The sequence below is a fragment of the Rattus norvegicus genome, chromosome X (genome assembly GCF_036323735.1).
Source record: "Rattus norvegicus strain BN/NHsdMcwi chromosome X, GRCr8, whole genome shotgun sequence".
Lineage (NCBI taxonomy): Eukaryota > Metazoa > Chordata > Mammalia > Rodentia > Muridae > Rattus > Rattus norvegicus.
Window position 1 is genome coordinate 17,262,408 of NC_086039.1, and position 138,801 is coordinate 17,401,208.

General features: G+C 46.3%; 7 protein-coding genes and 2 pseudogenes across 55 annotated transcripts; 3 read left to right on the plus strand and 6 right to left on the minus strand.

The window, feature by feature from the left end:
- The first annotated feature begins 2,667 nt into the window (after nucleotides 1-2,667).
- On the plus strand, nucleotides 2,668-3,170 carry Rps19-ps7 (ribosomal protein S19, pseudogene 7; annotated as a pseudogene).
- A 2,679-nt stretch (nucleotides 3,171-5,849) lies between these two features.
- On the minus strand, nucleotides 5,850-13,017 carry Timm17b (translocase of inner mitochondrial membrane 17b). Of its 2 annotated transcripts, NM_001108249.1 has the most exons (6): nucleotides 12,859-12,933; nucleotides 11,367-11,466; nucleotides 8,786-8,849; nucleotides 6,509-6,637; nucleotides 6,317-6,427; nucleotides 5,850-6,220 (listed from the first exon to the last, which is right to left on the minus strand). In NM_001108249.1, exons 1-6 carry the CDS (start codon nucleotides 12,882-12,884, stop codon nucleotides 6,132-6,134), a joined length of 519 nt encoding a protein of 172 aa, NP_001101719.1. In that variant the 5' UTR covers nucleotides 12,885-12,933; the 3' UTR covers nucleotides 5,850-6,131. The 2 variants fall into 2 exon arrangements, with proteins under 2 accessions (NP_001101719.1, XP_063136121.1); XM_063280051.1 differs by having other exon boundaries at nucleotides 5,850-6,427; nucleotides 12,859-13,017.
- A 20-nt stretch (nucleotides 13,018-13,037) lies between these two features.
- Nucleotides 13,038-17,611, plus strand: Pqbp1 (polyglutamine binding protein 1). Of its 10 annotated transcripts, none has more exons than XM_006256708.5 (7): nucleotides 13,038-13,176; nucleotides 13,650-13,735; nucleotides 16,075-16,186; nucleotides 16,361-16,473; nucleotides 16,580-16,858; nucleotides 17,043-17,106; nucleotides 17,262-17,609. In XM_006256708.5, exons 2-7 carry the CDS (start codon nucleotides 13,669-13,671, stop codon nucleotides 17,416-17,418), a joined length of 792 nt encoding a protein of 263 aa, XP_006256770.1. In that variant the 5' UTR covers nucleotides 13,038-13,176; nucleotides 13,650-13,668; the 3' UTR covers nucleotides 17,419-17,609. The 10 variants fall into 10 exon arrangements, with proteins under 10 accessions (XP_006256770.1, XP_006256769.1, XP_063135991.1 ...); XM_006256707.4 differs by having other exon boundaries at nucleotides 13,039-13,176; nucleotides 13,643-13,735; XM_063279921.1 differs by having other exon boundaries at nucleotides 13,077-13,176; nucleotides 13,629-13,735.
- A 53-nt stretch (nucleotides 17,612-17,664) lies between these two features.
- Slc35a2 (solute carrier family 35 member A2) lies at nucleotides 17,665-26,521 on the minus strand. 2 transcript variants are annotated; one of them, XM_039099384.2, is made up of 5 exons: nucleotides 26,089-26,521; nucleotides 24,604-24,786; nucleotides 22,038-22,189; nucleotides 19,251-20,068; nucleotides 17,665-17,946 (listed from the first exon to the last, which is right to left on the minus strand). In XM_039099384.2, exons 1-5 carry the CDS (start codon nucleotides 26,177-26,179, stop codon nucleotides 17,919-17,921), a joined length of 1,272 nt encoding a protein of 423 aa, XP_038955312.1. In that variant the 5' UTR covers nucleotides 26,180-26,521; the 3' UTR covers nucleotides 17,665-17,918. The 2 variants fall into 2 exon arrangements, with proteins under 2 accessions (XP_038955312.1, NP_001121114.2); NM_001127642.2 differs by having other exon boundaries at nucleotides 17,669-17,946; nucleotides 19,251-19,984; nucleotides 26,089-26,206.
- Nucleotides 26,522-27,101: 580 nt separating this feature from the next.
- On the minus strand, nucleotides 27,102-32,371 carry Pim2 (Pim-2 proto-oncogene, serine/threonine kinase). The gene is made up of 6 exons (NM_001172103.1): nucleotides 32,132-32,371; nucleotides 31,895-32,004; nucleotides 31,030-31,080; nucleotides 29,010-29,382; nucleotides 28,274-28,450; nucleotides 27,102-28,176 (listed from the first exon to the last, which is right to left on the minus strand). The coding sequence occupies exons 1-6, from the start codon at nucleotides 32,190-32,192 to the stop codon at nucleotides 28,013-28,015; spliced, it is 936 nt and encodes a 311-aa protein (NP_001165574.1). The 5' UTR covers nucleotides 32,193-32,371; the 3' UTR covers nucleotides 27,102-28,012.
- Nucleotides 32,372-34,342: 1,971 nt separating this feature from the next.
- Otud5 (OTU deubiquitinase 5) lies at nucleotides 34,343-68,850 on the minus strand. 11 transcript variants are annotated; one of them, XM_063280120.1, is made up of 11 exons: nucleotides 68,335-68,838; nucleotides 67,724-68,183; nucleotides 67,482-67,594; nucleotides 53,765-53,855; nucleotides 43,414-43,478; nucleotides 43,169-43,325; nucleotides 42,923-43,071; nucleotides 38,694-38,897; nucleotides 37,222-37,423; nucleotides 37,024-37,137; nucleotides 34,343-36,747 (listed from the first exon to the last, which is right to left on the minus strand). In XM_063280120.1, the coding sequence occupies exons 1-11, from the start codon at nucleotides 68,446-68,448 to the stop codon at nucleotides 36,623-36,625; spliced, it is 1,794 nt and encodes a 597-aa protein (XP_063136190.1). In that variant the 5' UTR covers nucleotides 68,449-68,838; the 3' UTR covers nucleotides 34,343-36,622. The 11 variants fall into 11 exon arrangements, with proteins under 11 accessions (XP_063136190.1, XP_006256803.1, XP_006256802.1 ...); XM_006256741.5 differs by having other exon boundaries at nucleotides 34,343-36,744; nucleotides 53,765-53,858; nucleotides 68,338-68,837; XM_006256740.5 differs by having other exon boundaries at nucleotides 53,765-53,858; nucleotides 68,338-68,837.
- Nucleotides 57,749-58,720, plus strand: Slc25a39-ps6 (solute carrier family 25 member 39, pseudogene 6; annotated as a pseudogene).
- A 2,354-nt stretch (nucleotides 68,851-71,204) lies between the features above and the next one.
- Nucleotides 71,205-86,848, minus strand: Kcnd1 (potassium voltage-gated channel subfamily D member 1). 4 transcript variants are annotated; one of them, XM_039099410.2, is made up of 7 exons: nucleotides 86,633-86,848; nucleotides 84,073-84,436; nucleotides 77,992-78,154; nucleotides 77,810-77,893; nucleotides 77,620-77,718; nucleotides 76,781-77,031; nucleotides 71,803-73,198 (listed from the first exon to the last, which is right to left on the minus strand). In XM_039099410.2, the coding sequence occupies exons 2-7, from the start codon at nucleotides 84,402-84,404 to the stop codon at nucleotides 72,964-72,966; spliced, it is 1,164 nt and encodes a 387-aa protein (XP_038955338.1). In that variant the 5' UTR covers nucleotides 84,405-84,436; nucleotides 86,633-86,848; the 3' UTR covers nucleotides 71,803-72,963. The 4 variants fall into 4 exon arrangements, with proteins under 4 accessions (NP_001099218.1, XP_038955338.1, XP_038955337.1 ...); XM_039099409.2 differs by having other exon boundaries at nucleotides 84,073-85,270; XM_063279755.1 differs by having other exon boundaries at nucleotides 84,073-86,423.
- Nucleotides 86,849-88,409: 1,561 nt separating this feature from the next.
- Nucleotides 88,410-118,219, minus strand: Gripap1 (GRIP1 associated protein 1). Of its 25 annotated transcripts, NM_053807.2 has the most exons (26): nucleotides 118,121-118,181; nucleotides 116,060-116,126; nucleotides 115,879-115,940; nucleotides 114,000-114,026; nucleotides 113,196-113,303; nucleotides 108,692-108,830; nucleotides 107,556-107,740; nucleotides 107,313-107,360; nucleotides 106,668-106,699; nucleotides 106,526-106,573; nucleotides 106,287-106,386; nucleotides 104,212-104,289; nucleotides 103,907-103,999; nucleotides 103,085-103,219; nucleotides 99,023-99,118; nucleotides 98,550-98,762; nucleotides 98,298-98,411; nucleotides 97,233-97,310; nucleotides 97,035-97,130; nucleotides 96,848-96,904; nucleotides 96,661-96,760; nucleotides 94,872-95,002; nucleotides 91,266-91,388; nucleotides 91,014-91,107; nucleotides 89,631-89,785; nucleotides 88,410-88,972 (listed from the first exon to the last, which is right to left on the minus strand). In NM_053807.2, exons 1-26 carry the CDS (start codon nucleotides 118,160-118,162, stop codon nucleotides 88,880-88,882), a joined length of 2,514 nt encoding a protein of 837 aa, NP_446259.1. In that variant the 5' UTR covers nucleotides 118,163-118,181; the 3' UTR covers nucleotides 88,410-88,879. The 25 variants fall into 25 exon arrangements, with proteins under 25 accessions (NP_446259.1, XP_063135807.1, XP_038955329.1 ...); XM_063279737.1 differs by having other exon boundaries at nucleotides 88,410-89,785; nucleotides 118,121-118,217; XM_039099401.2 differs by lacking the exon at nucleotides 103,907-103,999 and having other exon boundaries at nucleotides 118,121-118,213.
- Nucleotides 118,220-138,801: the final 20,582 nt, after the last annotated feature.

A 138,801-nucleotide genomic window follows, 5' to 3' on the forward strand; every position in this document is an offset into this window, starting at 1 on the left:
GCAACTTCTAAAATCCTTGGGATATTCAAAATTTTTACATGCTAATGAGTAAGCTGTTGACTGACTACCTTCAGGGTGGGGGATGGGTGACCAGATACCAGATAGAACTGGAGAGCCGGAACTTGAGGCTTACCCCCAACTTCTCTAAAGGTAATGTTTATAATCCGTGGTTATAATGAATTGTGTTCATAAACTGAGGCCAAAAAAGGACTAGATTCAAAGGGGTTATGCTTAGCTGGACACAGTAATTCCTTGAGTCTGGCATCCCTGGAGAGGGCATGAGATCTTTGTCCCTGCCCCTATCCTACCCATCTCTTCCTTTAGTTTCAATCAGTACCTTTTGTAGCATCTATTATAACACATAGGTAAGTGTAGGTAAAGTGTTGCCCTACCACACTAATCAAACTGAGGAGGGCTTGGGGAGCTTGCTTATAGCATGTCAAGCAAACATCAAGGTAAGGACTTCTGAGAACTCACAGTAGAGTGCTGTCTGACACTATTCCCAGCACTATTCCGCCCATCTTTCCCCAGGGAACCCCTTGCCACTGTGTATGGGGTGGGCAATGAAAAACAAGGAAAACCCCCAGGTCTTTGTGTGTGTGTGTGTGTGTGTGTGTGTGTGTGTGTGTGTGTGTGTGTGTGTTGGGGTGGGGTCCATTGGCACTGAGGTCACAGGGGCAAGGTAATGAATGCTAGGTCGCAGTATGCTGTACTTGGATAGAATGGATTAGAAGACACCTACCCGGGAACTGGCAGAAGGCATCTGGTTCTAATTGTTCTGCTCTGATAGTTAAGGGGGTGTATATGAATCTGACTAGGACTTTCTCTCTTACAGTCTCAGGAGGACTAACGTTAAATTTTAGTCTATTTTTACTTAGGATAAATTTTAAATGAACACTCTGAACACCTGCTCAGAGCTGGCATGCCACTCAGTTGGTAGGCCATTTGGGACCTGCCTCAGTCTCAGTATCTGTGACTATAGGTGCTCATACCCTCATCTGGTCTCTCGGTTACAATCACTCTCCATGTTCCTCTCCTCCCTCGATACCCTCCTGCTTTTGGTTGTTTTCCCTGTGTCCAGCCCTTCAGTGCCTTTTCCCTGAGCACGTGGACAGTGATTCTCACTCCAGAGACAAGGGGTAGACCCTACTGCTTAGCTCTCTTTAATGACCATAATGATCTTTTTCTAAATATTTGTGTGTCTGCGTGTGCATACACAACACACATGTAGACATGAGAAGACAGCTTGTGGGAGGTGGTCCTTTTGTTCACTATGTGGGTCCTGAGAAATCGAACTTAAGTCTTCAGACATGGAAGCTTCAGAAAGGAATAAACTGAAAGTCGCAGAAATCCTAGATGGAAACTAACGAGCATAAAGGAGACCCAGGAATTAGAGGTGAGGGGCTAGAGTATTGCACAGTGGGCAAACACTTGTCTACTGTAAGGTTTCCTTAACTCTTGAGAGTCTATAGCTCTGACTGGTGGGAAACTGGGTATGTAGATCAAACTGGCTTCACACGCACAGACATCTGCCTGCCACCGCCTTCTTTTTTTTTTTTTTTTTTTTGGTTCTTTTTTTTCGGAGCTGGGGACCGAACCCAGGGCCTTGTGCTTCCTAGGTAAGCGCTCTACCACTGAGCTAAGTCCCCAACCCCTTGCCACCGCCTTCTGAATGCTGGGATAAAAGGCATCTGTCACTATCCTGGTCAGCACGTGAGAGAGGAGGCCTGATGCCACATGAGTCCAGCCCCTGAACCCACAGGGCAGGGGCCACCGACTGGGGTCTCCCCTCCGTTTGCTCTTTTCCTTTAGTTGTATACGTGTAGGTTTTTTCCACAGCTGTCACCAGCATTACACAGAAAAAAATCTGAGAGCCAGGGACACAGCTCAGCTGGCAGTGTTTGCCTCACCGACAGGAAGGCCTGGGTTTCACTCTTGGGCCACATAAATCAGCAGAGCAGTCACACAAACCTTGTAATTCCAGCATTCAGGAAGCAGAAGACAGGACTGAAAGCTCAAGGTCATTGTCCGCTGTGTAATTAGAGGCCAGCCTAGGCTAGGGACTTTTTAAAAATCAAAAGAAAACTTGAAGGAACCAGAAAGACGCAGGTGAGACCTATCTGCTGAGGTTCCTAGCTGCAAAATAAACGGACAGCTGCTGCCTGAGGAGGCCTAAGGCATTCTGAGTGCAGCCCCTGGACACAAGGGGCCAGCAGGCACTTGTGCGCCATCTGCAGTCTCTTCTTCACATGGCTTTCTATTTTCCCAGTGGATATTAACTGTACAAAACGAAACCTCACAGGAATTCCTGCCAACTTTTCAAACATGCACGTAGCATGCTTTGATCATGTACCCGTTTATCACTCTTCCTGGCTTACCCCCCTCTCCTCTCCGTCATCTCTATGTTCTTTCCTAATTACATGTCGTCTTTTTGTTCTGCAGTCTACACAAGAGATAAAAGACTGAGGGGCTGGAGAGATGGCTCAGTGGTTAAAAGCACTGACTGATCTTCCACAGGTCCTGAGTTCAAATCCCAGCAACCACATGATGGCTCACAACCATCTGTAATGAGATCTGATGCCCTCTTCTGGTGTGTCTGAAGACAGCTACAGTGTACTCACATAATAAATTTTAAAAAAAGATTGAAGCCATTTCCCCTGGCTGGCAGAGCGGAGGCCACACGATGCCTGGAGTTACTGTAAAAGACGTTAACCAGCAGGAGTTTGTCAGAGCTCTGGCAGCCTTCCTCAAAAAGTCTGGGAAGCTGAAAGTCCCCGAATGGGTGGACACAGTCAAGCTGGTCAAACATAAAGAGCTTGCCCCATATGATGAGAACTGGTTCTACACATGAGCTGCTTCCACAGCACGGCACCTGTACCTCCGTGGTGGTGCAGGGGTTGGTTCCATGACCAAGCTCTATGGAGGACGGCAGAGAAACGGTGTCAGGCCCAGCCACTTCAGCAGAGGCTGGCTCTAAGAGTGTGGCCCGCCGGGTCCTCCAAGCCCTGGAGGGGCTGAAAATGGTGGAAAAGGACCAAGATGGGGGCCGCAAGCTAACACCTCAGGGACAGAGATCTGGACAGGATCGCTGGACAGGTGGCAGCTGCCAACAAGAAGCATTAGAACAAAAGATGCTGGGTTAATAAATTGCCTCATTCATAAAAAAAAAAGACAATTGAATACTTATCCTGGCGTATTTTGTGTAACAAAATGAGTCTTCAGTTCCTCCAATTTCCTACAAACTGTGTAATTTCATTTGCAGATGACTACTACTGTAGTCGTATTCCTGAATGCGTGCATGTATGTTTTATCTCCTCTTCTGTGCAGATTCATCAGTGCTGACTGACGCTGCAGTAAACATGGATGTGCAGCTATCTCTCTGGTATGTTGCTCCTTTAGGCTTATGCCCAGTAGTAGATCGGGGTCATATGGTACTTACGTACATTTGTTGTGAGTAAAACCAATACTGTATAAGGAGCCCTCGTCTTTTGGCAGCATTTACACTTCAGAAAGATGGACTCCCAGTCTAATTTTGATTTGCTTTTCACTGAGAGCAGAAGACAGTGAACTTTCCCTGCATTTTGCTTTCTTCAGACAGGGTCTCATTATGTAGGCCTTGCAAAATGATCTACTGTCCATGAGCTCATTTGCACTGCAGCTGTCACAGTGAGAAAAACAACCCCAGTTCGCTGGAAATGTCTATGCCTCTATATGGGATTTGAACCCCAGTACAGACAATGTTTATCCCATCTATGTAGGGGTTTGCACAAAATGTCAGAACTTGGGGGCTGTCCATTCAGGATAATCTTTCCTATACTTTCCCTCTCCCAAATGAAAATGCATTTCTGCATACACTGTGGTCACCCTTACAAAACAAACTGCATTGCCAGAGGCTCTGCTGGTCAAGGGACTTGCCACAGAACCTTACTATCTGAACTTGATCCTGGAAACCATCAGAGTGCAAGGAGGGCAGACCCTGCACATTGACATATGACACGTGGACCCCATTCCAATAAAAGTCTTTTTAAAAAGGCTTGGTGGGACAGTGGTGGTGCATGCCTTTAATCCCAGCACTCTGGAGGCAGAGAGAGGTGGCCACGTGGATCTCTGACTTTGAGCTCAGTCTATAGAACAAGTTCCAGGATGGTCAGAGCTACGCAGAGAAACCATGGCTCGAAAAACAAAACAAAACAAAACAAATCTGTAATTCTGGCACTTGGCAGACAGAAGGATGAGGATTGTTGTCAAGACAATAATAGTGAGACCTTGTTTAAAAAAACTGGTGCCCCACAGGACTTAGGAAACTAAGGCAGGAAGATCAGTTCACAGGACAGGCCACTGTTAATACAGCAAGTTGTGGAGGCCAGCCTGGGCTACTTGAGACCCTGTTTTGAAAGACAAACAGGAAGCAAGGTGTGAAAACACACTGCTTTAACCCCAGCACTTATGCATAGCCCATTTGCACTGTAGCAGTCACAGTGGGAACTTCTATGCCTCTATATGGCAACTGGACCCCAGTAGAGACGACGTTTATCCCATCCACTTAAGGGTTTACATTGCACGTCAGATCCTGGGAGCTGTCCATCAGGATAACAGAGAAGGCAGGCTGATCTCTGAGTTCTAGGCCAGTCCAGTCCACGTGAGTTCCAGGACAGCCAGGGCTACATAGTGAGACCTTGTCTTGAAAACAAACAAACAGAAGAACATAAAATTAAGTGGACAGGGGGCTGGGGATTTAGCTCAGTGGTAGAGTGCTTACCTAGGAAGCGCAAGGCCCTGGGTTCGGTCCCCAGCTCCGAAAAAAAGAACCAAAAAAAAAAAATTAAGTGGACAGGGACATGGCAAAGATCTGAGTGGAGGTAGAGAAGGGAAAGATACTATCAAAATCTATATAGAAAAACTAAATAAAATAATTTAAAATCTAACTAGTAACAGTAACAAAAAAACGGCAAACATAAAACGATCTAGACACCAACAAATGAGGAAATGACAAGGACAGTCCTTTTTTGAGAAAGCAGTCTCCCTGATCCCTGGACCTCCACCCTAGAGCTGTTAGAAGGCCATATGGATTGGTTTTTGATCTTTTGTTTGATTTGATTTTGCAAGTGGAACTTTTAAAAACCAAAATACTGCTATTTTCTTTTTTTTTTCCTTTTCTTTTTTTCGGAGATGGGGACTGAACCCAGGGCCTTGTGCTTGCTAGGCAAGCGCTCTACCACTGAGCAAATCCCCAACCCCTGGTATTTCCAAAAGGCTTGTTTTTGCTTTTGTTTTTTTCAAGACAGGGTTCTCTGAGTAACAGCCCTGGCTGTCCTGGAACAACCTTTGTAGACTAGGCTGTCTTTAAACTCACAGAGATCTGTCCACGTTTGCCTCTATGCTGCTCTGTGCTAGGATTAAAGGTGTGCACTACTATACCTGGGGCAAAGGCTTTTCTTACAAGGCCGGTTTCCCATTTTCTCCAAGGGGAGCTTGTACAAGGAAGGTCCGGAGTATGTCTGCACAGCGTACATATGCACCCAGCAATCTTTGGGCTTCTTCCCTATTTGCTAGATGTGTGTCTAGGCCCCTAAGCACATTTCTGCACATGCCAAGTTCATCTTTGTGACTCTTACCTCCCTGGCTGTAAACCTTTACTAGAGGTTGGGTGTGGTAGCATCAGATAAGTTCAAGTCCAGCTTAGACAACACAGTTGAGACCTGCTTCTTTCTCCCACTCCCCCGTACCAAAAAAAAAAAAAATCCTTAGAACCCATTCATTGGGGAGCAGTCATTAGAAAGACCTAGACTTTCTAAACCCCTTTTCCTAAGGAGAGGGGTCATCTGGGAGACTAAAGGCATACATACACAGACATTTCCAAACTGGCTTTAAACATTCATCAGGGTGCCACACGAGGGATCTGGGGTGAGAGAATTGTTACATGTGTGGAGCTGTGAAGCCCTGAGACACAAGACGGGAACCCATGTGACAAGGCTGCTGGGGTGCCCCCACCCCTACCACAAGAGAGTAGAATAGAGGCCCTCTGTGAAGGTCTCAGGGCTATGTAGGAGCCAGTCCTCCCTTGGAGGTAGATCATCCGGGAGGGAACTGAGGAGCAGCTCCCACGGTGGCAGGGGCAGACAGCGGCTTCCTCAGTGGTACTGCTGGTAGTTGGGGTAACCTGGGGCCGGAGCTCCCTCTTTAGGGGTTAGCTGGTTGGGGTCCTCCAAGAATGGGGGTGCTGGAGAGGGGAGAATGAGGTAATGCGGTGAGGAAGCGTGGAGAAGGCTGACAGTGCTTCCTGACTCTCCCTGACCATTGCCCACCAGGTCCTCACCATTGCGGAACTGCTGGGCAGTATAGCGGGTGAGAAGTATGCCAACACCCTCAATGAGGGCCAACAGGATGCCCCCCATCATCGCAGAGCCCACCATGGCCAGCGGACCACCTGGGAGGCAGAAAGAGACACAGCTGAGGAAGGGCAGGCAAAACAGGGCAAGGACTGGGGTTAGGGGCTGGAAGCACTCACTGCGGGCAGCCAACACGGCTCCGGTCAATGCTCCACTGGTGATGGAGTTCCAGGGGTCTTCTTTGCCCCGCAGCCGGACCAGGCCACAGTCGATGGTGGAAAACAGGCCACCCCATACTGCAAAGCTACCTGTAGGGGGACAGAGTCCGAATCAGACATTCTGAGACTCCACGTATCTCAACATCTGGAAACTTCCAAGGTCTGAAGGTTGGCCAAGAAAGAGTGCTGGGACTGGAGATATGGCTCAGTGGTAGAGTGCTTGCCTAGGGTGATTCCCCTTGCCCCGCACTAAACAAATAAACACGACCAGGATATGGTATAATCCCAGCACCTGGAAAGCTCAGGGAGGAGGACTGCAAAGTTAGACACCTATACAGTAGAGGCCTGTCTCCAAAGCAGGAAGTGGGTTGGGAGAGTAACTTAGGATAGAAGCCATGGCTTACGACCTCAGCACCAAATACAAGAAGGAAGGAAGTCCGGATGTAGAGACAGGCGTCAGACTGCGGTGGACAGTCCATCTTTCCGACTTGAAAAGCTCCACGTTTGATGGGAGCAGTAGTTATTATCATCAAAATCCTTCCACTTTTCTTTGGAAAATGGACACAAGCAGATTAACCTTTCATACAGCTTTCAATGCAGCAACCTCTACCGTGTAAATAACACGTGGACTTGGAATTCTGGTTTTGATCCAGGGAGAAGGAAAACAGGGCGGGAAAGCCAGAACACAATAGATATTATTAAACGCTCACAATCTAGAAATCCAAAAGGCTTCAAAATCCAAAACTTTTTGAACATGGTCATGATACCAGAAACAGAGAATTCCATAGATGACCTCAGGTGACATTAACTGTGTTTTAATTCAAGAGAACCAACCGAGTTGCTCTAAAATTAGCTGGTGTGGTGGTCTGCAGTGGCAGTCCCAGCTACATGGGAGGCTGAGGAGCTACAGAAGGCAGCGCACTGGGGCCTAAGTTTGACACCATCCTGGACAACATAGAAAGATCCCTCTAACTGCTGTTTTTGTTTTGCTTTTTTGATGGTAGGGAAGGCCCTCAGGGCTTCACATGTTAGTTAAGCGCTTTACCCCTGGGCCACATCCTGACACCCCCTCTTTTTTGAGCCAGTATCTCACTCAAGTCAAGGCTGCCCTCAAACTTGTTATGTAGTCAAGGATAACCTTGAAGTTCTGACTCATCGGCCTCCATCGCTCAAATGCCAAGATTACAAGTGAGCAGTTTTTATGCAGTGCTGGTGACTGAAACCAGGGCTTTGTGCTGCGAGGTGAAGTACTCTACACAGTAAGTTACATTCCCAGTCTCCAGACGCCATTAGGAATCTGTTTGTGTGACAGAGCACTCGTCTACCCTGCTCAATCCACCCCTATTATATAACAATACATGTATTTATACTGTTTAAAATAACACTTTGGCTAGATACAAGACTGACAACAGGTCCAATCCCTGGTATCTCAAAATAAGTTAATTTTTAAAGAGCTGGGCATGGCTCACATCTGTCATCTTAATACTTGAAAGACTGAGGCAGAAGGATTGTGTTCGTGGCCAGCCTGGGCTATAGAGTGAGACCTGTTTCAAAAAGAGAAAGATATATGCAAGTACTGTAAGATCCAAACCATGGAAAACACTTCTAGTCTCAAGCATTTTCGATAGGAATTCTCAACCTGTGGTTAAAATGTTTACTGGGGGTTTACAGTGTTCTAATATGTATTTGAGGTAGTCTGTGTTAGCTGACTTCTGCAACTTTAAATTAGTATGAGCAAAGGCCTTAGCATAGGAACTGGCAGTTAGTAAGCACCATGGGAATTCATTTTAAAACTACCAACTGGGTGGCCAATGCTGGCATTATCAGATGAGGTTTGGAGGAAGACTGCTACTAGCATAGGTAGCAGTCACCTAACAGGAAAGAACCAGGATGATCTGCATTTAAACTGCAGAAGACCCCGGGCTTGGTAATGCACCCCTTTAGTCCCAGTACTTGGAAGGAAGAGGTAGAGGCAGGGGTAGGAGAATCTCTGTGAGGACAGCCTGATCTACAGAGTGAGTTCCAGGATAGCCAGGGCTACACAGAGAAACCCTGTCTCACAAACAAATCAACTGCAGAATACACAATTGTGTCCTTAAACTGTTGGGAATTGTCATCACAGTGGGAAGTCGCGGTCAGACTTTGAGTTAGAATCTGGATCTGTAACTTACATTCTTGCCTCAAAGGATCAACTATCCCCAAAGTTCCTAACATGCCTTTATGGTTCCCCAATCTCACCTCCAATCTGGGGTGCTCGGATCCTCACAGCATTGATACTACCTCTGAACCGGTGTCGAATTCCCTGGAGAAAGCAAGGAGAGGTGTTAGGATAGAGGTAAGAGCACTTGCGGGCAGGCAGGCTTCCTAAGGAAGGGGTGCTGGGGTCCTCAGTGGTAGAGCACATGCCTATAACAAGCAAGGCTCGGGGTTCTTCTACACCCAGCACTGCAACAAAGAAGGCATGAGAAAGCTATTAGACACATAGTAGCAGCCAAAGAACCAGGAGGACAGAGAGTAAATCCAACAAAGATATTCTCGGGGTTGGGGATTTAGCTCAGTGGTAGAGCGCTTGCCTAGGAAGCGCAAGGCCCTGGGTTTGGTCCCCAGCTCCGAAAAAAAAGAACCAAAAAAAAAAAAAGATATTCTCAGAGTGAGGTGGCTGAGTTGTATCTCTTCGCTCACTTGTTCAGTAGCCAATGAGGAGGTCCTATATGCCAGGCTTCATCCTACACACAGGGGTACAACAAGGAACAAGATCCCTGCCCTCTCAGACTGAGTGCACACAGTAGTGGCAAAGACAAATCCTAGGCAAGTAAGACAGCTTCAGGCAGCAAAATGCAATCCAGAACAGTGGTCTCCACTCATGGCTTCTGACCCCCTTTTCGTGGAATGACCCTTCCACAGGGGTCGCCTAAGACCATCAGAAAACAGATATTTACAGTACGGTTCATAACCGTAGCAAAATTACATGAAATTTATGTAGTAGCAATGAAATAATTTTATGGGTAGGGGTCATCACCACATGAGGAACTAAGTATATTAAAGGGGCACAAAACTCAGACCCTTTAATTGGGTTGAGAACTGTGGTGGTACGCACCTTCAATCCCAGCACTCGGAAGGCAGAGGCAGGTGGATCTCTGTGAGTTCGAGCCAGCCTGGTCTACAGAGGTAGTTCCAGGACAGCCAGGGTTACACAAAGAAATCATGCATCAAAAAATGAGTCCCAGGGTTGGGGATTTAGCTCAGTGGTAGTGCGCTTGCCTAGCAAGCGCAAGGCCCTGGGTTCGGTCCCCAGCTCCGAAAAAAAGAAAAAAGAAAAAAAAAAATGAGTCCCAAACAACTGGAGCAGGAGCTATCCCAAAAGCTGTTGCCTGTATGTGGGCTATGTACTTCTAGCTGGGCTGCCTTGCCTGGGCTTAGCAGGAGAGGAAGCGCCTAGCCTTGCAGGGACTTGATGTGCCAGGGCGTATGTGTGTGTGTGTATGTGTAGGGAGATACAAGGATTATGGGAGGGGGTGATGGGGAGGGCAGTCAATGGGATGTAAAGTGAATAAAAAAACACAAATAAATAGGTAAATAAATAAATGAAAGAAAGAAAAAGAAAGGTTAAGATCCACCGCCTTAGGGGAAAGAATAAAGAAGAGTGACAGTGAGTGAGGAGCAAAGCAAAGCCTTATTAGAGATGGAGCAAATGAAGGAAGCTGAGGCAACAGCTTGGCAATCGGGTACATTCTTAGCACACAAGATGGGAGCTTCCATTCCTGACAGCAGCAGAAAAAAAAAAGGGAGGGCACAATATGTGTGAAGAATGAAAACTATGGGCAAAGGATACAGGAAAAGAGAGGTCCTGGAGCTGAGGAAGACTCAGAGCGAGACAGAATGGTTACAAACAGACCCAAGCATGGTGCCAGATGCCTGTAATCTCAGCACTTGGAAAGACAGGAGGGTTTGAGGTTCTGTGCCAACCTGTGCTCCATAAAATGGTTGCTGTGTGTCCTGTGTGGTATACATATGTGACTGTGTGGGTGTGTGACCATGTGGAGGTCAGAGGAGCTCACTGAACCAACTTCCAGGTGGGCTGACTGGCCAGCAAGCTCTTGGGATATATACGCCTGTCTTGTGTCCCACCACCTCTACCACTGGGACTATAGGACACAAGCAAGCATGCCTGGCTTTTTACATAGGTATTGGGGACTCAAACTCGGGTCCTCATGCTTGCGAAGCCAATCCACTGAGTCTTCTATCTTCGAGAGGTGGGGCTCAAAGGAAAGGTAAAATCATATTACTCTCCCCTTTGATTTAAAGGTTGTTCTGTCAAACACCTGTCATCATCTTAGATAGAGGATTTTTTATTTATTTATTTTTTTGGAGACAGGATTTCTCTGTGTAGCCCTGGTTGTCTCAGAATTCACTCTGTAGATTAGACTAGCCTCAACTCACAGATCTGACTGCCTCTGCCTCTTGAGGGCTGGGATTTAAGACTGACCTGAGGTAAAGTCTATGCTGCACACACATTTAAAATTTGATGCTAACCTTTTTCTTTTTATTCTGATGCTAAGGCTAGACCCTAAGAGCCCTCCCTTCATCTCTGTTGCTTAAATCAACTGCTCTAGCCCCTAAGACTGTTTCTGACAGCACAGTATTTCTACACGGTTCTAGCTGGATAGTTGAAGAACAGAGTCTCTCAGATCCTAGACCCGGGAGCCAGGCCCAGCATCCGGTAGGTGAACAATCTACAGAATGTCTAGTATACTCAGAGCAGTACCCTACATCAGCAAGACTGCAGATTCCCACACCACTGGGTGAAGACCCAACTCACAACAGGGGCATTGCGGAAGCCCTTGACAGCCTGGAAGACTCCACCACCAATGACACCCATGGTGAAGGCTCCGCCACAATCATCCACAATTCGCCACGGGCTGCAAGCAGGAAGGAAAAGACTGCATTAATGTGAGACCCTGCTCTGCCCAGAGAACCAAACCGGGAAGCTCATGATGGATCCGGAACACCTCAGATAACTACAGATGAGTGCTGACAGTTTTTATACTCCCTATAAAGCCCGAAAGGAAAGCCACTTGTGGTTCTGCATCCCTGTAATCAACACTTGGAAGGCTGAGACAAGAGGATCCTGAGGTGGGATTTCCAACCTGGGCTCTAAATGGAGACCCTGTCCCACAAAGAAAGTTTGTGCACTGGGTGCGGTGGCACATGCCTTTCATACCAGCAGTCTGGAGGCAGAGGAGGGTTGATCTGTGTGTTTGAGGTCAGCCTAGTCTACTCAGATCCAGGCCAGCCAGGGATCTATAGTGAGACCCTGGCTCAAAACAAACAAACAAAACCTAAAAAAGTATTGTAAATCTATCTATGGGACAAGATTAAGGGAAAAAAATTGAGACAGGGGATGTTTTTCTCCACATAGCTTCCAAACCTGGGCTTATTGCTGGCAGAATAGTTCTCTTGGTTACAAGCAAGCATCAATCAAAATTCTTTTTTGTTATTATCAAAAATCAAACGGCTTTGGAACCTAGGACTCCCCCCACCCTTGCTTAAGTCAACTGCTCTACCACTGAGCTATACACCTCTAGCCCCCATGACTGTTTCTGACTGTACAGTATTTTCACAGAGTTCTAGCTGGATAGTTGAAGAACAGAGTCCCTCATATCTCAGACCCAGGAGTCAAAAACAGAATGCTTTTTGTTACTATCAAAAATCAGTACAAAGATTTGTCTTGTCAGGTTTCAACAGTGTTAACTAGCTAACGTTATTTAAGTAAACTATAAACAGGGTGGCTGGCACTCGGTTCTCCGACACAAAAAGCACGTCCAAGGGAGTCCTGGGCCTTGTGTCGTTTTAAAACCTAAAACGGAAAAATCAAAAGGCCGTGCGGAAGACCCGGGTCCCATCTCTTAGCCCACAGTGGGTTCACACATGCCCTATCCGATGTCAGAAACTAGCCTGGGAAAAGCCACGCGAGGAAACCCAGTGGATATTGGCTCCACGTCTCTCCTCCCTCGCTGCCAGAATAGATCTGCCCAGAGTTTCTCTTTTGGCTCACAAAAAGGATCTAGGAGAAGAGCCAGGGCAACAGTGCTGTAATTTGTCCCACACCGCACCTACTGGGACACTCCACTGTGGCGGTTTTCAGACGAAGTCCGAGTGGGAGGGGCCATGCCGGATGCGCTGAGGCAGTGAAGTTTCCAAGCCTCCAGTGTCAGGGACTTGACATTGCAGCCCCTGCCTTCCCCGCCCGCCTCCCGCGGTCCGCCTGAGTGTCGCGCGGACTGTCCTGAAGCCTGTGCCCATCGTCGTACCAAGGTTCGCGAGCGTACTCCTCCATGGCGCCAGCGTCCGGCCTGGAGCAGTCGGTCGCGCGGGAGAGCCACTCCCCCCGCTCCGAAACGCCCCAAGCGCTAAGGCGCCCTGCGTAGACCAGGGAAACAATTGGCTTTTCCCTGCTTACGTAAGGCCAGTGGCGCGCTCTTATTGGATAGCCAGGTGGGTCACATCCGTTCCTGTAAGCCCCCGAGTCGACCAGTTAATTGTAGCTGGGGAGAGTTGAGGAGCATATTGTGCTTTAAAACAAGAGCCCCTCGGTGCTGGTAAGCGTTGTGACAACGAAGGAGAGGAGGGTAAGGTGACAGACTTTGATTAATCGCACAGTTGTACTGATAAGGCCGGGGTGTAAGCTTTCTTTTAAAGCTGGAGATGGCGTTGGCGTTTTGCCTCCCCCATCCTAGCGCATTGGTTTCGCCCACCGTGTGGATTTTGAGAAACGTTGGGTGATCCCATTTCTGGGTTGCGGGTGTGTAGCATTTGGTGTCTTGGGCTGTGGGTGGAGCCTTGATCTAGAGAGGAACTGGGTCTTGGGTCCATCCGGTCTCCGGTGCCTGGGTCCGTAGAGTTCTGGTGAGACTAGATCTGGCCATACTGCTACGTTATCTCTTTCATCTCTTAGCACGCATTTTTGTTCTGCTTTTTCAGCTGCTGGTGCAGTTGGTAGGTAAGGGCTCAAATGAGCACACGCAGTAGGGTGGTGCATGGTTACTGGATATCCAGATTGAACATCAGATTTGCCTTTCAGTACTGTCTTGTCAGTTTCTAGATCCAGTCAGCAACCCACTATGCCTCTCCCTGTTGCGCTGCAGACCCGCTTGGCAAAGAGGGGCATCCTCAAACATCTGGAGCCAGGTGAGAAAACTAAAAGCAAATGCATCTACCATGTGCTATTGTTAAGAGACGTTCTGTTATTCTAGTCTTTATTCCCTCCTCTTCTCCGATCCCTCCCGCCCCCGTGAACCCAGGTGCATGGTAAATAAGTGCTTTACCATCTTCTGCAGTGCAAGCATGCACACCTTCCCCCTCCCCCTAGTACTGCTGGAGTCAAACCAAAGTTCTTGAATGTGCTCTACTATTGAAGTCTGGCTCCTTGACAGGCACCTTGTGTTTGATACTTGATATATTGCCTGGCCTGACAGGCATCTCGTCTATAATTTTTCTGATATACACTACTCCTTCGTGGTTGGTAGGTATTGTGTGAAGTGTAAGGCTGGAAGGATAGATTTAATTTAATTCGTGAATCAAGTGGACACAGTAACCATAGTCTCAGCTACTAAGGAGGCTGAGCTACATAGATGGCTTGAGCCCAGGTGGTCAAGGCCAGATAAGGCAATTTGGCAAGACCCAGTCTTCAAAAATAATAAATAAAGAGTATAAAAAATAATAATTAGGGGCCGGAGAGATGGCTCAGCGGTTAAGAGCACTGACTGCTCTTCCAGAGGTCCTGAGTTCAAATCCCAGCAACCACATGGTGGCTCACAACCATCTGTAATGGGATCTTGATGCCCTCTTCTGGTGTGTCTGAAGACAGTGACAGTGTACTCATTTGTAATAAATAAATAAAGCTAAGTATGGTGGCATTGATCTGTAATCCCAGCGTGGCCGGAAGGAAAAGGGAGTCACAGGAGACAGCCTGGTTTACATAGTGAATTCCAGGCAAGATTTATTAAAAAAAAAAATTAGAAAATAACTCAAATAAATCGATGACTACGTGGCATTTAATTAATTAATTAATTAATGTTTTGGACATGGTCTCACGCTGTAGTTCTGGCAGGCATCAGACTGGCTTCAAATTCACAGAGATCTGCCTGTCTCTGCTTCCCTCATGCTAGGATTAAAGGTGTGCAGTACCACACCAGGCCCGTATTCATGTAATAAAAATGACATCTGATATATCCTGCAGCCTCCTAGGTACCAAATCCAGTGACAAGGTGTTGATAGTCTCTGGTTTAACTCAGCAGAGGTACTGTGGTGATGGGCACCTTAACCTATTAACACTTTTGGGGGCTAAGTGCCTGGCACATATGATATGGTAACAGTCAATAATGATGATGTCAGTTCAATTCACTCTATTACTAGCTGCTAATTCCACATTCTTGCCAATAGTAAATAAAATGGGGCAGGAATTTTGATCTGTATGGTTCCAGGTACTAGAAAGTACATCCTCTTATTGTATGGATAACTGACATCTATTACAAGACTACTTTGCGCCAGATGTAGACTTTGTGCCTAATGGGGCTAATAAATGAGCACTGATATTGTTTGCTTGTTGGTAGTAGGGTATAAATCCAGGGTTTCAGGCAAACCCGGTATCATTAGTGTTTCTTTTAAATCTTTTGAGTACTGAGCCCACTGTTGATAGTGTTTATCTCATTAGCAATGTGGACAGTCATAGCTGACATCTCTTGGTGTCACTATGATGCTGTAGGCACATACATTTTATTGTTAATTATACCTAGAGCTGAAATCTGTTCTGGGTTTACTGATGGTCAGGCATTGGGCTGATAATAAACACCATCTTTATTCTACACATCTGCTGCAGGCTTGTTGTCTGTCAGCCCCTAGGGATAGATTCAGAGCAATTTTTTTTTTTTTTTTGGAGCTGAGGACCAAACCCAGGGCCTTGCGCTTGGTAAGCGCTCTACCACTGAGCTAAATCCCTAACCCCTAGATTAATTTCTTGCTGTCCAATATACATGACCCAGAAACTCATTGCAGTTCAGAAAATGGATAGATTAGCCATTATTTCAGGCAAACCCCCTGCTGTTCAAACCCATCTCGTTGAAATAGGTTGGGATAATACAATGCCACATGGTCTCTGAACTCAGGAATTGATGGGATATCAAATTTTTGAGGGGCTGGACAGATGGCTCAGCGGTTAAGAGCACTGACTGCTCTTCCAGAGGTCCTGAGTTCAAATCCCAGCAACCACATGGTGGCTCACAACCATCTGTAATGAGATCCGGTGCCCTCTTCTGGTGCATCTCAAAACAGCTACACTGTACTCATATAAATAAAAATTAATAATTTTTTTTTAATTTTGAAGATTATCAACCCTGAGCACATGCTCCTGTGTCTCCCCTGCACGGTGGTGTAGATGTGAGTGTATCCAAATCCTGAGTCTAGGAGGAGAAACCCCCCCCAGCACTAGTGGGTAATTAAACTGCTTTTCTCCTTCCCCATTCTTCCAGAGCCAGAGGAAGAGATTATTGCTGAGGATTACGATGATGATCCTGTTGACTATGAGGCCACCAGGATAGAAGGTCTGCCACCAAGCTGGTACAAGGTGTTTGACCCTTCTTGGTGAGCCTACCGTCATGAGGTGGGAGGGACAGCTGGCTTTGCTCTTATGGTGTTCTCTCTTATTGTGGGTTGAGAGAGAAGAGATCTGCATGAAGCAGATCTGGGCACAGGTTGAGGAGACAGTTGGTATAAGGGACACCTCAGCTGACACTCCCTTCCCTTCACTGCTCACAGTGGACTCCCTTACTATTGGAATGTGGAGACAGACCTCGTGTCCTGGCTCTCACCACATGATCCCAACTTTGTGGTTAGCAAATCTGCCAAGAAACTCAGGAACAGTAATGCAGGTGAGTTGGCAAATACAGGCATGTCTCAGTGATTCGTGCAGTTTGGAGAGAGGCTGATGAGACCATAGGTGTAAGAGAAGGGTTTTCAGGACTTCTGTTACCATAGATGCTGAGGACAAGTCGGAGCGGAATCTTGAAAAGGTTGACAGAAATCATGAGAAGTCAGATCGTAGTCACGAGAAGCCAGACAGAAGCCATGAGAAGGCAGACCGAAACCACGAGAAGTCTGACCGAGAACGAGAGCGGAACTATGACAAGGTAGACAGAGAGAGAGATCGGGATAGGGAACGAGAACGGGCATTTGACAAGGCAGACCGGGAAGATGGCAAAGACCGGCGCCACCATCGCAGAGAGGACCTGGCTCCTTACCCCAAGAACAAGAAAGGTAAGCAGATGAGGTTGGGACTTGGATGAGTCAAGTGAGGTACCAGGGCACAGATTGTCTAGTTGATGCCTAGACCTTCTGAAGGATGCTGTGGGCCATCGCAGCCACTGGTAATACTTCTTCCTGTGAGGAGAGGCTCCTTGGGTCTCAAGTGAAAGTCTCGTCCTGCTTCTTATTTTTATAGCGACGAGCCGGAAAGATGAAGAATTAGACCCCATGGACCCCAGCTCATACTCAGATGCACCCCGGTAAGTGAAACCCTTGTTTCAGGATTGCCACTGTGCCACCATGCCTGTAAATAGTACCTTTCTCTTTTGTCTTTTTCTTCCCATGCTTAACTGCTTGGGCAGTTAAGGGACGTCCACTGCACCCTCTTGTTGTACTCTAATTCTGTTGTCCCCAGGGGCACATGGTCAACAGGACTACCCAAGAGGAATGAGGCCAAGACTGGGGCTGACACGACAGCGGCTGGGCCTCTCTTCCAGCAGCGCCCATACCCTTCCCCTGGGGCTGTGCTCCGCGCCAATGCAGAAGCCTCCCGCAGCAAACAGCAGGACTGAATTTGTGTTCCCTGTAGCTTTGGCAGTCATTTCTGTGTTGCTTTCTTGCGGCTCTGGAGTAGGACCCATGGCTTCAGACGTGCTGAATAATTAGTCCACCAGTGAGCTACACTCCCAGCCCCCTTGGTGTTGTTTTATGAACAACAAGCCCTTGTTGGTGTTGTTTAATAAAAGCTTTTTGGGGAACCATCTCCGTGAGACTTGAGTGCTTCCTTTCTTCATTCTTTGCAGGCTTTGCAACCCAACTTCACAAGATGCAAAACACATTTTATTTGCAGAAACTCACCTAAGAAATACTGTAAAGATAGCAGGAGTTGAGGTGGGCCCATTAACAGAGGTTAGTCAGTCATGTCAGCCCTACGTGGGGCAGGGTTGGTGGGGACAGGGAGTTAGTTCCATGTCTACCTCACCCTACCCCTAATACTGATAAGAGTTTAGTCCCAGCTGGGCCAGGGCAAGAAGGGAGAACGAAGGCAGGCCAGCGTCTTCAATTCCAGCAGCTACGAGCCCTTCACCTTGGTGAGCAACCTGTGGTGAAAATGGGAAGGAAAGAGAAACACAGAAAGCTGGGGTGGGCTGTGGGTGAGTCTCCTGAGCAAGCGAGGGTGGCTGGTAGTATGCTAGTAACCCTGGAGTTAGTAATGGAAAGAGCGGGCCCCTGGGTCAGAAAGCTACACGTGGACTAAATAAATACATCATCTTTATTCGGCATTGGGTATCCTGACATTTGTTCATTACAGTTCCTTAAAAAACAAACCAAAAAAAATCAGAGCAAATTAATCAAAAATAAAGATCCAATGGCCCTATTTACATATAGCAAAGACAGCCCAGGCACCTTCCATGTGCGCACTTATGCGTGCATGCACACATTTACACACATCCACACGCACACACATCCACACACATCTGGGGTACAGTTAGGGAGTTAATAAGCTTTGGGGAGTGCAGGGGCGCAGGTTCCATGTTTCACCAATTCTGACACCCACCATGAAATTAGGGTGTTTTAAACGGCCAATGGAGCTGCGAGAGCAGGATTGGCAGCTTTATTTTTCCCCTCTGGATGTTTCTGAAGATAATCCTTCGCCTCTGTCTCTTCAATTACATGAGATACAGCCACTTCAAGGACCTCCCTTCCCCATTTCCCCAACACTCTGGATCATTGATCTGATTTTATCACAAATCCCCAAACTACTGGAAAGCAAATGGCACTTGTCGCACCCTCCCCAAGATGAGCTGATGCGAAATTCTCAGCTTGTGCCTCTCCTCATTCCGGGCACTTACAACAGGCTGATTGATCTTCAAGGGTCTCTGTACCAGGGAAACTGGCCCAAAGCCACATCAGAGACCAAGCTGTTGTCATGATCCAGGGTGATGGTGCAGGAGAGAAGGCCTCATACAATAGGAAATGGAACCCCACGAGTAGTCATTAGTCGTTACTGAAGAGCTGCGGGGCTTTTGTCCAGTCAGCAGGATGGCTGGGATGAACTGTCCCAGGCATGTGAGACAGGACATCTCCAGCAGAGGGTCGTGAGGGAGAGGCCTGAAATAGCAGTACCCCAACCCCTGTTCCCAAAGAGGTTAGCCCGAGGCAGAGGAAGCAGCTCTAAAAAGCTCCTCCAGGAGAGGGGAGTCCATCTATCAGGAAGCGTTCATGTGACATTCAGCCCTAGCTCCATATCCCTTTAGAAGTACGGGAGAAAAAAAACCTCCAACCCCACAAGAGTCAGGCCCTGGCGACAACCTGCAGGACCTGCAGAAGCCCAACCCCCTCCAACCCAACCCCCTGCCCTGTTTCCCCAACCACCACCAGCTCTCACTTCACCAGCACTGACTTTGGCAGAAAGGGCTCCGTGATGAGGTCTCCTCGGGAAGACAGCTGCGGTGGTGGTGGCTGCCCAGGAGGCTGCTGGTGAATGCACGGCCCAGAGGCAGAGGCAGAGGCAGAGGCTATGGCTTTGACTGCACCTCGGGGAAGGCTGTAGAGGTAGACGGCACCAATGACGAGCCCTGCACCCAGGGCAAATAATGGGTCCAGGTGGAAGCCAAAGAGGCGAATGGAGGCAACAGTGGACAGCACAATGGACAGGGAGGTGGCAAAGCCCTTGAGGATGTTGTCAGCATACTTGACAACAACAGCCACCAGGAGCCCACCGAAGGCTTGGTTTAGTACGACACCCCAGACAGCAGGTGTGTACCCAAAGAAGAAGCCTTGACTGGCCACGGCAGTGCCCTCAGCCCACCAGAGCCCCACCAGGCCCAGCGCTGTGCCAAAGAGGCCGAGCTGGAGGTTGCGCAGCCACACAGAACCTGAGCTGCCTTTGAGGATCTTCTCAAAGTAGACACCAGCAAAGCCTGAGGAGAGACAGGAGGCCACAACAGCTGCTAAGCCCACCCCCGGGTTCTGATCCAGTGGCCGTGGGCCACTCCCACCAGCTTGCTGTGCCTGGACAATGGCGACACCAGTGAAGAGCAGTAGCAGAGAGGCCCACTGCAGGCGTGAGAGGCTGCGATTCAACATAAGCACCGAGAACAGTGCTGTAGTCAGGATCTTCAGCTGATACGTCACCTGCAAGTTGCATGTGGAAGGCACTGAGGGCTGGTCCCAACTCCCAGAAAGTGCAAGGGGTTTGGGACAGCACCCACTGTGGGCCTTTGGGAACAATGAGAAGGATAAGGTGGGGTACATGAAATTAAAACAAACTAGCCACCGACTAACCTGTGGCTAACTAGTTCCTAAAGACCCTTCTACATGACTGAGGGATGCAGTTCAATTGGTGAAGAGTTTCCAGCACACATAGACTGCTGGCTTCCATCCCCAGCACCATAGAACCCAGGCGCGGTGGCATACACCTGTAATCCCAGCCCTTGGAAAATGGAGGCAGGAGGATCAGAAATTCAAAGTCATCCTTGGTTATATCTGGGCTAGAAATCATCTCAAGAAAAGAACCATCCAGGTTCTACAAAAAGGTAGCTGTGCCAAGAAGCCCCGAGCCACCGGCAAATCTACAACCCAATCTACAAGCCGATCCCATTTTCCTAGCTGTGGGAAGGACAAATCACTTGTCCCTCCTGAGACCTGGCATCATCTCTGCAAAATAAGGCTGGTGTATATAAAACACCTCCAAGGAGGTGATGAAGAAATAAAAACTTTGTGATAAGGGAAGCCTTCATACAAATGGCTCAACCATAATAAAGCCAGAAAATATTCACAGAAGACTATGTATGTGTCCAGCACGCATCTGGGCACTATATCGGGATTTGTTCATTTAACTTTCACAACTACCATGGAACTGGACACCATTCTAATCTACAGTTCCCAGATGAGAAAGCTAGGCATGGTGGTATGACTGAAATCATAGCACGTAAGAGTTAAACCCTAAGTTCAAGGCCAGACTGACCCACATAGCAAGAGGCTGTCTCAAAAAACAAACAAACAAACAAACAAACAAACAAACAAAGAGAAAGGCTGAAGATACAGCTTAGCAGGCACCAAGTGCCTAGCACCTCATAAATAAGGCACAGTGCTACACACACACACAGAAAACCCCAACCCTTGAGTAGTTGAGGCAGAGGACCACAGATGAGCTCGTCATCGGTTACATAACAAGTTCATGGCCAGCCTGGGTTACAGAAGACCCTGTCTCAAAGAAAACAAAGTGAAATAAAATAAAAGGATAAGCAAATTAAGGCACAGAAAGGTAAGTGCCTGACCCCTAAATCACAGAGCTGGAGAGCTGTAGCACTGGGATTTGAACCCAGGCAACCTTGTTATAGCACACAGGCATTTATTTATTTGCTTGTTTGTTTAACACAGGGTTTCTATGTGTAGCCCCAAGTGTCCTGGAACTCTATAGACCAAGGCTGAACACAATCTCAAACACAGAGATCTGCTTGCCTCTGCCTCCCCAGAGTGCTGGGATTAAAGTTGCACACCACCACTCCTGGCTTAGCATCTAGGCTCCTCGCTCATCCTTGAATGAATACAAGACTATCCACAAATGCCTCAAACTTATCAATAAGCATTCAAGGACCCTTTCCAGGGATTTCTTTCCTTTCTTTGAGATAGGGTTTCTTTAATATATATATATACACATATATACATATATATATTATGTGTGTGTATATATATATACATATATATATATATTTAAAATACACATATAATGCATATGCCACCCACCCAGTTTGTGTATTGGTATTCTGCTCGCATGTCTGTCTGTGCATCACATGTGCACCTGGTGCCTTTAGAGGAAAGAGCCTCTGTAAATGGAGCTACAGATGGTTGTGGGCCGTCATGTGTTGGGAATCAAACCTGGTTCCCGTAGAAGAGCAGCCAGTGTTCTTAATTTCTGAACCCCAAGAAATAGTTTCTTTATGTAGTCCAGTCTGACCTTGAACTCTAAGTCCTTCTCTTTCAGCCTCCTGAGTACTGGATTTGCAGGTTTATGCCAACATCGCTGGCCCCAGGTATATTCTCAGTTATCTAAGTATCTCTCTTTTCAGTTTCGACACATAAACAAATCAAATTTAAGGGAGTTCCAAGACTGCAGGGCCTCCCTCCCTCCATCTATACCCTGCCTCTACTAGATCCCCGGGGCTAGGCCTGGCTGGAGGCTCACCTGGAAAGTGGCAGCTGGCAGGTTGGAGATGGCAACATACTGGAGGTTATTCTGCAAGGTATAGATGAGAGAGGGCACCGCGAGCTTCAGTGTGTCGACATATTGCACCAGGACAGCCTCGTGAAGGAAGAGGACCAGGTGCTTCACATTCCCTAGGTGGGAGGAGGTTCTGCTGAAGGTAGGAGTAGGCATGGCTCCTTTGTCCACCTCCCAGTCTCAACCGACACCCCCACTGAACTGTGTCCCCCTCCTCCTGCCAGCTCTCGTGGTGCAGTTTCTCCTGCACTACAACAAAGCCAAAGCTCCTTCTGAGCCAGGCATGGGGATACAAGCCTTTTATTTTGGCCCTCAGGAGGCAGAGGCAGGTGGACCTTCGTGAGTTTGAAGCCAGCCTGGTTTACATATTGAATTCCAGGATAGCCAGCACTATAGAGTAAGACCTTGTCTTTTTTTTTTTTTTTTTAAGCCTTTGTGATACTCAAGTTAATGGCTGCAAAAAGGAAACGGGGCTATAGTTCAGTTTGGTTTTGGTGGTACCTCGGGGTCTGACACACCACTAAGCTACCTTTCCAGTATAAGTCTTTTAGACATCCAGAGTCCTTAATGGTCCATTGCCCACTCAAACATCTTCTCAGTCTTACATACATTAAGAAGCTGCCCCTGCCCTATGGATAAATGATGTCTTTCTTCTCAAAAGGGTCTCTTTGTGGAGCCTAGGCTGGTATCCATGGAAGACGGAGGCTGATGTTGGATGTCTTTGCTATCACTCTCAACCTTAAGGTTTATTTTTATGTAAATGTTTGTGCATGTATGTGTACATGTGTATACATGTATGATTATGTAGCACATATATGCATTGCCCTAAGAGGATGGAGGAGGATGTCAGGTCTCCTGGACCTGGGGCTACAAATGTGAGCCACCCTGTGGTTGCTGGAAATAGACTGAGTCCTCTGGAAGAGCAGCCACTGGTTTTAACAGTTGAACCATCTCTCAAGTCTTACCTTATTTTACAGGTTTTTAAAAATATGTGCATATATGTGTCTGAATACATGTGTGAGCAGTGCCTGTGCAGGCCAGATGTGCTGGATCCCCTGGAACTGGAGTTATAGGAGGTTGTGCTACGTGGTATAGGTACTAAGAACTAGTCTGGAAGAGCAGACCACACTCTTACCAACTGAGCCACCTCTCCAGCTTTCCCCGCCTTGTCTCCACCCCCCCAACCCCGTCCCCGAGACAGGTTTCTCTGGCTGTCCTAGAACTAGCTCTGTACTCCACCTGCCCCTGCCTCTTCTTCCCAAGTGCTAGCATCAAAGGCATGTGCCATCCCTGCCTGGCTCTACCTTTTGTTTGCAACATGGCTGGAACTTTCAGCTAGAGTGGCTGGTTAGTGAGCCCACAGGACTGCCAGTCCCCAGTCACCTGCCTGTCCTCTGCCTCACTGTCCCTGAACTCACAGGATGAGCTGGGATTAGAGGCGCGCCTCCATGCCTGGTTTTGATGGGAGTTCTGGGCTTAAACCAGATCTTCACTCACGCATAGCAAGCATCTTACCCATGAAGCCATCGTCCCAGCCACTACTGGTTTCGTGTGTGTGTGTGTGTGTGTGTGTGTGTGTGTGTGTGTGTGTACAAGATGGGATTGAACCTACAGCCCTCAACAAGCTAGGCAAGGGCTCTATAGCCCAGCTACACTGCCAGTACTTTGTGCTGTGGATGATGCATGTGTGTGAATGTGGGCATGCACATTCCATGGTGCAAGCATGGAAGTCAAAGGACAACTAGAGGCTGAAGTAATTTCTCTCCTTCCATCACTGGCTCTGATAGAGCTCACGTTCTCAGGCATGGCAAGAGCTTCTATCTGCTGAGCTGTCTTGCACATCCTATGTTTTCTTTTGAGACTGGGTCTTGCACTCACTCTGGTCTACAGAGTGAGTTCCAGGAGAGCCAGGGCTACACAGAGAAACCCTGCCTTGAAAAACAAATACAAAAAGTGTACGCTACTACACCCAGCTGGTACTATAAACGGGCAGATATGTAAAAGATACATAGATTAGCAGTGAGCAGTTATCCACTGATGCTGCTTTAGGACAGTGTGACCAAGAGTTGATAATTGTGAACCTGGGTGATGTATAGAAGCATATTGTTTTTTACTATTTTATTATTCTTTCTGAGTGTGTGTGTGATGGAATTCTCCATATTACAAAGTTTTTTTTTCCTCTCTCCCTCTCTCTCTCTTTTTTTTTTTTTTTGAGATAATCGCATGTAGCTGAGGCTAACCCTGAACTTCTTATGTTATCTTGAGCTCCTGACTTTCATGTCTCCACCTTCTAAGCACTGGTATTAAATCTCTGAATCCTTGTGAGCAGACTATCTCATTACTGTAGTTCCCAGGTATAAGGGCTATACAAGTGGAGATGCAACTTCACATAGCTGCAGTGGCCAGAAAGCTTCGATGCTCTTACATACTCCCCAAGCATTTTCAGACACACCAGCATATTCTCTCAGCAAACCTTCCAGGTGTGCTTAAAACCTTAACTTAGGGAGTCCCCCCAACCAACCCCTCATACCCCTCTTTTGTGCGAAGAGCAGCAGGAGACAGGTGAGACCTTTGAGCACTTCAGCCATGACCACAGCAGTGGTGGCAAAGAAGCGGTCCCCAGGCAGTGTGCGAGCATAGCGGATGCTGAGGATGAGGGAGGCATTCTGGACCACCAGCACAGCTAAGGATATATACTTGAGGCGCCGGTGAGCTGCAGGGAGTAGAAGGAACATAGGAGAAGGACGGGAGTCAGAGGCTGCTGGGGTATGGCCACCCACCTCATTCCTCTTTTCTCAATCAAAAAACCTTCTGGCCCTTGGGATTTCCTCTGTCTACCCATCAGGACTCAATGAGAGTCTGATCCATATCTGTTTCTACACTGTGAACTACTGGCAAAGGGGGGCAAGATGGAAAGGTGGGCCCCAGTCTGGTTAGGTCTTAATCTGAAATCCTTAGTGTGAGGAAATGACCAGGGCAGGCTCCTGACACACATCATTGCTTATCCCTCCCTGGGGGGAAGCCACTCTTTCCAGATAGCATTCCCAATACTTATGAATATTCACAGCCCGCCTATCACTGCACTAAGGGATTTGCCTGGGTTCTCATCACTTGATCTCTGAAGGTACTAGGAAAAAGTCCATTTTGTGGATGAGCAAATTGAGGATTTCTATGTAGTGATGCTTCTACTTGCAGGACTGTCCCATAAGTGAAATAATGATGCAATAGAATGAATGGGCCAATTGTTTAAGATGTCCACCTCATAAGGTTTTTTCTATTTCCCACCTCTACGATTACCCAGATAGTCACATATGGAAATACTCCCCTACTGCATATGAACCGTCCACCGACTTCTGTATGCCCTCCTTCCAGCCAATGAATTAGTCTTTGTTCTACACATACTCACACTCTGCCATATAGAAGCACTTGGCACCCTCAGAATGTTCGTTCTGACCTACAAGGAAGGAACCCTCCCACCTCAACACAAATAGAACTATTTCCATTCGGAAGGAACATCCCCAGAACATTCTCTCCACGTAATGAAGGACAGCTTCACGCTCAAAATGGATCCACTAGTCATACAAGGATGTGCCCCACCCTGACAATTTATAAGGTCCCTTTATGAGGAAGGAGCCACCACCTTAAGACTCGTATCTCATTCTATAAGGAAAAACTCTCAGCCACAAAATTGTCTCTCCCTTTCACAATTATGGATTTCCACCCCACTCTGAACATTCAATTCTCAATGTTCTTAGCCTCCTCAAAAGGAAATACCCCACACATTCATAATGGTCTTTATTTGCAAATCCAGGACCAGTCACCCAGAGAACGACTAATTCCTCCCCGCAACATACAATGGTCCATCCTCTCCTTCCTCTTTCCCACCACGCACGCACACATTAACACGTAGGTCCGTTCACAGGAGATGAGCTGTCACTTCAGCTAGAGTGGCTGATCCCACCCTCAAGGATTCCGACCTCCGCCCAGCCAACTCTTCTATTTCAGGCCACCTCACCCGCTGTAGCAGATCCAGGTTCCAACGCGCCCGCGGACACAGCCCCTGCCCCGGCCGCAGCGGTAGATCCGCCAACCCCAACCGCTGCCATGTTGGCATCTGCCCGTTCCGTCCCCTCGGCAACAGCAGGCTACTTCCGTATCCATCACGTCCGCTTCCGGACCTCCGGTGTGGTGGGCGGGGCATTAGGTGGGACGTAGGGGGCTGAGCTGGTGGGGGAGCTGTTTTTGGTCAGCTCCCAGCTTGATTCTAAAATGGTGGTTTCGGGTACCCAGATTCCATCAGAACTGGAGACCCAGGGCGCCGCAGAGCGTCTCCTGCAGCCTTCACACAGGTCTTACTTTTGCACTCTCGTGACTCGACACCCGGCCCGCCCCATCTCTCGTCCCCCACACCCCCGCAGCCTCACTGACCCGGACTGTCCATAACCACCTGTCCAAACAGTCCTAGGGTTTCATTGGTTCCCTTGCTCAGTCATCTCGGCTTCTGATTGGAAGCCGCAGATAGCACCACCCTTCTCGCGTCAGAATCAGTTCTATTCCCTTTGGAGCCAGGTCCCGCCCTCTAAGGGTAAGAGGCCATCTGGGAGGAACGGGACTTTCGAGAAGGCGGGACCTTCTTAAAACCAGAGCAGAGACTGCCCATAATAGAAGAGGACGAGGGACAGTCTTTAGGACAATTGTCAGGACTAGAGAAACTAAAGGAGGTGAGTTGAGGAAAATCGTGAAAGGTAGAGAAAATTAAATGGTTAAAAGCTAGACAGAAAGCGCTGGAAAGATTCTAGTTAGAGCCTGGGCTTTAAGCTCGGAATTTCTGTGCAAGCAAGTCCCTGTACTCTAAGTGTCTGAGTTTGGGGTTTAGAATGGGCCTCAAAAGACTCTACCTAAAACAAAACAGTCAGACAGGCGCCACTGTGGGTTTTTTTTTTCCCCAGAGTTTTTCTCCAGCTACCTCCTAAACTCAGCATCTAGTAGATGCTCCACTAACGCCTACCTCTATAAATGGCCATCCACTTGTGACTTCATTATTTATTAAATAGGTTTCCACACATGGCTTTTTAAATAATCCAGGCAGGGGGAGAAGGGACAGGAGGGCACACGCGCCACTCTCCACATCCAGTACACAATTATTTACACTTCAATCACTGGACAATCCTGGCTCAGGAGGAGGCAGCAAAAGTTGGAGAGGGGGGACCCCAGGAGAACAACAGTAAGACTTATTTCCTCCATCTCATCCCCCCAAAACCATCCATCCCATCCTAATCTCTGGTGGTGTCCGGTGATGTCCATCTCCCATTCCTTCCCAAATTATGGAAGTAAGGTTCTTCTCACCAGAATAAGAGCACTTGGGATAACAGTAGGGTCCCCTCACCAAACAAAGGGAAAAAAAGGGGGGGAGCACTGGGATTCTAATTAATGGGGCGTTACCTCCCCAGAATAATCACTTCTGGGCTAAGGCAGGCAAAGCAGCAACTGAATGAGATCCCAGGGTAAGGCCCTTTTGCTAAAGAGCTGCTGGGGGTGGGGGTAATCTTAAGGAAAGCACCCTTGCCCAAGTGAGAGCATTTGAACTAAGTGTCTAAGTTTGTGGTAGTAGTATAGGGGGTGCCAGTGTAGGGACTACAATGTCAGAATAAGAATCTTAGGGACCAGAAGGGAAGGAATCCAACCAAATAAACATCCTTAACAGAACAAGAAACAAGTAACTTCCCCCTCCCAAATTAGGGACCACAGGTTCTGGGAGGAGAGCTCCTTCCCGGGATTGGGATAGGAACTGGGCAGACTTGGCTATCTTCTGACCCTCAATCCCTATTCCCTGACCTTAGTAATACTGGATTTTTAACAACCTGTACAACCAGGTCAACAGATGTCCATCTATCCCTGTATCATGACCATGGGATTCCAACCAGAGAGCCTGGCTGGGCCTAGGGACCCAGAGACCAGGGCAAGGGGGTGGGGCTTCCTTTGGAGGGGTTGATGGGTTTTTCTTCAGCTGGTGTTTGCATCCAGGGGTCCAGCAGTATCTCCTCCAGTGAGGGTCGGGAACAGGGTTTAGGGGCCAGGCACCGTCGGATTAGGGCACAGCAATCTGTGGGGTCAAGAAGCACAGGGGAGATTAGCAGCAAGGGATAACCAGACTGGGAAGAATGAAGCCAGTTGGGCTGGGGTGAGTTAACAGGCCTCACCTGGGGACACGTGAGCAGGGAAGTGAAGCTCAGCCTCCAGAATCTCCTGATCTCTCTCGAAGGGAATGTCCCCACACACCATGTCATAGAGTAGGACACCCAGTGACCAGACAGTAGCTGGAAGGGCATGGTACTGGTGTCTCGAGATCCACTCGGGAGGGCTGTACACCCTTGTCCCTGTACAACAAGCCAAGGGTTAGATTCTCATCTGGTGATGCCCTTCCTCCACCCCTGTGTCCCTAGAAGCACGAACTGTAAATTAAAAGGAGGGTATCCACTGGCAAGAGCAGTAGCACTTCAAGGTTAACAGCAGACTCCTGTCAGCAGCGAGATAGCTTTTAAAGGAGTACTTCACAATTAACGGATTATTTCACCCTCCCAAAAAACAACAACAACAAACAAAACAAACCAACAACAAAACCCAATCCTATCCCCACACTAAAAAATAAGAGCCCAGAAGGTTAAGAACCTCTTTTATTGGGAATCTGGGCTTGAGAATGTAGTGTTAGAAATCAAGAAGTTGGGGTTAGGGGATTTAGCTCAGTGGTAGAGCGCTTGCCTAGCAAGCACAAGGCCCTGGGTTCGGTCCCCAGCTCCGGAAAAAAAAAAAAAAAGAAATCAAGAAGCTTAACGTGGTCAAATGTTAAAAGGATAAACCAATTCTAAAGCTCAAAAGCCAGGAGAATTAATGATTACAAACAGCATCCCACCAGAAACTGTAGGGAAAAAGTCTTACCATCAAAGTCCGTGTATGGTTCATCATGAAGCAGCGCACCAGAACCGAAATCAATGAGTTTAACAGAACCCCGGCACAGGTCTATCAGGATGTTCTCATCCTTGATGTCACGATGGACAACGCCACGGGCGTGGCAGTGCTGGACAGCTGCCACTACTTGGGTGAAGAAGCTGCGGCTACAGCTTTCACCCAGCGGACCCTTCTCTGTGATGTAGTCGAAGAGATCCTGGGCAGGCATAGGCCGCTCAAGGACCAGCATGAAGCCTTCTGGTGTCTCAAACCAGTCAAGCAGGCGGATCACACCCGGATGGCCATTACCTTCACCCACCTTCCACAGCAGTGCCACCTCAAGTGGGCAGGTGACTGAGTCTGACTGGGGGTGGGAAGTAAAAAGACAGAAGAAGGCAAGTGTTAAGTCTGTAGCTCTGTGGTGGACAAAGTAAAGTTTATTTTCATTTTCTTTTTTTTTTTCTTTTTTCCGGAGCTGGGGACCAAACCCAGGACCTTGCGCTTGCTAGGCAAGCGCTCTACCACTGAGCTAAATCCCCAACCCACGTAAAGTTTATTTTCAAAGCACTGATTTTGATTGGGCTCCCCTTCCTAGAGCCTAGTATCCTCTTAAAGGCTCAAGTCCGTCGGAGAATAAAATGAACAGAGACCATACACATCTGGCATGTAGGAGGTCAGTAAATATTTGGATAAATTGAAGTGTTCTGATGGGAGAGGGAGTTTGAGACAGGTTCTCTGTGTAGACGAGGCTGGACTGGAACTCAAACCTCCCTCTACTTCAGAGGATTAAATTGTGCATCACCATGCCTGGCCTTCAAAGTGTTATCTTCAGATGCACCAGAAGAGGGCATCAGATCCCATTACAGATGGTCGTGAGCCACCATTGGTTGCTGGGACTTGAACTCAGGACCTCTGGAAGAGCAGTCAGTGCTCTTAACCACTGAGCCATCTCTCCAGGCCTCCCGCTACATAACTTTACAGCAAAGAGGGGCTAGCATGGAACTAAATAACATTAAGTTAATACTATCAAGATTAAATACTGTTTTTCGTATGTCTTGTCAGTCTTTTCACTAGCACATCTCAAGGATCAATAGTCAGCAACAGGAGAACTCAGAAGGGATCTAGCATATCATGGATTCTAAGAAATGATGTCGTATTTTGCAAAGAGCCTGTAAATTAAACCACTGCAGAGGTGTGTGTCCTCCGGGTTTTAAATTTTTGTCTCACGTTTGAGACAGTGTAGCCCAAGTTGGCTTCAAATTCACTGAAATCCTAGTGAGCCAGCCTCCTGAATGTTGGGATTACAAGTGTGCACCATCAATCCTGGCTTTCATTTGTCCAAAACAGCTTACACTGAGTAATTGCAAAGGACCCGGCACAGAGTAAACATTTAACGAATGCTGTCTTGTCAGTCTCATTAATCAACCAGCACAAGTCAATAACGGCCCCTGCCCCGGACCGGAACGGGCAGCGATTGCCACGAGTCTCGCTGCCTCAGGTGGGGTCCTTTACAGGCCCACTAATTTGCACAGCCGCAGACAGGTTTTCTCACGGAGACGCAAACCCGCTACTGCGCAGGCTCACCCTCCCTCTCAGTCCACGGGCCGGCACAGACTACCTGAAGGGCCCGCCAGGGGGAGCTCTCTTACCTACAATTTGCCCAGACCCGCCCTGATGTCCGTTAGCGTTCTCGGGGTGGCAGGAGAGAAGCAGCCAGCATCACCATGACAACCAGTGACCTAGGCCCCTCCTTCCCCACCCGCATGTCCTGTGAACAGCCCCAAAAGCAGTGAGGATGAAAAAAGGATGAGAAAGGGGAGTTCGAGCGGAGAATCCAGGGCTCTGGGGGAACTGCGGTGAAATCAGAACTATCACACGAAGGCAGGAATCACAGGCTGTTGGGGTTCTCACGGTTTCAGGGCCTAGGGAGTCATATGCCCCCTAGAAAAAAAGCAGTGGGTGCATTCGGTGATGGAGTCTATGGGTCATGACGTACACCAAAGACACTCACCACAGTGGACCAGCCTAGCACACGGTTCCGGGAGATTACTTTGATGGCCACCTAGAAAAAAGGCTGAGATAAGGGGGTGGCAGGTAATCCCAGACTCTTCCCAATCTAGACCCTCTTCCCAATTCCAGTCTCTCCACTGGGGTATTCCTAGTACCCATACATCTCACACCCATTGGAGGTCGGATGCCATCCAGCATTTAAGTCCCCAGAAGCAAGTTCATCTAACATTTTTACGCCTTTCCTCTTGCTAGGAAAGCGTCAAGACCCCCTGAAATCCAGAATGGAATTGTAGATTTTTTTTCCTTTTGCTTTTTCTTTCTCCCACTGTCACCCTACATGCCCTCCAACCCCCAATGTTGGCTATTGAACTCGGTGTTTGTGAACGGTGGACAAATAATCTACCACTGACCCATATCCCCAGATTCGAATTCCAAGTTTTTTTGACGTCGCAAGCTCTCCTCCATCATCCTATCCATCTCCAGAGCACAACAACTCTGTGTCTGGATTGTTCTCACGACTCCACACTTAACACCTACTTTTAAAACATCCCCACCTTCACAGACACACGCGCACGCACGCCAATTCCTTGGATCTTGGGGTCCAGTCCTAAAGATCTGCCCCCTCCCTAGTAGAAACCGCCAGTCCTCCAGAATTCTTGCCCTGAATCCTGCCCACCCCCATACCCACCTGGACTGCAGACAGACGCGCGCACTCACACTCATAGCAGCAACCCTGCTCCTTGATTCTACTACACATTTTCAGGCACAGGCTCCCCACCGGAGCCACTGGCATCCCGGTGCCCGGAACCCCACCACCACCCTTCGCCAAAACACCTGACCCTCCCAGAACCCCTTGTAGGGGATACCTGACGTCTATCCGTGACGCGGTGTCCCGCGAAGACGGTGCCAAAGCCTCCCTTACCCAGGAGAGGGCCAAGTCGGTATTCGGCCTCGAAAGCTGCCCGATCCTTGCCTCCTACGCAAGCGGAGGCGAGGAAGTCAGGGTGGCGGTGTACTCTGATCCCAGCCGTGACTCGCCCCCACACCAGCACCCATCATTCCAGTCCACCCAACCTGCTTGTGACAGAGGAGGCTGCGCTCACCTGGAGGCTGCGTGGGGGTCACAGGGGGCGAAGGAAGCCCCTGCAGAGGCTTGGTCAACATGGAGGAGGTGCTGCGCAGATTGAGCCCGCTGAATCCGCTGAGCCCGCAGGGCGTGGATGCCCGGGGCAGAGCGGCCGGAGAGCCAGGGCTGGGGGGCGCCAGGGTGGAAGGCAGGGAATCTGGTGGCCCGGAAGCGCCTGCAGACGGCGCAGCGTTAAGATTCGTCGCGCGCGCCAGCCCCAACGCTACTGAGCCGGGGCACGCGCCTCCCGGGAGAGTCGCCCTGCGCGACAGACCCGCCCACCTGGCTTTGATCAATCCGGACGCGGCACCTGCTGTACCCTAGCCAATCCGAGCCAGTCCTTATTTGCATGCCACCCTCAACGTTTCAAGTGCCCCTTATGCAAAATACATGCCAGGTTCTTCCGCGGAGGCAGGGCCTGTATGCAAATGTAGCAGGGTGCGCGCGCGTGCACGCACACACAGACAGACAGACAGACACGACACAGACACAGACAGACAGACACACACACACAGACACGCACGCTCGAACAGGTTCTGGAATCCCTTTGCGACAACTGCGTTTGTTTTGGTTGTTGGTGTGGTGGGGTGTGTACACACTTGGAAAAAAAAAAGCGCAGCCTCCTTTCCTAGGACGCAGGTTTGCTGCCGCCATCGCCTTTGCTGCCTCGGGATCAATAAGGAGGCAACGACAAGCCACCTTTTAAGAGTCAGCCTGGAACTAGACAGGATCCTATCATGGGGGTTTCTCATCCCAAATCAGGCAACCTTTGCTTCAAAACTGTAATCTTACAGAAGAGCTGGTCCACTTTTTAGGGAAGGATAACATTCTTTATCACCGTCATCAAAAAGAAGGGGTGAGGCAATGGCAGTTTGGGACCTGTAGGCTGCTTTTTTTTTTTTTTTTTTTTGCTGCCATTATCCTACAGAAACCTGGTTAGACTTAGCCCCGTTACCGGGTCTAGCTCTAGAATCCATAATGGCAGGAGTTGGTTCTGGTGGGAGCTACAACTTTCTTGTCAAAGAGCTGGGTACTGAAAGGCTGAAGCAATGGTACAATTACCCCAGCCACATTTGTGTAAGTATCTAGGGGGCCCTGAGTCCAGGAAGACAGCCACACTACTCCAAAGACACACAGAAAGCTCGGCATTGTCAAGTACATGTGAAATCCAACTACTTGTATGCTGGGCAAGGACCAAAGAATCTGAGGTCAGACTGGGCAACATAGTGAGAATATGTCTTAAAAGCAAAAGGTCGGGGTTGGGGATTTAGCCCCTGGGTTTGGTCCCCAGCTCTGAAAAAAAGAAAAAGAAAAAAAAAAAAGCAAAACGTCTTCAGGTTAGTCTGCTGACTTCAGGACCCACACGGCAAAAGGGGAGAAATGACTTCCATAAGATGTTTGCTGACCTCCAAACATGTCTGTGTGGAACTCACATACCCACACATAAACCAAGAGGTGGGCATTTGCATTAAAGATATAGTCAGATACATTCAAGTAGACTTGTCCTAACCTCGTGCATGAAGATAAGTTCAGAATATCCCAGAAACATTCAGTGATATGACTTTACTTGTACTGTCCTATGGGGACACTTAACGCCATGATATGTCCCCACCAGAAACTTGACACACTTGTCACAAGGACAGCAGCACCTCCAGGTATGTACCTTCACAGGAATATTTGTGCTGTTCCAGAAATGAGAGACCCAGAGTCTGTCACAAGAATATAGTTGTTCCAGATACATACATGCGCTGCTCCAAAGCAGGAACATAGGCATCCATGTGCTCCAAACACCACATATGTAATGCAACCAAAAGCAGACCCAATCACATACACACACTATCAGACACGCGGCTTATCACTGAAAGTATCCAGACAAACTACAGATGTACTGTCACTGACAGACCCACGCAAACATGCACTTCTCTCAGATACCAGACACAAACTGTCATAGGCAGAGTCCCACACTCAGTCACCATCTGATACACCTGGAAACAAACACATACACACTCTACCACAAACAGCGGAGTTCAGAGAAACTGGTGGACTCAAGACACTGTAGTCATAGGCACAAAGCAGAGACGCTCCTTGGAGTCTCTCTTACCCCCCCCCCAACATTCCTAGTGTCTTCCTACGAGCCTGACAGGCTTTAGTGGAGGGGGAGATCTTAAGACACGCACGACAAGATAAGTAAGCATCACAGCCCCAGCCCACAAGTTTATTTATAGTACAGTTATTGGGATAGTCGTAGACAGAAGGGAGAGTGCGAAGGGGATCACACAGGGTTTTCTCAGGTGATCCCTCTGTCTTAAAAGACAGATAAGGATGGGAGCTGAAGATAAGGTTAGGGCAAATTGCAAGTAAATGCCAAGAGTAGCAAGAGGCAGGCTGAGGCCAAATGGTACAAACTTACAAAATACGGTAATAACCCCAACATTTGTGCTCTTAAGAATGTACCAGGTATTGTTCCCAGTAGTACATTATTGACCATACACATTCTCTGTCAATACTCACAAATCAGAGAGCATGAGGTAGCAGACATTAATGACCCCTGGAGTTGCAGATGGGGCACTTTAAACTCAAAGAGCGCCCAAAGCCACACGGCTAGACAATGCAGGTAGATTTTAAACACCCTCTTGGCGTGCTCATGCTTGAGCATGTATTTCAGATATCCTGCAGCCACCCACTGGGCAAGCCATGCCCTCACCCGTAGGGCCACCATACACAGTCTTCTGAAAGGACCCTACTTAGGCATAGGGGGAGGGGAATAATACTGTTCTGAGAAAACCCGAGGGCCAGCCAGCCTTCTCAGCCTGGGCTTTGCAAACCCTAGGAGGGATATGAACAGAGGTGTTAACAGACCCGTTTCATCCCCCCAACTTCTAAAATTCAGTTGGGCAAGGGCCACCTCTGGTCACTGTCCCTGATCTAGTCTAATTATCGATTGTTTATTTCTTTATCAGATTATCACAAGGATGAATTATCACAAGCATTCAGGTTGAGAGTGCAAGTTCAGACACAAGTCAGTCGTGGCCTCTGGCTCATTCATAGTCCTTAATTGGCCCTAGGCTCCCGAATGGAAACATGGTAGGTGGGAGTAGGGGCTTCAGTTTCGGTCGATTTGGTTCTGAAGTTTAGGACTTTTAATAAAAATGTCTCACTGTGTAGCCCAGCTGGCTTGTAACTACACTCTGTAGACAAGGTTGGTCTGAAACTCAAAAGATCCACCTGCCTCTGCCCTCCTCAAAGCTGGGATCAAAAACATGACCCAGTTGTAGAGTTATTTGTTGCTGCTTTTGTTCTTTTATGAAACAATCTTGCTTATGCGGCTCACGATAGTCTCAACCCGCCTGGGCTCTAGGGATTCGCTGCCATCAGTCTCAAGAGTGCACCCAACAAGAAGTTAATTTAATAAACAGAAGATCAAAGATGAACCCCAGCTTACAGACAGCACCTACTGGAGAACAAGCAGACCTCTGGTCAAGCCAAATCCTGTGCTTCCCGGAGGCCCGTCCACCCGTCCCACACAGAATAGAGTAGCTCAGGGAAACTGACATTTGGTTTTATTGTGCCAAGGACATTACAGATGGTGGATCTTGTCAACACCTGCAGTGCACGGGTGCCCCATCTGCTGAGGCTGCTCCCACTCCCTAAATTCAAATCTTGAGTAGTGGCCATGATTTCTGAAGACACCCCACTTCAAGCTTCCAAACAGATTAGCGGTGGTGGAAGGCAAAGCGATGCAGCAAGGTCAGACTGTCACTGTCCAAAGCCAGTCTGCCACCCGCATCTCCTGCCACTTCCCTCTGGCTCATATCCTTAGCCCTTCCAAGGAATTGGGGGCCGAAAGACAGCAGAAATCCATCTCCTTCTTGCCCTCTATGCCCCATGGCCAACCTGCCCAGTTCCAAAGCAGAATGTCATCTTCACAGGGCCAGCGTTGCTGTGTACATTGGTTTTCATTTGTTGATTTTGTGAGATAAAGCACATTTTAATCAAGAAAATTTTAACATTGAAGGCTCAGATTCTTCAGGGACTTAGGAAGGAAAATTTCCCACTCCCACTTTTCTTGTCATCATTGTTGGGTGACAAGTTTATCTGATCTTTAAGGAAGGACGAGCAGAAGACTTCCTTTGTCTGAATGTCTCTCTTCTGGGGCTGCCTGGCTGCCAGATGGTCTGTCTCTGTGGGTCTCTTGCCTACCTTCCGCACCCTGTCCAGAGTCCCCTGTGGAATGCTGAGATGGTGCTGTGCAGGGGGGCAATAGGGCACATCAGCTGGCAGAGACCAATGGTGGTGGCAGGGATGAGATGGATGGAGCGCATGGGTGGGCCAGCCAGAGGGAAGTGGAAAAGAAGGAAAAGAGGAAACAAAGGAAGGAAGCCAAGAGGGAAGAAAGCCAAAGAAGTTTGGGTGGCATTAAAGGGCAGGAGTGGGGGATCGGGGATGGTGTCCAGTCCCTGGGTCTCCATCAACTCTTGTCTGGGGGTGGGTCTCTGTGCACTTTGTTTTTCTTCATACTGTCTAGGTATTCCTGTTGGGACACTGCCAGCACCGATGCTAGGATCTCATCATCATCCCAATCATTCAGACCTGCTGGGCAGGAGAGAGAAGAGGACAATGATGATGGGGGGCACCTCGGGCCACTTTCCCTTATTTCTGTTTGATCCCTGGCTCTGGAAAAATCCATCCAGGTCTCCATCATTCATTGACTCCCTCAACTCTGTGAAGCCCCACTAGACCCACTGTGGAGAAAACCTTTGGGGCCTGAAATTTTCCCTCATGCCTCTGACTTGGAGAGATGGCCAGGGACTTCAAAAATCCTCCAGGCTCTCCCAACTTCCAGCTGGCCCATCCCCTAAGAGGGCTTACCAAAGGCAGAGGGGGACATCTGCTGGATGAGGGCCCGGCACTCCAGAGCAGGGTAGAGGGACACAAGAGGAGAGGTGGCCCGATCAGCCCCTGCTGAGAACTGACTGCTTGTACCTGAGGCAGATGAACAATCAAAGGTAGGGCCCACCAAGCAGAGCCTCTTAGCCCAAGCAGGCACCCTGAAAGCAAGTCACTGACCTGGTGCACAGGGTGAAGGAGGTTTGGCAAGAGCTAACACAGTGCCTGGGGAAGGGGGCTTAATGCCTAGCTCGGCATGCAGTTCAGGGTGCTCAGGTGACGAGGCTGAACTTCGTTGCCGTGGGGACCGACTAGTCCATTCCTCCAGGCCACTGGAGGCTGCTGCTGTGGCTGAACTGCATGTGGCACTGGCTTTCCGTGGCTGCAGTAGGGAAGGAAAAAGTGATAAGGACCTACACTGGCTATGACCCTCCTGTGCTGGAGTGCTTATACCCTTTTCCAGAATCCTGGCTACAGCATAGCTTTAATGTATCACAATGACTTAATCACTCCCATATCCTTAAAGGCATCTGACAAAGTCCTATTCTTTCAAGAGACCCTGATCTCATCTCCTGATTCAAACCCTGCTTTCCCCTTAGATTTGCTCTATAACCAGTCAGGGTGATCCTATCTCAAATCCCTTTTCTGTTCACAGCCCTCCCATGGTTTCTGCCTCATTCAGAGCAAAAGCAAAGTCCTCTCCAGAATTCACAAGCCACTATCCAACCTAGCCCCACTACCCTGACCGTACCCACATTCTGTTCAGCTTCAGGTATACCTAGGTTATACCAACTCTGCTGCCCTCACCCAGGCCTAGTTCTGTCCATGTACTCGGGTACCAAATTCCCTTTCTATGGGCTTTCTGCTGAGCTCTACCCTGATGACTGTTTAATACTGTGAACTCAAATCATCCTCACTCAGTCTCATGTATCCCCTGCACCAACTGTCCATTTTTCACCCATCATCCCTCCAACTCATTCATGAGGATTTTAGTTCACTTGGCTACTTGTGAGTAGCCTGAGGATAGGTACTTTGGCCTGCTAGGTTCACAATGTACCCCACTACACTAGGAATCTTCTGCTTCCTGCCACAGGCCTACAATATAAATACTTGCTGAACAGATTATTCAGCTCTTGTAACCAACAGTCATTCCATACCCCTCTTCGATTCCTCAGATGCATGCCTCCCTGCTTCCTACCCTAAAAATACAACCGACTAGGTCCCCCACCCCCACCTCTCCTGGTCTTGCACAACCAGAGTCACAGGCCTGACCAATGCCGTATCTGCCTCAACAGACAGGATCACAGAAGATAGTGAAGGAAAGGCTTTATATCCTCAGTACAGAACGTAGCATGCAAAGGGATTCCAAAAAAGCTGGTCTCTTTGTAGCTATCCATTGTTCCTTTGTGCTACCAGCAGTGGTGGCTGCTCTCTTCGTTTCTTAAAAGCTGCTCTCCTTCACTTCTTAAAATCAAGTGTTGAGAGTTCCAAGGTACGATGTCAAGACTAAAGATGAGATGAGTTATAGATGGGACTGGGAGTTTGCCTCTCTCCCAGATGTCAAAATTTCTTATTTTATCTCTGTTAAGTAGGGGTCAAAAGATAAGAAGTAATAGGTCTTGGTCAGGCCAATGACAGAGTCCATGACCCACCTGGCTGGGTCCCCGGACCTGGCGGGCCTGTTTCTCTTGATCCCTCAGCCACTGCAGGTAAGATTCTCGAGCCACCTGCTCCTCTATGGCCTCATTTGTGGCCTCCCAGTCTGTAGCTCGTTTCTTGTCTTCCAGCATTTGCTGTTCAATCCATGACTCTTCTGATGTCTTTATGGCATTCTTCATCAGGGACTGCTCTGCAAACTGCCAGGGGAGAGGAACAGGGATGTGCAGTGATGCTCTGAACCCAGGTAAGAGCCTGAATGGCTCAAGAAGGCAGGGCCTACAGGCCTTAGCAGAGACAACACAGAAGTTATTCTTACATAGTACTCCTCAGCAGACTGTGTACACATTCATCCATAACTGGAGAAAGCAGGCTTAGATATAAGACCTGGCATTCTGAATTCCTATGGTCAGAAATACTGGCCCAAACCCAAGATACCTCAAGTGAAGCACTAAGTCTGGAGATAAGAGGGGCTCTTCGGTCTAGGCCTTCGTTTAAAGAAGCCTCATCTAGCAATGACTCAATTTCACAGTGTTGAAGCCTTTCTCATATATTCCCAGATAAGGCAAAAGAAAAAGATGAACAGAGAAGTACAGACATGGAGTGGAGGCAGGAATCAAGCGAATACGAGGCTGAGTATGGCTATGTGAGGGAAGGAAGTATTGGTATCATGTGGGTGCTAGGACACTGTATGAGAAAACTTCACATCAAGTTGTAAGACACTAGGGCATTACTGGTTTGTTTTCAGACAGAGGGTCATGGCCTGGTCTGATCTTGAACTCACTATGAAAGTCAAGCTAGCCTGGAATTCATAGCAACCTTCCTGCTTCAGCCTCACAAGTGCTGTGATTACAGGCATGAGCTAGCTAGCACATCCGGAGATGATGCTAACGGAATAATAGAGAACGTCAATGTATATTTCAAGGATTGAATGCAAATACTGCTTCATAAAGTTTTGGTTAATGTTCCGTTTTTCAAAAACAATGGCTTGGTATGCAGCCAACCCAGGTTAGGTTTGAACTCATAATTCTCTTCCTCTGCCTCAAAAATACTAGAATTATAGGCATGTACCACCATGTCCCTAGTAACATCACTTTCATATACACATATATAACATACATAAAAGCATATATGCTAAACAACATAATTTTCTATCATGGTGCACACCAGGGGAAATATATGTAAAAAAGGCTAGATCAAGTCAATTTAAAAACAGGGCCAGCTGAGTGATAACAAGTGCATACACAAAAACCTGGGTTCCATTCCTCCAAAATGAGGAAAATGAAAACTAGGTAAGCCATCTGACCATTGCACAAGTAAAGCATAGGGATGGCAAATGGGCAGATGTAAGAGACCCTCAGCTGGTGATGAAGCTCAAGGGTGTAGCATTAAAACAATGCTCAACACATTTAACAATCAAGTAAACTTAAAAAACACTGAGAATGGTTAAAATTAAAAAGGTAGGAAGATGAAGTGCTGGAGAGAAGCGGAACAGAACTTTCATTCACTGTGATGGTGCCTGGAACAAATCAGGCCACTTCATACAAATAGTCTAGCAGCTGCTTACAAATCACACCATGGTTTTCAAATTCTGTAATTTTGCTTCCAGATATTAATAAAACTAATCATAAAATTTAAGTTCCTACAAAAACCTGAACCCAGCAGTTTACAGAAGCTTTGTTCATAATCATCAAAACCTGGAAGCAACCAAGGATATCTCTCAAATAGGTGAATGATTAAACCAACAGTGTGCCTCCACAAATGGAACAGTGATAACATGGCTAACAAGCCATGAAAAACCATGGAAGAACCTTAATGCATATTGCTACTTGAAAGCAGCATTTTAAAAAGCCTACATACTTATGAGTGCAATTACGTGACTTTCTGAAATAGGCAAAAACAGTCAATAAAGATCAGTGGCTGCAGGAGACAGAGTGGGGAACCTTCAGGGGCTGAAACTAGCTGAATGAATAGGTGCCTGAAAGATAGATGCACATTATTGTTATGCATCTGTCAAAACCCAAGGAACTTTACAAAACAAAGACTATTCCTTAATGTATGCTAATCGCTTTTTAAAGATTAGTTAAGAAGTAACGCTCTGGGGGCAAAACCTCCTAAAGAATTACAAATGTATGCAAAGACGAGCAGGCGGTGGCCTCAGGCATTAGAAAATGAATAGAATCAGTAACACCAAACACAAAGAGAGCATTGGGTATCACCGGACTCCAGGGGTCCAGTTAATGAGACCGCCCCAGCTTATACGGATATGTAAATAGCAGTCAGTAAGTGACTGCAGGGTGGTGCGGAAAGTTTTCTAAACTTTAAAGTGAAAATTTACTCAAAAAGGCTAAAATGAGGCAAATGGTCACAGGATTTTAACTAAAGACATCAGCAATAACCCTAAGTTAAATTAACATATACTTAGGTCGACAGACAGAATTCCCATCAGTGTGACTTCCTTCCTAACACTACAGCAGCCAAAAGGTGGGAAAATTCGTACGACGTCTGCCAGACAATCAACATCAACAGTCATGATCATATTCCCAATACATACTCTTGATGTATTTCTCTGTGCTCTTCTGCCCAAACCCAAAATCCAGGTTAAAATCATGAGAAGGACACCGAGAAAAAGAATTTCCCCGCAATACTTTTGAATAGTTCTCCTTAAAATTTTTGTGGTCATCAAAACAAGAGGAAGGAATGAGGCAGTAACTTCACATTAATATGAATGTCTGAATACCGGTTCACACCGGGTAACAAATGTACCAGTCTGTGCCTTGGGAAGAGATGGAACTGTATACTGAGAAAACTATTCTGAAGGTTGGCAAGACAGCTCAGGGAGTCAAGGGCGCCTGATGAACACAGAGAGCTGAGTTGTTTACAGACCTCCACACACCATTCCCCAAAATAAATAAATGTAAAATAATTTTGAACAATTAAGTCTATTAATTAGAGAAACTTTTTTTTTGTTTTTTTCGGAGCTGGGGACCGAACCCAGGGCCTTGCGCTTCCTAGGTAAGCGCTCTACCACTGAGCTAAATCCCCAGCACCCCCCCCCCTTTTTGTGTTCAATTAGAGAAACTTTAAAACATTCAGATTTTTAGAGAAAAAGAAAATAGTCAAGCCAGTAAAAGTTACAGATGAATCTTAAATGATGCTGCTATTAAGTTGAAAAAATTCATTCTGGAATAGCTACATACATGCAGCGTATTTCATATTATATGAGATTCTAGAAAAGACAAAACTGTGAAGTGGGTCACCAGATCAAAACAAAACCAGACAAATTCTTAAGAATTTGTTAAAATAAGAAGTCAAAGGGGACAAGTAAATGTGAGACAGAATCTTGGAAAAGGCTTACCAATAGGACACTGAGGAAATGTATTCTTAATGGACCCATACTGATTTGTTAAGGACAACAAATGTACTATGTTCATGTTAATCATAGCAGGGCATATGGAAATGCTAATATTCTCACAATCACTCTGCAAATATAAAACTTTTCTAAAATTTAGTAAAAAAGAAAAACAAGGCGCCCCTCCCCCAGGTTGGGGGTGTGTGTTGAAGTTGTTTCTTAAGATGAGGCAGGACCACCTTCTGTTTGTAGGAAGTGAAACCTGAATAGAAGTCTTCAAAATCCCCAGGAGGGGGTAAAGGGAAGACAGAGAAGAGGGAGGAGAGGGGGTGGGGAGGAGAGGAAGTGGGATAAGGAGTAGGGAAAAGAGTCAAGGAGGAAGGAAAGAGGGAGGATCAGAGGTGTCGACACTGAAAAGAGGGAGGATGGAGCAGGGAAGATGAGAGGATAGAGACTGTGAGACTATGAGAATGAATGATTATCTGCCAGTAGATGCTGGGCAAATGAACTGTAATCTTCTGACACCTAGGCGGCCTTGGGCCTGTGGGAAGGACTTTCAGTGTAGGCCCAACCTATACAATCTGCTCAGAGGGTACGCTCCAGCAAGCTGCTCTGAAGTTGGAGAAGATCCGTGTGGAAGCTTGGCTTACTGTTTCAAGTTGAGCTCTATATCCTAAAAGGCCACTCTCAACAAGCGTAACATGAGTGAGCCATCTCATGGACAGGCACATCAAAACCACAGAATGAGTTCTGATCAACAGTAACTCACTAATTTTATATAGAGATGAAACTTGGGTGCAGACATTTTATGGGCTAACGGCAGAGCCAATGATCCATATCTAGCAAATACCTGGGGCACAGGGACCCACTTACCCCTGGTTTAAATGATGGCAGGCCCAGCCCCACACCAATAGTGGCCTTGTTAGGATTCACCACTGAATTATAGTGGATATTCCGGTGGTAGCTGACACGGATGGGTTCATCTTCATTTTGATGGATCCCATGGAATGTGTTGATAGGTTCTGCAGAGAAAGAGAAGGAGGGAGCATCCACAGGGGCCCAGTATGGTTGGCTCTGATGAGGAACCATTAGGCCCTCACCTACCCACTACAGAAGTACCTGTGCTATACTGATACACCTCCACAGGACGGTTGTACATCTCTGCCATAGCCTGCATCTCAATGTGGTTCCCATGGCAGTTGTTTTTCCGCTTCCGATTGATATAGGTGGTGAAGTCTTCTGTGACATAGTTGGAAAAGTAATCGGCATTCTTCATCTGTGGAACAGATTGGAAAATTAAGGTTTGTGTGCAACAGGAATCCCCCTACCCTCCTGCTGCCCCAAGGCCTCCCCCAGGATCTCACCAGATAGTCCATGCAATGCTTTCGCACAACCTCATGCATGTCCTGGTCTCCATACACCTGGTCAGCTGGGGGTGTGGGGACAAAACAAAGGAGAGGATGGGGTCAGACCTGTCACCACCAGAGCTCTGAGTCAGAGTCATAGAACATCATTAGGGAGCAGATGGGCTAAAGGATTAGGGAAACTCCCTTTTCTATACCAAGGCCCAGAAGCTTTGAGTTGTGATAGAGTGGTGGTAAATAACAAGCAAGGGCTGAAAACATGCTCAACATGCACACATCAGCCAGGTGTAGTGGTACATGTCTATATCCCAGCCCTCAGGATGTGGACGTGGGATGACCAGATTATCTTCATCTATCTCCAGTTCTACTATAAGTTCAAGGCCAGGATAGGCTACATGGGACACTGTCTAAAAAAATAGGAGCAAAGTTGAACAATCTTGAAGAGTGAAAGAGTACAGGGGTATACAGGTTAAGAGTAGTATGGTCAAGGGCCAGCAAGATGATTAGTGGCTAAAGGGACTAGTTCAACCCCCAAGATTCTACAGTTGAAGGAGAGAACCAAATTGTTCCTTTAACTTGTCCTCTGCCCTCTACATGGTATTCATCCCAACCACCATACCCACTGATAAAAACGAAATAACAAGTTTTTCAGTTGGGGACAGTGGTGCATGTGTTTAATCCCAACACTCTGGAGACCAGCCTGGTCTACAAAGTGAGTTCTAGGACATCCAGAGCTACACAGAGAAACCCTGTCTCAGCGGGGAAAAAAAGAGGGCAGTATATACCTATAATCAAGGTTGAGTAGTCAAGAGAATTGTCAAGTTCAAAACCTAGATCACATGAGATCTAGTGAGAGTCTATTTCAAACCAAACTAAAGCAAACCCTACATTAAATACCTACCACCACAAAAAATAAATTAGAATCTCTTTTTTTTTTTGAGACATGGTCTCAGGATGTAGCTCTGACTGGTCTGATACTTGACATGTAGACCAGGATGGCCTCAATCTTAGAGTTCTGCCAGCCACTGCCTTCTGAGTGATGAGATTTAAAGGCATAAACTACCATCTGGAACTCATTCTGTAGACCAGGCAGACACTGAACTCAGAGATCTCTCAGTCTCTGCCTCCTAGTGCTGGGATTAAAGAGGTGCGCCACCACAGGTGGCTATGATTAGAATCTTAAAAACTGAAGGAAAGGAAGGAAAACACTTTAAGTTCAGCCAAATAGTAACTAGTGAGGTAAACAGCCGGAGACAAATGAGTCTCTGGGTTTCCTATGCCTCCTCTGTGAAGTGGAAAACAAACAGGTATGAGCTGACAGGTTTCTTGTGGACAATGGACAGTATGTGTAAAGTGGTAGAAGCCCTCTATCATCCAATTCAATGGTGTACACAGACTGATTCCATAAAGCCTCCAGTGATGGTAGTAAGGGGCAGTTCACACCTGAGCCCACTGGCAGCTCAAGACCTGATGTAGTAAAAGAAATCGAATACAGTTTGCTGAGCAGTCATACAGGCTGAGGCACAGGAAGCAGGAGTCTCTTAATTAATGTGGGCTTGAAGTTTAAGTAGACCTGACTTTCACTGGCTGCCTTGAAAAGGGAATTTCCCTGTGTTTCCCCAGAGATACACAGCTCTAATGGGATCCCCCTGAGGCAAAGGGGCAGAGGATGCTAGGAATGGGAACATGCCCACCAAGCAAGCCTGCCAGTCTACTTCTCTGAAGACTTGCCAGAAGGTCTTCACTGCCCAGTGATTCCCTCCACAAGGGTTCGTGTGATATAGGAATCAAAGGCTGCACTGAGTGAGATAGCAAGTGGGCAGCTCCAGCCTCAAGTCATCCCAGAGGTGACGATACCTGAGGGGTGGAGGAGAAGGGGCTGTGAAGGCAGGAAGGGGTAGCCCCTTCACCAATGTAAACAAGGATGTGGCTTCTGTGGCCACACTCCCCCCTAAGTACTTCCAGTAAGTCACATGTCCTGCATACAAGCTGGGGGTGGGGTGGGGGGGCTGCTGCTGCTGCCTTTCTTAGAAGCCAGGACCACAGAGGCTGCTGTGGCTGCCTAGGCTGCTGGAGGAGCTATTTTTGTAGGCTCAGCTTGGAGGCAGTGCAGTCGGCAGCTGCCACAAACAGGAACTAAGATGGGAGTGAAGGGGTTAAATAGGGGTGAGCTATCAGGCTCAGTGAGCTGGGCTGAGATAATGGGAAGCATGTATCTCCTACAGAAGGTAACTTAAAGACCTGAGATTTCTATTTGTCAGAGCTAGATGCCAGATTTGGGAAAGGGGGTTCCCTTTATCTTGCCTTTGTCTGGTGAAAGTACGTGCTACCTCTTAGCTGTGCGGCACTGGACAAGGCCCTTCATCTCTGAGTTGAAATGCCTTCATCCATAAAGTGGGGACAGTAACCCTTCTCTTCTCAAAATGGTATTGTAAAGTAGAGGAGGGATAGAAATATCTCTCTATGGGAGAATATGGCATGCTAGGTTCAATCTTTGGTATGGGGATGGGACTATAAGAATTTGTCAAGTACCTAAGGCCTAAACAGTAGTCAAAACAGGCACTGCAGGCCAGGAACCTAGCACACACATGTCTTTATTCCCCACACCCAGGAACCTAGCACACACATGTCTTTATTCCCCACACCCAGGAACCTAGCACACACTTGTCTTTATTCCCCACACCCAGGAGCCTAGCACATACATGTCTTTATTCCCCACACCCAGGAACCTAGCACACACTTGTCTTTATTCCCCACACCCAGGAGCCTAGCACACACATGTCTTTATTCCCCACACCCAGGAACCTAGCACACACTTGTCTTTATTCCCCACACCCAGGAGCCTAGCACACACATGTCTTTATTCCCCACACTCAGAAGGCAGAGGCAGTAGGATCTCTGTGAGTTGGAGACTAGCCTAGAGAGTTCCAGGACAGGGACAGCTAGAGCTACATAGAGACCCTGTCTCAAACATAACAAAACAAACACAGACACTCCATTTGTTACGAAGACAGCAACTCCTATCATATTGCTAGTTACCCAGCAGTCAGTCAGTCAGAATGCTGAGAGACTTGCTTCTTAAGCCCTTCCTCATTTCTGGTGCACTTCCTCCACCAGAGGAAAGTCCCAAAAGCAGAAAGGAGGGCTACCCCTCCTATTATAAGCACTGCTAGTTCTCTTTACAGAATTCAAGGGTCCCAACGCTGGCCTTCTGGTGCCTGTGTTCAAAACTCTGACAACCAAATTCCTACCGAAGTAATAATACTACTGACCTCTTATGTTGGGTCTGTAGGTACAGGCAAGTTATAGTACTATAGGTTCATCCCAGATTCTATAAGAAAATAACCTGGCACTCATTATAAGCTGTTCCTTAATTTTTTATTTTTAGACACTTGGCTGGAATACTACTTGATATATGGTCCAGGCTGGCCTCAACCTCACAACAATCCTCCTCCTTCACTCTCCTCCCAAGTTATGGGGGTTACAGGTGTACAACACCATACCCAGTTTATTCCTTAATCACTAATATGAGGTAAAATACGAATATTGGTTGGTCGGTCGGTGGTGGTATACACCTTTAATCCCAGCACTTGGATGGCAGAAGTGGGTGGATCTCTGTAAGTTCAAGGCCAGGCTGGTCTATAGAGTGAGTTCCAAGACAACTAGGCTCACAGAGAAATCCTGTCTTGTAAAACCAAAATCATCATCATCATCATCGTCATCGTCATCTCTAGATCAAGGAAATACAAGCAGTACTTTCCCACCAAGAGAGAAAAAAAACCTTCAATGTAATAGATAAAGCATATCATAACTTAATATGAATTAGCTTTTCTAATTTTCCTAGCCCTGTCACTTCCGTCCTTTGGAAAACTCCTCTTCCTCCTCTGCCTCTTCCTCCTCCTCTTCTTCCTCCTCGCTCCACCAGGTGAGCATGTGGGAACTAGGATGCTTTTCCTTGGGGGGGGGCGCAAGGTGGGAGAAGAATGGCCCACTGGACCCACAAATACAGGGGGAATTCAGAGAAAATGTTTTGAAAGAAACTGAAACTACTCCTCCTGCTAACAGTGCACTTGGCCATATGCACCTATTTTTCCCAGGGTCCAGATGGAAGGGGGGGTCCCCGTTATATTCTACCTCTGTTCCCTTTGTAAGTAGGACTTACAAATTCTCAGCACAGTACTATCATTAGTTTTACTACAGACTTTTAAAGCCCCTCTTTTGATCCTCACCCAAAACCAAAAAGAACAAAGTTCTGTGTGCTAGGGGTGGAAGGAGGCACTGATACAGAAGCATCTCAGCGGCTTAAGATCACATACTTAGCACATATTGGCACCAAAGGTAGAAAGGAGTCAATAGGTGGTCCCAAGTGACATTCCCCCAACCCACCTCATCCCCAGCAGCCACCTTATTCTCCTAGGGCTAGGCCCGATTCTGTCTACTTCAGTTTCCCTGCTAATCCATAAGGTATTAGTTGGAACAAGGGAAAGGCCTGGGATGGAGCAGAGATAACAAGTATCAGGCTGCACACATCCCTAGATTCAACATCAACCTTCTTCCCCATGCACCACACTTTGCTTTCCCTGAACATACAAAGATACGAGCAAGGGCTGGAGAGATGGCGCAGTGGTTAAGAGCACTGATTGCTCTTCCAGAGGTCATGAGTTCAAATCCCAGCAACCAATGGTGGCTCACAACCATCTGTAACGAGATTCGATGCCCTCTTCTGGTGTGTCTGAAGACAGTGACAGTGTACTTGTCATATATAAAATGAATAAATGTTTTAAAAATTAATTAAAAAAAAAGATAGGAGCAAGTGCATAGATGTGCCCACATATTTCTCTATTTTGCATGTCTGCATGCCTCAGCACATGTATAGGTCAGAGGACAACCTGTGAGAGTCTGTTCTTTCTCCCATCACTTGAGTCCTAAAGGCTCAACTCAGGTCGCCAGGCTCAGCAGCAAGCATTACTGGCTGAACCACTTAGTTCCCTTTACCAGCTCAAGTCCACAGTATTTCTAAAGGGCTATAAATGAAAAGTCCTCTATTGCTTTAGAGGGACATAGGAACCATCTACTCCTCAGGTTGCTACCTGACTGTTTCCCTACTATTAAGCTTTGCTAAAGACAGAAAGGCAAACTTTAGGGCTATGCAGATGGCCCAAGAGGTAAAGGCACTTGCTGCCAAGACTGACAACCAGAGTTCCATCCCTAGAACCTACAGGGTGGAAGAATGAAGGAGAGAACAGGCTCCTATAAGTTTTTTTCTGACATCCACATCCACATACTATTGTACACACACACACACACACACACACACACACACACACACACACACACACACACACGCATGCATGCACACACATGTTTAATAAGGAAAGGAAGCTTGGCTTTTGTGGGGAATTTAAAACCAAACCACACAAACGTGAGTAGACAGACACAGCTGCAAGGGCAACAGCAACCTAGTCTGCTCTCCACTGAACTCATGCTTTTGTGGGAACCCTGGCCTCAGTGAGGAAGCAGCAGCCAGGAAAAGGTCCTACCCACCTATCAAATAGCCATGGTAGGACAGGGTATACACACCCAACTGTCCCACTGGGCACAGACTATGGGCAAGACACATGACCTCAGACCTCTGGGAGATCCCCTGCCCCTCCCTCCTACCAATCTGAGGTAAGTTTTTCTGTTTGAGGATTCCCCTGGCAAAAAACGGGAGAACACAAATGAACCTGAGCAAAGAGAGGTCAAAGAAGGCAGGTGTACAGTAAATAAAGCATAGGAATCTACTATGTCCTAATACAATCTTAAACACTTGTTCTGAAATTGGCTGGCTGACCTAGATAAGACAGGGTATCCTGGCTTTCTCTTGAGGCCTCAGTTCCTTATTTTTATAGAACTGGCAAATCTAAGGCTGGGTGGTGGTGCATGCCTTTAATTCCAGCATCCCGGAGGCAGAGGCAAGAAGATCTCTGAGTTGGAGGCTAGCCTCATCTGCAGAGGGAGCTCTACCATCCAAGTTCTATAGAGTGGGTTCTAGAACAGCCAGGGCCACATAAAGAAACCCTGTCACAAGCAAACAAAATCTGTCAAATAAGAAAGCATGGTGAGCGGGGCTCGGGATTTAGCTCAGTGGTAGAGCGCTTACCTAGGAAGCGCAAGGCCCTGGGTTCGGTCCCCAGCTCCGAAAAAAAAAAAAAAGAACCAAAAAAAAAAAAAAAAAAAAGAAAGCATGGTGAGCATATATCTGTAATCCCAATACTCAGGAGGTTAAGACATGAAGATTGTCACAAGTTCAAGGTGCCAGAGCACCTGGTCTACCTGGAGAGTTCCTAGAGTGAGACCCTATCTCAAAACCCAAACAACAAGAAGAAGCAAAAATTTAAAAATGATCTAAGAGCTATCCTTCCCAGTACTGATGATCCATGTTCCAAGACCAAAACAATCAGAAGTGGGCCTGGCTAAAACTTCTGTGCCCTAACACAGTCCTAGCTACTCTATTCTGAAGCCCATGCAGGCACAAATATGTAGCTTCTACTTGGCCCAGAGGCTAGCACCATTGCCATGGCCAGAGCTAGACATTTCTGCTGAGTCAAAGCCAAATGGAGGGAAAGGGAGTGAGGCTCATGTTTCTAAGAGGTTATCTGAGCACAGCAGGGACTGGGTGAGCCACAGGATACTCACCTCCACCCAAGAGATCACTGATGCTCATAAATCTCTAGGAGGAGGTACAACCAGGGAGAAATGGGTACAAGCAATTGATACTGATTCAAAAGTGCTATCTGGATGTCAGAGGTAAAACAAAGGACAGAAAACCACCTACATAGGACCATCAACAATGGAAGAATAAATGCTTGTAGCTGAAAGAAGGAAGATCTAGAGAAGTCAAAGAACAAACTAAGAAACTAGGATAGTGATTCTAATGCATGACCCTTTAATATAGTTGTGCTACTTCACAACTGCAAATTTGCTGTTATTAATTGTAATGTAAATATCTGTTTTCCAATGGTCTTAGGCAAAAAATGGTTGTATTACCCCAAAGGGGGTTGCAAGCCACAGACCATTGGCTCCTAGGGTCATCTTTTCTGCAGACTCTACTGCTATCATTTCATTTCCCCTTCTATCCTTGACAGTGCTGAGTATCAAACCCAGGGGCCGCCGAGTGCTAGATAAGAGCTCCACTACTGAGTTATAAGAAGGCAGAAATGCCCTTCTCTTCAGAGCTTCAACTGATTCTATTTCATGGGATAATGATCCAAAAATTTCAGGAGGGCCTAAAAGCGCCCAGCTGGATATAGAGTGCACAATAGGGTCAGAGAAACAACAAAGTGTGTATGTGTGCAACGCACTCAATTCCAGCCCAGTTACATGTTCCCTCTCTTAGTCAATACATGGTAAAAAGTTAATGCTTGCAGGCCCTTTGTACAAAGCCTGAGGTGATGGCCATCTGTCCCTGTATAAGCTAGACTGGAAACAGGGGGACAGCGGAAAGCCTGGGGACAAAGTCCCCTTGCCCGGCACGTGTTGTGTACTCTGCACCAGGGAAACCTCTAGAGGAGGCCTAGAAACCAGGGGCCACGTACTTCAGGGGAGAGCCCATAGGACTTGAGGTTTTACAGAGAAAAGCTGAGGGCAGCCCAGTCAGGGGAAATGTGTAGCCATAGTGCTGATAAGGAAAGGCCTTAAACCTGCTGTGGTCAGCTCTTCCTGTATGTTTGGGCCCCTTACTGGAAGGCCCCAATGGGGGGGTAGCTAAATAGACACACACATACAAAAGCTGCTCTTGACGTGGGTTACTATTCACACCAGGTGCTCAATAGCTCCAACCTGCCTCAGTGAACATCTGAGTCCAGATGCCCAACAGCAATCTTGCTTATTCTAACATCCATCCTGAGGCTAATATGGAACCCAGAAACTAATGGAGGTCCTCAGCTTTTCATTCTCTGCTTTCTTTTTATCCCTAAGATACTTCCAAACCCAGGTCTTTCTCTAGTAAGTATCCCAGGGAAAACATGACTTCAAGCCAGCCAGGTAGAAGGGTTGTGATTTTTCTCCAAAGCAACAGAAACCATTACCTGAATAGCTCGTGCTTAATAGAAGGGGTAAGTGGCCCTTCGTCCCACCCATTCCACAAATATTTCTAGCTCTGAGAGACAACTGAGAAGAGCAGCCAGGCTTTACTAGTGCTACTGTTCCATGATGACCTACTATGTATCAAGTGTTAAAGGGATTTACCAAAGTAAATCAAACCATAACAAAACATCAAAACCATCCCAACAGTGGAGTCCTTTAACCCATTCTTCAACTAAGGAAAGGGTCCAGAAAAAAGAGTCACTTGCTCAGGAGTGGTACCTGAACCAACCAGCTTATAACAAACATACAGGTCACCTAGAAACCAAGAACAGACCTAGAAAGAACTGATAGAGTCCCAGGGAGCACCACAATTTCAGGGAGGGGGAACCAGCTTAAGAGCCACGTAACAGTTATAAACTAGGACTAGAACTAAAAGCAACATCTTCTGATTCCCAGTTCAAAGATGTCAGAGAACGATTTTCCTTCAAAGACAGCAGAATCACTGGTGTGGGAGAACAAGCCACACTCTAGTCTCCGTTCATGTAAGTATAAGATTTCATAACTATATGTTTGGTCAAAGATTCATAGCCACAACAGACACAAAGATCGAGCTTGGGCTTAGCAAACAGTATTAAGAAATTACTAATTCTAGGCTGGCACAGTAGCATATGCCTTTAACCCCAGCAATTGGGAGGCAGAGGCAAGTAATCTCTGAGAATTTGAGGCCAATCTGGTTTACATAGAAAGTTCCAGGGGTTGGGGATTTAGCTCAGTGGTAGAGCGCTTGCCTAGCAAGCGGAAGGCCCTGGGTTCGGTCCCCAGCTCCGGAAAAAAAAAAAAAAAAGAAAAGAAAAGAAAAAAGAAAGTTCCAGAACAGCCAGGACTAACAGAGTCTCAAAAAAATTTTTTTTACCAATTCTTAGCTGTGCATAGTGATGTGCACCTAAAATTTCAGCTCTTAAGAGGCTGAAGAAGGGTGATTTCAAGTTCCAGGCTAGCCTAGGCTAGAGAATGAGACTGTTCAGAAAAGAAAAAAAAATGTTGCTAGCTATGACAACAACACTTTGCTTATGTTAAAATGAGAGAAAACAATGTAGATGTATCTGTTAAAGAAGCACAGAGAAATACTTATGAATGAAATGATAATACAATGTAGTTCATAAAGTAAGGCTATCCATGTGTTAATCACTTTGTGAAGCTATGTCATTAAATCTGAAAGGGTTCACTATTTTCTCTACTTTTATGCAAGTTAAAAGAAAAAACTCTAATATAGAAATTTGTAGAGATCTAGATTTTTTTTAGATAAGACAAATATAGCCTTGGCTGTCATAGAACCTGCAATGTACACCAGATTGTCCTTGAACTCAAGGAGATCTAACCTGCTTTTGCCTCCTGACTAAAGGTATGCTTCACCATGCCCAATCTCACATACACAGGAATAAACAAGGGCACTAAACAGACACCATCCCCAGTATACCATACAAGAGAAATCTCTGGGAACAAACTCGTACATACCAAAGTGACAATATGATACAGTTAACCCACATACAAAATCCTGACTCTACATACTTTTATATAACCCTGGACAAGTCTCTCCCCACTTCTGAGACAATTTTTGGTTCCACATTCACCTAGATTTGGGGATAATAAAAGGGTTTCCACACCAGGTGGTAGTGGTGCACACCTTTAATCCTAGCACTCAGAAGGAACATGCAGACAGATCTCTGAGTTCAAGACTAGCCTGGTCTACAGAGCAAATTCCAGGATAGCCAGGGAGGTCTACACAGAAACACTGACTTGAAAAACAAAACAAGGGGCTGGGGATTTAGCTCAGTGGTAGAGCGCTTACCTAGGAAGCGCAAGGCCCTGGGTTCAGCCCCCAGCTCCGAAAAAAAGAAGCAAAAAAAAAAAAAAAACAAAAAAACAAAAAAACAAAAAAAAACCAAAAAACAAAAAACAAAAAAAAAAAAAACAAAAAAGAAAGTAACTAACCAACCAACTAAACACCCAACTGTCTGAATAACTAAGTGGGTTTCCTGGAGTCTTGGTAGAACAGTATGTCAATAGTGATGCCCCTTTATCACTACTATTGCTGTTATCATTACGCACTTAACACAATCCAAGACCAGATGCCAAATGTTAACTTGAGCTCTGTGCCTGTTTACCCTAAAATATCAAGCAGTTACCTCTGCCTCAATCCTGTCTCAAGGACTGCTATTGACTACTAGGACACAGCTCAGAAGCCTTAAGCCCTTCAGCCCTCAGAACCTAGGCAGAGACTCACCTACAGCCCGGAATAGACAGGCACCATCCTCCTTCATCTGCTTGATGATGAAGCCTTTCTTGTCCCGCAAGGCCTTTTCAAACCAGTGTTCCTGCTGGGGGAAAGAGTGGGAAGATCAGCAACAGGGAAGCCCATACACCTTTTCTCCACGGTTCTGCCTTCGAGTGCCTGAGAGGACCAGGTGATGGCCAAAAGGATACTGGGAAAGTCACAGCCCTTCTTGACTACTCTGTGGTCATGAAGCAGGAGACTCAGTCAATGAACAAGAAAAAGACTTAATCCCAGAGAGATTCCCAGATTCTGCAAACAGAAACTTCATCTGCTTTCAGATCCCTGCTCTCAATCTTCCAAGACCTGGCCCAGGCAGCCAGGGACCTAGACCTCCTAAGTGCCTAAACGTGGTGCTTTATCAAGAAGTTTCATCCTGGAAAGAAAGATGCTGAAGACAGTACCTAACTAGAACCCAGATCTTGAGCCCATAAACATGGGGAATCCTAAGATATATTGTGTAAGGCAGAAAATGAACCAAGTATGATCTCAAGTGTGTGCAAACACACTTCTACATATTTAAACAAGACTCTACATATGCATACACACACACACACACACACACACACACACACACACACACAGCACAAAATTGGAAAAAAAAGTAGACAATAAAATATAATCCCTAGGGGCAGGAGAGATGGCTCAGCAGTTAAAAGCACTGACTGCCCATCTAAAAGACCTGAGTTCAATTCCCAGCAACCAGAGATGGTGGCTCAAAACCATCTGTAATGGGATCCAATGTCCTCTTCTGGTGTGTCTGAAGACAGTGATGGTGTACTCATATACATAAATAAATACAATCTTTTATTCCTAAGTATTAACATTATAGATGATTTTATTTGCCTCTCCCAATAAAGATATACAATTCATTATCCAAAATTCCAAATCTCAAAATGCTTTGAACATCAAAAGACTTGAAAAAATACATAAAATTCAAAGTCTTCACCTAATTCATGCCCCATCATAACCTGAATAGAATATACAAAATACCCTACTTGAGGGTCAAGGTTCAAACATTTTCATGCAGAAACATTTAGGCACTTGATCATGAGATGCTGTTTCAGTCTCTGTTAAAGTATTATATAATACAAAGTATAAACACCAGGAAACTTTGAAATTCTGAATAGTTTCTAAATTTCAAATCACATTTGATTCCAAAATATTTGGTTAATGAACCTATAAAACTCATACTTCTAGATTAAAATAATAATGACCTTGACAGTTTAAGACATTTTCATTTCAAAACAAGGAGCAGGTATTTCTCAGGTCCCTCACGCCCTCTGCTGGCTACCAGAGGCAGACAGCTTGACCTAGCAACACAGCTGCACCACAAAAGAGGAAGCCTGTTCCTAGGGGACATTACCCTACCTAGGAACTTATAGGCTCCCTGTTAAAGATGACCACAAAGCCGCATTTTTGTACCCTACTACAGGAAATGGATAGAATCCATCTCCTGGAAAAACCAGAGTAGGTATAGTGCCTGGAGGTCTAAATTCCTGGTTTTCAACTCAGCCGGCTCCATCACTGCATTGTTTCCTGGTGGTAGGGAAGCTGCCTAAACTCATACCAGCTACAAAAATCGAAAGCAATTGGTCTACTGATATATCTGCCAAGATCACACGAGTTTTGTCAGGACCTAAAGAGGCTCTGTAATACCATATACTGGTGAGGTGGTCACTAAACATAAAAGAGGAAAAAACTGGGGCAGGAGAGATGCCTCAGCAGTTAAGAACACTGACTGTTCTTCCAGAGGTCCTGAGTTCAATTCCCAGCAACCACATGGTGGCTCACAACCATCTGTAATGGGATCTGATGCCCTCTTCTGGTGTGTCTGAAGACCACAGTACAGTGTACTCAAATGTATAAAAGAAATTTTTAAAAAATGTTTTAAAATTAAAGGCTTACAGGTGTAGACCCAAGAGGGAAAGACCAACATAAAGGAATGTACAAGGGCTGCAGAGATGGCTTAGCAGTTAAGAGCACTGGCTGTTCTTCCAGAGGGACCGGAGTTCAATTCCCAGCGATGACATGCTGGCTCACAACCATGGGATGGGAGCTGATGCCCTTTGTCATGCAGGCATACATTCAGAGACAGCACTCGTATGGATGCATAAATAAATCTTTAAAAAAAGAGAGATGTACAACCCACGCATGGTGGGGCATGCCTTCAATTCCAGCACTTGGGAGGCAGAGATGAGGCTAGTCCCGAGCCCCCAAAGAGATGATATACAATGGAAATACACTCAGAAAGTCCTAGGTGATTGTCTAGACAGAGGATGAAGATGGACAAGGGAAAACCTAACCAGCCCCACCCTTTGGACCAGGAAGGTGTGTCAACCTTTGTAGAGATGACAAATACACCTGTAAGCCTTTAATGTGCTTCCCTGGACAGCACAAACCCATCTGTTTGTACACAACCTTCCAGCAGCCCAGGTGCTTGTCCTGCCCTGGAGGCTGTGCACTAGCACACTAACTAGTTATTCTTGAGTTTATCCTTGCCCACATTGTTAGCCATCTCCCAGAACCACAAGGACTAACTCACTAAGGGGTGTCCAGAAGAGAAACTTTTAACTATAACCCCACACCTTAAAAAGGGGAGAGTTAAAAGAGGGAGAATGGCATTCTCCCAGGTATAGGTGGAAGACAGAAGTAGAGACAAGAAGAGAAAAAGGGGCCTCCTAGTTAATCATCTCACAAAATATGAGTCATCCTGGGACAGGCATTGAAGACACAAAAATGAATCAGACTTGGTCTCTACCCTGATAAACTTCGAGGGGGTTGGGGATTTAGCTCAGTGGTAGAGCGCTTGCCTAGCGAGCGCAAGGCCCTGGGTTTGGTCCCCAGCCCCGGGGGAAAAAAAAAAAAAGACTGATAAACTTCGAGGAGAGGGGTAAAAAATAATACACAATGACGACATACAGTTTGAGTGGGGCTGAAAAACAGATGAATGCTCCCTGGCTTTTGTGAAGCAGGAAGAGACCTTAACCTGACATTAAGGGTGGCAGTTGAGCAAAGAATCAAGACTTGCTTGGTAAGTGGATGAGAAATAAAATTATTTCTGCCACCAAGCATCAGAGATGCTCAAAGCCTGTCAACGTGTATAGGAGAGCAAAGATGCCAGCAAAACTAGGCAGCTAAGCAGGGAAAAGCCAGAAAGGATAAACTCATATTAGCTGAGTGCCTATGCCAGGTGCCAGATACAAAAGTGACCTCATTTCATTGTCCTCACTACAACCCAAGTGGCAGGAAACATTACCCACATTTCGCAAAGGCAGAAAGGAGCTGCAGTCTGGGTAGTAGCAAAGCCTAGTAGTAGAAATGGAGCACATGATGTACTATGAGCAGTGACACATACCTGGTAGCAAGTCCTGGAGAAATTCTAAATGTGCCTAAAAATAAAGGAAGTCTGGCGAGACAGACCTTTTGTGCAAGTAGGGTGTGGGCCCTATGGTAACTGAGTGGCGTCTAGATCTGCATCTAGAGGATGGACCACTAAGCATCCACTGGCCTTGGTTTGAAACACTAGGGCTCTAGCTTTCTCCCTCTCTCACTTTGGGAAGAAAATGTTTAGGAAGTGCTGGAGGGCTGGAGAATAGTCCAACAATCTACAGATTTATTCTGTATTGGTGTCCTGGCCCAAAAAGATTAAGTCTCAGCCCTGAACTTTACATGTTCAAGACCAATCCTGGAGCAGAGTCTGTCTCTCACTCTCTCCCTATCTTTGAGCCTTAGCAAAATGACTAGACAAAGCTGTGTGACACCATGGTATCAAATCCCAAGACCTAAGACAGGACCCTGTTTAAAAGCTGATTTAAAAGCCTAAAAGCTGGTGGTGTGAGGTGGGCACGCATGGACCCTGCACGGGCCGCAGACCTATGGGGCCGCCAGGTTGTGGGGCAAGGACCGGCTCAGAGCCAAAATTGGAACTCCAAGATGGATGATCAGGATCCTGGGGGCATTAGCCCCCTTCAACAAATGGCAGCCTCCAGAGCTGGGGCTGTGGTCACCTCCCTCTTCATGACACCCCTATATGTGGTGAAGGTCCGCCTTCAGTCTCAGAGACCCTTGGTAGCTATCAAATTGACAACTCCCTCCAGATTCTGGAGTCTTTCCTACACCAAATCACCCTCTACTCTACAATCCACACATACTGCAGCTCCCATACTGTAGTGGTGTCCTGGAGCCCCTGTACCTGTGCCCAAATGGTACTCGCTGCACCACCTGGTTTTAGGATCCTACACTGGCACCTTGGATGCCTTTGTGAAGATTGTGAGGCATGAGGGCACCAGGACCCTGTGGAGCAGCCTCCCAGCTACTGTGGTGATGACTGTGCCTACTACCACCAGCTACTTCACGGCTTAATACTAACTCAAGGCCTTCCTATGTGGTCAGTCCTTGACCTCTGACCTCTATGTACCCATAGTGGCTGGTGCCCTCACCTGAATGGGCATTCTGACAGTGGTCAGCCCCTTGGAGCTTGTGCGGATCAAGCTGCAGGCTCAGCACACGTCATACAGTGAACTGGCTACCTGTGTTCAAGCTGTAGTGGCTCAGGGTGGCTGGTATCTCACAGCTCCTCAAGATGCACCCTTCTCAGCTCTTGTACTGGGTCAACTATGAGCTGGTGAAGAGCTGGCTGAGTGGACTAAGACCCAAGAACAGACATCTGTGGGCGGCAGCTGTGTGGCTGGTGGCATCTCAGGAATGGTGGCTGCCTCCGTTACCCTACTCTTCAATGTGGTGAAGACCCAGCGACAAATGTCACTGGGAGCAGTAGAGGCTGTGAGAGGTTTCCTCCCCAGGATCATCAAGGCTGCACCCTCCTGCGCCATCATGATCAGCACTTAAGACTTTTGCAAAAGCTTCTTCCAGAGGCTCAACCAGGAGCAGCCTCTGGACCACTGAAGGCTGAGGAGTAACTGGCTCGTGCTCAGGTGGGAACAGGAGACTGAGCCAAGTGCCTTCCCTCCCAGTCCAGTCACCTAGGCTGTCCTCATCTGGATTCCTGCTGTTTCCCTTCCCAGGATTGCCACTCTCCCACCTCCGAGTTCAAGACCAAATCTGACGGTTGCCCTGCTTTGTATCCCTATGTTTCTTATAGCTTGGCCCCGAGGAGCCAAAAGCCCGGGTCAGGCAGTATTCCCAACCATTTGTTCCTTGTCTAAAGATGATGATCTTCTGTAGGGAAAAAAGTATAAAAGCCTAAGAGAAGTTGGAACGGGCTATGGAACCACTGATTTAGGTTTCGATGCAGTTCTACCAACTAAAAGCCAAATGATGAACTGCAATAGTGTTCCAATCTGTGAAATAGGAATATACACTTCCTAGTAAGTGGGATAGTAGGCAGTACTTCTGGCCAGTAGAGTGAAGGGGAGCAGGTGAGACAATGTCTATGTACCTTGGGTGCTGTCTTTAAATTCACTATATAGATGGAGATCTGCCTGCCTCCTATATAGAGTGCTGGGATTAACAGGGTACCATATCTGTCTGGAACTTTCTTTCCAAAGTGCTATCAAGCCAGCCACTTCAGGTAGATGGAAAACATGGTAAAACCAGTATATATACCTAACACTGCAGTAGAACATCTCTTAATGAGTTCCCATCCCCTCCCTGATCTGGATTAGGCTGAATGATGACAACCTGAAAATATCAGACCTAATGCCTAGAACCTGTATGTGATTTAAAAGGATTTTGCAGAAGTGACTGAGAATCTTTAGATGGGGAATTCATATTGGAACATTAAGTGGGGCCTGAGCACGATGTCAGTTGTGGATGTTAATTTACTTTCAACTTGACTAGACTTGCAATCACATAAAAGAAAACACTACATGTGTTCAGAGAGTCTCCAGATTAAATCTAACTTATCACCTGAATGTGGGTGACACCATTAAATATAGGCTGGGGTCTCAGGCTGAATAAAAAGAGGAAAAGGAAAAAGGAAGTTGAGCATCTGTATTCTTCACTTCTTCCCTGATGCAGCATGATTTGCTGTCTTACATTCCCACCGCCATGCCTTGCCCACTCTGATGGGACTGTATCCCCCAAATAAATCTCTCAAGCTGCTTTTGTCAGGTATTCTGTTACAGCAACAAGAGAAAAGAAATAGTACCCTAGGTGGGTTGGGGATTTAGCTCAGTGGTAGAGCGCTTGCCTAGGAAGCGCAAGGCCCTGGGTTCGGTCCCCAGCTCCGAAAAAAAGAACCAAAAAAAAAAAAAAAAAAAAAAAGAAAAAAGAAACAGTACCCAGAAGTGGGGTCACTGCTGTGAATACTGTTCAGACCATTTGTAAGCGTCTGGAGGTGGCTGCAGGAAGAACCTGAAAAGGTTTAGTTCTGTGGGCTAGAGAAGACCTGGAGTTTCAAAGTAGAGCTTAACAGTCTACTCTGGTGGGAATGTGGAGTAACAGAACAGACAGAAATGTGAACAACAAAGTCCTGGTTAAAGAGATCTCAGCCATGTATAAGGACTAGAGGCCATTTGTTTTATATTCTGGCAAAATAATCTGGCTCGTTATGCCCACCAGATCATTTAAGCAAGGTTAAATTCAAAAGTAATGGACTAAGTTGGTTGTAGAAAATGTGAAGTCAGCATAACCTCTAGGTTTAGAGTTATTACTGTGGTTACTACTTATTGCATTAATCCACTGAGGGCACACAAACCATCCAAAGCTGGAAATGTACAGTTTGGTGAGCAAAAAAGCATAAACCAGGTTAAAGTTTTAACTAGGTATGGTGGTTATGTTTATAGTCCTAACATTTGGGAGGTAGAGACAAGAGGATTAGGAAGTCAAAGTCAGCCTGAGCTATAATAACCTACTTTGAGGCCACAATGAGCTACATTAGACCCTAACTCAAAAAATAAAGTTACAGATAGAAATAAGCAGTGTGATGAGGAAAGGAGCTTTAAGAGCTCGAATACCTTAAAGTTGAAGGCAGTATGGTTTGGACAAAGTGGCTAGAAGTGTAATGAAATTTGTGCAATTAAGAAAAACTCTAAGTTCTATATTATACATATATAATATAGCAAGACCCTACATACCCAGGAAAGGCTCCGGGCTATAAAACTAAAAAACATAATGCCAAAAAAAGCAGAGCCTCTAGAGTAAACTGCAGGAAACACTAGAGAAGACAGAGAAAAGGCCACAGCACCTGCGCTTCAAGGAGACTAGGTTCCATCTTGAGCTGGTAGCATAACTTGACATCATCCACATCATGTGGGTTTTCAGACATCCAGAATTCAACAAGGTGAAGCCATATACCAAGGTATTTCGTAGCAGGGTCAGATTGCCTGCAATAAGACCCTAAGAGGCCATTTTATGAAGCTATGAAAGTGATGCTTTTTGCAGAGGTAACCTCAAGGGTATTCGTGATGCCAGAAACATCTGCCAAGGAAAGAAAGCTTTAGGCCAGTGGTCCTCAATCTTCTTAATGCTGCAACCCTTTAATATACAGCTCCAAACGTTGTGGTGATCCCCCCAACCATAAAACTATTTTCAGTATTATTCCATAACTGTAATTTTGCTACTGTTATGAATCATCATGTAAATATGTTCATGTGTTTTTTGATGTGATTCTGTGAAAGGGTTTGGCGCCCAGATTGAGAGCCTCTGTTTTAGGGGCTGAGTGAAGCTGACTCAAGATAGAGGCTACATATGCTCAAAGCACCAGAGCTGATGACGGTACAACTACCCAAGCTTGTTAGAATGCAGGTGATGACATAAAAAGCCCAGGTAATGGGCTTGAAATGAGAGCTCAGGGTTTTCCCTGGTGGGTTTCAGTCTTGCTTTCATTTAATCTCTCTTTGCTAATATCCTCATTCCTCTCTTCTGGAATAGGAATGTTTGCTCATTGTCATTGTACATTAGATAATGCAACTTGTTTGTTAATTTTACAGACGCTCACAATTAAGTCTCACTATGCAACCCTGGCTGGTCTAGAACTGCTTAGATCTACCTGCCTCTACCTCCCAGTTGATGGTATTAATAGTATACACTACCTCACCAGGCCTTAAACTTAAAGATTTTTGAACAATGTTAGAACTGCTAAGAATCTGGCTACTCTTACGATGAACTAAATGTGGTAACCTACCTTGAGACAGCTATCAGATGCAAAGGAACAGGAGTAAAATGTTGATATTTAAAGGTAATATGTTTGGGTGCCAAGTTGAGAATGGGTAGACTTGTGATGATTAACCCCCATTATTAACTCAAATGGATTTGAAATTACCTAGGAAACATACATCATGGTGTGCCTCTTAGGGAATTTCAAGAGCATTAACAGAAGAGCGAAGGCCCACCCTAAACATGACACCACCCAATGGGCTTGAGGTCCTATACTTAAGTAGAAAAGGAGAATGTGTAGCCACATCCACCTCTCTGCTTCCTGACTGCAGACATGTGACCAGCTGCCTTACACTCCTGCCACCAGATGCTGTAAGATGTTCAGTAAACACCAACACCTTGATTTTGGTTGGCCAAGTAAAAACCATTTTGAACTTTTGACCACCAAAACTAAAACGGAATTTATCTGTTGTTCTAAGCCAAACAGTCTATAGTTATTTGTCACAACAACCGCAGGAAATTAACATGTCCCCGTTGTAGTACCCCTTTGGTATGTGAGCTCTAGGGCTTTGTGGCTGAGACTACACACAGCAAGGCTTCCATTCTGTATGATCCACCTCCCTAGAAAGGGTTAGAATTAAAAGGCAGTAGGGGCTTGAAATCCTCCCTCTCAGCCTGGGAAGTTGCTGACCCAGCCTGTGGGTAAAAGAGCTTCGAATAAAGGGGGAAGGGTACAGGGAAGGATGGCAATAGCATTGGACAGATGTCTTCTCAGAGCCCATGGCCAAGAGGTGTTTAGTATTCTAGGCCTCACAGCTTTGTCCCAGTAAGCTTGGAGCCAACACCACCCCCTCACCCAAAACACCCAGGAACACTGGCTCTGCTCCAGGGGTAATAAACACAGGCAATCCATCCAGTGAGAAACACAGACATACTGCTTCTCTAAGGATCCACACAAGCCTACCAGAATAGAAGAAAGAGAACCAAGACCCCACCCCCAAAAAACTATTTCTGGGTCACCGGAGGATTAAAAACCCCAAGATCCTATTACTTAGTGATAAAAACAAAAAAGTACAGATAAATGCTATACCATGACATGCTCTGAACACATGCTATCATGCTATCCAAAAGAGACAGTTACAAAGGACTATGTTATTGTATGATTCTACTTGTTTCAGAATAGTTCAATTCAGACAAATTAGTAGGTTGCCAGGAGCTGGAAAGGGATGAAGGAATGGGGGAGGTGTTAAAAGCTATAAAGGGTTCTATGATATTAAAACATTATAAACTGGTGACAGAAGTACAATTCTATGCCTATTTTGAAAGCCACTGAATTGTACACTTTTTATTTTGGTTATTTTAGACAGGGTCTCAACACCCTTAGCTTAGGCTAGCCTCAAAGTTTTAGCAATCTTCTTGCCTCAACCTCCCAAATGATGGGACTGCACTCATGAGCCATCACAGCAGAAAATTGTGCACCTGAGTTTCATCACAATAAACAAACACAAAACCACCAAAGAACTTATAACATCTCCCAAGAAAAAAGAAGTGCAACACTTGCTGAAACATCACAGCACATCTTCTAAAAGATAACGTTCTAGATTGGCAGTAGTGGTATAGGAGGCCCTTAGGCCCAGCACTCAAGAGGAAGAGGCAGGCAGTTCTCTGAGTTCAAAGGCCAGCCTGGTCTACAGAGTAAGTTCAAGGACCACCAGGACCATTACATAGAGAAACCCTGATCTATCCCCAGAGCCAATGGGTCCCACATAAAAACCCCATAAAGGGCGAGAAGAATGTAAAACAGAAGATTAAAGATGAGACTACACCTTTCTTCAGGGCAATGAGTCCACTCTCCTTGCCTCTGCCCATTTAATAGGTAGAAAAACCAAGACCTAAGCAGTGTGGGGTATGATGATGCACAGCTTTAAACCTGGGACTCAACAGTCAGAGGCAGGTCAGATTTCTGAGTTCTGAAGCCAGTCTGGTCTACAGAGTGAGTTCCAAGACAGACAGAGCTACAAGAAACAAACAAACTAACTAACTAACTAACTCCAAAAACAAAAGACCTGGAAAAGAAAACTGCCCAAAGACCACACAAAAGTTTAGTATAAAAAAAGGACTCAAATCCATGTTGCCAGGGCAGGGACTATATCCTTACCAGCCAACTACCCAATTCCAGATGGGCAAGCTTCTAGATGCCAAGAGACTGATGGAAAAGCCACTTGAGAAGATTATCCTGGGGCAAATTACTCATCCTGAGCAAAAAGAACTAGCCAAGGTGGGCAAGGCTAGATGTTTACACTCTATTAACCTTCATGAATTTTGCCCTAAATGAGAATTCTACAATCATAAAACAGTTCAACAGTTAACACGAGTTTGAACTCCAGCCTGCCCAGCTCCAAATCACAAATTTTTTCCACATATAACTGTGGAACTTGATAGCTGGCTACAACACTGCCACACATCATCCTTAAGCCTTAAACCAAAAAGGCTTTGACTTGCACATCAAATCTGGTAAAGAAGCAAGATGGAAAGAGAAAGAATCCAGCTCCTCTTCAAAACATAACCACTATTCACTATCAAGTTCAGGAATACAGGCTTCGAAATCCCTTAAACCCAAAGCTAACTGACAAGTGACACATTAGCGAGAGTAAAGGAAAGTCAGGTGCAGAGAACAGAAGCTGTAATAGTTCACTCTGCAAAGCGTGATGGACTGAGAGGTAGAACCCAGACACATTGACTGTACTGCTAAACCTAGCATCTTCCACCATCTCAGCATGTTTGCCCCTTTCTCCAAGATCTCAATGAATTCTCCTGGCTTAGGAAGCTTATAAACCATTGTTTTCAGTGGCTAGGCTCTCAGTAAGGTGACCATGCCTGAAAAAGGAACCTTATGACATCATTTCTCCAGGACTCCAACCCAAGGTACCTAAAGGAAACACGAGTACATATTCGTAGGACTGGAACCAGAGTTACCATTCAGATTAATCATCTAATCATCATCCTTTGTCAGTACTGAAATAGCCTCTAGGTTATAAACATCTGCAACAGCTGTTGACCAAGACTGGAGTAGCAGGACCAATATCCCTTCTTCTCATCCTCAAAAGGCCAGGTGAAGCAGGGAGACTAGGAGTAGCTCCTCTTTCCCTTTGTGCCCACAGTAGAAAGCCTCTCCCAGTCACAGGGAAGAAGAGCAGGTTTCATGAGTCCGTCAGATTTCCAAGTTCTTATGAAGACAAATATAAGGGCAGAACTGCAAGGAATATATATATATGTATATATGTGTGTATATATATATATATATATATATATATATATATATATATGAATGTGGCCTTTTGCATCTCCAACAACAACATACCTTCTCTTTCCTCTGTAAGGGGTAAAGAGACTTTACAAGAACCAGGGATTCATAACTCCTGGACCCAGTAGACAGTGGTTGTGTGCACACCTGTAATCCCAGCATTTGGGTAGCAGAGTACAAGGCCAGACTGGTCTACAGAACAAGTTCCAGGAAATGGAAGGATACACAGAGAAACCTTGTCTTGAAGAAAAATAAAACGAAAAACAAAACAATAACTCCTGGACCTGACATCTCTGAAGCAGATGATATGTTCTACCAGAAATGACAGAAAATGAACAAGAACGGTGGATGTGAGACTGCAAAATAGGAATTTTTCAGATAAAAGGAAATGGAACGTAAGAGAAATTTCCAGAAGTGGGAAGCATCAACGGAAATAGGGTCAAGGGATGCCTCAGGACCTGACAGCCTTCTTGGTTCTGACCTGAGGGTAAAAGTGTTATGACCAGAACACCCAGGTCCTCTGTCCAAAGAAGGAAGCCTCTGGCCATATTGACGATGACTTCATGTCCTCTCCCTGGTGAGAAAGAATCACCTGGTGTGGTGGGAGGCAAGCTGCATGCCTAAGCAAGGACTCAGGCTTCAGTCCCCAAGGCAAAAGAATCTCTTGTCCCTGAGGAAGATGGAAAGAGGCCGAAACTATTTTCCTCATTATTGTATCCTTCCCATGTCTCTGAGGTTCAAATCAACCCCAAAGAGACTTATGTTCCTAAAAGCCTCCTATGAAGAGGGTACTTCATAGTTGTCTTAGATGACAACCCCAAAAGATTCAGGCCTCAGATCCTAAGGTGTAGAACAATCTCTCAAACGACTAATGTGATGTTGAGACTAAGACGCCATTCCTCAGGAAACCTATGATCAGGCCCCACTCAGTCCTGGTGGGAAACGTGATCCTGTGTGTGTCTGAAGAACACCTCAAGTTCCATGAGGAGGAACTTCAGCATTACCTCTACAAACAGTCTTTACTTCCACATATGGGGTTCCTGTTCCTAAGGAAAGCCTTATATATCCTTCATAGAACACTCTCAGGCCCTTGAAGGCAGATTTAGAGAGAGACCTCTGACTTTGCCTGAGTCTCCAAACTGCTCATGTCCTGAGGCTGGAGTTTCTGAGGCAGGGATTTCAGGCCAGACTTAAATAGGTGAGAGTTCTCCACAAGAGATGGAGCTCTTCCTGAGAGAGACTAAAGTTTTTTTCCAAGGAACTTAATCTGGGTTTAGTGACTTGAGAGCTCTTTTCCTGTGAGATTAACAGCTCAACCCCTTGGGTATCAGAGAAATACAGATGCGCAGAAAGGGAAAACTGGGATGTTGAATCCCTGAAGTAAATTTCAATAGGTAAGACATATATCCTTAGGGGAATATATGAACTCCCCCCGGAAAGAGCATAGACACCAGCTTGTGACTGAAAGTGTGTCCCGAAGAAGTCCTCTTGCCTGGAACATCAAGTGTGATCCACAATTCTGATTCTAGGTACTGGTTTTGGCCTTTGTCCCTAACCCGTAGAGAATTTTATCTCCCAGACAGAAGTTTCACAACATGTGAAGGGATGCTTTGGAAATCACTATCTAATAAAAGTTATATGGGTATACTCTAAGCCTTCTATTCTACAAGGAGGTCTAGGTCCCCAAACACAGGTTTAGGACTCCTGAGGGGGCTGCAGGCATGGCTGGTGAACAGACTTGTCAACTGCAAAAGAAGAGGGAAGCCCTTCCTATCACATGAAGGGTTTAGGTTTCTTGGGTTTACTTAAACCAAGGACACTCTCTTACTTGAGAGGTCTGAGGACCCCTCTGAGGACACTAACCTTATTTGAGTTCTTTGGAGAGGGAATCTCAGACTTGTCCTAAAGGAAAAAGTCACTGAACCAAGTCCCTTAGAGAGTCCTGAGATCTTCCGAATCTCAGGAAGGGCTCCAACCTACCTATGACTTCTAGGGACTCCCAATGCCAGTCACTTAGATGAGATCTCAGGACCAAGGCTGACAAATAAGCACTGCAAAAGAGCTCCCAGCACTTATCTTGGAAGTACCTTAGCTTACTTACTTAGAGCCCCTAACAGCAAGTCCGGTGGGGGGGGGGGGGGATGAGCATTTCATCACGCCTCCACCACTAGAAAAGAATGCCAAGTCCAGCAACAAGACCTGGGATTCTTGGACGAATCTCAAACATTTCCTTGGGTTCCTTTCTCAGTCTGGTAGACTCACTTGCTGTTTCTGCCAAACAGCCCCTCACCTTCCAGCCCTTACCTGTTCTACAGTGGCGGGATCCATGGCCTCGATTCGTGCTGCAGCAGCTTCATATTCGTCTTCGCTGTTGTAGCCTGCTCCGACCTCTTCACGTTCCGGACTGGCCCCGCCAACTGCGCCAACGCCGGGAGCTTGACGCCGCCGCTTGCTGTGCCCGGGCCCCGAGCAGCAGCCGCCCACGCCCACGGGACCACCCACGCCCACCACCACCCCTGCCGCGCCCACCCCCGCAGTTGTCGCACCAAGAGCGTCACCGGGACCGCCGCCGGGGCCACCAGGGCCCCCACAAGGAGGTGGAGAAGCCTGCTGTGGCCGAGGGCCCGCGACTGCGCCAGGCGGCACGGCTAGTGCCCAACGATGAAGAGCACCAGGCGGCCCCGGTAGCGGTCCCTGAGGTGGTGGTGAAGCCCGGGGACGGGCCCCCACGACGCCGGAGTCACGGTCGCGCTCTCCTCCGCCCACGCCCGTGCCGCCGCCGCCCACGCCTACACCCCCACCGCGCCGAGGCGCTGGGGGCAGCGGCCCGGGCGGCGGCGGTTCGTTGGCCGGGTCGGCGTCGGGAGGTGGCGGCTTCTTTTTGGGGAGAATAGTCATGGCGGCACCGCCAAGTACCCCACAGCAAACCAGACGCGGAGAACGCCGGGAGAGAACCCGGATGAGGGGGCTACTGTTGTGCGCGAGGCACGATGGGAACAGCGAGGCCTGGATAAAGAGATCGGGACACCGGTTCGAGAACCGCAGGCAGTAAGCAAGTCACGCCCAGAGGAGATCCCGAATGTGAAGTTCGATAGGATGGTACAAAGATAGATTTGTCGTAGCCTATTCTCCCTCCAAGTCCAGCCAAGCTTACTGCTACCTTGTTCCGGGATTCAGCTTCTGAGGAAACACAACCAAAACAAGCGCCTCTTCGCCCCGCCCCTCCGCAGGTTCTTGAACTACCGGGTGGGGCCTCCCGGGCTGTGCGCATGCGCAACAAAACACAGCCCCGCCTCCTGCTCGGAAGTACGTGGGCAAAATGCTCGCCGCGGTGACAACTGCAGACACCAGCCAATTGAAGAAGTGCGTAAAGCCTTGACAACACCCACTAGCCAATCCGGGTTGAGCGCTCACTCTCTCGAGTCCTCCGTCTCAGATTTCAAAGTCGGCAGCCTTCGTCCCAGGTTCTTTTCGGTTCTCGTTCTATTTACTTCCCCCGAGGTTCTAACCCACTGGCGTCAGCACTGTGGCTAAACAGAATGGTCTGTCTCGCGCACAGTAAGACTCGTCTCTTCAAGGATCCCATCTGGAACTCAATCACACTCACTGGAAAATATCAACATTCCCAGAGCATATCGTCCCCCGTGGCGTCACTTCCCGTTCCTCCCATCTGCAAACCTGAAAGAGTGGGCCCTACTTCACCCTGGCAACAATCGTCATCTTGCGGTGATTAGTTCAACAATGCTGTCCATCACTTCAGATGGGCCAACCGCTAGACAGACCTGCACCATACCGATAGTTAAGTATTTGGCGGAAAAACACGCCTTCTCTGTCACCTCCGCCCTCTTACCCTCACGTTCACCTCAAGCTTATGTCTATTGCGCAGGCTCGGTACAGGTTTTACACCACCGCCACCACCATTAAAAAAACTTAGTTTACTCAGGAAAGGAGACTATTTACGAACCAAGACTGTCAGCAACTAGTGTCTCCCGGGGTGTTGGCAAAAAATCCTTGCTATTGAGCAGCTTAGACGCTAATACTAGCTTGACCCTTAATGTCTGAGTGTTTGGAATAAGTCAGTTAACATCCAGTCTATTCTCTTATTTCTACTTCTCTATAGATTAACAATAATTTTTCTTTCTTTTATTTTTTCTATTTGTTTGTTTCGAGAAAGGGTTTCTCCGTGTAGCCCTGGCTGTCCTGGAATTCACTCTGGCCTCTAACAAGATCTGCCTACCTCTGCCTCCCGAGTGCTGGGATTAAACCGCTACCCAGCAGTAATAATTTCTGTGTGTTAGAAACTAATGCCAATAAACGACCTGGTTCTGTGCATTGCACATAGTAAGTGCTATATAAATTAGAACCCGTGTAGTGCAGAAGAATCGTGGACTTTGATTCTTTATAAAGAAGACATCAGTTCTAGGCATACGTGGATCATTATGAACTATTAACCTTATACAAATCATTGTCTCTTTTGAGATTACCTAACAAAAGTGCAATATCAAAACCGGTATTATCATCACTCTGGAGGCTCAGGCAGTAGGATCAAGAGCTCAAAGCCAGGAGCTGGAGAAACGGCTCAGAGTAAGATGGCTTAGTCCTCTTCCCAAGGACTCACGTTCAATTCTAGCACCCACGTTGGGGCTCACAACCACGTGTAACTCCAGTCCCAGGGAACTGACACCCTCCACTACACATGCATGTGATGAAAAATACATACATGAAAACAAAACATCGTAAATTAATTTTAAGAAATTGTGTGTGTGTGTGAAAGAGGGGGATGGTGGGAGAGGGAGAAGGAGGAGAGGGAGAGGGAAGGAATTAGTTCAAGGGTAGCCAGGACTACATGTTGGGACTGTCTCCAACAAAAGATATTTGGGGGAAACAGAAAGACCACCTAACCTCCTCCCTTCAGATGAAACTTTTTTCCCTGAAAGGTATCAGTAATTCGTGGGTAAATATGGGTCCTAGTAAGGTTTACTGTTCCTGTGTCTTCGTAAGAGGAGGGGACTCATAGCTACAGGACTTCCGTGGTCAGAGATTTCTGCCAAATACCTATAAACATTACCCTGAGTTGTCTAATGGCTGTCTTCAGACCTGTATATCCCATTTCCTATTGGCTCTCTGCTCGGCATCTAAAACTGAACTCATATTCATGACTAGCCTTCACCCCATACTTACTATATACCTAGTATGGTAGGAATCTCCTTCAACAGCAAAAGACCCCCTTAGCTAGCCATTGCCCAGACTAGAAACTTAAAAATCAAATTTGACTGTTTCCTCTTCTCCAGCTCTCACCTGCTATTAATTCCAAGTTCTGCCCATTCTATCTCTGGAATTTCACGCCTCTCCAATTCTACTGCTATTATCCTAGCCAACATCCCCTACCAAATGGACTACCACAAAAACCCTTGGCTGATCCTTCTTCATCTAAGACTTTTACTCCATAGCTTATCCCCCATGGCCAAAATTATCCTTCTGAAATGCAAACGTATTGCCTTGCCTGTTTCTGAGTCTTCAGTGGTTCTCTCCCCGCTCCCCCCCTACTATACCTGGGACAAAGTCCCAAATCCATCTCTGTTTCAAAAGCCTTTTGCAATTTGTACTATCTACTTCCCTCCTTCAGTCTTGCACTCACTCCCCTTTCCAGCCAGTTTAAAACTACTTTCAGTTCCCCAAAGGCCTTCCACTCATCCTGACCTCCAGATCACTGGACACACTGTGCCCTCCACCCACGTTTTTTACACTTGATCTTAGCCAAAAGGCCGAGAAATGATCCACCCACGACTTTAGCCTCCCATCTCTTGCTTGACTAACTCCACCTCCTTCCTTGAAGTCTGGCCAGTGTAGGTTACCTGGCCATCTACATGCTTCTGTAATGCAGCAGTCTCAGTTATACCACACTGTACTGTGATTGTTTGTCTGCCTTCCATGCCTATCTAGGAACATTAGATCTAATAATGCTACTTTGCCCGTCAGTGTACCTTAGTGCTAGTACATAAGTGGCTGTTAGCAAATATTTGGTGAATGAAGAAATTACTATCTCTACTTCAAATTAACAACTTGACACAAAGAGTGAGTCTCTCATCCAAGAACTGAAATATGTCAATCTGAATCCAAGATTGGTCTTCACAGGGCTCTACACAACTCAGTCTCATACTAGCCTGGTGTAGCTGGTATCCAGAATAGAACAATATAATGGAGGAGCTATCCATGAGGAAGGGGGATTATTACCAAAATCAGTAATCATTCTATTAGGGTTAGATTTATAGGTTTTTGCTATCAGGAAGCATGGTCTTAAGTTCCCCCTCAAAGTAACTCCATGTTGCTCTAGATCTTGGCTTCTCCTTCTATGAATAAAGGATCTGGAATAGAATATTACCTAAGGTACATCAGTTTTAGGACCATCCGGCCTGTTTCACTGCCTACAGAGACCAACTCTTCAAAGCACCCTCTTTCATTTCTCTATGATCCACATCTTCAAGAAGACAGCACCCATCTACCCATCTACCACCCATCTACCCACACCAGTGCCCCTTCACTGTTGAAAGAAAGTGAGACCACAGTGTTCTTAACCCCTCAGCCGAACCCAGCCCTCAAAGTCAATCCACAGAGTCGGTAGATGTTCGGTCCACATCTCTCCTCTTAGGTTTTATTGACTGATGAAAACTTCATCTTTGTCAGCTGCCAGCTTTAGAGGGACAGAGCTGGAGACAAGGGAACCTGAGATAACGTGAGATTCGGTCTGAGAGCATAGATCCAAGTGACCCAAGAGGGAGGAGAAGACAGCGAGCAAAAGGAGTTACAGCAGAGAAGGAGGCGATATCTTCTATCTCTCCCAGGGGTCAGGAACAATTTTGTCCTCTGCCCACACTATTTCTGGATTTCTGCCCAAGAATATGAAACCAGCCCACGCCAGCTCTTGCTGGATGTTAGTCTCTTATCTCAGCAGGTCCAGACTGCAGACCAACCCAAGAAGGGAGCACATCAGAGAAGAGAGTAGTTAGATGTGGCCCATCTGATCAGAGCACATGTATATGCTGCAGCGAATTGGTCCGAGGCTTTGCACATTGGTATGACAGCAGCTGCTATTGCTAGTTTGCTGGAGGCCCAGCAGAAGACAGGTGGCAGGAAGTCACTTCCAGCAGCTAGCCAGGGGAGGGTAGTGTTTGTGCTATCTCTTTGTTGGGAGAAGCAGCCTGACCCCCTCAGGCAAAGCTTGAGGGTAGCAGGTCACTACAGAGGCCACAGCCCATTAAGCCAGCCCAGGGTTGCATTCCAAGCTTCCAAATCTGGGAAATGCTGGGCCTGAGAAGGACAAAACCTTGCCCCCTAGAGGCTAAATTAGAGTTGAGGGTTCTCTTCCCTGAACCCCCAAACCTGCGCAACACAACCAAAGAGAAGAGAAACTCTCAACTCTTGTCAGACCAGACCTCAAATGTCAGACTATAGAAAGCTTTAACCTGCCTCAGAGGGCCCAAGGGAAGAGGCATGCAAGAGGCCAGCTAGGAGAGAGAGGCCAGTCCCAGCATGCTGGGGCAAGGAGGCCAGGGACCTATGGAGTCCCATGCTTCAAGCTCCCACAAGAAAAACTGTCTGAACTGAGGGAAGTTCCTCGTTCCCTACTTCCCCATCAGATGGGCCATTCTATGAAACTCCATTGCATAGTTCTTGTCTGGGGGCATAAGGAGTTCCCGGGTCTGTCCCTCTTTGCCTCCCCAAAATATGGCTTTGGAAAGGAGTTCCCAAGAATAAAGAAGGCCCTCTGAATGGGCAGGCCCATTCCTCACAGGGAAGAGATCTTGACAGTCTCAGGGAGGAGGCACGGAGTAGCCAAGCTGGAGTTCCTGAGGGTGGTGTTAGCCATGCCACCACTGCCACCGCCACCAGGGGAGGAAGGTTGACTCTCATCTGGCGTGTTGGCAGGAGGGGTGGGGATACTGATGATGGCAGCCACGAAGTCCCGGCTCTCACAGTTCAGGTCAAGGCTGTCATGGGGCTTGGCATTGAGGCTTGAGCGGCTGTGAACAGGGGTGGGGAAGATAGGATACTCTTAAAAAGCCAGCTGAGTAGTTACCATACAGTTTTCACAGTCATTAAACGCCTACTGGGTCCCTTGGACTGTGCTGCAAATTCTCTCTGCATCCTCAGTTATGGCAAGGGACGTGGATTCTCGAGTCAGTTGGTCTTAGGTTCAAATCACGATCATTACATCCCTCTTTAATTGTAGCATGGAAATAAAAAATTTTCCTCAGATGAAATAATAAATGAGACAAGGTGCCTCAACACAGTATGCACACACACACAGTTTTGTGTGGTGCTGAAGACTAAATCCAGAGCCTTGTCATGTTTGTCTATGTATATGTGCATTCCTGGTACCCAAGGGAAGTCAGGACAGGGCATCAGATCACTGAAACTGGTGTGAGGGAATGGTTATAGGTGCCAGGAATTGAACCCAGATCCTCTGCAAGAGCATAAGTACTATGTATTTGTTTTGTTTCTTCCAGATAGGGTTTCTCTATGTAGCCCTGGCTGTTTTGGGGCCAGCTTCATAGACCAAGCTGGAACTCACAGAGATCCACCTGCCTCTGCCTCTCAAGTGCTGGGATGAAAAGCATACACCACCACTGCCCTGCCCAATAAGTACTCTTCAAGCACAGAGCCATCTCCACAGTCCCTCTTGTCATCTTTAACAATGCCAAAATTACTGCAAGAGTCTATACTAGCAAAAGGTAATGGTGGCGCCCACCAGAAATTCTGCCACTCGAGAGGTTAAGGCAGACAGATCCTGAGTCTAAGGCCATCTTTCGGCCACATAGTGAGACTCTATTTCAAAAACAAACCAAACAAACAAAAAGTTTAAAAGTCTACGCTAGCCAGGCAGTGGTGGCATGTGCCTTTAATCCCAGCACTCTGGAGGCAGTGGCATGTGGATCTTTAAATTTAAGGCCAGCCTGGTCTACAGAGTAAGGTCCAGGATAGCCAAGGTTACATATAGAGAAACCCTGTGTGTTGGGGTGGGGGAACAATGTGTGGAAAAGGTCAACACTAAGAATAAAACTGAGTTCTCATTCCTTCCTGATTGTCTACCTTCCTGTTTGTCCCCCACTTTCTACTCTGTGAATAGTAGTTTCCTTGCCAGACTCCTGGTGTACTGAGGCCTCTGGACATTTGCATGGGCTAAACACTATCTGGAAAATTATTCTTGTAGTTACATATATATATATGTATGTATGTATGTAGTATGTATGGCTCACTCCCTTGCCTCCTTCAGACATGGACTCAGACACCATCTCAGAAAAGCTTTGCTTTTCTTTAAAAAATTTTTTAAGAATTATTTTGTGGGGCTGGAGAGATGGCTTAGCGTTTAAGAGTACTGGCTGCTCTTCTGGAAGTCCTGAGTTCAATTCCCAGCAACCACATGGTGGCTCACCACCACCTGTAATGGGGTCCAATGCCCGAAGACAGCTACTGTGTACTTGCATACATAAAATAAATAAATCTCAAAAAAAAGAATTATTTTGTGAATGGAAACTTCTAGTTTCTTTGGATAGTTAGTCAAATGATATTTTCCTGAGGCAGACACAAGTGAAAGGACATAGCAATCATGTGAGAGGACCTGTGAGGAAGGAGTATAAATATGACCCCACAGACAGTGGGAGACCAGCACTGAGCATTGGTTTGGTTTGCTTCAACTCCCTATTCTTCTCTAACAACATGCAGGTATTGGTTCATTTTAAGAGCACTGAGCTCAACTTGTGGTAATGCCTCCATTGAGAGAAACTTGAAAAGAACTGCTTGTGAGGTTCCTGAGCCAGGTTGCTACTTCCCGAGCCCTTGCCTCTTAGGCCAGTTGGCGAGTCTGGTGGTTTCTTCAGGCTTGACCTGTAACTGCTGGTTCGTGCCTGGTGTCTGCCTGCCTATAGGACTGGTCTGCAGCTACTGAGTTGTATTTGGTGTTTGCTATGGGACTGAACTGGTGAGAAAGAAGATTAAGTTCACCTCTGCTTGGTTGTGGGCTAGAGGAAAGGTTGAGCCCGTATTAAAAGTAAGTTGCAAAAAATTTATGCCTACAATTTTGTTTTATTTCATGTGCATAAGTATTTTGTCTGCATGTACCACATGCATGCCTAGTGTCTATGGAGGTCAGAAGAAGTCATCAGATCCCATGGGACTGGAGGCAGAGGTGGTTGAGGACCACCATGTATGGGTTCTTGGAATCAAACTTGGGCCCTCTTCAAGAGCAACAATCGCTCTTAGCCACTGTGCTATCTTGCTAGCCCCAGAAAAGCTTCTCTTGACTACACTACTACAACTGCATCTCCCTACACATTGTTCAGTGACAGAGTATTCAACCTTTGTGAAGCCCTAGGTTCCATTCCCAGTACTAAAAATGGTATTTATTTTTTGAAATAGGCCTCACTATATAGCTCTGGCTGAACTTGAACTCACAGATATCAGGGTACATTTGCCTCCTGAGTACTGGGAATAAAGGTTTGTGCCACTACTCTCAGCCTGGAAAGAGTTTTTTTAAAGAGAAAACCTGAGGCTAGAGGAATGGCTCAGTGGTTGAGTACTGATCTAACAGAGGACCCACACTTGGCTCTTGGCACCCACATCGAGTAGCTCACAACCTCCCGAAACTAGAGCGCCTGGGGATCTAAGCCTAGGGCTTCCATGGGTAACTGCACTCCCATGCACATGCCCACACTGAGATAGTAATTCAAAATAAATCTAGAACTAACCTCTGTACCATCCTCTGCTCAGTATTCTTTGGCCTTTGTTCCTGATTTCCTTTTCTTTTTTCAAAATATTTTTTAAAGATATATGTATTTTATGTGAGTACACCATAGCTGTCTTCAGACACACCAGAAGAGGGCATTGGATCCCATTACAGATGGTTGTGAGCCACCATGTGGTAGCTGGGATTTGAACTCAGGACCTCTGGAAGGGCAGTCAGTGCTCTTAACCACTGAGCCATCTCTCCAGCCCCCGATTTCCTTTTCATTGTGCTACTTACAAATGTCTGACCCAGTATGCAGTCTGGATTTGTTTGTCAATTGCCTTTTCCTATTAGAACGTGAGTTTCAGGACACAAGAATCCACCCTCTCTCCTAAGCCTGTGTGTGTGTGTGTGTGTGTGTGTGTGTGTGTGTGTGTGTGTGTGTATGTGTATGTGTGTTGGGGGAGATAAAACCTAAGGCTTCCAGCATACTAAGCAACGTTCTATCACTGACTGACATCCCCAGTTCAAGTGATTCTCCTGCTGTAGCTTCCTGGATGGTTAGGGCTATGCCCTTATTGCTATTCCATCTAAAGTACCTAAAAGAATGAAGGGCAGATGGCAGTAATGTTTGCGTTCTAGCACTCGATGGCTGAAGCAGAATTATCATCAGTTTGAGGCCAACTTGGTCTTAAACAAAGCAAGACCCTGTATTATAAAATTTTGAAAAAAAATGAAGCGTTCCCAAGACAAACTAAAGGTCCTTCTTGTACAGAGGAATTTGGGGTTGGACTTTACTTGCTAAGCCTACACTCACAATCTCAAACCCATGATCCAAATTCTTCCCAACGGTGGTCAAACAGGTGAGCCAGGTACTTACCTCTGAGGGGCAGGGCTCCTCCGAAGACCCGCTAGTGTGTCTAGCTCCTGCATGCTGCCACGGCTGACAGACGCAGTAGAGTTGGCAAGGCGGATGGCTCTGCGCTCTCCCCTTCTAGAGCAGCAGGATGAAAACAGGCTCCCAGGCCCCATTGGCTGGGATGATACTGAGGTACTGCGGCTGGTGCGACCACCCAGTGAGACAGCTCCAAGGGCCTCACTGAAAGTGAGCTCGTCTGTGAACTCATGACACTGTGGGCAGAAGGGAAGCAGGAATCACAGAGTACCCTATGTCATGAGAGCTGGTACAACTCCCAGGTCTTTGCTTAAGAAAAGTCAGTCCTTCCTGCTTCCTTGCCCATCCTAGAAGTCGCTTTTTATTCTTTGTTTTGTTTGCTTTGGTTTGGTTTGGTTTGAGACAAGGTGCAGCCTATGTAGCCTTGGCTGGCCTGAGATTCACTATGTAGACCAGGCTGGCCTGGAACACAGAGAGATACAGAGATCATCTGCCTGTGCCATAAGACTTGGGCTGGAGAGATGGCTCAGTGGTTAAGAGCACTGACTGCTCTTCCAGAGGTCCTGAGTTCAAATCCCAGCAACCACATGGTGACTCACAACCATCTGTAATGGGATCTGATGCCCTCTTCTGGTGTATCTGAAGACAACTACAGTGTACTCATACAAATAAAATTTAAAGATATTTTTGAAAAAAAAGATTCAGCCTCTTAAAGTATCATGTGATCTCTACAATTGAGTGCTACGGCTTCCATGTCAATGAGGTTGGTGTCAGGCGGACCTCCCCCCCACCCACTACCAATGCAGCCTCCTGTTTGGCCTCACCGTAGTCTTCTCCAAACAATGCAGCAGATGGTGATGCTGTTGTTCGAAAGCAGAGCGGCTCCTAACGCACAGCATCTGTCCCTCCCCACTGCCACTGTCCTAGAACAGACAGAGTAGAGAACAGGTGATGAGCCCCTTCCCCTCCTATCCCTGCTCACCCTCCCCACTCCCAGTAAAGGCCCATTCCCACCTCAAGGCCCCCATTTTGCTTATACTGCAAGAAGGCGTTGGTGGTACCACTCTTTGCCAACCGGATTCTTGCCAGGCGTACCTTCTACAGAGAGGAGACAAAAGGTCAGATAGGTGAGCCCAGGAGCAAGACAGGCTTGGGTCGTCAGGAATGCCAGTGCTCAGAAGGAGAGACAGAGTTACCTGCTGTGCTCGGCGCTTGTCAGCACGCTGGTTCTGGTGGTATATACGGCTGAAGTTAGACACAATGACTGGTACAGGCAAGGCAATGACCAAGACACCACTAAGTGAGCAGATGGACCCAAAAATTTTGCCTGCGATGGTGCTAGGCACCATGTCGCCATACCTGGGAAAGACAGAAAGCATGCCAAGGTTAGAAGAGGTGTTTGGTACCCCCATTCCACCCACCCACTCCTGCCACCTACCTACCCCTGCCACCCACCCATTCCTACCACCCACCTACCCCTGCCACCCACCCACTCCTGAAGTGCTCAATACACGTTGGCAAGCATATGAACTTTCTGAACTTCAGCTTCTTTCTTTCTCTCTCTCTTCCTTCCTTCCCTTCTTCCTTCCTTCCTTCCTTTCTTTCTATCCTCCTTTCTTTTAAAGTTTTATTGTATGTGAATGAGTGTGTGCCTATATGTACATATGTGTGTCACATGGATGCTGGCCGGGTACCTGACTAGGCCAGAAGTGAGTGTCAGATTCACTGCAACTGAACTTAATATGGTTGGGAGCCACTATGGACGTACTGGAAAGGAAAACTGGGTCCTATGTAAGAGAAGTGTTTTTAAACATGAAGCTATCTTTCCAGCCCTAATTTCACTTTCTTTCTTTTTAAAGATTTATTTATTTATTTGTATGCATGTGAGTGTTTTCATATATATATAGTGCACCTTGACTGGTTGCCCATGGAGGCCAGAAGAGGGTGTCATATTCTCTGGAACTGGGGTTACAGACAGTTGTAATGATCACATGGAAGTCCTGGAATTTGAACCCAGGTTCTTTGAAAAAGCAGCAGGAGCTCTTAACCTCTGAGTCAATTTATTTAACCCCAGCTTGAGTTTGTTACACTAAAAAATTTTGAGAATTAGCATTTAGGAATTCCATAACAAAGGACAAAATGTGGAGAAAGACCTCTCTAGTCCCTTGCAGTAGAGGTCAAATGAGAGAGAAGCAGGGCTGCCTTCAGTTTCTATATCTGCTGTCCCTATGTAAGCTATGCATTGGGCATCACTGTCAGCTGGAAATCTACTAATACTAAGCAGAAAGGAAAACAAGAAATGAAGACTGGGGAGAGTCCCACCAACACAGGTCAGATAAGAGGCTCTGTATTGGGGCTGGGGATTTAGTTCAGTGGTAGAGCGCTTGCCTAGGAAGTGCAAGGCCCTGGGTTCGGTCCCCAGCTCCGAAAAAAAAAAGAACCAAAAAAAAAAAAAAAAAGAGGCTCTGTATTCCAGGAGTAGTCCCTACATTTTCTAGAAAGGAGCTTTTCTTTTTATTTTATTTTATTTTTTATTCTTTTTCAGACAGGGTCTCTCTGGTCTTTGCTGTTCTGGATTCTCTTTGTAGACCAGGCTGGCTTCAAACTCAGAGATCAATTTGCCCCTGCTTCCCGAGTACTGGGACTCTAAAGGACTGTGCCACCACTGTCCGGCTTTCTCTTGGTAGATAGGTTGGCCTTGAACTCATAGAGATCTGCCTGTTCCTATCTCCTGAGAGGAAGGACCCTTCCTCCCAGAAGAAGCCTTGAAAGAGCCTCAAAACTCCCCTGCCTTCCTCCAAGCCTCCCCTCTCTGATAGAGGTAGAGCAGAAAGAAGCAACTGCTTACTGACTTGTTTTGTAAAAGAGGAAAAGAATTGCTCTTTCTTAGTCTTTTGAATTGTATGTGGTGTTGCTGTTATCATTGTTTTGTTGGGCAGCGATTCACATATCCCAGGCAGACCTCAAACTTACTATGTATCTGAGGATTACCTTGAACTTCTGATCCTTTCGCTTCTATCTCCCCAATTCTGGGATTATAGGAATCCTGCTGGATTCACGTGGTGTTGGGAGATTGAACTCAGAGCTTTAGAGGTGTGAGGCAAGCACTCTATCAGTTGAGCTTTCTTTTTATGTCCAGAGCTTTTCATTTGATCTAAGCATTCAGGACTCTGTTCCAAGGCCTCCATGACGTGAGCATTTCCAGCTATGTGATAAGTCACCTTGGACTAAGCCTCACTTCCGAGCCATGAGATATCACATACTATCACAGTTGTTCTGAGGTCTGCATGTAGCAAAAGGCATCAAGATATCTACTGCCAACTCAACTGGTAGGACTCTTTTTTTTTTCTCTTTTTCGGAGCTGGGCACTGAGCTAAATCCCCAACCCCCTGCTGGTAGGACTCAAGATTCATTGATTTGGTGCAATCATGAACTTCCAATCAAAATTAATCACTCCTTTGAGAAACTTTTGTGCTTCTATTAAGGCACTGACCAAATTCAGTCATTCATTCTAGGGATAGTGAATAGCAACAGCCTACATAATTCTAGCAATGGGAAGAATTTAGAGAAGAATCACAGCATCTGCTCTGCACAGTATCTTTATAAACACTGTAAGGAGGCTGGGGGAATGGCTCAGTCAGTAAAATACTAGCTGTGCATGCAAGTGTAAGGACCCGAGTTCAAATCTCCAGAATTCATAAAAAACACTGTATCATCAGTGGCATGGGCCTATAATCCCAGCCCTGGAGGGCAAAGATCAGCATAGCCCTGGAATTCAGTGCTCAGCCAATCTAGCTAAGTGGATGAGCCTCTGTCTCAACAAGAGACCCATCTCAAAATATAAAAGTGGCAGAATGTGGTGGCACGCACCTTTAGTCTGAGCACTTGGGAGGCAGAGGCATGTGGATCTCTGTGAGTTTAAGACCAGCATGGTCGGGGTTGGGGATTTAGCTCAGTGGTAGAGCGCTTGCCTAGCAAGCGCAAGGCCCTGGGTTCGGTCCCCAGCTCCGAAAAAAAAAAAAAAGACCAGCATGGTCTACATAGCAAGTTCCAGGCCAGTTAAGGTCACACGGTTGAAAGCATGTGTTGTCAAAAAATACATACCAACAGAGGCCAACAAGAAGTCCCAGCTGCAAAGAGCTTGCTTACCTTGCAAGGTTGACAACCTGATTTAAATCCCTGGAGTCCAGGTAAAGGTAGAAGGAAAGAACCAACTCTAGGAAGTTGTCTTCTGACCTCCACATACATGCTATTACATGTACATATGGCTGACACTCATACACCATACATACTTACAATAATAACTTAAAAATACATACAGAGTGAAGGTACACATTCACACACAAATGTGCGTGCGCACACACACACGCACACGGGTGCACACACATCATGACAGACAGAGAGGAAGCTGTGAATTGTGGTACAAGCCTAGAATCCTGTTGAGAAGGATTAAAAAATTTATATATAACCCTTTACATATTCTTAAAAATAGGGTCATGCTAGGTAGCCTCTCTGGTGTGGAACTTGCCTCCTAGCACTTAAGAGACAGAGACAAGAAAAGGATTCACATAAATCTGAAGCCAGCTTGGTGTACAAATGGAGATTCTGCCACAAAACTAAACAGTATTTATGAGAGCTGGGACAGAGCCTGTGGCTACTGTGGTGACATGTTGGGTTTAGGCTCCAATAATGGCCTCCCCCGCTAAAAAAAAAAAAAAAAAAAAAAAAAGAGCATGGTGAGATGGCTGGTTCCATTCACTGCATCTCTCTGAACTGTTTCCTCTCAGGGATTGGCAGTAAAAATTAATATGGATTTAGCCAGGTGGGTTCCCTGGGCCTGGAATCCCAGTACTCAGGAAGCAGAGGCAGGAGGATGGTGAGGTTAAGGGCAGCTTGGCCTTCTCAGGAAGAATCTATCTCAAGGAAGAGAAAAGTAATGCTAAAAATAACTTCTGGAAAACATCAAGAATCACTAAGTCCCAGAGGCAATGCTTGCACAGCAGACGATTCTAGAAGGCTGACAGACTTGACATGAATCCTCAAAAAAAAAAAAAAAAAAGTGATAGGAAACTGTGTATCCTGTGGCAGAAGTATTCAGAGAACTCACATGGTATCACTGAATCCTCTCCTAGTGACTGCTTCCCCCTTACAAAGGGGAACCTAACACGGTGCTTTGTGCCTACAATCCAAGTAGAGTTAGGCTGATGTAGGAAGGTTGCTTTTGACTCTGAAATCACTTGGACTAAAAGGCAAGCCTGGGCTACATAATGTAACACCATCTCTAAGAGAAGGAGAAGGAACCTGAAAAATAAATTGCCAGGCAAGGGCACTTTAAAAAAAAGAGAGAGAGAGACAGAGAAGGAAACTGGGACCCTCAGGAAGTAGGAAGAGAAAGAGTGACAAAGGTCCTAAACTCTGACCCAGAAATATCAAGGTATGATCAGTGCTGAGAAGGATTCAAAACTTTAAATATAACTCCTTACACATTTTTAAAGATAGGGCCATGCTATGTAACCTCACTGATCTGGAACTTGCTCTGTACTCCAGGCTAGCCTCAAATTGACAGAGATCTGCGTGCCTCTGACACTTAAATGCTGGGATCAAAGATATACCACCACACCTTCTGACTTGTCTCATATAATTTTAACATGTATTTATTTTATAGCTATGATGAGTACACTGTCGCTGTCCTCAGACACACCAGAAGAGGGCATCAGATCTCTTTACAGATGGTTGTGAGCCACCATGTGGTTGCTGGGAATTGAACTCAGAACCTCCGGAAGAGCAGTCAGCGCTCTTAACCACTGAGTCATCTCTCCAACCCTAATTTATTCTTTTTAAGATGGGATCTTACTGTATAGTTTCAGCAGTAGAACTCAATATGTAAACCAGGCTAGCCTTGAACTCACAGAGCCCCCCACCTGCCTCTGTTCCTGGGGTGTTGGGACTATAGGTGTGTTCCACTAACCAAGTTAAATTTTATTATTTTTTTTTACGATTTATTTATTTATTCTATATAAGTACATTGTCGCTGTCTTCAGACACACCAGAAGAGGGCATCAGATCTCATTACAGATGGTTGTGAGCCACCATGTGGTTGCTTAGATTTGAACTTAGGACCTCTGGGAGAACAGTTAGTGGTCTTAACCGCTGAGCCATCTCTCTTGCCCCTAAATTTTATTTTTTTAATATTGATTTATTTCACTTTACATGCCTGAGTGTTCTGCCTGCCTGCACAAGTGTGTACCACATGTATTCAGTGTCGAAGGAGGTCAGAATTCAATTGGAACTGGAATTTCAGATGGTTGTTAGTTGCTATGAGGGTGCTGGGAACCAAACCAAGTTTTCTTAACCAGTAAGCCATCTCTACAGTCCCTTAAATTTTATTTTAAGAGATTTATTTTGCCAGACTTGGAGGCAACATACATTTAATGTCAGCACTTTGGAGACAGAGGCAGGCAGATTTCTATGAGTTCAAGACCAGCCTCGTCTATATAACAAGTCCCAGGCCAGCCAAGGGTGCATAGAGAAATTCTATCTCAAAAAAACTACAAACTAAAAAAAATATGATTTATTCTTATTATTTTCTATTATGTATATTATGTAGCTGTGTGCAGATATGTGCACAAGTGCGCAGATGCCTAGAAGGCCAAAGACATCAGATCCTCAGGAACTGGAATTACAGGGAGTTGTGAGCCATCTAACTTGGGTACTGGGAACAAAATTTGGATCCTCTGCAGAAGCAGTGTATACTATCGTGCCAATTCTCTAAAGCCAGCTCTCTGAATGGTCACAGATTACCAAACTAGAGCTCAAAAGGGGATCAAGGAGACAACCATGCTGTTATGTATCTGTGATCCCGGCCACTTGGAAAGTGGAGGCAGGAGAATAATATGTTTGACTATACATAGCATGACAAACCTGTCACAAAAATGGGGTGGTAGAAACTGGGTGGTGGTGGTGCATCCCTTTAATCCTAGCCCTTGGGAGACAAAGGCAGGCCGATCTGTGAGTTTAAGGCCAGCCTGGTCTACAGAGATAGTTCCAGGAGAGCCAGGGCTACACAGAGAAACCCCATGTAGAAAATCAACAGTAACAAAACAAAATCCAAAGCAAACAAAAAGAGGGATGGCAGGCAGAGGCAGAGCATGTATTTTGTAGGGATGACGTCCATCACCATAGAAGCGTTGAGTTCTGGTTCTAGCCTTCCTAATGTACCTTCCTAATGTTACAGAAAGGGTATGTTGGCCAGCTCCCAGCTCAAGGTCTATACTTACCCAAGTGTGGTCATGGTGACAATGGTATACCAGAAGGCAGCAGGGATGCTTGTGAAGTTGGTCTTGCTGGTGCCCTTCTCAGCATAGAACATGACAGTGGCAAAGATGATGATAGCCATGGTGAGGGAAAAGAGGAGGAAGCCTAGCTCGGAAGCACAGCTCTTGAGGGTGTAGCCCAGAATCCGCAAGCCCTGGGAGTGCCTGGAGAACTTGAAGATTCGGAAGACCCGAAACACACGTAGGGTGACAAAGGCACCAGAGACGTCATCGTTCTTGGGCACAAAAAGCCCAATGTAGTAGGGCAGGATGGCCACCACATCGATGAGGCTCATAACACTACGCAGGAAGCGGCAACGGCTGGGGGCTGCAAAAAGCCGCAGAAGGTATTCCCCGGTGAATATGAGCACACAGGCCGTGTCCATACAGAAAAAGGCTGTAGGGAAGCGGTCACCACACGGCTGCTCTTTTGTGGGCCACCGTGCAGGACCACGGCATGGGATGGTCTCCACTACGTTGGCAATGACTGACACAGCTATAAAGAAGCCAGTCACATAGTAGAAAACCAGTGCTGCAGTGCTTGTGTGTGGGTTTTCAAAGGCCCTCCAGAGTCGCTGTCGCAGGGAGCTGCCTGCTGGAAGGGCTGGACCTTCCCCGGCCTGCTCGGCCTCCTCATCTTCTGCCAGGCGCTCTGCATTCTCCTTCTTGCGGTCCCTATACTCTTCAAGACAGCAGTCACCAACAAGCTCTGGGACTAAGCCATAGAAGGCTAGCTCCTCATCAAAGGCCTGGATGCACTCCTGCCTGGGGCAGTGTAGTCGGCCTGTGCGATAAAAGTTCAGCACGTGCCGGAACATGTCAGGGTCACGATCAAAGAAGTACTCGCCAGATTCAGCATCATAGAAGAATTCCTTCTCTGAGCTGCCTAGCAATGTGTCTGGGTAGCGATCCAGCGTGTTCTTCCAGGTTTCAAAGCGCCGACCACTCACGTTCACCACCAGAACCTCATCCCCTCGGGATGCCTTCACCTCCGGTGCTGGGGGTAGGGGCTGCTGGGCTAAGGGCAGCCAGCCCACTGCTGCAGCCCTTGCAAATGGTAGCCATGTGGCCACACCTGCCGCCATCCTGCAGCTCCCCAGACCCTCGGAGACTTGGGGGTGTTGTATTTAGGAGAATGTGGCTATCTCCAGGATGGTAGAGGCTTGGAGAGACCCAGAAAAGGAAACCAGTGTGTGTGTGTGTGTGTGTGTGTGTGTGTGTGTGTGTGTGTGTGTGTGTATAAAGAGAGAGAGAAACAGAGACAGAGACAGAGAGACAGACACAGAGAGAAGGAACTAGAAAAACAGACAGAAGCTTGGGGGGATATTTGGGAGGTTTCTAAGGAACTGAGAAGGGGTTGATGTGCCAGAGAAACCAAGAAGGATCTTCAGGTCTAGAAAGACTGAGATGATTCTAAAGAAGTCAACACATTCCTGAGAGATGTCTGAGGGTGTCCAGAGGGACCAAGAAATAGGTTGGGAGTTGCTCACTCTCAAGAGATCCCAGTAATGGAGGGTCTGTAATCCTTCAGTTGGGTTGGAGAGGAGATGGGTAGGGGCATTCAGAGGGCTGAGGATGGAACCAGAGCTGTTTGAAAGAGGCCGAAGGGCTGTCCACACCCAGAAGACTGCCAGGAAAAGATCCCTGGGTTGGAGCCCCCTTGTAGATCACAAAAGGGGACTGGAGCATCTCAAGGGTAGCCAGGAGGTTGTAAAGATGCTAAAAAGTATCTCCGGAGTGACTAGCACTGCCAAGAATAGCCTGGAGGGTGTCTACAGGAGATCTAGGGAAGGCAGGAGAGGTTAGGATTGGGGCGGGGGTAGCTAAAGTGGTATATGGGACTGGCTTATTTAAGACGCTGGGAGACAGCCGGCAGAGAGGTTACCTGGAGGGGCTTAGGAAGTCTGGTTCATATCTGAAGAGCTCTAGGTGAGAACGAGGGAGTCTAGGGAATCCCGAAGGGCCGATACACAACTGTACTATAAAGTTGGATATAGCCCCCTAAGCACACAAGGGAAACTCAAAAGACTAGGCTAAGAGGAAGGGGATTCCCTCAAAATAGGTTGGAGAGGGGGCGGGGTATTGGAAGAAAGTTGGGTGTGTCTTCCGGGAGAGGGGTTGCTGAACCTTGCAGGATGCTGGTAGAGAAGACCAGAAGGCTGGGTCCCACCGTTGAGCGCAGATCTGAGGTAAACATACACCGAGGAGCTGGCAGTGTGTACCCAGCCACAGCAGTAGCAGCAGTGGGAGCAGCAGCAATAACAGCAGCAGTAGCAGCAGCAGGAGGAGGAGGAAGAGAGCAGCCACAGCCAGGCCTAGGAGGGAAAGGTGGCACAAGCGGGGGCGGGGTGGGAGACAGGGGGAGGAGGCTTCTGGGTCCTTGGAAGGAAGCTCTAGAAGGACAAGGTCCAGTGGGACCCCTGGGGACTGTTCCAGGATGACTAGGGCATGGGGACCGGACCAGGAAAAGACAAGGACAGAGCTATTGACGGTCCCCTCCCTCTCCCCACAGGGCTGTCCTCACCTGTGTCCCCGCTGCAGCAGCAGCAACAGCGTTGGGGCTGGGGGTACCAAATACCGGAGCTCCTGGCCCCCTCTGCAGAGCTGCTGAGTTCCTCCTCCTCCAGCGCTCTCTCCCCGCCCCTCTGGAGCTTGTCGGGAGATGAAGCGAGAGGCAGGGAGGGGCCACGTGGCTCCCAGAGCCCCCTCCCCTAGGACAGCTTGAGAGGGACCCTGGGGAAACTCCTCCTCCTTACATAGCTGGTTGGGCCTCAGTCGCGTCATCTGGAAAATGGGGGTGGCAGGGAGCTTTGCCAGTTCTCCCCACCTCCTACTTCCTGGACTCCCCCTTCTTTCTGCCCAGTTCCTACCCCCACTGCCCCTAGGGGCCCTCACCCCCACCCGTCTGAATCAGCAGCACTTAGCAGAACCAATCGATGGGGAGGCGTCTGTTAATGGCCCCAGAGCGGAGTGCCATGGGGAATGATGCAGTGCTGTGTCCCCTCCCTGCCCCCAGGCTGTGGAAAGGCGGGGAGAGGTGGGGGAGGGAGGGACTGGTGGGGATGTTTCTTTAGATGACCAGGCCTCCAGATCTGCTCTGGAGGGAGAGAGAGCACCAGTCAGGGCCCAACTTCTAAAGCAGACTTTGCTTGAGGGACTTCCAATTTGGAAATGCAAAATGAGGGGCAAGAGTAGTACCGATGGGGACAGTCCAGGTACCGCCCCCCTACCCATAGGCCCCTTGCCAAAAAGAGCAAGGCTTCCCATCTGTCTGTATCCAATGCCCTCAGCTCACACCTCCTTTCCATAGTGGGCCCTGCTGCTGGGTATCAGAACACCAAGTACCAAATGCCTCTGGGAGAAGTCTGTGAGTTCTAACCCCAGCTTTGCCAGTATGTCCTTGATCGGGTGACTTGTTTCCCCAGTTGTCAGACTTATCCCAACTTGACAGTGTCCTTTAGAGCATTCACTGAAGTACCACGAACAGGGTTGGCGTTGGAAAGGCCTGGCAGGAAGCCTAGTCTTAAGTAACTAAAGGTGTGTGAGGCAAGTGTAGTAAAGCGATTTACCCATCCATGCTGCTCACTTGCTTCCTTTCCATACTCCTGACTTGCCCTGCTTTCACTCACTCACTCTTCCACTCACAAAACCAATGATTCTACCCATTCCTCTCCATCCCATCCATCCAGAGTCAACCATTTGTCCACCTATCAGTACTCGTGTGCCTATCACTCCATAGCTTCACCCGGCATGGATGTGTCTAACTTTCCTCTTCCCCTTCCCCCTCACTCACATCTATATCCAGAATTGCACTCCAGCCATTGACACTTTACTCCCAACCCATCCATAAATCCATCAGTCTACCCATATAGTTAATTCATCTGCTTATCCACTTGTCCGCCCTTCTAGACATCCATCTGCCCATTTGTATCTCCATCTATCCATCCCCACTCCACTTACTGATTCATCTACTCATTTATTCATCCAGCCACACATCCATCTACCTAGGCATTTATTTCCCTGCTGCACAACCACCCCTTATTTATCCCTCGGTCCATCTAACCGCTTATCCCGCCTCCCATCGGTTTATCTACACCCTCAATTTTATGCACAGCCACCCACACAGATATATCTGTGGATATTTCTGCTCTACTCTCTTTGCGATGTCTGTCAGGAAGCAGGGGAGGTGAGGAGAGAAGGACTGCTATAGCCAGAGGTCACCTTGCCCATTGCCAGTGCAGTGACCACCCTGGTCCTAACACATCCCCCTCTCGGTTGAAAAGAATGAGATCAGACAGTCAGTGGGTGGGCCCATCTGGCCAGATAGTATTTTGGCCACATAGCCTTTACACACACACTCACACACATACACACGTTGCTGGAACATTGAACATGGACTGCACCCCCACCCAACACCCCCAGTCCCAAATGCAGAGTTTAGCCAGGCTTCCAGACATAAATTAAAAAATAAAATAAAATGAAACACAGTTGGTCTCTGGGAGGGAGAGTTCATGCACAGTTGAAGGCAGATGACCCTGGGAACCAGAGCCGAAAAGGAAAACTCCCTGCCCTTCCCTTAGGATCTCTTTTCCCCAAGGGCCTCTGCCATACATCAGGGTCATCAACACCAGCCACATACAGGCCTCTAGCCCCTTTAATGTCCATCTCCCAAACTATGAGATTTGGTGCCAGCCTCCATATTTTCCCACCGCAGCCCAAGGGAGTGAGTGGCATTCTGGAAAGGACTGGGATAGTCGAGGCCTGTAGATCTTTAGTTGGCTTCTCCAGGTTCTAGGTCTGGGTCAGGGGACCCCACGCATTCCTTGCTGAGCCGCACAATTTCTTGGGATAGAACTTCCATGTCCTAAGAAACAAACGAGCCATCAGGAGCTAGAGGAGGGGAACAAAGGGACAGCTCTGTTGGCAAATATGAGGTGTTATCTGTAGTCAGATAGACTGACAGTGGTATCCGGCCTTGGGCAGAAGATCCACCACCTTCTCTTTATAACAAATTCGAGCTTGCTTCTTCACGGCAAGACCTGGCTATGACCCCCTCAGTGATGAAGGAGCAGTTGGGCGGGGTAGGGGGAGTTAATGTGTGGGTGGATGTATGGCAGGCAGATCGGTTCACAAATGAACTTCGGAGAGGACAAGAAGGCAGGTAGGTAGGCAGGTGACAAGTAGGTGGGGTAAAAGGCAGATTGATGAATTCATGAAAGACCAATGCATTGGGAAGTGAATGGCAGCCTTGGAGATGAGAGTTTGACAGAGAGTTGGTAGAGCAGGTACATGGGGAAACGGGCAGCAAATGTATCCACGAGTGGGCGGAAGACAGATGGCAGACTGATAGGCTAACCAGGGAAGTTGATTGGAGGGTAGAAAAGGTGAACACAAAAGGGTGGTGCAGGACTGGAAGGTGGTAGTTGGGGCGGGGGGCAAGGGCCAGTTGGAAGGACACTGCCAGGGACGGTGTGGGCAAGTGGTTGGAGGGATGGATGGGCAGTCTGGTGGTCCACACTCGCCTTGTGCAAGTGCATGTTCTTGGTGAGTTGCTCCTCCAACATGTTCTGCAGCTTCTTGTTCATTTCCCGAAGGTTCTCATCGCCGGGCTTCACTAGGTCTCTCAGGACACTGCCCAGCCCACTTCGGTCTGTGTGGCCTGCTGCCACAGACACATCTGCAAGGGTCCAGGCTGTGAACCATCCCCTCAGCAGAGCCGGGGTTAGTGGGGGGAAGACTGGGCAGAACCAAAGGAGAAAGGAGGAAACAGAGAGCAGGCAAGAAGGGGGTGGGGTGGGGGGAGTCTTTGACATGGGAAAACCCAGCTGTTCTTAGTTATGCAACCCTGAAAAATAGGATAATTGCTAACTCACGGTGCATGTGACACACAGGGCACACAGTAAACCCTCAGAGCATGTCAGCAGCTATTACGGGGTAGGGAATAAAAGCATCAGAGAGCAGAAGAGGGATAAAGATACAGTGGATGGAAATGTATGGCTAGGTGGAGGCATGTATACTTGGACTCCTAGTGCCTGGAAGGTTCAGGCAGAATTGCTGGGAGTTTGAGGCTAGCCTATGCTACAAAGCAAGTACTGGGCCAGACAAGGCTACATAGCAAAATCCAGCTTTAAAAAAAAACAAGCGGGGTTGGGGATTTAGCTCAGTGGTAGAGCGCTTGCCTAGCAACCGCAAGGCCCTGGGTTCAGTCCCCAGCTCCAAAAAAAAAAAAAAAAAAAAAAAAAAAAACAAGCAAAGAAATAAAAATGGAAATAGAACAATAGAGCTACAAGAGAAGATGAAGGGCTGGAGAGATGGCTCAGAGGTTAAGAGCACTGTCTGCTCTTCCAGAGGTCCTGAGTTCAATTCCCAGCAACCACATGGTGGCTCACAACCATCTATAATCAGGTCTGGTGCCCTCTTCTGGCCTGCAGGCATACATGCAGGCAGAAAGCTGTATGATGTATACATAATAAATAAATGTTTAAAAAAAAAAAGGGGCTGGGAATTTAGCTCAGTGGTAGAGCGCTTGCCTAGGAAGCGCAAGGCCCTGGGTTCGGTCCCCAGCTCCGAAAAAAAGAACCAAAAAAAAAAAAAAAAGAGAAGATGAAGTAGGTGAACAGAAAAAAAATACACAGTGAATAGAAAGCAAGGGAGAAAGAAGTGTCAATGAAAAGAGACAGAGAAGTCCAGGGAAAGCCACTAGAGCGTGGGGAAGGAGAGAAATGATTAGTACAAAGCAGAGGCCAGGCAAAAATGCGATGCTTCCCTCCCTGCTTTCCTCACCATGGCTCAGTGAGTCAGTAGTCTCACTGAGTTTCAAGAGGGGCAAAGGAGCAATGGAACAATGGAAAAGGAGGGGCAGGTGAAGGTTTCACTGGAGGTGAGGGCTGGAGTCAGGCACTGACCAATCCGGCTGTCCATGACGTAGGTCTCAATGATGGCACTTTTCCGACAGAGGTCTTCCGCCATCGAGGCGCTGCTCACCTCCAGGTGTTTCACCTGCAAGATGGTCCACCCCATCTCAGGCCCCTCGACTTCCCATTTTCTCCTGTGAGGAGGGACTCAGACCACTCTTAGACACCCTTCCCCCGCCCCCTTTCCCTGCAACCCCATCCCAGGGCATTTCATGGGAAGACTAGCATGCAGCCCGACAGCACCTTCTCCTCCAGCATCCATTTCTCCTGCTGTGTCTCGGCCAGCCTCTGAAACAGCTCAGCCACTTCCTCATCTGACAGCTCTGCTGGCCGAGGGGGCTGCGCCTGAGGACTGCTGGATAGAGACTATGAGAAGGAAGAAAGAGAAAAATCCAGCCATTCTCAGCATGTGGTGGGGGCTGGAGGCACGTGGGTAGGTATAGGCTCTGGGTGGAGGCACAGGCCACACACTTGGCACTCTTGGAAAACTTCACATTTCCTTTGTCTGACAGGGAGGCAGCCAGTGTTAACACCACCACAAGAGCATTGCTGAGAGGACTGAGGGAAATCCAGCAGCAAATGACATCTAATTCCCAGATGGCAGGAAATGAAGGCAACAGTGGGAAGAGCTAAGTGGTACCATTAAGAAGTGAGCAGGAAAAGCTAAAGGTGGGAGGGTTCCTGTAGGTCAAATGGTCTACTTTCCTCCACCAGCTGATGTCAAGAAGAGAGTACCAGAATAGACACAAGATACGTAAGGAACAAGCAAAATCAAGGTGTACTCCAAACGTGAATGCTAGCCGATACAAAGAAAAGACACTTTAGATGAAGTGAAAATTTCCCACCCCAGGGAAGGGAGAGCAAGCATCTAACGAAACCAGGCACTCACCATCTCAATTAGCTCTTTTTGTGAACGAGATATAGTTATTTTTACTCTTTTTATTTATTCACATATGTGTATGTTGGTGTGCAATTAGGCCACACAGGTATCGGTGCCCAAGGAAGTCAGAAGCAACAGTTGGATCCCCTAGAGCTGGGGTTACAGGCAGTTGTGAACCGCCTGATATGGGTGCTGGGATTTGGACTTGGATCCTCTAGAAGAACAGTCAGTGCTCTTAACTACTGGGCCACCTCTCTAGCCTCCCAGTTGTTTTTTTTTTAATTGAAAAAAAATGGTTTTAGCTGGGTGGTGGTGGTGTATGTGCCTTTAATCCTGTCACTCAGGAGGCAGAGGCAGGCAGATATCTGAGTTAGAGGTCAGCCTGGTCTACAGAGCGAGTTCCAGGACAGCCAGGGCTACACAGAGAAACCCTATGTGGAAAAAACAAAGAAGTTTTCATACAATATATTCTGATCAGAAGTGGTGATTAAGATCACTGGCTACTCATGCAAGAAACTGTCTAGAGCTCACTCCGAGCACCCACAGCCAGAGCTTCCTAACTACCAATATATCCGGCTCCAGAGGATTCCGATGCCCTCTCCTGACATCTGTGGGCATCTGCGTGCCTATGCCAAAGTCTAGGGGCTCTGATACCCTCATCTAGCCTCGGTGGACACTAAGCACATGTGGTACACAAACACACGTGAAAGGAAAAAATAATGAATACAAATGGGGCTGGAGACACTTCCTGCTCTTCTCGAGGACTCAAGAGCAATTCCCAGCACCCACATGACAGCTCACAGCCATCTAGAACGCCATGAGGGAGCCTGATGCCTTCTACTGACCTATGTGAACACAGGGAACCAGGCACAAATGTGCTGGGCAAATACTCATGCAGGCAATACCCATTCACAGAAAATAAGAAAAATAATTTTTTTAAAGATTGATTCACTTATTCTATATAAGTACATTGTAGCTGTCTTCAGCCACACCAGAAGAGGGCATCAGATCTCTTTACAGATGGTTGTGAGCCACCATGTGGTTGCTGGGAATTGAACTCAGGACCTCTGGAAGAGTAGTCGGGTGCTCTTAACTGCTGAGCCATCTCTCCAGCCCAGAAAAATAATTTTTTTTGGTTCATTTTTTTGGAGCTGGGGACCAAACCCAGGGCCTTGCGCATCCTAGGTAAGCGCTCTACCACTGAGCTAAATCCCCAGCCCCAAAATAATTTTTTAAAAAGAACTAATACAAGGGGTTGGAAATGTACCTCAGTAATAGAATATTCACCTAAACTGTACGAGGACTCTGGATTCAAGCCCCGCTACTGCAAAGAAAATATCTTTTTAGACAGGAACTCAGTATGTTGTCCAGGTTGGCCTCCAACTGCTGCGTTCCAGTGATCCTCCTGCACCCTAAAGAGCTGGGCTCAAAGGCATGTGCCATTATGCCAATATGAACTAAGAATTTCTAATAATATTCTTTGGGTAGTGAAAATATGATACTTAGCTAGGTGGTGGTGGTGGTGGTGGTGGTGCATACTCTAACCCCAGCACTTAGGAGGCAGAAGCAGGCTCTCTGTGAGTTCAAGGCCAGTCTGGTCTACAGAGTGTGTTCTAGGACAGCCAGGGCTACACAGAGAAACCTTGTCTAGAAAAATAAACAAGACAAAAGAAATCTAAATAAAAAGTGGCTGGCAAGGAACATGATGTGACAGATGGCAATAGTAACAGTGATCAGGCTACATTGTTGAAGGAAATCAGTCACCAGTGGCTTATGCTTAAAATCCTAGCACTTTGGAGGCTGATGGCAGGAGGATTATGAATTCAAGGCCGGCCTGGGCTACATTGCAAGAATCCAATATCCAAAAGAGGGGGAAAACAATAAAATACGGACTAGAGAGATGATGGCTCAGGAGTTAAGAGCACTGGCTATTCTTCCAGAGGACCCAGATTTGATTTCCAGCAGCCACAACCAGCTGTTCTAACTCCAGTTCCAGGGGGACCTTTTGCCCTCTTCTGACCACTTAGGGTACTGCATGCATGTGCTACACCAACATCCACCCATTCTCATAAACTAAGAAAATCAAAATAAATATTTAAGGCCAGGCATGGTAGCACATGTCTTCAATTCCAACACTTGGGAGGCAAACGAGGAAGATCTCTGTAAGGTTGTCTGGTCTACACAGTGAGTTCTAGCACAACCAGAGCTATGTATAGAGATCCCGTCTCAAAATAAATTCGTTTTAAAAAGAGGAACATATAGCCAGACATGGTTGCACACATGTTTAATCCCATCACTCAAGAGGCAGACCAGGCAGTTCTCTTCCATGGTCTCCACAGCAAGTCCAAGGTCAACCAGGGCTACCTAGCAAGACACTGTCTCCAGAAAGTAATAATAAGCTGGAACAAGGGACTTCCTACAGGAGTAGGGCACTTCCCACAATGCCTTACTTTCCAGCACTAGGAGTGGTGGGATTAACCTACAGTTGATGAAACAGAGGGCCACAGAGAATAACTGAGCTGCCTCCTGAGTATCAGTCTCAGGTGGATGGGTCTGGGGGGAAGTTGATAGAATGCATTTGTCAGGTGCTGGGGTTGCAGCTCAGTAGAATGGCAGATATTGACATGTGCTTTGCATGTATGTATATGTGGAAGGCCCCAGGTTCAATCCTCAGTCTGAGAGAGACAGACACAGACAAGCAGACACATACATTAAAAAAAAAAAAAAAAACGGGGTTGGGGATTTAGCTCAGTGGTAGAGCGCTTGCCTAGGAAGCGCAAGGCCCTGGGTTCGATCCCCAGCTCCGAAAAAAAGAACCAAAAAATAAAATAAAATAAAAAAATAATAAAAAAAAACCACAAACACATAAAGAGACAGAGAAAAAAATGCTTGTCCAAAGGTCATTGTAGACATTCTGAAGGGAGGGACAAATAGGGAACCTCCAGACTCACTTAGAAGGTGATCCTTACCCTGGCTGGGATGGCTGAACTCTCCTTTTCCTTCAAGATCTCCCGGTAGCTGAAGGAGGAGACGCTACTGCTGTCCCCTGTCTGGGTCCTGCTTGGTGAGTTCATCTCAGAGAGAACCAGCTCCTCAAGGCCTGCGTGTGGAGGAAAAGGCAACCTGGGTCCGGATCCCTTGGAATGACAGGGCAGCAACCAACAGGAAGAGACCTCATCCCCAAACTTGTCAGACATAGAAAGAGGAAAAGAGACACCCCCAGGCAAGCAAGCTCAAGGACTGGACCAGACAGAAACAAGGTTGGGAGTTCTGTTGGTAATCATGTCCAGTGGAAGAAAAGGAAGTGGGTGAGACTAAGGGAAAGGGCAAGGAATAGACACAAGATTCCAGCGGCAAAAGCACTCAAACCTAGGTGCAGAGAAAGGAAGACAGGGAGTTAAGAGCGCATGGTGGCTCACACACACATGCAGGGGAAAGCACAGAGACAGGATGTCAACACATGGTGGAGACTGACAGAAACCACAGAGCACATTTGGAGCAAAAATCAGAACAAAGATGGAGTCAGACTTGTAGCCATTTGCCTAGCTGCAATCCCATGTAATGAATAAGAAAGATGTATAATATAAAAGTCTAGGCCCAGCTGGGGTGGCACATGCCTTTAATCCCAGCACTCAGGGGACAGAGGCAGGTGGATCTCTGAGTTTGAGGCCAGCCTGGTCTACAAAGTGAGTTCCAGGCCAGCCAGGGCTACACAGAGAAACCCTGTTTTGAAAAACTAAACAAAATGAAACAAAAGACAAGGAAATAAAATTCTAATCTATTCCCCACTTGTTAATCTATTAAAATGAGAAATTACTTCAGGAGGCTGAATGTCTCAGGAGGAAGTTGATTTGTCACTTCCATGTCAATTGAACGCTTGCTGGGCATAGTGGGACATGCCCGCAGGTAGATTACTGAGCCAACGAGGTCAGGGCCAGTGTGGGCAACGGAGAAAAATCCTGTCCCCAGAATGAACATAGCTGTTCCCAATGTCAGGGAAAGGATCCTCAGAAAGGGTGCGGTGTCTGAGTGGGCTCCATCAGCACCCTGGTTGACAGACAACTTCCTCTAAGTCTGTCTGTGATCTAAGCCAAGCACTAGAACCGTTGCTGAACTTGAGTTATTCCAATGTATTTACAGCTACTCCCAACCAAGAAAAGGTAGAAACAATCCCAGTTTTGTGTGGGCGAGTCTTCTGCTTTCAGTGGCAGAAGCGTCGTGGGATGACTTAGCTGGATCCAGCCAAACATGGTGTCGGGTGTCAGTAACCAAACGCCTAGGAAGCTAAGGCAAAGCACCATGACTTTGAAATCAGTGATGCTGTCTAAATAGTGATGATGATGACGACGACGACAACGATGATGATGAGAACTGTGTAGTGCTGTCGACTATGGAAATCTGTCTCCCTTGATTCACTGTGAGTGTCTGGAGGGCGGAGGATAACTGGGGGCTGGGGGTGGGGCTTGTATCACAGATCCTAGACTTATGTGGTGAGGATTTCTAGAATCCAAGAATGGAAACGGTCAAAAAAGAAGAGAAATAAAGGCAGATACAGAGCAAACAGAAAGAACACAGGCAGAGAGAGGAACAGAGAAAGCAGGAACACACACACACACACAGGCGGGGGGGGGGGGAGCGTGCAGACAGTGCAAGGAGAGGAAAGAAAGAATACAGGCTGGATAAAAGGGCTGAAGCAAGGCTCAGGGAAGCATGGCAGGCAGCTCGAAGATGCAGCTTCCAGCTGTCCTTCCCTCTCACCTGTGCGGCTCTTGCTGTTAGTCAGGATCTCCTGCAGCCGTTCCTGCAGCTTATCAGCCCGCTTCCGCTCTAGGTGCAGCTGCCTCTTAAGGTCTTTGAGCTAAAGGTAAGGGGCGGGGTGGAGTGAGAGCTGTGGCTTAGGGGGCCCATAAAGAAAGGGCAAAGGTCACAGGCCTCGCTAGCTTACCACAGCACTGCCTTTCTTTTCCAGGATCCGCTGCCCGTCCACTGTGTCCTTTACCTCCTGTGGTTTGAGAAGGCACAGCTAGGCAGCTGTTGGCACAGATGCCTACCGCATATCCTGCCACCCTACCCCGCCTCATTGGGCAAGTGTGGGCCATGCCTGTGTCTGGGACCACAGATAACACACAGACCTGCTTCAGGTTGCTGATGGTCTTCACATGGCCATCTCGCTCTTCCTGGGCCTGCTGGAGCTGATCTCGAACATTCTGAAGCTCTTCCTCCTTGCCCTGCAAAGCCAGCACCAGCTCAGGCCACTGCATGAGAAGTCCCTGTTCCCCTGGAGGGTAACCCAGTACCCTGAGTTAGGAACACCACCATGCGACAGGCACCTTCAGCTCGGCAGCGTGCTGCTCCCGGCACTGCTTGAGGGTTTCCTCCTGTTCCTGCTCTTGCTGCAGTAAGGATTCCTGTAAGAACAGTCCCAGGTCTGCTCATGGTGCCCAAAAGACAGTGTGTTCAGTTAAGGACAAGTAAATGTCAGCCAAGTTCTTTGGGTATTTATGAAAACACCTTTTTATTTTGAGTATATAGCCTGCGTTGGCTCTGAACTCTTAAGCCTACCTCAAGGCTTCCGAGTGCTGGGATTTACAGGTAACTCACTGCCATTCCAGATGCAAGACATCTTGTAAGAAAACGCAGATGCCTTTAGGCAGAGATAGGAAGTGGCAAACTATACTATTCACAGAGTAGACTTACATTTAGATTTTCTTTATTTAACAAGACAACACTGCATGCCAGGAACATTCAAGTGGTTGTACATATTTTAAGTCATTTTCTATGAACTTCCTAAAATACCTAGACAGTAAGGCGTTATTGGCATCATTAATTTTGGTTTGGTTTTCGAGACAGAGTTTCTCTGTGTAACAGAGCCTCGGCTGTCCTGGAACTCGATTTGTAGACCAGGGTGGTCTCGAACTCAAAGAGATCTCTGCCTCCCTCTGGCTCCCTGGTGCTGGAATTAAAGGGGTGTGTCAGCACGTGTGGCTCATCACAAATAGCTCTGCTGCTGGGAACTGAACCTGAGGCCTCATTCATGCTAACCATGTGGTCTACCAATGAGCTATGATCTCAGTCTCTCCTATCCCCTTTCTGCCAAAGATGCAAATGGGCCATAGAAAGATGAAATACATTGCACAAGATCACACAGCGAGGAAGTGGCCCAGTCAACATTCAAACTTAGAGAACACCCGGCTGCAGTGTGTGTTCTCTGCTACAGAACACTGCCTCTTATTATTGTTATGAGTTTTCCAGGGAGTATAAATGTTCTTGTTAAAAAAATTAATATATTACCAAACATGGAAAGGTAATGTATTATAACTGTTTTGGGCAGAGGACACCATGAACAAATCTAGGAGGAAGAAATGCCTCTTCAAATCCACATCTAACCAACTCACCTCAGCTTCCTTCAGGCGCCGTTCAAACCAGCCCTTGGCTCCATCCATGGAGTGTACCTGAGCCTGAAGTTCTTCCACTGTGTGCTGAAGATTTTCTAATTCCCTTGTTCGAGCCTGGAAGGAGAACACAGACAGGAGGTGGGCAGCAGAGGACTGGCCACCTTGCATATCACCTACCTGCCACCATATCACCGGCAGCGACGCCATGGTCCTGAGCTGTTAGAGGAGAGAGGGTATTGTTACCGCACCCACCTTCTCCTCACGAATCTGCCCCCGGAGCTCCTCCTCCTGCCGTTTCTTGTCCTCATGCAGTTCTCGAAGCTCCCGCTCATAACGGGCTCGCACCCCCAGCATCTCCTTCTCATGCCGTAACCGGACAGCCCCCAATTCTTCTTTGTGCTGGGACTTCTCCTGCAGTGTCTCCATGGCTAGCTCATCCAGCATGACCTTCCTTTTCTCAGCACTCTGGGGACCAGGAGGGTGGGCCAAGAGAGTGCCAATTAACTTTATCTCCCAACACCACAAAATGACCACTATTCGTTCTATGCCCAAGGAACTAGCCAGACTCCACCTCTTCCCCTGCCCTTCCAACTGGCTGAGTCATTCACCAGTCTTTTTGGAAATGGTTGTTTTTTTTCTTCTCTTTCCACTGCCAAGATTTGGCCATAACACTTCCTACCCTCATGGACTAGGCCATCTCATTCCCTCTTCCCATGATGCCCCACCTTCCGAGCTTCCTGGAGATCCTGGATCAGCTGCTCCTTCTCCTGCCCCATTTCTTGTAGTTGTTCCAGCAGCCGGCTATTGGCCCTTAACGACTCCTAGTTCAGGAGAGAAGAAGAAATTGGGAAAGAGTCTCTGGTAGGTACCAATGAACTAGAACACTTCTGCTAGACCTTCCCCCCCGAATAAAGTAGCTATTACAATCTTAATCATAATGGGAGAAATGACAGACACTGCTACGTGCTCCTCAGTACTTTCTTCCCTGCTCCCTTAGAAACAGAATTTTTTTTTTCAGAGCTGGGGACCAAACCCAGGGTTTTGCGCTTGCTAGGCAAGCGCTCTACCACTGAGCCAAATCCCCAACCCCTAGAAACAGAATTTATAGCTGGAAATAGGACCATTTAAAGTATTTCTCCCTTCATAGACAGGAAGGGCCATGTGACTCACTTCTTGCTTCTTTGTATTCTCTTCTTTTTTTGACACAGGGTCTCACTATATAGCCCTGGCTTGCCCAGAACTCTCTATGTAGACGAGGCTGGCCTGGAACTCATGTGCCTCTCAAGTGCCAGGCTACAATCCTCTCTATTTTTTGGGACAAAATGTTCCATCAAAAGTCTTTTTCTTGAGATAGGACTTTATTTCAAACTTGCTATGTAGCCAACAGTGACCCTGGACTCCTGATCCTGCGTTTACCTCCCAAATGTTAAGATCACAGGCATTAGATATTGTGTCTGGGCTTGTTTTCCCCTTCCTTCCTTCTTTAGTTTTTGTTTGTTTTGTTTTGTTTTGTTTTGTTTTGTTTTGTTTTAAGACAGGGTTAGAGCTGTGTGCCACCATGCGACTCTTTCTTCTCTCTCTCTGTCTCTCTGTCTCTCTCTCTTTCTCTCTCTCTCTCTCAACAAATAAACAAATAAGTTCTGGCAAGTTCTCTTAAAGAAAAACTTTCCAGGTTTGCGTTTTACCAATCTGTTCTAATATCAAAATCCCAGGGCTAATGAAACTAGTGCGCATACTCTGTAATATTTTCCAGATACTGTACCACTGTAGTGATGGATGACAGTTTTGGTCAACATGGAATAATGGTATTCCATTTCAGATTGCCTCAAAGATGGGTATGTTGGAAATAATAGCTGATTTTATTTTTCCATGTTTGGCTATCTTCAGAGTTTGCTTGTATCCTAGCATGTACTTTCTGTTCTTCATAACAGAAAGGAGACTAGAGTTGACCAGCCCCAGAGACTTTCTGTCCTCTTTGCAGCCACCATTGTTCTGCCTGAAGTCCAGGATAGCCCCCAACCAAGAGCAGCTGCCCAGGTGGTTCAGGCCAAGACATTTGTTTTCTTTTTTCCTTTTTGTTTTGTTTTTGAAACAGGGTCTCTCTGTGTAGCCCTGGCTGTCCTGGAACTCATTCTGTAGACCAGGCTGGCCTCAAACTCACAGAGATCTTCCTGCCTCTGTCTCCCCAGAGTGCTGGAATTGAAGGTGTACACCATCACATCTGGCTTGTATTTTCTTGGCGACTGGGTCTTGATTCCTTAATGAGACAATCCTACCTCAGTCTCCCAAGTAGCTAGGAATTGAGGTGAGCATCACTGGGCCCAGCTCGGGTAATTAATTTGTATCTAGAATTGGTAAGTGTAACTTAGGTGTTTATTATTATGATTTTTTGTTTGTTTTTGAGACAGGGTCCCACTATGCCTCCCTGGCTGGCCTAAAGCTCATGGAGATCTATCTGCCTCTGCCTCCTTGGAATGAAGGCCACCTGTTATGACTGGGTTTTTGTTTTTGTTTTTGTTTGTCACCTAGGCTGGCTTCAAATTCACAATCCTCCTAAGCTTTTTATTCTTTACTTTTCCATTTATCTATTTTACATTCATTTTATGTGCACAGTGTTTTGCCTGCATGTTATGTCTGTGTCCTACATGCATGCCTGGTGCCTGTGGAGGTCAGAAGAGGCCGTCAGATGCCCCGGAAATGTAGTTCAGACAGTTGTGAGCTGCCAGGCAGGCATGGAGAATTGAACCTGGGTCCTCTGGAAGAGCAGCCACTGCTCTTCACTGCTGAGCTGGTTCTCCAGCCCTGTGTGAGCTTTCTGAGTGATAGGATTATAGGCAGGAACCATCACAGTCGGCAGAGCATGCTCTCAAAAGAAAGGAAGGGACTCCTTACTACCATTCCCGGCTCCCTTTCCTCTCTCCTTCCACATACAATGTACATATGAAGGTGACCATCCAGGAAGCAAAGCACAGGTCTGTGTGAAAGGCTGTACAATAGCCAGGGAGAAGAACCCAGGTTTCTGGTGGTTGGATACCCATAATTCAGGACAGGTGTGGAGGCTCATGCCTAGAATAGCAGTTCTTGAGAGGCCATGAGTTTGAAGCTAGCTTGGCTACACATAAGTACCAGACTACCCAGGAACACATAACAAACAACTGTCTCAAACCAAATAAAGAAAAGAGAAAAAAGAATCCACCTTCATTGGCCTCATTCAGCCCTCAACAGCCTACTTGGTGCATCTTCCTCTCACTTTTGACTTCATTTCCTTCAGCCAAGGTCTCTCACTAAATCTGTCACTCACAGTTTCTGGAGATTCTGGCTAGCCACCAAGCTCCAGCTATCCTGGCATCATTCTGCCGCCCTCCCAGCACAGGAGTTATGGGCACACTTTACACATGGTGTTGGATTCTGAACTCAGTTCTTCATGTTTGCTCTTGTTACTACGTACTCTTGCCCACTGAACTAGCTCTCCAGCTATGCCCCGCCCCCTGCTGCCTCCTCCCCACACCTTAATATAAATCTCCTATGTAGCCCAGACTGACCTCGATCTTCCTATGTAGCTAGGATGACTTTGAACTTCTGGTCCTCCTTATTTCATTATGTGTGTGTGAGATCCTAAGAACTGAGATTACAACATAAATATCACAGAGCCTGTGTTATGCAGTCCTGTGGACTAAATCCTAGTGTGCTTTGTGCACACTATACAAGTACTCTGTTAACTAAGCTGTATCACCAGCCCTAAACCTGTGTGTGTGTGTGTGTGTGTGAGAGAGAGAGAGAGACAGACAGACAGACAGAGAGATAGACAGACAGACAGATACAGAGAGAAAGACAGAGAGACAGAGAGACAGAGAGACAGACTTACTATGCAGCCTCTTCTGTCCTGAACTCACTACATAGACCAAGTTAGCCTCAAACTCAGATATCTGCCTCGCAAGTGTTGGTATTTAAAGACTGTGCTACTATGTCTGGCCCCAAATTTCTTTCTTGACCCAGTATTATTTTAATTTCTCCAGGCTTTAGCCTTTATCCTAAAATCTAAAATCTGAAACTTTTCTTGTTTCTTTCAGAGAAAGTCTTACTATGTAGCCTTGGAAGTCCAGTATTCACTATGCAACCAATAGTGGCCTAAAGCATATGGGAATCCTCCTGCCTCATCAGCTACCTAAGTGCTAGGATTATACACATACACCAGTATATCTGGCTTAAAATCTGAAATTTTTTGAGTCTGTACATAACGCCACATATGGGAATTCCACACCTGACCACCAATGCGCACCTTTGATCTCAGCAGTTGGGCGGCAGAGGCAGGTGGATTTCTGTGAGTTCAAAACCAACCTGATGTACAGAGCAAATACTAGGACAGCCAGGGCTGCACAGAGAGCTCTACTTCATCTCAAAAAGGCAGGAGCACTAAAAAGTTTTATAAAATTACCTTCAGGCTATATGTATAAGGTATATTTAGATTTCGGTTTCATCCCTAAGATATCTCAGTAAATATATGCAAATATTCCCACATGAGACAAAATCTGAAGCAATCATAATAAGTATTACGCATGACAGACGTTCAATTTGTACATTATGATACCAGAATGGAAACTGACTAACTGAGAAGGCTTAGTTTTGCAAAAGTAAAGTTACCCATGTTAGGACATATAGGTACCAGGATGTTAAGAAGCCAACCAGCCATCCGGGTCTCCCTGACTCCAAAGTCTCTCACTATTCCTCAAGGGTAAATCTCAGCACTAGTGCCAGTAAACTACACGGCAGATCAGAAGACGCTTCACCTGGAGCTGGGAGTTGAGGTCGTCTTTCTGTCCCATAAGCTCTTCATAGTCAGCCTGTCGATGCTTTAACTCGGCTGCCAGTTCAGTGTTCTGTTCCCGAAGCATATTCAGTTCCTGTGTCTTTGCTGTCTGGATCTGGAGAATGTGGTAATGGGCAAAGGAATGGAAGGGAGCCCTAAGGCCCTGGAACCCCTGAATCTCCCAGTTCCGGGGAAACAGAGAGAGAGAGAAGTGTGAAGGGAGGAAGAAAGACTGAATGTTTAAAACAGAAAAGCAGGGAGAGGAGTGAAATGTTCGTGCAGTGATAAAGAAGTCACGCAGAATAGGGGTGAAGCTCTCAGACAGAGGTACCAGAAAACAAGCAAGGACAGAAGCACATCAATTCTATTTAGATAAAGTTAAAGGACAGGCAAATGAACCTATATTGTTAAAGGTCAGAATACTGGTTACTTCCAGGGATATGCTAACTCCAAGGGTAAAGGAACCTTCTAACACACTGAAAAATGCTCCTGACCTTGATCTGGAAGGTAGCCTTGCAGAATTCTAAAGGACACTGGATTTACTGAGTGTACGCTTAAGATTATTACATTTCATACATTTTATCAGAGAGAAAGTTGAATGCCAGAAAAGTAGGAGTAGATGGAGAAGAAGGCTAGAAACCAACAGAAAGGAGGAACAAAAACAGAGGCCACAGAAGGGTAAAGGGTCCAGACCACAGGTGAGAGAGAGAGAGAGAGAGAGAGAGAGAGAGAGAGAGAGAGAGAGAGAGAGAGAGAGAGAGAAACAGGGAAAGATCAGCAAGGGCTCCCAGGTATCCTGTACCTGCTCCAGAGCGGCCAAGCTAGTCCTCAAGGCATTGTTCTCAGCCAATAGCCCTTCCACTTGTTCCTGCGCATCTGCACTCTGGCTGGACACCTGGCCCCACCCCCACGACAGGTGAGAGCAGGTCCAGAACAGAGGGACAGGACCTACCCGCAGCCAAGAAAAGAAAGGAGACAGACACACAGACACACAGACCAGGACTAGGAAGAGCAAGACCCCTTGGGCCATGCTTGCCTGTAAGATACCAAGTCAGCTTGCTCACCGCCCTCAACCCCCAGCTCCCAAGCCCACCAAGTACAATGTACCTGATCTTGTAGGGCCCGCAGTGCTGCTGCATGCTCCAGACGCTCCCCCTGCCGCTGATCTCTTAGCTCTGCCAAGCTCTGTGGGAACAGGGATGTCAGATAACCCCATTCCAGACCTCATCCTTCCCTGGGCGGACGCAAATACACGGACTCCCTCTGTGACCACCTAAAAGCATGTGCTTGGCCCCTGTGAGTCTTGGACTAGCTGTCAGAGACTTCATGTTCACCCAGCGTCCAAGTGATACATACATCACTTACACATAGAGCTCTCAAACACATTCCCTCCCTCTTTCTCAGCCTTTGAGCACCTAGGACATACCTAAGTTCCTGAACCTAACTTCCAAGGGGTTCATATGCATCCAGATTCCAGCTTGGGAACACTAGGGGTTTCAGTCCCCAGGGACTGTAACTTTACCCATCTCCAGAACCTAAGAACCAGGAGTTGTTGATACACTTAACCCCAATGTCCCAAGCGCAGAAGCCTCAGTTCACACAGACACCTAGCCCCACATCCTAGAGATCTCAAACTCACAACTTCAGTTTCCAGCTCTTGAAGAAGCCTCAGACTGACCCATCTCCACCACCGCTCTGGTTTCCCATGACTGGGAATCTTTAGACCTAGATCACCAATAGCTCCTGAGGTTTTTATCCAGAATTGGGCCTGGCTCTCACACTGCAGTTTTCTAGGGTCCTTGCACCATATTCTCCCTTCCGAGTAACCTCAGGCTTGTTTCCTCTCCGGTAAAAGCCAGAGGACCTCAAGACTACACGACTGACATGGACAACTCACTTCCTAAACATCATAGAACCAGACCCTGAAGGTCTCAACTACCCCGTACTTGAAAAAGTTCACTGTTTACTCAATCCTTACATCTTTGACCCCTAAGAGTCTCAAATGTACTGATATCCCAACTTTTTAACTGTTTTTTGAAACCGGGTCTCATTATGCATCTCTGGCTAACCTCGAACTCACAGAGCTTCGCCTGCCTCTGCCTCCTAAGTGCTGGGACTAAAGGTGTGCACCACCACTGCCCAGCTGATATCACAGCTTTTAAGGGTTTCAACATTACCAGTTTCTTATCTTTTCTCTTCTCTTCTCTTGTCTTTCTCTCTTCCTCTTTCTTGCTTCCTTCCTTCCTTTCTTTCCTTTTTTCCCCTAAGACAGGGTTTCTCTGTATAATAACCCTGGCTGTCATGGAACTCACTCTGTAGACCAGACTGGTCTTGAACTCACAGAGTTCTCTGCCTCCTGAGTGCTGAGATTAAAGGCTTATGTCGGGGTTGGGGATTTAGCTCAGCGGTAGAGCGCTTGCCTAGCAAGTGCAAGGCCCTGGGTTCGGTCCCCAGCTCCGAAAAAAAGAAAAAAGAAAAAAAAAATAAAGGCTTATGTCACCACCACCCATCTCCATCACCCAGTTTCTTTTTTTTTTCCTTTTTTTAAAAGGTTTATTTATTTATACATGAGTACACCATCACTGTCCTCAGACACACCAGAAGAGGACATCAGATCCCATTACAGATAGTTGTGAGCCACCATGTGGTTGCTGGGAATTGAACTCAGGACCTCTGGAAGAGCAGTCAGTGCTCTTAACCACTGAGCCATCTCTCCAGCCCCATCACCCAGTTTCTTTCTTTCTTTCTTTCTTTCTTTTTTTTTTTTTTTTTTTTTTTGGAGCTGAGGGCCTTGCACTTGCTAGGCAAGCGCTCTGTCACTGAGCTAAATCCCCAACCCCCATCACCCAGTTTCTAATGGGAGAGTTCGGCAACTACATTCACCCTAATTCCTGATCCCAGACTCCAGCGAGAGTTCTGACCCATACAAACTTACATACAACCAGAGTCCTTAGACTCCCACTTCAGGAATCTCTGATTCATATAAACTCCTATCCCAATTCCTGAGGCTCTTAGGTTTCTGAGTTCCCATTTTTCTAGCTCCTGGAGAGCTTACGCATACTCATCAGCTTGCTGTATCTCCAAAGCTCAAACATTCCAATCGGTCTCTAAAGACCTCATGCCTCCCCCCACTGCCAGTCCTGGTTCTCCACTCAGGGGATCTTGGGAGCCAGCCCCATCACCTGATTGGCAGCCTCAAGTTCCTGCTGTAGTTTTTGGGTGCGAGCCAACTGGGCTTTCAGATCAGCTTCCTTCCGTTGTTGCAATTCTTCAATTTTGTTCCTAGGGGTAATGAGGATATGGGATAGGGTATATTAGGCATGGCTAGAAGCCCACTCTCCCATTTCTGCCCCTGTAGCTTTTGGTTACTTTGCCTGGGCATGGTCCCCATTTTTCTGCTACAGACAACCCCAGTAGTTACCTGCTATCATTAAACAGTGTTTCCTTCTCTGTCTGTAGACGGCAAAAACTGGGCATAGAAAGACAAGACATAGATATGTCATTTCCGCAAGCCAACCCCTCTCTCTCTAGGCCTCCCAAAACCCTAGAAAAGAAAAGTATACCTTTCCTGTTTCTTTTTCAATTTCTCAGAGAGCTGAGGGAGAAAAAGGAAGGAGTACAGACAAATAATAACAGTAAGACTAATGACAAAATAAAATAAACAATAACAACATTTATAGAGACACCATACTGAGTCCTTCCTACAAGTTAGGCTTCACCTATATTCTTGCAGAATTCTCAGGACATCCTTGAGAACCGAAAACTACTGATTTTACAAATGGGTAAACTGAGTCTCAGAAGGGTTAAGCAATTTGATGGCTCAGTTGTCACCAGCAGCAACGTCATCTCCAACTACCTCCCTTGGATTCCAAAGGTCATTATTTATGCTCCGAAAGTGGTGCCAATGGCCACATCACAGAATGGCTAGGCAGGGAGGCCTGGAAAATAGGATCCTGATTGGTTGTCTCAGCACGGAGCCCCCAGATTCTAAAGGCATTCTTATACGGATGAATTGGCAAAGCTTTGAGGCAACAGAAAGGATGGGGCCTGCCATGCACAAGGTAGAATGGGACCACATTAACTTATTCCACACTGAAAGTAACTCTGAGATTTGTGAGCCTCTGTTTCACATTTGATCAAACTGAAGCTCTGAGGAGGCACAATGCTCCTCTGAAGTCAGGAGAAAGCCAGGCAGCGGCAAACCCCACCTTAGCAAGTTCCTCCTGGAGTCTGGAGGTTTCAGCTTGCTTTGAGCTCTGCGGGTGGTAGGGGGGGAAGATAAGGGATGGAGTTGTTATCAGCAAGGATGGAGGAAGGCCTCTAATTTTGCTTGTCCCGCCTCCCTTTAGCCCATGAGATGGTGATGTCACAGACATCTCCATGGGCCCACAGACAGGAGGTAAGGCATCTGCTGTCTCCCAGCATCCCAGTCCCTAGAGACCCAGATTTACCTCTAAGCCTTGTAGCTGTTCCCAAAGCAACTTTTTTTCTTCTCTCTCCATTTCCCACTTCAGCTCCACTTCTGCCAATGGCATGGGAGACAAGGAAATGGGGAGTACATCTCCTGGTGGATCTCCTTGGCCCTCACTGACAGCGGAGGGCCTCACAGCCTCTTTCCCATAGCGCTCCTGCAGTGCTGTTGAGTAGAACGAGAAAGTCTGATAAAGAGCATCATCTCTGAAGTCCCTTGCCACATCTCAAATCAAATATAAGGAGAACTATTTATCCTTTAGCCTTTCAGGTAGCACAGGACCCTGCCCCAAAGGAAGCCTCGTTCAGGTCTGTCACAAATAATTCTTAAGATCCACAAACCTCATAAATCCTGTCTACCATGTTCCATACCATATTTACATATATAACCTTAATTCCTACTCATATTGGACCCAGCCTCATTCCTGATCATGGAACCGCCAACCACTACCACATAAGCCCTACTAACTCACCAAAGGCCACATGTCAGGCCCTGCTCACATTCTCCCAAGCTGCCTTTCTGCTTTTTCTTTTTTTAAAGATTTATTAATTATTAATTATATATATATATACACACACATTATATATAGTCACTGTCTTCAGACACACCAGAAGAGGGCATCAGATCCCATTATAGATGGTTGTGAGCCACCATGTGGTTGCTGGGATTTGAACTCAGGACCTCTGGAAGAGCAGTTGGTGCTCTTAACCACTGAGCCATCTCTCCAGCCCCTGCCTTTCTGCTTTCATCCCAGACCCTATTTACAATCTGGGCTCAGAATCTTTCCAGTGTCCTAGTTTTGCTTAGTTAGCATCTGTATCTTCTTTTCAACACTCATTCTGCTATTCTCTAACATTTGCTATTTACCAGACACTGAACTAATGCAGAACGAAAGCACTTAATTGCGCCCTCTTCCTGGCATAGACATTCTGATGTACTGCGTAGGTGAACAAGTTTAGACTCAGAAAGATAAAATGCCTTCCAAAATCCAAAATCATATACTAGTTCGGGTAAGTCTCCCTTTGAAATTTCTTCTCTCTCCCACAAGAGGACTATACCCATCCTGGCTCTGCTCAAGACCTGAAGTCTCTCTATTTCTGGAAGGTCTCCATGCACCTGCCATGTTCTTCTGCAAGGCTGTGTTCTCTGCCTGCAGCCTCAGCAGCTCCCCGTCCACATGTGGTCCAGCTGCTCCAGGAACCCCTTCCTTGAGTTGTCGGTTCTCCAGCTCCAGCTGCTCCAGCTGGCTGCAGAGCTGAGCAGGGAGAGAGAGAGAGACGACAGAGACACAGCAAATCAGAACAATAGCCACCAGAACACACATGGCATTTGGCCGCTCAGTGTAGACTTCTTTAAATTTCCCACAAGAGCCCAAGGGTGTGGTTGCCTTTCCATGTTGTGGATAAAAATACTGAGACATATTAAACAACTTCCAATTTACACATCTGTTAAGTAGCAAAGGAAAAAAAGGGGGTGGGAATACTGAGAACAACCTTCCCTTTGCTGACTCCCAACCTCTCAGAGGCAAAGATCAACGGAAGTTGTTATCACCATGGACAGCCTCACCGGCACACATACACTCTCTCCATCTATAGAAAAATAGCCCAGGTCCCTGGATCCAAGGACAGCTCCCTCTTGACCGAGGCATCACACACAGCTTGCACGACATTTCCAGTGTAAATATATCTTACACGTCTTATAGTCCCGGTCTTTAGCTTTGAAGAAGCACACCATGAAAATGAAATAGAGCAGGCATACTGTTCAATCTCCTGGTTAAAACAATGGTTTCACAAGACAATCATCTGTCTTTGCTCTCAGATCGGACTACTGAGTGAGGCCCACAAGGAAAAATATTTTATTGTCTCAGATGCAGTATCATTTCTTTCAACCATTTTTTTTTACCTGACTGGCTTCTATGCATTCTTTACCACTATGTCATCTTTCGTAAGATTAGCCAATGCAAAAAAAAAAAAAATCCAGTATTTTACCACAGCATTCTCTGTTCACTCCTTTCTGACCAGATATCAATTCCAATTAAATTTGTTGACATGTTTTATTTTATCTTACATGTTTGTGTGGGGATTTTTTTGTTGTCATTGTTGTTTGGTTTATTTGTTTGTCTGGTTGATTGGTTCTTTAACACAGAATCTCACCATGTAGCCCTGGCTTGTGTTGGACTTAATATCTTCTTGCCTCAGTCTTCTAAATGCTGGAATTACAGGCATACACCATCACCATGCCTGGCTAGATTTTGTTTTATAGCATGGAATCACAAAACAGAGTTTAAAACTAGATTGCTTGGACATAAATTCCTACTTAACTAGGTGGGTGATCTGGGGACAAATTTACTTTACCTCCCTGGGGCTCAGTTTTCTTCATCCATTAAAAAAGGATACCTACTTGCACTACATAATTGTATTGTGAGAATTAAATGAATAGTGCAGAACAATTCAAATAGGAATAGAAGACAGCATTAGTCAGCTATCGCTATTCTTTTTTTTTTTTTTTTGGTTCTTTTTTTTTGGAGCTGGGGACCGAACCCAGGGCCTTGCGCTTCCTAGGTAAGCGCTCTACCACTGAGCTAAATCCCCAACCCCCTTTTTTTTTTTTTAAAGATTTATTTATTTATCATATACAAGTACACTGTAGCTGTCTTCAGATACACCAGAAGAGGGCATCGGATCCCATTACAGATGGTTGTGAGCCACCATGTGGTTGCTGGGAATTGAACTCATGACCTCTGGAAGAGCAGTCGGTGCTCTTAACCGCTGAGCCATCTCTCCAGCCCCCAGCTATCGCTATTCTTATTTCTCACCAGCCCACCCATAAAATATAAGTGTTCTGACCAGTTTATTGTCAACTTCACCCAAGCTAGGTTTTATCTGAGAAGAGAAAACCTTATCAGCTTATATCAACTTGGCACATAGTGGAGTCTATGAGACACCTTCTCGATGTTTTTAAAGATTTAGTTATTATATTTATGTGACTACACTGTAGCTGTCTTCAGACACACCAGAAGAGGGCCTCGAATCCCATTACAGATGGTTGTGAGCCACCATGTAGTTGCTGGGAATTGAACTCAGGACCTCTGGAAAAGCAGTCCGTGCTCTTAACCACTGAGCCATCTCTCTAGCCCATGATTAGTATGGGAGGACTCAGCCCACTGTGAGTGGTGCCACCCCTGGGCTGATGGACAAGGGTGGTATAAGCAAACAGCCTGAGTGATCCACAGAGAATAAGCTAATAAGCAGGGCTCCTCCATGGTCTCTGCTTCAGTTCCTGCCTACAGTTCCTGCCTTGGATTCCCTAAAATGATGGACTGTGAACTGTCAGTCAAATAAACTCTTTCCTTCCCTTTCATTTTGGGTCAGTGTTTTATTACAGCAATTAAAAGTAAACTGTAGCAGTAAAGTTACCCCAAAATTAAGACCATTCTGTGGGGTTCACAACTTTATTTCTAGAACACAGAATATATAGCAGATCCTTTGATTGGTCAAAGGAACAACTGAGCTGAGGAAATGTCTTGGCAGGCTCTAGCAGCAGGCCTTCTGGTAAGTACCATCGGGGCCTGAGAGGAGTAGGGAGGGGATTATGAAGGAACCCAGAGCGATGCAGAAAATCACTTCCAGTAGTTAGAAGAGCACCAGAGAGCTCCAGGGACTCAGGAGAGAGCTTCATAGCAGACGGTATTAATTAAAGAAACAGCAGGGTCAGATCTAGAGGGCAAAATAACTTCTATGAAATAGTGGAGTGGGCCAATACAGAGAAGTCCAAGTAAGGAGATGAGAAAGCTGCAGAAGCAGGGGAGATGAGAGGTGGTAGAGCGGAAGCAGGTCAAAATCACACAATGAATACAAACATGTCCCATAGTAAGCAAGCACTCTTCCACCGAGTGACAGTCCACATTCCTCAATATAACACTCCTCCCTCTCATTTACCTTCTTTTGTTCTCCCCATCCACTATCTATCTATCTATCTATCTATCTATCTATCTATCTATCTATCTACCTATCTATCTATCTACCTATCTATCTACCTATCTATCTATCTATCTACCTATCTATCTATCTATCTATCTATCTATCTATCTATCTATCTATCTAAGTATGGAAGGGATGAGGATGTGGCACACTGATAGAATGCATGTTTAGCATGTGGGATTCCTGGGTTGGATCTTCATTGTCATAAATGAGTCAAGACATAGTCTAGAGGGAAGATGAACTAACGAGATGTCAGTAGTGAACAGTTCCATAGCTGATCCTATATAGGAGGCTTTAAGTGACTTACATATGTTTAACCACTGAATCCTCACAAAAGCCCAGTACGGCAGGTGCTTCTAGCATTACCATTTCCACTTTCAACATTTGGGAATCAAGAAACAGGAGGCTCAGTGACACATTTAACATTCTACTTAGTGGGGTTGGGGATTTAGCTCAGTGGTAGAGCACTTGCCTCAGCTCCAAAAAAAAACAAAAACAAAAACAAAAAAACAAAAAAAAAAAACAAAAACAAACAAACAAAAAACCATTCTACTTAGTAAAATATATAGCAAAGATACTCAACTAAGCCTTCTGGCTCCAGAGTCACTACTTAGAATTACTGACCATTAAACCACCTCTCCTGGCATTGTAAGTGCTTAAAGATTGGTTTCTGTTGTATTTTGTTCTGAGCTTCTTTTAAGTATTTTTTCTCTAGTCTTTGATTTGTCATGTAGCCAAGTCTTGCCTGGAACTGCTATGTAGCTGAGGATGACCTTAAACTTCGGATTCTTCTGTCTCTAAAACCCAAGTGCTAAGAGGAGCCCCTTCACCACAGCGTGTGCAATATTAGGGCTCGAACGTAAGAATGCGTTCCTGACTCAGGCACTCTGGCAATAAAGCCATATCCCAAGCCCCTGGGTGATTTCTGGTGTTATTTTTGACAATTTCTTACTGTATACACGCATCACAATCATATTGCTCATTTTGCCTTTTTAAGGCATTATATTCCCATCAGGTGAAGCCTTGGAAATAACACTCTTTTTCCCTACAGCATATTTTTCCTTAAAACCCACTGAAAACTCACAAACTGTTCAACCATGGAAACAGAAGACTACTAGGAGAATAAAACAAAGGATTTCCAACTGCTCAGAAGGGTGTCAACCAGGATATTAAAATCAGTAAGGAGATAGAGTTAGCCAATCCAGGATGAATTACCTGGAAGAAGTGGAACCCCAGATTCATGTCAGATGAAGGAAAGAAAAAGAAAATGGAAGCAGTTCAAACACTTTTCCATCCATGTTAAACAATAAGAACTTTACTTAAAGCCCCAGAATACACTGGGGCTCCATAGCACCAGCCCAAACTATACAAATGGAGACTTGAACTAAATAAAAGGAGTGGCTTAGGGACCAAATAAACTCAGGGCTCAGAGGATCTAATTCCATGAAGGTATTTGGCCCCACCTGTCAATTTACTGCCCCCAGCAACAGACTATGGCCTGTTTCAGCACCATGGACAGTGCTCGGCGCCAGACCCTGTCCACCCTTTACTGCTGAGCTTTCAGCCTAGGTAGCTCTCGCCCATGCATACACAGGTGCACCATTCCCATTTCCCCCCTCAGCTATCCCGGGCACCAGCACCTTGCTGAACTCGGCCATAAGTGTACTGTTCTGCAAACGGAAGTCCTCCTCCTGGCTGTGCAGCTTTGCCTGCAGCATCTCTTTTTCACTCAGCAGTACCTCCACTTCCTGCAGTGGCAGACACGGGCCAGGACTCCAACAGGGGTAGAAAGGATGGGGATGTAGGTAAAGAAGGAGAGAGAAGGGAATAATGGTATTGGGTAGGAAGCATATAGGATAGAAAGAATGGGGCGATATATAGGAAGAGGGAAGGAGAGAGATAGAGAGAGCAAAAGTGACATGGAGAAGTACGGAAAAGGAAGAGGAAGGTAAATATAGACAAGGGGATGCGGGAAGAGAAACAATGATGGAGAGATAAGAAAAGGGGAGAAGATGCAGAATGGGAGGTTGATCAGGAAAAAGGCAAGAAGAAAGGAACAGAGAGGTATCAACAGGGAAAGAATGGAGCAGAAAGGAAAGAAAGAAGGAAGATAGAGGAATGGGAGGAAGAGAAACAAGAAGTCAGAGGGGAGAACAAGGAAAGAGAGAGAGAGGTGGGGAAGAGACAAAAGGAAAGTTGAAGAGAAGAAGCAGAGAGCAAAGTAGGAGAGCAGACAGAGTCAGTGTGGATAATGAAAAAGGCGCAAGATGCAAAGGGTGCAAGACAAACATGGGGAAAGAAAGAGAGACAGAGAAACACACAGCAGTGAGGAAGTTGCAGATACATGGGTGTACATAGATAAAGGCCAGTACAATGCCACCAAACAGAAATATCCCCACTGTGACAGTCTTGCACACATATTCACCCACCAAAGACCCCCTTACCTGAGCTTTCTTGCTCTTGCTTAGTGCCTAAAAGGAAGGGCGGAAGAGAGCTAAAGTGAACAGCAATGGACCCCCCTGTGGGATATGGAGATACTGCAGCAGGTGTTAAAGTGAGGGCAATGGTGGGTTGTGGGATGGAAAGATGTTTAAACACAGAACTTGCATAACAACTGGAAGCCCACAGAAATAACAGAAGAAATGAGTGAAGTACAGTTGAGGATGCTGCCGCCTTCGCGTCACAGCACCCAGAGCCTCCCTTTCTTCTAAGCTCTTGAGGGCTTGAGGGAGAGGGCGGAACTGTGTCTTGGAATGTAACCCTTTATATACTGTATCTCCCAGCTAATCAACTGTTGCTTCGTCACTCCATCTGTTCAGTGTGTTTCTCTCTCATGTAACATAGCAACTTCTACCCTTCTGCTTGGCAGCCAAGGATAATTTCAGGCTTTGGGAAGAAATCAACGCCCTATCAAAAACTCCCACTTCCCAACTGCTGGATTTTCCTGAACTCATTCATCCAAACGAATATTTTTTTTAAAAAATCTATTTATTCCGTATTATTTTGTGTGTCTGTGCACATGCGTATACATGTCACAGCTTACACATGGAGATCAGAGGACAATTCCCCCTAGGTTTTCTTTTTAATTGTTATTTGTGTGTGTATGGGTGCATGCACTGCTCTTGGAAACCAGAAGAGGGCATCGTATCCCCTGGAACTGGACTTAAAGCCCTTTGTGAGCTGCCATGTGGATGCTAGGGATAGACCTCTGGAAGAGCAGCCAGTACTCTTAACCACTGAGCTCCAGCCCCTCATCCAAGTATTAGTCAGCATGTACCATATGCAACATGAACACAGAGCAATGAAGAAGGATAAAAATAAGGATCTAGACTGTCTTTAGAAGCCATGCTAGACTCTATTCTATCTTATCTTTAAAGGATCCGAAAGGTGAGTTTGGTCTCATGTCACCAACAGGACCAGGACAAGTGGATGGGGTAGGAACAAAAGGAAGCGGTGTAAGTGGAAGACAGGAGACAGACTCAAGGCAGATTTACTGATAGACCTGACTAATTAAAAGTTAATGAATGAAGCCCCATGTGGTACACATGCCTATAGATCCAGGTACTCAAGAGGTTGAGGAAGGAGGCCAGCTTGAGGCCAGGAATTGGGGGAGTAGTCTGAGAAACACAGCTAGACACCCTTTTCAAGACAAAGTTAATGAGATGTAGCACAGGAGTAGAGGCAGCTTAGAGCCAGGGGTGGTGGCTTACTCCTGTAATCCCAGAGTTTGGGAGTTGGAGACAGGAGGATGAGGAATAGAGGATCAGGAGTTCAAGGCCATATTCAGCTGAATATAAGCACAAGGCCAGTCTAGGCTTCAAGAGAGTCTGTCTTGTAAACAACAAAAAGATCACGTTTTAGCCTTTTGGCTAAGATCAAACATGGAGAGCTTGTCTAGCATGCATGAGATCCTAGGCTTGATCTGTAGCACCGCAAAAACAAAACAAAAAGTGAATGAAAATGAATAAGCAATTGCTATTAGACTAAATTAAAATCAATCAATAAATTAAGCAAAGCCAGGCATGTCAGCACACATCTATATTCCCAGCACTTGGGAGGCTGAGGCAGGACAATCAAGAATTCAAGGCCAGTCTGGGCTACATAGCAAGATCCTGTCTTAAAAGAAACACACGCAAAAATTAAGTAAGATTAGGTTAAAATTAGCCAACTGAAGAAATTTCTGTGAAAAAATACTTCAAATGACTATAAGAAAGCAGCATGTGACATTAGGTCTGCTTCGGTGTAGGTGTGTTCACTGGGAATGAGTCAGATGGATAGGGGCGAAGCAAGTGGTGGGTGGATGGGGTAGGCGGAGGGAGGTACCTTTTGAGCTTTACTGAATTCCTTATCCAGGTAGGCGACCTTCTGTCGAAGACTGGAAAGTTCTGGTGCAGGGAAAGCAGGGAATCTGAGCCTCAGGCGGTAACAAGGAACTGAAGGGTCATCTTATCAGGCCTCTATTCCCCCCAAAACCACCCCATCTAATGAGACGCTCTTGGCTCACCAACACCATTCTTCCGGAGTTCATCTGAAAGCTGGTAGTTATTTGTCCGGAGTTCCAGGAGCTGTGTCTTTGGAGGATCCAAGAAACAAAAATATTTGTCAGGAAAGCATTCTTACCCCCACATGAAGCAAACAAGCCCCTAAGTCCTAAAGATTGGACTGCTATCGCCTAAGCACTTCCTTCGTTGCTCCTTAAGATCTTTGGATACTGGGGTTGGGGATTTAGCTCAGTGGTAGAGCTCTTGCCTAGCAAGTGCAAGGCCCTGGGTTCGGTCCTCAGCTCCGAAAAAAAGAAAAAAGAAAAAAAAAAGATCTTTGGATACTGTATTCTTAAATGGGCAAGCAAGCCCTGAACCCCAGCTCCACCTTGTTCAGCTCCCCCTGTAACCACACTGTCCTGCCTAGACTCAGAATGCCCCTTTGGCCAGCAGTGGGGGCCCAATTCTTTCCCAAGGAAAGAGAATCTGGTCTTTCTCCTTCCCAAGTTCCATGAGTCAGGGGGATGCTGCTCAAGGTCCTGTGGAACTGTCAAGGTTTTCAAAACAAGTGAGAATCCCCTTAAGTATAGAATTAAGAGGAAGTGCAGCATGGGCCGCCTCACACAGTCCATGTATATCTTCCAACCTTGGAGAGCCCTGAATCTGATTCTTCGCAGAACCACCCACTGTCCCCTACCCCTGTTTCTATATCCCTCTCAAAGCACCAGCTCCACCTCTCTCAGCACACTGGTTTGCTCCAGATCAGAAGGCTTAGCTATTATAGGATCTTTCTTGTCCTGGTCTCCTCAAGACCCAGATATCATCTCTCCTAATCCTAGGCCAACTGGAATACCTTTCTACCCACCTTGAAGTCCCTCTCCAAAAGAACCCAATAGTTTTTCCTTACACATTGCCCAAACAGGATAAACCTTCCATGTTCAAGTATCTATCTACCCACTCTTCACAAGATGTCTTTAGTCATGATCCAATAGGGATGACATTATGTCTGTCCCTCAGGATCTCTCAAATACCCTTGGGTGGGCCAGTTGAACTAGTCTTATTCAGAATCTTCTGCAATTTACAGCGGTCCTCCCCATTTATGGTCCAGTGAACTCACTCTTAGATCCTCAGTATCTCTCAAGTACAACAGCTAACTCCCGGGTCAATGGAATACTTCTGCTCCCTCAAGCATTCTGCCCCCAACCTACAGGACTCTAAGGCTTCCCCATTTCAGTCTTTCCCATTAATGCTCTCTCACAAAGTATCCATTCATTGTGCAGTGCTATCATCCCTCTCAGGATGCCCTGAAAAGGATCAACAGGTCTGAGTACCAGGTCAGACTACTCCCCCAAACCCAGTGATGTCCCCTTTCCTGAACTCCCCAAATATCAGTTTTTAAAAATATCCTCTGGTTCTTCCTCTAATCTGGGTTAATGGTATTACCCACTCAGAATGCTCTTCTCCCCAGTTCTAAAGGAATCACCCCAGTCCATGAAATTATACCCCTCCCTCCCTACCTCCCTCCCTCCCTCTTAGGATCTTCTACCATCAATGGCACAGCAACTCTAGGGAATAGATTCATAGACTTTCCCTACTCCCCTAGCCTAGTGGTATTGGTATCTCCCACAAACTTTCCACCTCCCACCAGTTCATGGTCTTGTCCTGTCAAATCACCAACCAGCGCCCCCCCCCCATGACGCAAATGGCCAAATGCCTGCTTCTTCTCTCTCCAGACAAAATAATTTCTCCTCGAAATCTCCATCCTTTAAAGTCTAACATCATCACCATTTAATGGTATGCCCTACACATGAACCGAAAGGTCTCACCCCGAATCCGGACTGAGAAAGGATTCGCCTAAAGACGTTCTACATTCCCTACAAGGCTAACAGAATTCAACCTTCAGAACCCACGTAGAATCTTCGAAATCAATAAGATCGCCACCCAGAGCCTCAGTTTCCCTTCCCCAGACCACCCGCTTATACTTAAGACCCATCCCAACCAAATCTTCAGAACCGACGGCATGTCTTCTCTCTACCCCGCCCCCAGTCTCCTAGACGGGTGGTCTTCCCCCCATCCAGCGGCACCTGCATCCGTTGAAACTCCTCTTCAGACAGAGCTTGCGCCATGTTCCTCCCCCCACCCCCCGCAAGCTTTGTGCGCAGCCGCAGCTTCTGCGGCCTGTCAGTGCTAAGGTCGGAGCGAACCACTGACCAGCAATGGAGGGGAAACAAACTAATTCAAATGTTCAGCATTTTAGAGAAGTAGAGAAGGCAATGATGCTTAAAGTTCATAAAATTTTTTCTTCGGTTTTTACAAAATTGTAAATAGTTTGTAAATTTACAAAATTGTAAATAGTTTTGAGCATTTATAGATTACTCATTGCTATGTGACATTATGGTATCCCTGTATCATGAGTGGACTCGTCGAGAGGGAAGTAGTCCTCCGACAGAAAATTAACCTTCCGCGAAGCTCCTTTAAAGAGAAAGTGACTTAATAACCATGGAAATGAAAGCGGAAGCTTCCTCGGGTCTTGTTCCGGCCCTCCTAGGGTGACCCCAAAGGGGAATCCCGCCTCGCGTAAAGTCCTTGACCACCCACCCCTCATTTTTTTTAAAAAACGATCTGACAATGATTTTTATTAACACAGTGCTCATGTTAGGGAAAAGATCTAGTCATTGAGAAAGCTAAAAATTCGTGAGAACAGTAGCAAATAAAACAAAAACAGAAAACCCCATTACAAGTAAAAACAAAAACTAGCTCCATGAAAAGGTTTGATAACACACTCAAGGTTCTGGATGTGATCCCCAACACAAAAACAAAAACGAAAACACCAGAAAAAAAGTATTTAAATGTGTCCTAAGTATCTCAGATCTGAAAAACACTGTTGCTCATTGTATTCTTATAGAAGTGAAATTGTTTTCCTGCTGTGGGAAATATATTGAAGCAGGACCCTTGTAATTTGAAAGATGTTATTGATAGATGCTGTCTCTCCATATAAATGCAGTCATTTAAAGGGTACCATTCAATAACTGTTCTGACGCCTATGTTGTCATAATCCACTTCCATCCCCCTTAAAGGTTCTTTCATTCCACCCCTCCTCCTACAGCCAGAGCAACATTGTTTTTCTTTCCGGCTGAACTACATTTGTCTATTGTAGAACTTCCTTCAGATAGAATGCGATACAATGTACTCCTTTTGTATTTCCTTTTCTTTTTCACTTTTGGCTCTCACAATTCACCCAAGTTGTGCTGTTATCAGATGTTTTTCTCTTGTCAGTGGATAGAATGTCCTATTATCCATATGCCACAAGTTGTTTATTCATTCTTTTAGTGTTGCTTAACTTATGTTTTTGTTATGAAGGAAAATGATTATATTTTCATGTGTTTAAGGACTGTTTTAATGTCATGTCATGACATGTCATGTGTGGGGTGTGTGTGTGTGTGTGTGTGTGTGTGTGTGTGTGTGTGTGTATGTGTGTGTGCGCTTCTGGGGGTCAACCCAAGACTCTTGCAAGCTAGGCAAATGCTCTATTTTTGAGCTATCTGTTTAGTATATTTTGAAAGAAAGTTGGAGTTTATTAAAAAACAGTTTTTGGGGCTGGGGATTTAGCTCAGTGGTAGAGCGCTTACCTAGGAAGCGCAAGGCCCTGGGTTCGGTCCCCAGCTCCGAAAAAAAGAACCAAAAAAAAACAAAACAAAACAAAACAAAAAAACCAAAAAAAAACAGTTTTTAGCAGGGCCAGGTGACACACACCTTTAGTGGTCCAGAGCCAGGGCTCTGTGAAAGAAAGAAAGAGAGAGAGAGAGAGAGAGAGAGAGAGAGAGAGAGAGAGAGGAAAGGTGTGTGTTTAAATATAGATTTAAGCGCAAACACATCAACAGAGAGAGAGACAGAGGAGATAGCTTGGGAAGGGACAGTACACATCCAGGACATGGCTTTGAGCTTCTCAAGAGAAGTTAGTGAGGGTTTTGTGTTATCATTGTTTGCTTGGTTTTAGTAGTGATGAAAATCAAACCATTGGATGTGTACATGCTAAATAGGCCCTCTGCCACTGAGCTACACGCTCAGATGTACACACATACACACACACATACACACGCACCGTCCCATGCTACTAATTGTGAACCTGTCACATAACAAACAAATTAAAATAAATAACATGTGACTCTGACTTTCTTACATTGTCTGTCCAGTCTCTGAATTGGCTTTTGGTCTCACACTTCAAGTTTCAAGAGTTTCTTGTATATTCAAGATGTTGAAGCTTTACTGCAATATAGTTTATATTTTTTTCTCTCCACTTGTGTATTAGTCAGAGTTCTCTAGAGTAACAACTTATAGAATGGATGCCCCCCTTCCCCCTCCTCTCTCTCTCTCCATATACATACGTTTGTATAGTCTGGCTCATCCAACAGTGGCTGGTTGTGAATAGAAAGTCTAAGAATCCAGTAGTTGCTCAGTCCATGAAGAAGTAGGCTCTAATGCCAGTGAAGGAATGAGCTTCTTAGGGAAGGTGAGAGCAAGCAGACAGAGAACTAGCTAGCTTCTTTCTTCCATGTCCTTTCTGTGAGTGTGGCTCAAATTAGAGGGGGATCTTCCTTCCCACCTCAAAAGATCTAGATTAAAAGTGAGTCTTTGCAGGGCTGGGGATTTAGCTCAGTGGTAGAGCGCTTGCCTAGGAAGCGCAAGGCCCTGGGTTCGGTCCCCAGCTCCGAAAAAAAGAACCAAAAAAAAAAAAAAAAGTGAGTCTTTGCATTGTAAATAATTTAATGAAAACAACCACTCAGGTGTGCCTGGTCATTTGGGTTTTAGTTAATTCCAAATGTAGTCAAGTGGACAACCAAGAACAGCCAGCACACTTTACCATTCATTTTTCATCCACATTTATCAGACTAGTCACACACACACACACACACACACACACACACACACACGGATATGTATCATACATGTCAACACATGTATGATACATATCTGTAATTATGTCTGTATGTACTTTCAACAAACATGAATAGTGATATTCTAGTACCACATACTTGATTTGTTATAGACTTCCTTTCATGGATGCTCATAGCTACCTGTAACTCCATAGCTACTGTAAGGGAATCCAGGGCCTTCTTCTGGCCTCTCTGTACACCCACACATATACTCAACCCATACACACAATTAAAAATACATAATAAAAACAAGCAAACTGGGGGCTGAAGAGATGGCTCAGCGGTTAAGAGCACCGACTGCTCTTCCAGAGGTCCTGAGTTCAAATCCCAGCAACCACATGGTGGCTCACAACCATCTGTAATGAGGTCCGATGCCCTCTTCTGGTGTATCTGAAGACAGCTACAGTGTAGTTATATATAATAAATGAATAAATCTTTAAATAAAAAACAAACAAACTGTTGAAGCACCTAGGTGTCCTTGGGAAATAGTAGCACTTAACCGTTAAGTGCTTTTGTCCAGTTGCTTTTGGCTTTGATCTTGAAGTTTCCACATCAGTTTCTTTTGTTTTGTCTTTCTTTGTTGCTGCTGGGTTTTTTTCTTTGTATGTTTTTTTCCAAAACAGTGTATAGGCCTGGCTGCCCTGGAAGTTTTTCCATAAATGAGGCTGGGCTAAAACTCACAGAGAATGTACTGACTCTGCCTCCCAAGTGCTGGAGTCAAAGGCATGTACTATCGCACCCAGTTTCCACACCATTTTCTAAATGACTTGAACCAGCTCCTCTTTTGACCTCACCACCCCACTTCATGAGGTTTTTATTCTACATTTTGTAGTAGTTATATTACACTCCCTTCTAATCCAGATCTTTAGGGTCAGAAGAGAAACCTTTAATCCAGATCTTTTGAGGTGAGAAGATCCACTTCTAATCTGGACTGTGCCTTCTGCTGGAAGCCTATTATCAAAGGACGAGGAAGGAGGAAGCTTTTGTTCTTTGCCTGTTGCTCTTTATTACTTTTAGCCCTTGCTAGCAAGTCCATTCCTTCACTGGCATGAGATCCTACTTTACCAGGAGCCGGCCCAGCCGGAAAGGGTTGAAGTAGAACATAGAGTTGGATGTAGGTCAAAAGATTGATGATCTCTGGCCTTTTAATTTTCTGTTCTGTGCTTCAGTAAGCGCTGGGAAACTTAACTCTTATTACTTTATAAACTTACTGTATAATTCTTTGGCAATTAACATATGCTGTATAGCAACAGGGAATTCAGAAGAGGATTTATGGCTAGTGCTCCTTTTTCTGGCCAGGCAGCCAGAAGCCTCTTGCTGGCCAGGAAGCTCATTAACTCTTTTTGAACCAGAGAGAAAAAGGAAAGGAAAGATGTCACTCACATAGACACATACTCACCAGGTGAAGTGGGAAATGGCTGTATTACCTTTCTTTATTACTTTTAGCTCTTTATATCCTTAATACAAAAAGTTCCCAATATAAGAATGAATTACCTCAGATCTGGAGAGATGGCTCAGTGGTCAAGAGCACTGCCTGCTCTTCCAGAGGTCCTGAGTTCAAATCCCAGCAACCACATGGTGGCTCACAACCATCTGTAATGGGATCTGATGCCCTCTTCTGGTGTGTCTGAAGGTAGTTACAGTGAACTCATATAATAATAAGTAAATAAAAATCTTTTTAAAAAAAGAATGAATTACTTCATAGATAAAAGGGGAGTAACAGAAATATTCCATTAACAAGGTCAAATCACTGTTTCATTCTATGTTTTATCCTAGTGCACACCTGTGGCTTAATCCTTGGACTTTTCCTTGAACACAAATTTGTCCCAAGCATATTTCTCTCTTTAATGTGATTATGAAAGCCTATTGTATTTCTTATTTATGCAGCCTTTACTTACTATTATGAGGAATGGGCACATTCTATTCTTGATTCTAACTTTATAACATCTTTTTAGCAAAAGAACTATCTCTTCAGTTTTTCTTCCTAAGATCATTATAATCAAATCAGGAACTTTATAAAATCACTAATTCATCTAAACAGCATTAATTCATGAGAGTTCATCTTCATGTTGATCAGCAGGACATCTGATCAATAGGGGGGGCTAACACTCAGGGATTGTTATATTGATTTAATAATGAGAGGAAAGGCATATCAGATGCAAGAAGCAATCCTGAGATGACGTCTCTTTGGGACCTTGCTTCCTAGAGCTCACCCATTGCATACCATGCAAAAATGGTGGGCCACCTCCAGGAAGGTCAAGGTCATTTGCTAGTCTTAGCCTTCCATGGATGGATCCTGACATTACTTTTTGGGGGGATTCCATTGAATACTGAAGATCAGCTGAGACATCTAGCTTTGTGTGTGTGTGTGTGTGTGTGTGTGTGTGTGTTCTATAAGTTCTATTACTCTAGAGAACTCTGACTAATACAAATTTTGCTACCAGAAATGGTTCTAAAGCAACAGAAGTTTAAGGATAGATATGATAAGTATCTGGAATAGGTTTCCCAATTTACCAACACCTCTAGTTACCCAAGCATCTCCAGTCGCTCCCTCTCCTGGGAGCTTGGAGAGTTACTGAGAGCCTGTGGTGTGAACAAACTTAAAGAGGCAAATACGTGGGGTTGGGGATTTAGCTCAGTGGTAGAGCGCTTGCCTAAGAAGCGCAAGGCCCTGGGTTCGGTCCCCAGCTCCGAAAAAAAGAACCAAAAAAAAAAGAGGCAAATACGTTTGATTATCCTGATTTACCAACTGTGAAAGACAACAGATTTGGTGTCTTTGTATAGGAAACTTTCAACAATTTGTGGGAAAATAAAGAAAATGATTCTTCTGGTCTGGTGCTTCTAGCATCTTTGGATAAGTTGACAAAGGATAGGAGTGAACTCCATTAGAAAATTAGCCAACTTCTAGAGTCTCAGAATATGGTGGAGGGCAACAGTGAGTTCAGTGATAGAACTGACCAGCTCCAATGTGCACAGTCTAGAGTTTTCTAAATGTGCCCTGGAAGAGAAGCTTCTATCCAGCAGCCAGAGGCTCAAGTTGTGGAAAATCAAACTGAAGCCCCCATACAAGGTTGGCTGAATTAAAGTGAAAATTCAAGTCCTACCCTCAGAGGGTTTCCATGGTTAGAGCAACGACATTAATTGCCAAAGAACGGTGTCCAGGCTGGTTTTATATGAATTTAACATAAGTTAAAGTCCTCTGAGAGGAGGGAACCTCAATGAAGAGAATGCCTCCATAAGATCAGGTTGTAGGTCCAGCTTTAAGGCATTTTCTTTTCTTTTTGCTTTTCTTTCATTTTTCTTTTTTTGGTATATTTATCATGCATACATCATACATCTTTCTGCCTACACGTATGCCTGCAGGACAGAAGAGGGCACCAGACCCCATTCCAGATGGTTGGAGCCACCGTGTGGTTGCTGGGAATTGAACTCAGGACCTCTGGAAGAGCAGTCAGTGCTCTTAACCTCTAAGCCAGCTCTCCAGCCCAAGGCATTTTCTTAATTAGTGATCAATAGGGTTGGGCCCAGCTCATGGTAGGTGGTGCCATCCCTGGGCTGGTAGTCCTGGACTCTATAAGAGAGCAGGCTGAGCAAGCCACGGAGAGCAGGCCAGTAAGTAACATCCCTTCATGGCCTCTGCATCAGCTCCTGCCTCCAGGATCCTGCCCTGCTTGAGTTCCTGTCCTGACTTCTTTTAGTGATGGGCAGTGATATAGAAGTATCAGCCAAATAAACCCTTTCCTCCCCAGGTTGTTTTTTGGTCACGATGCCTCATCACAGCATAGAAACTCTAAGATAAATGGGATCCTGACACCTGGGATGGGGATGTGTGCTTGGATCCTACTGAAGCTGAGAACTTTGAATCCTCTGAGTCTGAAGGGCTTTTCTCACCTGAGGAAGTAATTTCTCCGTCCACACCAGAAGATGCACTCACAACCCCCACACCCTGTAATATTGCCCTTTTCACCTCTGACTGAGTAAATTAATCCTCCATTGTCTGTTCAACCAGCAGTGACTTTCTCTGAAGGAGATGCCAGGCAGGCAAGACAATACTGACGTCCCACAGTGCCCACCAACAGTTGCCTCTAGACCTATAACCAGATTAAAAGGGTCAACAGACTCCTAGAGGCAAGGTAGAAAGTGTAGTCCATGAGGAGACGTGCTACACTTCACTATGCTACAGTACACTAAAAGGCTTCATGAATTTGCTAATTCATTCAAGCAGAGGTCTGGGGAATATGTGTGGAAATAGATTTGTTTGTTTCTTTGTTGTTTGAGACTGGGTCTTTCTGTGTAGCCCTGGCTGTCTTAGAACTTACTCTGTAGACCAGGTTAGCCTCAAACTCAGAGATCTGATTGCTTCTGTCCCTCGAATGCTGGGATCAAAGGCATGTGCTACCGCCACCCAGCATGGGAATGGATTTTAAGGGTGTGGGATAATGCTGGAAGGAACATAAAACTAGGTCAGGCTGAGCAAGATGCTAGTTTTAATATAGAAACTCACAGAGTTAAAAGGTGTTAAAAGACTGTGTGAATGGTTGGCTGAAGCTTTCGTCAAAAACTGGTCTACTGAGCTGGGTAGTGGTGGTGCAGGCCTTTAATCTTAGCACTTGAAGGCAGAGGCAGGCAGATCTCTGTAAGTTCGAGGCCACCCTTGTCTACATATAGAATGAGTTCCAGGACAGCCAGGGCTACATAGATTAACCCTGTCTCAAAAAAACAAAAATAAAAGCAAATCAAAAAAACCAAAACAATAACAAGACAATACCCGACTGAGAAGGAGTTAGATATACCTGATATCCCTGGGTTTAGTGTTGATGGATGGAGTTTAAGACTTGGTGAAATGGCATTGCTAGAGCGGGTGCTCTGGGTAAAACCTAGTCCTCCACAATGGGAAGACCCAAAATATACGCCCTTCACTAATCCTATAAGACACGAAATGGTGAGATGGGTATCAGCACATTTGAAGACACATGCCGGGCTGGAGAGATGGCTCAGCGGTTAAGAGCACCTGACTGCTCTTCCAGAGGTCATGAGTTCAATTCCCAGCAACCACATGGTGGCTCACAACCATCTGTAAAGAGATCTGGTGCCCTCTTCTGGTGTATCTGAAGACAGCTACAGTGTACTTATATATAATAAATGAATAAATCTTTAAAAAAAAAAAAAGAAGACACATGCCTTTTCCCTTGACATTGGGGTTGGAGACACTGCTGCTCGGTTAGATGAATTAAACACAATGAGTTTAATTGGGCCTTGAAATAGTAGGAGCCAGGTGGCAGCACTGAATTGACAAAGGCAAGGCGATCTTAGTTATCATTATGGGCAAAACAATGTTCATGATGGAATGACCTGTAATGGTCACCACAGACAGTGAACTTTATGGTGGCATGACTCAAATGGACCTTTGGTACTGGCTAATCAATTATGCCGTGGAATAGATAAGAAGTCTATTGCACTTTTGTTTGAGTTCTGTAAGTGGAAAGATTCTCAAACGAATTAAATTGAATATGGCAAAAGGGCATCTTGGCCTGTAAACTAATTTCCAGGCGTGAGCCAGTTTACAGACTCAGAACCCCTTGAATGAAGGTATAGTCAAGTTCCCCTGAGGAAGGACCTTAATTCCAAAGAGTTTCACTGTTAGCCTTTCCCCAGTAATTGCCCAGAGGGACCTATAGCCTTTTACAAGGATGACTGTACACTGGGGGAAAGGAAACAATCAAATTTGCCATGGTGTATTACATACTGGTTCTAAATTGATGATGATTCTAGGAGACCCCAAAAAAACACTGTAACCTTCCAGTTAAAGTAGAGGCTTATAGAGGTCAGGTGATTAATACAATTTTGGCTGAAATCTGATTCACAGGAGGTCCAGTGGGTTCCCGAACTCATCCCATGAGTATTTCCCAAGTTCAATAATGTATAATTGGGATAGATATACTGAGGAATTGGCAGAATTCTCACATTGGTTCCCTGACCTCTGTAAGGGATATTATGGGTGGAAAGGCTAAATGGAAGCCTTTAGAGTTGCTTTTGCCAGGAAAAATGGTGAATCAAAGATAATATTGTTTCCCTGGAGGAATTTCAGAAACCAGTGCCACCATCAAGGACTTGAAAGATGTGACAGGGGTTGAGGGTGGTTCCCACCACAGTTTTCTTTAACTCCCCTATCTGTCCAGTGCAGAAGACTTATTGCTGTAGGAATGGAGTCTTGTAGCACCCCTGTTGGGAAAAGACAGTAGCAAAGAAGCATGTGCCACGTGCCAGCTTCATCTGGACTGTGGGATAGTCACTTTTCCCCTTCCCTAAGTTAGGTACAGAGTACAAGGGAGACTGGGAATGGAAATCTCACATCAAAGCAGTAGTCTGTTTGCTTTTTTATGTCTATGAGTACTGTATCTCTATGTACACCCGTCTGCCAGAACAGGGCATTGGATCCCATTACAGATGGTCGTGAGCCACCATGTGGTTGCTGGGAATTGAACTCAGGACCTCTGGAAGAGCAGGCAGTGCTCTTAACGGAGGAGCCACTCTCCATCCCCTGGCTGTTTCCTTTTTCCGAATCTGTTATATCTATTCTTTCATCATAAAGAATCATGGCTACTGTCAAAACCGAGGGTAGTCTCTGAGGTGCTCAAGAGAAATACAGACATGAAGTCATGGAGAAAATAGGAGCGATGGTAAAACAGTAACGTTGGGGATTGTTTTTTGTGACTTTTCTTACTAGTCTGAAATTATTTTAAAATAGAGATGTTAAAATTGAGCGCAGTCGGGGTTGGGGATTTAGCTCAGTGGTAGAGCGCTTGCCTAGGAAGCGAAAGGCCCTGGGTTCGGTCCCCAGCTCCGAAAAAAAGAACCACAAAAAAAAAAAAATTGAGCGCAGTCTAGTGGGATCCGGTTTGCCAGGCCCCTAGATTCCATGCTTAGTGTGTGTTCAAACAGAGACCCACACAAGAATTTTGTATCTATAGTTCAGGAAGACAAATTAGCTTTCTTGTAATGGCTCGCTCTGTGCTTAGAACAGACTAAAGCTAGTCTCTTAGAATGAGTCAGGAACTCGCCTCATGTCTTCAAAGTTCACAGAGAATTGGTCTTATGTTTCCCTTAGGGATTCTCTGACTCCCCTACTCCTCCCCGCTGACATTTTGTGTCTTTTAAAGAATTTGCTATCACGGGGTTGGGGATTTAGCTCAGTGGTAGAGCGCTTGCCTAGCAAGCACAAGGCCCTGGGTTCAGTCCCCAGCTCCAAAAAAAAAAAAAAAAAGAATTTGCTATCAGAACTTTTGGTATACTAGGAAGTCCCAGACTCCAGGGAAGCAAGAAGCTCCCAGGATCCCACGGGGATGACTTAAGATGAAATACCCCACAAAGGAAGACAGAGCCTATAGAGCCCACCTCCAGTAGATAGGCACAGCCCCTAGTTAAGGGATGGGGCTGCCCCTGAATCTCGAAATCTTTAACCCAGAATTGCTCCTGTCTAGAGAAAATGCATGGACAAAGAGTGGAACAGAGACTGAGGGAAAGGTCATCCAGAGACTGCCCCACCTACGGATCCATCCCATCTGCAGACACCAAACCCAGACACTATGGCTGATGTCAAGATGTGCTTGCTGACAGGAGCCTGATATAGCTTTCTCCTGGGAGGTTCTGCCAGAGCATGACAAATACAGAGGAGGATGCTCGAAGCCAACCATTAAACTAAGAACAGGGTACCCAATGGAGGAGTTAGAGAAAGAATTGAAGAATTTGAAGGGGCTTGCAACCCTGTAAGAATAACAATGCCAACCAACCAGAGATCCCAAGGACTAAACCACCACCCAAAGACTCCACATGTACAGACCCATGGCTCCAGCTGCATATGTAGCAGAGGATGGCTATTGGGAGCGATGCCCTTGAATACCTCCATTATTGATGTTATTATTATGGTTAGAATTAAATATGACTGGGTTGGGGATTTAGCTCAGCGGTAGAGCGCTTGCCTAGCAGGCGCAAGGCCCTGGGTTCGGTCCCCAGCTCCGAAAAAAAGAAAAAAGAATTAAATATGACTGGGTTCATGGAAAATCCCCAGCCAGCTGCAGAAGACTAATACAAATCTGGTGGTCAGGATGAATAATAATATGATAAAGTTGTGACCTTGCTGAGAAATACATCTGACGTCAGGATGCCCAATGTGATGTCCTGTAACCTTTTTGAAAAACCAACATCCTGGGGTTGGGGATTTGGCTCAGTGGTAGAGCGCTTGCCTAGGAAGCGCAAGGCCCTGGGTTTGGTCCCCAGCTCCGAAAAAAAAAAAAAAAAAAAAAAAAGAACCGAAAAACCAACATCCTGCTGACCAATAGATATGACAAACCTGTGACCTTTCTAACATCCTGTCAACATCAGCTCATTCCATGACCACACGAATGTTATGTCCTTGGCCTGTGTAAATGTTTCTTATTTCCCCCCTGCCTCTGTTACCCCTGTTATGGTATAAATTCAGCCTTGGGGAAAAATAAAATTGTCGCCTTGATCAGACTCTTGTCTTGGCGTCCTTCTTCGTGTCTCTTGTCCCCCATTCTCTTCCAGGTACCCTCAGCACCCTCACTGACAGATGTCGCCAAGTGTGCAGCTGTTTGGAGGTCTCCTGGAGGAGAACATCATCCCCTGTGAATAGACAGGCCTGTCTTCCTTCTTTGTCAGAGCCTTTGCTCCCGGCTTCTGGCAACCATGGACTACCCAACCTTAGTTTAGAGGCTTGGTGTGTGTTTCTCCCTGGACAATGCAGATCTCAGTGGTGAGTGATGGGACAAGCATTCTACAATCACCTTTTGTGACAGGACTCAGGGAGTCATTCAAGACATGAAGAATAGGGTTAAGAAAAAAGATTTAAAAAAATTCTTAGGGGCTGGGGATTTAGCTCAGTGGTAGAGCGCTTACCTAGGAAGCTCAAGGCCCTGGGTTCGGTCCCCAGCTCCGAAAAAAAGAACCAAAAAAATAAAAAAATAAAAAATAAAAAAATAAAAAAATTCTTAGATTCTGTAGGAAATATTTGTCCATGATACAAAAGATAGTGCAGAGTTAGTGACTGTTTAATGGATTGGCTTGCTTGTTGCTGAAGTCTGCCCTGTGTAATGAATAAAGTTGTGTGCTTTTTATGTTCGAGGTTGCCTCTCTCTGCATGGATGAGCAGCCCCAGGTACGTGGATTAAAACCTTATACCCTCATGCTATTGCAGCAGTCATTTTGTCAATCTGTGCTCTGTGGGTTGCACTCCTGAGGTAAGGCCGCTATGGGGTCTTACAACATTTTGGTGCATCAGCCAGGAATTGCACACCCCCCCAGACCACAATTGGCAGGGAGATTGGAGGTAAGCTCGAGCAAATCTGTGTTTTGTGTTCTGTGTTACTTTCTGTTTTGTCTCTGTGTCATGTTGTCTCGTCTTTGTTTCATGTTGTCTTGTGTTGTCTGCGTCTGCTGTCTGAAAGGTTCGAGTCCCTTCAGAGGGGGGTTCGAGTCCCCCGCCGGAGAGGGGTTAGAGTCCCCTTGTGGTCACTGTGGGTCCCGTGAGGGGCTTACGGCTGTGACAGGCAGATGTGCTAGTTGTCACAGGCCACAGGCCCTAAAGGATGCTTTAGGAGGAGAAAGGAATCTAGAGGACGCTCTAGAATCATGTTGGGAGGTGGGATCAGATGGTCTGCCTCATCCTGGAAGCAGCTAAGGTTATGCTGCAGTTTGGGCCAGGTACTGAAGGTATCAGGCATCTGTGGACATCATTTATAGGATGCTTTGTCTTGGTATTGTTTGTCTAGTTTGTTTTCTCTGGTACTGTTGGGTGTCTTTTGGCTTTTGTTTCGTTTATTGACTTGGACTGACGACTGTGTTTGAAATCATGGAACTGCCTGTTTTGTTTGTCAAAGAGTTTTACTTGGTCCTCTTGGTGCTTAACTTGAGAATAATTGGCTTGAGAGAAATTGTTTTCTGCCAGGGAGTTTTGTCTTTCTCTCTTGAGCCTCCTCCCCAAGGAGAGATGCCCCTCCCTTTGCTCCCCTTGTCCAGTCTACCTGCTGTAACAGTTCATCACACATGGACTCCAGGTTAGCAAGTGACCCTGTCTCAAGCAGGCATTAGCAAGAACCTGAAAGCTTTACCTTGGATCCTGAAGAAAGAATCTCCCTGTTGCTTAGACATTCACAGCTTCTAAGGAAGGGACATCACAGAGTGGGGAAGTGTGGAGCTAAGGGTGGCAGGCAAGCAGGCCTGCTAGCAAGCAAGCTGCAGGCTGCACGTGGGCAGTGGCATAGTTCAGGCCAAGTCTGCCTAAGAGGAGTTTCAAGGTGATGAGCCCGGCTGGGGCTGACGCTTTAACAGCAAAAAGATAGAGTTAGTGATTGTTTTTAACTATTATGAGACTTTTGGCCCTGAAAAAAATTCCAGTTGCTGCCTTCAGTGGCCAGACCTTCAACACTTGCTCACAGAAGGAGAGCGTTCATTAAGAGTTCTTTAAGGGAGCCTGCCTTATCTGCTGGCCCTATTCCAAGAGAGGACTTGGTCTCCAACATTAAGTCACCTTCCCCATTAGTCATCATGGACACAGAGAGTGCCTTTGATCCTATCCCCACAGCAGTCAGTTCCTGCCCCTGTGGTCAAAATGTCCCAGGTTGGGGGGCAGGGGAGCCCCTAAAGTAGTTTCAGAAAGAGTCTGCAGCAGACTGTGAGGAACTTTGTTTTGCCAGACAGAACAGGCTTTACTCTAGGATGATGAGAGGAGACAGTCTTGGCACCAGCTCTTCAGCTTACTCCCACTGGAGGCTGTGACCAAGGCCAGGATCAATGTTTTCTTTTCCATGGCCCTCTAACCCAGTGAGACAGCTTAGTGAAGGGCTGCTACTGAAGTCCTGGGAGGGCTGTAGTTCTATTAAAGGCCAGTATTCCAGGGTTAGCAATTTCTTTATTGGATGTAAGAGGCAGGAAGCCCCGCTCAACTGTGACCCCTGCCTCAGGAATGGCAGCAGAAAGAGTCCTTGTAGCCAGTTATCTCTCACTATAGCTTACTCTCTGATACTGAGGCTTCAATCGGATCACACACCCCTGGGCGAGCCTCCTTCGATACTCAGATGCTATTTTCTCCTGGTCGCTTGACTCAAGGTGTCCAGGCGTGTATGACAGCCTGGAAGAAACTTCCCCCCTAAAGCAGACGAGCCATACAATTCTTTTGTCAGTTATTTGGTATCTAGCACCCAGGTCCTAACCATCTCTCCATCCTTTTGTTATGAGTTCTTACTGGAAACCTAGCGTCCTTCAGAGGCTGGGTCTCAAGCTGACACTGAAGGGAGGTACTCCTTAAGGGAGAATCTAAGTCCAGAGAGACAGCCAGTAACAGACTCTGGCTGCCCCTCTGCTTTTCTTTCTGTTTCACAGGCACAAAGCTTGCATTTGTTTTTGCACTGGCCTTTTCATCCCAAGAAAGCTTCCTCGTTTAGCTGTGTGACTGAATGCTATTTGTCACCTGACCTGGTTGTTCCACCAGCTCTCTCCAGGATACCCCCTAGCTTTCTCACCTGGCCCCTGTTCTTAAGAATTTTACCACCTAATACACTGCATTGTCTGATTTATAACCTCCCGTCCTGCTAATATGCATGTCCCAGATTCCCATTGTGAAGGTTCTAATTCTAAAACAAGGGGATGGTGCGTCCCCCTAAATAGTAAATTCAAATCCGCGGGTTGAAACCAGGATTGGACATGTAGATATACTTAGGGTCTTAGAATGTTTCAATCAGGTGCTGATACAGGGATTATATTTACCATAATATTGTTTTAATATATGTGCTGCCGAAGCGAGCACTACCATAACATTGTTAAAAGAGCCTGTGCATTCCTACTCCTCAGCTTCTGAGCACCCACCCCAAGAAGGATCCCATGGAGGCGCTGAACATGGTGCAGGGCACACTCAACTTCATCTACAGCCTGCGTTCCACCAAGAGGAGCTGCTTGCTCAAAGAACTGCACCGCTTCGAGTCCATTGCCATCGCACAAGAAGAATTGGAAGCTCTGCCACCCACTCCAGGACAGCTGAGATGTATTCTACTTTTTTTTTTTCCCGGAGCTGGGGACCGAACCCAGGGCCTTGCGCTTGCTAGGCAAGCGCTCTACCACTGAGCTAAATCCCCAACCCCAAGATGTATTCTTCTACAATGTGATAGGGTTTGGCTTTTTTGATAACGCAATTCTGATTGTTTCAGGAACCCAAATTGAATTGTCTATTGGAGTTATTTTGAGAATTTCAACAATGGCAGTCAACATGTTATCTTTTCCTTCTATGTATCAACATATTATTTAACTTTCAGTCATTGATACTGTACTGTACTGACATGGGGTTTGCTTATTTCTGACATAATATGCATGGGATACCTATTTATGTCTTTATTTTTTTTCTGATGGTTATAACTCAATGTTGAGTTTTCTCCAAATTATTTAAGATGTTTGATATCAGTTAAAATTTTAATTCTCTGCCTGGTGGCATCCCTTTTGTGATATTTCATGGTAAACATTTACAATCATATAAATTCATTCAATTTTTAAACTTCCACATCTGTCCAAAATGAAGCAGTGTTTTAAGTATATCTGACTATTTTAATTTTGACTCACACTGTCTTTAAGAGTCAGAGGTTAATCAGAAAGAACAATTGTCTGGCCCCTCTTTTACATAAACCATACAGGCTAACAAGTGTACTTCTTTCTGATTGGCTTTTTACCTTTAATTTCCCAAATTTGAACAGTGAATTCTGGTTTGTAAGAGAAAGGCAGTGCTTGGACACTTCCTGTGTCTTAGAATATGGTTAAAGAGAGCATGAAAAAAGTCAGAAAAGGCTTGGAAAAGAGAAAATGAGAAAGAGAAAAAGCTGAGAGCTGATATCAAAATTGGTTCTCCACCTCCCCTTGGTTGTCCACCCTGCTTCCCTCTCTGTTGGGCCCCCTAGTAGGCTTACTTTTGCTTATATTTTTTGGCACGTGGACATGTAATCGTGTAACCAGCTTTATTAAACAACAGGTAGATAATATAGCAGCAAAACCTATTCAGGTATATTATCATAGGCTAGTTATGGAGGATGCTTTGATGATGGCCAAGCTCACCTACACATCTCCTCCCAGCCCAGGCAAGGACATTTTTGTCCTTCAGCCAAATGAGGCCAACATTCTTTTCTGCCTGTTGTCCTGATGCCTTTGCTGAAACATCAACAAATTGTCACCCCTGCGTGCTGAGCTGGACAGTCAATGACAGGTAAGAGAGTGATATGTTCACGGGATAAAGGGCCTAAGACAAGAGGGCCGCCATTAGCTGCTGCCTTATCCCATGATGGACCCTGGCCATAAGATTCTCTTGGCCATGTGACAAATATCACTCCAACCTAAGACAGATGCAGTTCCCAAGGGGCTCATTCCAGAACAGCATGGCCATATGGTCACCTTTTCATTTGACTATAAGGAAGGGGGAGATGTTGGGAGCGATGCCCTTGAAACCCTCCATTATTGATGTTGTTATTATGAATAGAGTTAAGTATGACTGGGTTCATGGAAAATCCCCAGCCAGCTGCAGAAAACTAATACAAACCTGCTGGTCAGGATGAATAACGATATGATAAAGTTCTGACCTTGCTGAGAAATACATCCAACGTCAAGGCGCCCAATGTGATGACGTGTAACCTTTCTGAAAAACCAACATCCTGTTGACATCAGTTGACCACACGAATACTGTGTTCTTGACCTGAGTAAATGTTTCCCACTTCCCCCATCTCTGTTACCCCTGTTATAGTATAAATTCAGCCTTGGGAAAAAATAAAATTGTCGCCTTGATCAGACTCTTGTCTTGGCGTCCTTCTTCAATCTCTTGTCCCCCATTCTCTTCCAGGTACCCTCAGCACCCTCGTTGACAGATGGCCTTGTTGGTCATCATTGGGAAGAGAGGCCGTTGGTCCTGTGAAGGCTGGATGCCCCAGTGTAGGGGAATGCCTGGGCTGGGAGGCCAGAGTGGGTGGGTGGTAGAAGGGGAAAAAATAACTTCTGGCATGAAGCTGTTCAAAGCCGTTGTCCTCACTTTTATCAGTGAGCATTTGTTAATTGTACAAAATAATGGGTTTCATTAAGACATTTGCATACGCGTCTATATTTTAATCATATTCACTTCTGGTATCCTCTCCTGTCCCTTTCTCCTCCCACACTCCTCAAGCAGTCCCTTTTTTTTTCCCCCGGAGCTGGGGACCGAACCCAGGGCCTTGCGCTTGCTAGGCAAGCGCTCTACCACTGAGCTAAATCCCCAACCCCAAGCAGTCCCTTTTTATTTTCAAGTATTTTTTTTTGTGACCCAGTGAATTCACATGGGGGAGGGGCGATTTACAGGAGCATGAGCCTGAGCCCCTTATCAGTGGCCACCACTGAAGAAAATGTCCCATTCTCCTTCTAGCAATCATTAACTGCCAATACCTCCTCAGAGACGGTGAGAGGTTGTTACTAGCAACATCCTATCGATCCTCAGGGCTTGTGGAAAGTTGTGACACATGGGTTTTCTCTGGAGCCCTGGTTGATCTCTGAGTTTCCAAAGATCTTTCAGTCTAGCTTCCCAAACCTAGCTTCTTTTATAATTTTAAAACCATGGTGTGTGTGTGTGTGTGTGTGTGTGTGTGTGTGTGTGTGTGTTAGTGTTAGCTGGGAAGTGGTGGCATGTGCTTTTCATCCCAGAACTCTGGAGACAGAGACAGACAGAGGAGTTTGATGTCAGCCTGGTCTACAGAGTGAGTTCCAGGCCAGCCAGGCTACATGGAGAAACCCTGTCTCAGAAGAACAAAACAAAACGAAACAACAACAACAACAACAAAAATCAACCCCCAAGCCCCCCAACAACCCTGAGTGGATAGGAACTGGAGAGTTGGCTCAGCTATTAAGACCAGTTGTTGCGGGGTTGGGGATGTAGCTCAGTGGTAGAGCGCTTGCCTAGCAAGCGCAAGGCCCTGGGTTCGGCCCCCAGCTCCGAAAAAAAGAAAAGAAAAGAACAGTTGTTGCCCTTTGAGGACCCAAGTTTTAGTCCCAGCACCCATATGGCAGCGTACACCTGTCTATAACTCCAGTCCTAGGGGGTCAGATGCCCGATCCTCTGACCTCAGGGAGTGTCGGGCATTCATAGGTACACATGCAGGCAAACCTCTTGTACACATAAAATAATAAATAGTTGGGTGTGGTAGCATGTCTTTAATCCAGCATTCAGGAGGCAGAGGCAGACAGAGCTGTGACTTGGAGGCCAGTTTGGTCTACATAGTGAATCCTGGGACAGCCGAAACTATGTAGTGAAAGGCCCTGTCTCAAAAAATTATTGTGTATGTATAACAAAATTGGCTTTTTTGGGGTTGGGGATTTAGCTCAGTGGTAGAGCGCTTGCCTAGGAAGCACAAGGCCCTGGGTTCGGTCCCCAGCTCCAAAAAAAAAAAAAAAAAAAGAACCAAAATTGGCATTTTTTTAATGTGAAATTCAGGGGCATTAACCAATTATAACCATTATACTTGCAATGCTTAGCCACTGATATATTTTCTGAACTCTTTTATCACCCCAAACAGAAACTGTAGCCTTAAAATAATAATCTCTTATCCTGGGGGATAGAGAGAGGACTCAATGTTTAAGAGCACTGACTACTCTTCCAGAGGATCCGGGTTCAATTCCCAGCAACCACAAGGCAGCTCACAACTGTCTATAACTCCATGATCTGATGCCCTCATACAGACTACACATGTAGGCAAAACACCAATGCACATAAAATAAAAAATTTATTATTCTGAACTTCCCAGTCTCTGATAACCTTTGTTTTACCTTCTCTGTAAATTGCATAGTGTACCTACCACATATAAATGAGTTACACAGTGTATATCCTGTGTCTAGGTCATATCACTTGGCAGAACTGTTGTCTGTGTTGGTTGTGGCCCAGTTATTTCTCGAGCATGAGGCCTTACATCTTGAAATGTATTCTTCTACGTGTTTATTGATTGGTTGTTTTAAGGTTTTTGAGACAACGTCTTGCTATGTAATCCAGGTGCAGGGCCTAGAACTGCCTGTGTTCAACATGCTCGCCTCAAACTTGAGATTCGCTTGTCTCTGCTTCCCAACGAGTGGGATGAAAGAGGTATAGCAGCATGTCCTTGTTCTCGATTTTTATAATTATCTCTATTTCTTTGCCTTTATTTTTGCAGTGTATTATGGAAGGTTTTGTATGTCAGTGCACCGCGCACATGCAGTGCCTGAGATAGCCAGAAGAGGGCATCAGATCGCCCTGGGACTGGGGTCCCAGATGCTCAAGAGCCACAGCGCAGGCAGGGTTTGGGAATTGGTTCTTTTTTTTTTTTTTTTTTTTTTTGAGGGGTTTGGGAATTGAAACCCGGGTTCTTTGGAAGGGTAGCCAGCGCCCTTCGCTGCTGCACCATGTCTCCAGCACCCTTCTTATTTTTACAATGTCGTTCTTGAGGCAAGGTCTGACGTAGATCAGACTGGCTTCAAGCTTGGGATGTAGTACAGGTAGGTCTCGAGCTTCTGGTCCTTCTTTCAATCACCTTCCAAGTGCTGAGATTACCGGTGCTTTTTGTTTACCCAGCAGGCTACTTTTGTTATTTGTGTGGGTTACGTGAGAACACGTCATGACCCACATGTACACCATGGCTGTTCGAAGACAACGCTGTGGAATTGGTTCTCTACTTCCACCGTTATGTGAATTCAAACTATAGAACTCCAGATGCTCAGGTTTGTAGCAAGTGCATTGTGCTCTCCCATTATCACCTGCCCCTTGGGCTTTTGAGACACTGTAGCACAGCCTAGCCTTAAACTCATCACTGCCATCTTCTTGCTTCAACCTTGGGAATGCTTGGATATGCTCCAGCATGCCTCATTGGTACAGGACTTCCCTTCCTGCTTCAGCCTCCTAAACATTGGGTTTCTTCTCTCATGGAGAAGATGCAGTAACCAGGACTGGCCATTCACAGGCACCAGTCTGGTGGTGATGTTAAGTACTAAGTCTGATGCTTGTCCTGTTGATCAGTATATTGAAGAATCATTAGGAAAATATTTCTCCCAGCTTTGAAGTGAGGTGTGTAATTGCACTCCTCAAGAGGGAGAGGATCGGGCTGGAGAGATGGCTCAGTGGTTAAGAGCACTGACTGCTCTTCCAGAGGTCCTGAGTTCAATTCCCAGCAACCACATGGTGGCTCACAACCATCTGTAAAGAGATCTGATGGCTGGGGATTTAGCTCAGTGGTAGAGCGCTTACCTAGGAAGCGCAAGGCCCTGGGTTCGGTCCCCAGCTCCGGAAAAAAAAAGAGATCTGATGCCCCCTTCTGGTGTGTCTGAAAACAGCTACAGTGTACTCAGATATAATAAATACATCTTTTAAAAAAATGAGGCTACATATGTGTACTTACCTTCATTTACATGCCCCAAAATGTCAAACTCATGTGCCTCCTATTTTTTCTTTTGTTGTTGAGATGTGTCTGTATACCCTAGGCTGCCCTTAACTTGTAAACTCCCCAACCTCAACCTCCTCAGCGTTGCAATTCCAGACATGGTGGCAATGCCTGCTCCCACCTGCACTGGGTTCTTTTTTGTCTTTGTTGTGTCTGAGGTCTTGAATACCTTTTGTTGAATACCTCACATTCTTTATCAGTGAGTCTGCAAGGCTGGGGATGTGACTGAGAGTTGGAGGGCTAGCTGGCTCTCCACCTCCAGTCCTGTAAGGAAGAGCGTATCTCTCTGCTGTATGGCATTCCTCCAGCTTGCCGCACTTACAGGCTGCCTGTGTGCAGAAGGCACTGCTTCTCCTAACAGTG

What these genes read in the sequence shown, in the direction of transcription:
- Pqbp1 (XM_006256708.5), top strand. Translation starts at nt 13,669, where the DNA reads ATGCCTCTCCCTGTTGCGCTGCAGACCCGCTTGGCAAAGAGGGGCATC. An exon ending in CCTCAAACATCTGGAGCCAG is followed by an intron (nt 13,736 to 16,074) that starts GTGAGAAAACTA and finishes CCATTCTTCCAG; the next exon opens with AGCCAGAGGAAGAGATTATT. An exon ending in TTACCCCAAGAACAAGAAAG is followed by an intron (nt 16,859 to 17,042) that starts GTAAGCAGATGA and finishes TTATTTTTATAG; the next exon opens with CGACGAGCCGGAAAGATGAA.
- Otud5 (XM_006256737.5), bottom strand. Translation starts at nt 68,448, where the DNA reads ATGCGCACAGCCCGGGAGGCCCCACCCGGTAGTTCAAGAACCTGCGGA. An exon ending in ATCCCGCCACTGTAGAACAG is followed by an intron (nt 53,859 to 67,481) that starts GTAAGGGCTGGA and finishes TCTTTCCCCCAG; the next exon opens with CAGGAACACTGGTTTGAAAA. An exon ending in TCCTTCACCCTGTGCACCAG is followed by an intron (nt 37,138 to 37,221) that starts GTCAGTGACTTG and finishes CATCTGCCTCAG; the next exon opens with GTACAAGCAGTCAGTTCTCA.
- Pim2 (NM_001172103.1), bottom strand. Translation starts at nt 32,192, where the DNA reads ATGTTGACCAAGCCTCTGCAGGGGCTTCCTTCGCCCCCTGTGACCCCC. An exon ending in GACCCCCACGCAGCCTCCAG is followed by an intron (nt 32,005 to 32,131) that starts GTGAGCGCAGCC and finishes CCGCTTGCGTAG; the next exon opens with GAGGCAAGGATCGGGCAGCT. An exon ending in ACCATACACGGACTTTGATG is followed by an intron (nt 28,451 to 29,009) that starts GTAAGACTTTTT and finishes CTTGTTGTACAG; the next exon opens with GGACAAGGGTGTACAGCCCT.
- Timm17b (XM_063280051.1), bottom strand. Translation starts at nt 12,884, where the DNA reads ATGGAGGAGTACGCTCGCGAACCTTG. An exon ending in GCTTCCGCAATGCCCCTGTT is followed by an intron (nt 8,850 to 11,366) that starts GTGAGTTGGGTC and finishes TGCTTTCTCCAG; the next exon opens with GGAATTCGACACCGGTTCAG. An exon ending in AGCCGTGTTGGCTGCCCGCA is followed by an intron (nt 6,428 to 6,508) that starts GTGAGTGCTTCC and finishes TCTGCCTCCCAG; the next exon opens with GTGGTCCGCTGGCCATGGTG.
- Kcnd1 (NM_001105748.1), bottom strand. Translation starts at nt 85,193, where the DNA reads ATGGCGGCAGGTGTGGCCACATGGCTACCATTTGCAAGGGCTGCAGCA. An exon ending in GTCACCATGACCACACTTGG is followed by an intron (nt 78,155 to 84,072) that starts GTAAGTATAGAC and finishes TGTCTTTCCCAG; the next exon opens with GTATGGCGACATGGTGCCTA. An exon ending in ACAAGCGCCGAGCACAGCAG is followed by an intron (nt 77,894 to 77,991) that starts GTAACTCTGTCT and finishes TCCTCTCTGTAG; the next exon opens with AAGGTACGCCTGGCAAGAAT.
- Gripap1 (XM_063279737.1), bottom strand. Translation starts at nt 118,162, where the DNA reads ATGGCGCAAGCTCTGTCTGAAGAGGAGTTTCAACGGATGCAG. An exon ending in AACAGCTACAAGGCTTAGAG is followed by an intron (nt 107,361 to 107,555) that starts GTAAATCTGGGT and finishes TACCACCCGCAG; the next exon opens with AGCTCAAAGCAAGCTGAAAC. An exon ending in ACACTGTTTAATGATAGCAG is followed by an intron (nt 106,387 to 106,525) that starts GTAACTACTGGG and finishes CATTACCCCTAG; the next exon opens with GAACAAAATTGAAGAATTGC.
- Slc35a2 (XM_039099384.2), bottom strand. Translation starts at nt 26,179, where the DNA reads ATGGCAGCGGTTGGGGTTGGCGGATCTACCGCTGCGGCCGGGGCAGGG. An exon ending in ACCTGGATCTGCTACAGCGG is followed by an intron (nt 24,787 to 26,088) that starts GTGAGGTGGCCT and finishes TACTCCCTGCAG; the next exon opens with CTCACCGGCGCCTCAAGTAT. An exon ending in ACGGAGCCCTTTCTGCCAAA is followed by an intron (nt 17,947 to 19,250) that starts GTCAGTGCTGGT and finishes TTTTCACCACAG; the next exon opens with GTTGCTCACCAAGGTGAAGG.